Source organism: Denticeps clupeoides, chromosome 4, assembly GCF_900700375.1.
Source record: "Denticeps clupeoides chromosome 4, fDenClu1.1, whole genome shotgun sequence".
Lineage (NCBI taxonomy): Eukaryota > Metazoa > Chordata > Actinopteri > Clupeiformes > Denticipitidae > Denticeps > Denticeps clupeoides.
The window spans coordinates 30941590-31065977 of NC_041710.1; the positions used below are offsets into that span (position 1 = coordinate 30941590).

Genomic DNA, 124388 nt, shown 5'->3' on the forward strand with positions numbered 1-124388 from the left:
ATGAGGGTGGTATCGATGGCATCGTCTGTGGAGCAGTTTGGACGATATGCAAATTGCAGTGGGTCCAGGGTGGAGTCCAGCCTCTCAAAGCACTTCATCATGGTGTAAGTCGGTGTAAGTGTAATGGGACAGGGGTCGTTGACATTAAAGTCTCTTCGGCACGGGTGGTGGTGGCCTTGAGACACGTTTGAACGGCAGTGCTCAGTGAGATGTTGAAGATGTCGGTGAGGACATCTGCCAGCTGGTCTGCACATTCTCTGAGCATCTTCTAGGGATGTTGTCTGTTCCAGCAGCCTCTCACATCAGTTTTCCTCACATCCGCTGTGGTTAAACACAGCACCTGATCACAGGAAGAAGGTTTGGATTTCCTCGCAGTCACATCGTTCTGTTTGCCGAATTGTGTAGAAGTCATTAAGCGCATCTGGTAGGGACGGGTCACTGTTGCAGTCCTGTAGTTTCTGACAGCCTGGATGTCCTGCCACATGCATCTACAGCATTTATCAGACGCCTTTATCCAGAGCGACTTACAATCAGTAGTTACAGGGACAGTCCCCCTGGAGCAACTTAGGGTTAAGTGTCTTGCTCAGGGCCACCATGGTCGTAAGTGGGGTTTGAACCCGGGTCTTCTGGCTCATAGGCGAGTGTGTTACCCACTAGGCCACTACCACCCACATGCGCCACGTGACGTGTCAGTGCTGTCCTGGATGTGGCTGTGGATTTTCTGCCCATGTGCACGCATCGCTGCTCCAAGTTGATGGTGTTGTCGCCATTGGTTTTGCCAGTCAGTGCACTCGAAGCAGTCTTGAAGAGCAGAAATGGCCCCTGGCCAGGTTCTCTGCATCTGACCAACGGTCTGTATGCTGGAATTAGCATAACAGTGATGTGGTCTGATTGGCCGAGATGGGGACGGGGCTCCGCCCGGTTCGCACTTACGACATTAGTGTATACGAGATCCAGTGTGTTGTCCTATCTCGTCGTAAAGTCCACATGTGGATGGAATGTAGGGAGAACTGACTAGAGATTTGAATGGTTGAAGTCCCCGGCAATAATGACCAGTCCGTCAGGGCGTACATTCTGCAGATCGCTAACAGCTCCGTAAAGCACGTCCTTCGCATTTGCGCCGGGTGGAATGTACACTCCAATAATAAAAACAGAGGTGAATTCCCGCGGTAAATATAAAGGTCTGCATTAGCTCCACCAGCGATGAACAGTAGCTAGAGACAAACACCATTCCGGCATGGGTCTTACCACACAGCCGGCATTTGGAATTCTGTCGCTGAGCAACGTCTCGGTGAAAAGAAAGACGCAGCGGTCTCTATATTCCGCTGTAGTTTGATGTAGTCCAGTTTATTGCCGGCTGACTTTAGCCTAGCTCGGACAACGGTCTCTCACGCACCGCTTGCGGCGGCGTTTCCCTCGGGCAGCGGCATGGGCCAACACCGGGACCTGGAGGCCTGCTCTCCGCAGCAGGACATCGTTTTCCCCAATAAAAAAACGAAAGAATCCACAATTAAACACCATTGTGGAAGCGGAGAGGACGCTGCGAGCTACTGGCATGCCGCCATCTCACCGGCGGCATGCCAAGAGGCTACATAAATTATGTACTGTATGGTTGTGCACTAACCATGTAAATGAATCTTAGCAACATCATGCACATCATACAATTTAGAATCTTCAATATTTATTTACTGGACCAACAAAGGTATAAAAACAATTCATACGATTCATATTTACACCAAAGTCCGGTGAGCGGAAATACGGTGGGGCAAAAAAACGTACTGTGATGTTCAGCGCCTCTGGACGCCGCAGGGGGTGCAGGTTGTGTGTCTGGGTCTTTTGTGTGCCATGCAGGACCAAGTGTAGCCTTGAGGAATGTCCTGAGCGTCTCTTCCGCTCGTGACCGGGAGAGGGGACAGTGTTCAGCGCACAGCGTGGTGGCTCATTTCTAAATGTTTTACCTTGGTTGACACAATAAACTGTTCCTTTCCCCAACCCTGTCCATCAGTTCCATTGGTTCCACACCCCACCTTTCTGTCCCTCACTTAAAAAGATGAGACAGGTCTGTAATTTTCATCATAGGTACAACTTTAACTGTGAGAGACAGAATGTAAAAAAAATCCAGGAAACCTCACTGTGTGATTTTTAAAGAATTTATTTGTAAAAAGGTGCATAAAACACAAAAAAAGGGAACACAAAAATAAGACATCCTAGATCTGAGAGAACGAAATATTCTTATTAAATAGTTTGTTCTTTACATAGTTGAATGTGCTGACAACAAAATAACACAAAAATTATGGATGGAAATAAAATGTATCAACCCATGATCTGGAAATGAGACACTGTAGTGTGTGTGGCCTCCAGTATGACCTCCCTACAACACCTGGACATGCTCCTGATGAAGTGGCGGATGGTCTCCTGGGGGATCTCCTCCCAGACCTGGACTAAAGCATTCGGCAACTCTTGGCCAGTCAGTGGTGCAACACGCCGTTGGTGGATGGAGCGAGACATGATGTCCCAGTTGGATTCGGGTCTGGAGAACGGGTGAGCCAGTCCATTGCATCAATGCCTTCGTCTTTGTCAGTCCAGCCACATGAGGTATAGCATTGTCTTACATTGCAACCAGGGTCAACAGCACCAGCATATGGTCTCACGGGGGGTCTGAGGATCTCATCTTGGTACATAATTGCTGTTAGGTTACCTCTGGTTAGCACATGAAGGGCTGTGTGGCCCTCAAATGAAATGCCACCCCACACCATTACTGACCAGAGGTATTATTACTGACTCATTTTGAACCTTCTTTCTTCTGTGAGGCGCCAGTGGTGCATTTACAAATCTTGGTGTTCTCTGGCAAATGCCAAACATGCAGCATGGTGTTTGGAACGTTCACCGTGGACGTCAGGCCTTTATACCACCTTCATGTAGTCTGCTTCTGACACAGGCCTGCTGGAGGTCATGTTGCAGGGCTCTGGCAGTGCTCCTCCTGTTCCTCCTTGCAAAAGGCAGAGGTAGCGCTCCTGCTGCTGGGATGTTGCCCTTCTACATCATCCTCCACATCTCCTGATGTTCTGGCCTGTCTCCTGGTAGCGCCTCTATGCTCTGAACACTATGCTGACAGACACAGCAAACCTTGATGTGCATCCTGGATGAGCTGCACTACCTGAGCTATTAGTGTGGGTTGTAGATTTCGTGTCATACTACCACTAGAGCGAAACCTCCAGCATTCAAAAAGTGATCAGAACATCGGCCAGAAAGCTCAGGAACTGCGATGTGGACCACGCCTTTATTGGGGACGTCTCGCTAATTGCCTGTAATTTCCACCCATTGTGGCATTACATTATGTTGGTTAAGTGTTCCCTTTATTTTTGACCACTGTATTTAGCAGCTATAAACAAGCAAGAATTACGTCCCTCACAGACCTCTTAAGAAGCTCTTCTACTATTCACTCATTATCTGTATTAATGGCTACTGTTTGAACTGGTTATCTGTATAAAAGACGCCTGTCCACACATTCAAACAGTCAGACTCCAACCTCCACCATGGTCAAGACCAGAGAGCAGTCTAAGGACACCAGGGACAAGATTGTACACCTGCACAAGACTGGGACATGCAAGCAAAATCCCACATTTTAAATGGAGCTTTTGGGGTTTATATTGCTTCATAGTACAGCCAGGGGGCGAAGCTTCGGACGTCATTATTTCTTTTAGGGCTCCTCCCCTAAACGAAGCAAGCTTTGATACGTGCTTCGCGGAAATGCCCCCTACATCACACGACTGCACCCTGGCTTATGACTCCCCTGTTCACTTGTTCACTATTCCTAAGTACAATTTGGATTCAGCAATTTACCCGGTGTACATGCTTTGGGTTGACAGGAGGGAGCCAGAAGGTCTGGAGAAAACCAACGGCAACACAGGAGTGTGTTAAACTCCGCCCACACAAAGCCGGAGCCGAGAACTCACCACCATGGCGTGTGAGGCCACAACACTAACCGGCACCCCCGTTTCCAGTATTGCTTCCCTGATCTAAGCCATTTTTATGCTTTTTTGTTTCACAGGCCTGACACCCCAATACTGACAAAAGACTGAATAAAGGATATTATACTTTTACACCAGCCGGCATACACCCCTTTCTAGCAAAGTTCAAATTCCAATGAGAATGACAGACGTGCAAACAAAATGTGAAGTGTTTATTGTGCATTAGTATTCTCTGTTTACACATTGTATATTTACATTACAACATGAGACACACATTTAAAATATTTTAGACAGTTTAACATATTTAAATCTATGTAAAAAATGAAACAAAATAAACATTACAGAGCAGAAGTACAAGCAGCCGTGAATGAACGAGGAGAGCAAGGGAGTGGATACGGATATTCGCCGGGGAAAGTTTTACACCAACAAACATAGCAAGCGGCACGCAGCGCGGTGAAATGCATTCTCACTTGTTAAGCCGGCGCGCAGTGAGCGAGCGAGCGAGGCAGAGGGGGCTGGTTACGGCAAGCGGCCTTTCAAATCCTCTTCACTGCTGGACCGTGTTACATTAATACTGAGAAAACAAGGGCAGGTCTGCGGCCTGTGTGTGCGTTTGAGTGATTGTGTGTGTGTGTGTGTGTGTGTGTGTGTGCCATTTCTCCAGTCATGGCTTTGGCACGCCCGCCTGCGAGTAGCTTTCCGCCCGAGCTGATTGTGGACGTGCTCGGCGCCATTAGCAATAGCTTATCATAAATTCAAGTATGAAAGTCTTCTGCAGTGCTGCAAGGCAGGCCTCTAAGGCTCGTAGAGAACGGCATTTATCACTGGGTGTGCGTGGGTGCGGGTGGCAGTACTGTAGTACTGATAGGGGCAAAAAAAAAACCCAAAAAAAACATTAATACCTCGGAGGCATATTAAGGCGCTTCCGGAGATGAATAAATAGCACTAAAGAACACTACTCCCAAAAACATGGTTGACATGGCAGTATTGTGTGAGAGGCTGATTACAGAATGAAATAAATGTGTTATCTTTGGGCCAAATAAATAAAAGAGGAAAAAAAAACGTCAGCTGGAATCGTAATACTAGGAGGACAAAAAAAAAAAAAAAAGGAATTCGTATTTCATATCGAACTAGGGTTTCAGCCGTTTGTCTGTCTCAGAATGGATATGGTCACGTCACGCAGACACGTCAGCAGTCGCGAGTTTCTACGGATGTCTCGGCTGCGGCCGCTGCGACTTTGCCCCGAGTACATCCGGGAGGAGCTGGTTCGGGTGTGTTTGCGTTGTCAGTCGTCCACACAATCCTAATTTTAAACAAAACGTAGCGTATGAACACAGGCATATGGTGGGTGCTTCGCTCTTCAGTTCGCAACACAAAACACACAGGTGTTACCAAAAAAGGGGGAAAAAGAAGCAAAAAAAAAACACCACTGAGCTATCTACAAAGTGATATTAAACTCATCATCACCATTCTGACCGTTTTTTAAAATAACGCATCCTTTCATATTGACCCTTTGAAAATGACACCAGCGGGAAAGCTGGTGTTGACACCACAGGGTCAAAGGTCACAACAGAGGCTCGTACGGACGGTGTGGAAGCATTTTTACTTGCCAAAATGTAATTACAAAAGAGCACTGGGTTTTGTCGTAATCAACCATGTTGACTAGAGAATTAAAGTTATCGCTATCGTCCATTAGTTTGTTACTGAAATAAATACAACTTAATATGTACATATACCTGAAGCGGAACTGCACAGTTTCACGTAAAAAAAAAAAAAATAAGAACTTTAACTCCAGAGATTAAATTATTTAAATTATTTCTTCTTCTCCCTGTTTTCAAGGACAGACGTGACATTCAGGAGAACTGCATGCCGACATTCACACCATTCCACAGAACAAGTGCAAACAGAGAGAACAAGAGAGGGAGCAGATTTCAAACTCAAACATCAAACTCCACATCCTCCTCCAGTTCATGAATTTTCGGTTGGTCTGTAATTTGGCCGCCTGCTCTTGCTGTGTGTGTTTCTGCTGCATTGGTATTGTGTGTGTGTGTGTGTGTGTGTATATATATATATATATATATAACTCTATAAAATCTCTTGCTCTCTGTGTGCTGTGGATGTTTGCTTGTCGATCTCCACCTGTTTACCCTGGTAGTTTACTTCAGCTTCTTGTCATTACTTTTGATATGTCCGTTGCGTCTGTGCTTCCCGTTCAGAACGCCGTTGTGACAGTGTCCATTCTCCTTGGAAGCCGTCGCCGACTCCGCCCCTTTTCTAAACCTTGCTTGTACAGCTCTGCCTATTCGGTACAGGCAGTAGGGAAGAAGAAAGAAGCCCAACACCAACACGGCCACAACATCCAGTAGGAAGTACTGGTAGACAGGGACGGTGTAGACGGACGAGCGGAGGTGCAGGGCGCCATGGTGACGGAGGACGTAGCTGATCCAGTAAACGGCTCTGCTCACAGGATGACCGGGCTGGTCCTTGTGGATGTTTGACAGCATGTGTGCCCGCTCCCGATACCTACACACATCAACATGGTCAGTCACTCATAGAGAATGGAGTAAAAGGAATCTGATGACTTTTTGCCCACAATACCAGTAAACGATCACAGGCATTTATGAATTCATAACTGAAACAGGAAAGTTTCTCTCGTGTATGTCAACTTTTTTTTTTTTTTTTTTTTACAGGTTGTGTTTGCTTTGTATTCGGTGCCTTGTGGTTGTCGTTACAGGTAGAAAGTTACACAATTATAACACACATATTACATATTTTTCACATAGGTATAGAAAGTGTGTGCGTGTGTTTGTCTACATGCACAAGCATGTGCATGCATACATCTGCCAACAGATGGCAATAATAACTCACAGTAACAAAACCTTTTGATATTTGATAGTTCCTTTTCCTTTCTTCCCAATAAAATATACATAAAGTCCTCAAGTTTAACTTGACATTACCTTAGTATGTATATTGTAGTGGTAGCTATAAAATAATAAAATAATATGTACATTCTACATTGCCAGTGGTGGCCTAGCGGTTAAGGAAGCGGCCCCATAATCAGAAGGTTGCCCGTTCGAATCCTGAACTGCCAAGGTGCAACTGAGGTGCCACTGAGCAAAGCACCGTCCCCACACGCTGCTCCCTGGGCGCCTGTCATGGCTGCCCACTGCTCACTCAGGGTGATGGGATAAATGCAGAGGAAAAATTTCACTGTGTGCTGTGCTGCTGTGTATCACAAGTGACAATCACCTCACCTTTTTTTTTTTTTTAAGGGGTGAGGTTAAACACTGGCACCAACTGCTTAGTGTATTCAGTGTCATTTGTTTTTTATTTAATCACTATGCAATTATTACAAGTTTATTAATATCCATTTCCCAGTTGAAAGATCTGATCAATAGCTTTCATTTGATGTCACTCACACCCTTATGTTTCTCACCTCACGAAATACTCTCAATTAAGTTATTAAAAGTGAGGTCAGTATAATGATAGTGTTTACCATGGTAGGACCCACTGAGCTTATAAAAAGAGTCAATGAATAACAACCAACGTGAAATGGAAGACATAGTGGCTTCTAATGGGCATTTCCATCTGAAAATGTATCAAAACCTATCAACTGTTATGGCCCTAGCTGCAAACACACGTGTGTACAGATGTGTGTCCAGTACCTGCTGTCTGTAATGACGCTGACCAGAGCTGAGTGCAGATCCTCCTCGCTCATCCTCTTCCACTCCAGCATGATGCCCATGCCCTTGGCCTGCACACGAGTCATGGTGTCATAGTGATCGCCGAAAAGAGGGACGCCCACCACGGGAACGCCGTGGTACATGGCCTCATAGATGCTATTCAAGCCACCGTGACTCAAAAATGCACGCGTGTTGTTGTGGCCTGCATGTACACACACACACACACACACACACAAGCACAAATTAGCTATAAGTCCATTATACTGTATACAGACACTCTGTGGGGGTGCTGGAAGTGAGATTAAAGAACAGCGGTAAAGAGACACCCAGTTAACCTTTCCAGACCCTGAAAGCACCAAGACAGGTCTGGTTTCCTCCTCTTCTTCTAACTAACAGCTTTAAAATCGCTGCATTCATAGGCCAGAAAACCCCAAACGGACTAGAAAAGCTCTGGCGCAAGATTAAGATATCGTTTTAAGATCAAGTCAAACAGATTTTGTATTCTGATCTCTCGCCAAATCACCAAGGGGGGAAGAAAAAATATGCAGAAAAAGTTCCAGTCTTTTTTAAGACTCACATGTCCAGAAGATCTGTCCCTGCTGTGTGAGTCCCAGACAGGAAACATTCTTCTGTTTAATCTTAGCTTTATTTTTCATTCACTCATTTTAAAGCGTTCATTTTACAACTGGTGCTGAAAGGGAAGGAGGGGGGAGATCTTCAGATATTTATTTTAAATAGACTTAAATAGTTCATAGCCTAAATGTTGTGTGCAACGTGTAGTGCACATGAAGATTGGATGTTTTAAAAGGACTTTAATATGGATGTTTTTGACTTACAGGTCATTACAGGTCACATGCTGAAATTTTGTACTACAAATCAAAAATCTCCCCAATTGCCTCGCAGGAGATGATTTAGATTCACTTTTGATTTTCAAAGATTTTTGCTGGCAGAATATTTGGATTAGCCAAACCATAAAAGCACATGTTAAAGTGCCACCTGCTGGCGGACAGTTTCTATTGCACAACATCTATGGTCTTGGCTGTGGGAACACCAACGAGATGAAAAGCGAGATGGAGATGAATGGAAAGTTAAATGGAAGGAAGGCGGAAGACAGTGAGAGCACTGACTGGTGACCTTACGCCACCTCATACAATGACCCGGGAGGGAGGGCGACAGAGAGGATGCACAACACGGATATTGTTCAGGGACAGAGGAGGGGACAAAGAGAAACACGGACACAGATACAGCTCTGTAAAAAAAAAAAAAGAGACCCAGTCTGTTTCTTAGCCTGCCGTTGAATTCCGTACTTCAACAGACCTTCAAGACAAAGGCCTGCTGATTAGATGTTCAGATCAACCCAACCTCACCAAACAAGGGAGGATTAGCATTATTCCAGCATCATTCAGCTGGTACGAGATAAATTGCTGAGGTCTCGACTTTTTCCAGAGCTGCATTCATCTAGAACATCAAAAACTTCTACTTAAACCTTCCCTACATATAAAAAAATGAGTGCAGTCATGTTTTTTTCAGCTGAGAAAGTAGAAGGGTGGTAGTAGCCTAGTGGGTAACACACTCACCTATGGACCCAGGTTCAAATCCCACTTAGTACCATTGTGTCCCTGAGCAAGACACTTAACCCTAAGTTGCTCCAGGGGGGAACTGTCCCTGTAACTACTGATTGTAGTTGAATGACGATAGTAGTAGAATGCTGGCTCTTCACTGGCAGAGTTTTATTGTTAATGTAGTCTGTAGACGGCGAGATTCTAGAACACGTCAAACTCGGTCGCGTCTTGCGAGATCACTTTGTATAGATCGATCACTTTGTCCGGCGATGTGATGTGCTGGTGGCGCACGGCCTGCGGATCCCATAATACAGTGCGGACTTTACGGTCACACTGAGGACCCTATGCACAGAGTGACTTTGGTGAATTTTGAAGCATGAAAAAATACATTTTCGAGCTGCTCCACAACCCATTTGTCATCAAGTGCTCTTGTACAGATTCTGCGGTTTAAAGATTGCGTTTGTCAAGTCAAAGCACTGCATTATGGGATCTGTAGTTTGTGTGTTGTCAGTGCTTCGTGTCACTGGGATCTGTACGTGGATCTGTACAGTCATGGCCGAAATTTTAGAGAATGACACAAATACGGTTTTCACAAAGTGCTTCGGTTTTTATTATGGCAGGTTGCATATACTCCAGAATGTTATGAGGAACGATCAGATGAACTGCATTTCAGCCCTGCCCCAAAAGGACCTGCTGAGACCATTTCAGTTATCCTCTCATTAACACCAGCGAGAGTGTTGAGGAGCACAAGGCTGGAGATCATTCTGTCATGCTGATTGGATTAGAAAATCAGACTGGATGCTTTAAAAGGCGGGTGATGCTTGAAATCATTGTTCTTCCTCTTTTAACCAGGGCTACACGTGCAGTCATCATTGCATTGCATAAAACAGGCAAGGATATTGCTGCTAAGATTACTCCTATATTGCATCTATAAAAATGATTGTCTGGAGAAGAAAAGGTCCTGTCTCATGCCAACAATAAAGCATCCTGAGACCATTCATGTGTGGGGCTGCTTCTCATCCAAGTGAGTGGGCTCACTCACAGTTTTACCCAAGAACACAGCCATGAATAAAGAATGGTACCAATGCATCCTCCGACAGCATCTTCTCCCAACCATCCAAGAACAGTGTGGTGAAGAACGAAGCCTTTTCCAGCATGATGGAACGCCAAAGTGAGAACTAAGTGGCTCGGAGAACAATATATTAAAATTGTAGGTCCATGGCCAGGAAACTCCCCGGACCTTAATCCAACAGAGAACTTGTGGTCAATCCTCAGGAGGCGGGTGGACAAACAAAAACCCTCAAATTCTGACAAACTCCAAGCACTGATTAAGAAGGAATGGGTCGCCATCAGTCAGGATTTGGCCCAGAAGTTGATGGACAGCATGTCAGGGCAAAAAAACACTGAAAATAATGACTCTTTGCATAAACTTGATGTAATTATCCATGAAAACCTTTGAAACTTGTAATCAAAACACTGAAGTAGCAAGTTGCTGATTACAAGGTTAGCAGGACTTTAAGGTCCTCAGAAAGGTGGGTAGAGTGGAAAGGTGACTTCATATGCCCCGAGACTTTGGAATAATCTGCCTTTAGCTATCAGACACGCAGGCTCTACTGACATAATTAAAAGTGACTGAAGACTCTTTTATACTTTTACACATTTTTTTTACATTTTTACTTTTAAATTTGCAGTGAGTTTAGCCATTTAAGGGGATTGTATGTGATTATTGTTTATTGTGATTATTATGTATTTGCTTATTTTGTTCTTTGGGATTCTTCTTATAATCTTATATTGTCTGTAAGGATATTTGTAGGTAAGAGGGGAAAAAAAAGGTTCAACATTGCTGTGGGAGTGTGTGTGTGTGAGAGAGAGAGAGAGAGAGAAGGACATTACCCAGTAAGTCATTTTGCGGCATCCACTCCACTAGTCTTGTGTTGTTCCTGAGGTTTGAGGGAGGAACTCCAGAGAACCTGTTGAAAGACACCAGTTCCTCTGAATTACATTCAGGTTTCCATTTCTTAAAGACGCAAATATATGAAAATCTACATAACAATTTTTGTCCCATGAGTGCTTAAGTGAGTGCTGATGCATCCTGTTGGCTGTCTTTATCAGCATGCCTGCACCGTTCCACCACAACAACGGCTGCATTCACTCACAGCGAGCCAAAGCAGAAATGCCTCTTTAAAAATGGAACAAGAGAGACAGCTGGTATGGCTGGAACACACCACCTCCCCATGCACACACACACACACACACACACACACACACACACACACCTTGGGTTACAGAAACACAGAGAAGTGTTCACTGACACACACAAATAGGTACTTACTCTAGAGGTTCTAACATAACTAAAAGCTTAAAAATATTATTCGAACTGAAGTAAGACCGTGGCTTACACAACTGGCACATTCCTGTTGATGAACCGCACAAAAAGAGCAACTGAGCACGTTTGTGGTCCTTTTAAAAGAGATTTTGAAAGAATCTGCCAAGTGAAGCACCTTAACAACCTCTCTTCTCCTTCAGATGTGCAAATTATAAAATACCATATTGAATCAAAAATACCATAAGGTTGTCAGAAATGAAATATAAATAATATTTTTTATATTTTGTTATTTGTCGTGTCGATAATTTCTCAGCAAAACCATATTATATATTTCTTTTTTATTACTTTAAAATCTCATATGCATTTGAACATACGAGCAACACATACAGGAGCCACCGCCTTTTGCAGTGGCACTTTAGAACACGTACACAGCCTGCGTACGTGTTCAGGATGAACTGGAGAAGGGGACGGAGCTCGGTCTGCCGGTCCTTTGTGTTCAAGATGTGTGTGTCATGTCAGGCTGTTTGCATGAATTACCTAATGACAAACAGGGTGCTGTTACTAAGAGACCACAGGCCGCTCGGCAGGTAGAATACCTAATTACTGTGTGTGTGTGTGTGTGTGTGTGTGAGACAGAGAGAGCAAGGTGGCAGTCTATTTTCCTATGGGTTTATGTTGCACCCTTACCTCCTAGCTCATTATAAAAGACACACATGCATTTGGATGCGCGCACACACACAAAATAAATGTGATTTAGCAGTAATATCAGTGCACGGCTTAAAGAGTAAGAAAAACTGAACGTGCAGTTTTATTGTGTGTGTGCCTTCTTCAGATGCTGGGCTGTAAGGTCATGAGCCCACTTGGCTCAGTTTTAGTGACGTGATGTAATGATTACCTCACGCGGACCTTGATAAGCCCTCTAAAGCCACCCCTGTTCCAAACCGCAGAGACTGAGAAGGGACAGAGCGGAGTAGAAGACTGTACCTCCAGATGACTTTCTGTCGCAGCCGCCCAAGAGCTCCAGCAAGCTTGTGTGCAATTTCATCCGAAAGGTACTTCACTCCTGCACCGAACGACACAACCACGAAGCCGTGCTCGTCCGTGTCCCTCACCCAGTCATAAAACTCCTGAAAGCAAACACACACAGGCATGCCCACACACATTAACGCTCATAAAAACCAATGCTAAAAACGAGTTGGTCTACAAACAGCTTAAAAATTAACTTTGTTAAAAGGTGGCCAGTCTTGCCAGGTTGGGTGGTTTTAATGAGCCACTTCTGGAAAAAATACTTGATATTCATGAAGTCCTTTCTCATTTCAGGAAGTAGTTGTGGCAGTTAAATGCTCATCCGATGCATTTATGGATGATTTTGCACTGCCCGTACGCAACAGTAGTTCCGCATCCGAACCGCAATGCGGTAAAAAATTAAACCCGCCGCAGTATATAATTCTATATCTGCAAGTACCATGTTCTATAACACAAAACCAAGCGGATCCATAGATGAATATGAAAGAATTTACAAAAGAAAGTGTTCTAGTCTCCGACTCCTGATGTTCTGAGCAGGAGCCATGCAGCCCCGCATTTCTCACAGCTGAGAACGGCCCCTATTCATTCGAGGTAATTTCCACGTGGGGCACACACTGATGTGTACATGCACACATGGAGATCTTTATCACATGCGATGCTGCAACTACCATGTATGGAAATACACACCAACTCTCGCTCTTGATCGCGTTGGCACTGTGACACAAACAATGCAAATCAGCCCAACACGGGCAGGAAAGGTTTCAGTGCAGAAGAAGGATGGGTCAACAGCAACCTTCTAGTTATCAGTCCTTTCTGTTCACCTCAATGTTTATAGAAAGCTCAGACGGACGAATGTGGGTGACAGTTCATAAGGTTCAAACCGAGCCTTGGACCACACTGGAAAGGTCACCAGCTAAGCATTGAACTCATGCTGTCAATCAAACTATTTTTACAATCGTGATTAATTCTGGCCGGTTCATTAATAGTGAGCAATTTGTGAAGTTTGCTATAATATTTAGAAGTAAGTGTGGTGTGACGCCCTTCCCATTCCCTTTAAAAGGGGTGACGTCATATGCAGCCAAGATGACATTGCTTTTCATGTTCCAACCAATCAAATTCATTCCTGCAAAGCACTGGCAGCTATGTTGTCAACCATTGGCTGCCACGGACGTGCTCCCTTAGGTGTTAACAATGTTGGTTTATTTTAAATGTGTTTCATTGCTTGTTTTTTGACAGCCCTAAATTTAATTTCCATCACCCATACATACCAGGTAAAAAAAAAAAGTCTCGGAATGAGTGCCATCCTGATTAAACACTTCACACTTGCTTTATCGATATGTGCAGATATAAATGAATAGCTGCTTTTTTCCTAGCATGGTTACAGCATGTTACTAATCTAGGTGAGCTGAGGCAGTGGTCGACACAGATATGAATTTAAAAAAAAAATACTGTACAAAAAAAAAAAAACAGTATATTTCTGGACCTTTTTTTTTTTGTTCAGCGTTATATAATGTTTGAGCTAGAATATCTTCACATTCTGTCTATAAACTCATGAAAATGTAAATTTACCAGTGTAGGTGCTACAATGAGACAAACCATTGGCCAAAAATTGTCACATCATATTAAAAACAAAATGCTCATAATTTAATCAGACCTTTTCAGGATCTAAAAATTCAGATATGAAACGCGTAAAAAACACACAAACCCTCTGCGGAGGTCTCTAGGAGCCACTTGAGACATTCACGTCTGACGTTATCGGATATCTGAAAGCAATCCGCCCGGCCGCCTTATCTCACGCACCAACTGGCCGTGTGAGGTTTCAGCGGAGCGGGTTTAGCAGGGGAAGCGGGTCCGAGCAATCAGACGATATGTGCTGGAGGAGCACAGCGGAGCATGAAATTGCATGTTTGTGTGTGTATAATGTATATGTGATCCCGGCGGTATAGTTCTGCCTTCTCTATGGCGTGCAGGAGCGTGGCGCATTAGCGTCAGTGCGCTCGGCAGTGGAAGCATCCAGCTGCAGGGGAACAGACAGCTTTCTCCTGGCACAGAATGGTGACCTGACACACAGGACCCAGTGTCCGCAGCACACACTCAACAATGGCCACATTTACACACACATACACAGCACCAACACACACACTGCATGATGCTTTCAGTGCGCACAATGCGCCTTTTCGGGAGTTGGTATTCCAAAATCTCCAGGAAGGACCCAAGAACCCCCACACTCCCATTGAGTTCAGCTATCTGGACAATCACACACACACACACACACACACACACACACACACACACACACACTCATACACTCAGTAAGACAAGAATATGCATTGTGCTGGTCACACACACTCTGAATAACCTCCTGACGTTGAAGAAGAAAAGATAAGCTTACATTTGGTCTAACTCCGTTTTCTAGATCAGACAAGCACATTTCACACATTTTATGCAAAATAATTAGTAAACAACCAACCAGATTGTTTAGAAGTCATTACTATTACGCAGATAAATAATAGTTCTCGGCCAAATTACAATATGCTTCTAATACTATTAATGCATGGGCGTTTTCACATCAGGTAAATTATTTTAAATTGCTTTGATTTATTTTGTTTCATGATGAGTATCAAATCGTTACATTTACTGTGATGTGGTGTTCACCATTGTGAAGTCGCCGCTAATCCCATAATTCCAGTGTCTGGGGTATGGTTGCATCACAAGGGAACGGCTGCACTGACCAGCAGTATGAAGTTTTTGGTACCAACAGTGGAGACCGGATGCATCACAGATCACCACGGTAGTCTCATTCAACACCAGGTTCATAAAGTCAACAGAAGGCGGCATGCAGGTGTGGACACATTTCACACCTGCAAGTGGGATTTCTTGTGACTGTTAATAATCACAAGAATAAAATATAATAAGGGATGGGATGGGAGTGGAAAAAAAAGCTACTTGGCCAGCTTAAGGAATGTTTTCACAGTGGCCATACCAGTTAAGACCAGTTTTGACCACTTAAGTTGTGTCTACATGCAGTTTCCTACCTTGTTATACCAGCTAAAACCAGCTAAGACCAGCTGTGTATGTGTGTGGTTTTTTTTTTTAATAGAGATTACATTGCTGTGGTTCACTGAACATCTATTACAACAAACAGGTTCAACAGTAAATCTCACAATTAAAAATTCCACTTACATCTGCTGTAGCGTGCGCTGCTCATCCAGTATGCTTTCAGAATGCATTAATATTAGGAAAATATGGAAATTTCCACTCCAAGGTTTCGTTTTCATATCTGAAACTGGTGTACAGACAAGGGGTCTATCAACACTGCAAATAAACAGTTCAAAAGTGAAATTTCAAAGTGAAATTTTGGTAGCCTTTTTGTGGGGGTGCAGATGGGAGAGTCAGTTTACATCACAACTCTTTAAAAAGGTCTGGACCAAATTACCATCAAATTATTATTTATTTTTCTTTCTTTTTTTTTCTTTTTTTAAAGATTTTTTAAAACGTCCAGATGGCTGACCTAATAGACTGAGAACACGCCCCATACAGCACAGTTTTAGGTAAAGGTAGCCCTGAATAAAACAGATTTATATGAAGGACTGTCACAATTAACTTAAATACATTACAGCATTAAAATGACTTTTTGTTTTATTGGGGGGAGGTGTGTGACGTGATTCTGTCTTCTTGAATCATGGCTGTACTCATAATGCGCAACATTACAGGCCCAGTACAGAACACTTAGTACATGATTCCTTTCTGCTATGGCCCTGTTTTTTTTTTTAATACGGCACACTTCAATGCTTCTAAGTGTGATGCCCACTGGGAGGTTTCAAGAACAATAGGAATAGATGTTCAACTCCTTTTACACAATTCCCATGATATGGTAATGCACACCTCTCTCTGGGAGTTTCCCCAAGATCGTGTGTGCATTTCCAAGGATACACAACATCGTACACAAAGCTTTTTACACCAGGACAATATTATTCAGCAAAACCCTTCTTCCAAAAGGTAGGAAATCTGAGAGTCCTTCAAATTGAAAGTTCTGGCACTGGTATGACAGCTCGGAATGTATGAACATTTATTGACCATTCCTGGAGTTTCAGAATATCATAGGCAAAAGACAAGATGTGTAAGAAGGCTGTCTGTGGTCTAAAAAGGCTGGTTCTACCTTGAGACTAACATCCCATCCCTCGAGGGAAGCCGTGAGGGCGCAGGCCTTATGCTCTGGCACTGATGCTCTGCTGCAGGGACTGGAAAAATGCATATATTTAAATGTGTTTATGCATGTAATGTGATGCCACATTAAATGTGATGGTACCAATAGGGGTGCTGGCGTGAGAAACTTTACGGTCCTTACTGGAAGGCTAAAAAGCCACAGAGTGGTACACACATGGGTGCTAACATGTTGGCAAAGGAATACATGGATCTACTCCCTCTACCTGGCCAAGGTGAGAAATTGTCTTGCAATGCTGCACCAGATAATATAATGCAGTTAAACAGTTGAATGCAGTTGAATTTAAACGTATAATATCACTTATGCACATGTAGGTATCAACCAACGCATTATATGATCACTGCTTTGCACCAGAAGAACAGCGTAGCAAACAAGTTCAGAGTTCACCCATGACCAATGCAACACTGAGTTACAAATATGTGGAGTGACCAGTTGTCCCTTGTTAGCTCACAAGTTACCGTGGAAAAAGTATATTTAATTGCCTCTATGAATGGAATATTCCAGCAGGGGAAACACATCCATGCAAATCCATGCAAGTCCAAACGCTTCACTGTGATTAATCTACACAGGTGTGTCTGGTCATTTCATTCCCCAACTTCTCGGTCCGGTCCAATCTGGTGTGAATCAAGGAAGATTCACTTGAAAAAGAATTTTACACTCACCATGATGTTTAGTGAGGGACCAGTGAAACTCACCCCTGGTACTATAACTAACTTCAGGGGCCACCGTGCACTGTGGCCTGTATTCTACAGTATTCACTCAACAGAAACAATGTGGTTTTCTTGCCCAAATGTGGGCACAGGCTGACAATTGCAGATGGATTTAAATGATGTGGCTGGGTTGAGCCGCAAGTATGGACACATCCCTCTATTAGGAAGGGTCATTCTTGGGTTATAACATCTGGCAACCTCTACTGTGAAATATCCCCAAATGAATAAGAACATAGTTTTTAAGCCTATGAATCGAGCTTTTGATAGGGGCAGATCAGGATCAATGTTTGTCTTTTATGTAAAGTCATGTTGTGTTCGTCATTATGAACCAATATGAAAAGGTATCTATTATATTGGCCTTAATATAAACACCCCAAACATAATATGACCCCCATTTTTCAATTAAAACTCTTACAAAAAAAAACAAAATTAAATATAGCTCTATCAACACTGCTTTTTTTTTGTCTAGACTGCAAATGTAAGATAACAGCACTTGTTCAATTGTGCATTGAAAATAATGATAAAACCCGAGGTGTGACTATACATCAGCAAGAGTTTCCTCAAATCATTATAAAACCACAATGCAGGAATATCGCTGATGGCTGACAGCATGACTCACCCGCCCCACCCCTACTTTTCCCAACGTTTCCCCAATGCTGCATCACACACTGAATTAAACTAGCTTGCCGGGTTTGGCAGTAGTCTAGTGGGCAAGACACTCGCTTATGAACCAGAAGACCCAGGTTCAACCCCACTTGCGTCCCTGAGCAAGACACTTTACTGTCCAGGGCGGGACTACTGATCGTAAGGCGCTCTGGATCAGGCCGTCTGGTAAACGTAATGTAAATGAAATGTAACTCACCTGAGGAAGTGGGCTTGGTGGCTTGGTTAGGATCCCTCCAACATAGACCACATGAGGCAGTGTGGGCCGTGGGAACTCCAGAGCCATGTCTGTGCACAGCATCCATAGACAGCTGCCCTGCACGAGTTCGTGCATGCTCACTGAAGGCTGGATGTTGTATTTCTTCATGATGCTGTCGTATTTGGGCAAGACGAGGAACTGCACTCCAAAGCGCGACACCAGGTAAACCACAGTGTTGGCCACCCGCTGAAACAGCGACATCCTGTCCGTCAGAAGAGAGTTGAACTCGGGGACGTAGCTCAGAGGCGCCGGGGCGCCCACCTCGGCCGGGTACCAGAGGCCTGTGCTGAAGACGGCGTACTGGACGCCCAGGATGTGGGCAATCACGAAGCCGCACATCTCGTTGGGGTCGACCAGAAGCAGATCGAAGCGCTCGCGTTTGAGTTGGGCCATGACCTCCGCGCTGCTCACCACGGCGTCGCAGTTCTGCGAGTAGTGATCCAGGATGTCAAAGAGCTCCAGCGCTGTCAGGCGGCCTGAGAAGATGTTCCTGACCTTGGACTGGAGGAAGTTGTCGGCCGTGGAACTGTTGAAGATGCCTGGGTACCGCTGGAGTCGGTAGTGCGGAGATTCTGGGATGTCGCGCCCCTCGGACACGAGGAAAACGGTTTCGTGGCCGTCGATGTGGAGCGCCGAGGCCAGCGTTTTGAAGATGTAGAGGTGGCTCTCGAACATGATGGGAGGCACAATGACGATTTTGGCAGCCCAGGACCAGCTGAAGGAGAACAGCAGCAGCAGCACCACAGTGATGGCGGGGGAGGGCTTCATGGCTAAACCAGAACAATCGATAAAAGATTGGAGTTTAGTGCAATAAATATTCAAACATGCAGATTATCGTTCACACAAAATATTTTTTATGAATTTGTGCTGTCAATTCTCAAAAATCAGTCCAGAAAAGTTGACCTTTTACCCAACAACTGTCACCAACACACATACACACACACATATCTTCCATCCTACTTAAAGACCAAATGAGGCTTAATAGTAATCTGTGATTTATTCGTTGGCCACACCTCAGGTTTCTGTGTACTCTGAGCGATGGTGAAAAATCTGCCCATAAAAATACCAGCGGCAACATGTGACCCCAGCCGGATCGCGTACGTGATTAGAGATCATTGTCTCTAGCTGGAGAGGAGCAACATTCCAGCCCGGCTGATCAAGCATTTGGTAAAAAATCTCAGAGGTCATGTTGAACATGGCAAGTATGTGATTCCAACAACACAGATTAATAGCCAATCAGGAACTATATGGAAACTAATAGTGTGTGTGTGTGTGTGTCCGCGCAAGACAAAAATGGAGCACAGGTGCACACAGACACACACACGGGCAGCGACTGTTCATTCAGTCAAATCATATCCGTGTGTGTTGAAACACGCACCTGCCGGCACATTCACAGGAACATACTCATAGCTCCGCCTTATTTTCATAGCTTTTTGATATTGAGTTCTGTTAAGGTTTGAAGAATTTTTTTTCCAAAAAGATGAAAATACTTTCACAATATCAATGTTGTTATGCATGTCTCTCTGCTACAAACTTATATTTAAATATTAAAAAAGGCCTTGTAACAGTCAAAGATGAAGTGAAGTGTTCCTTTAAGACACACTGTGTTCTGTGGTGGGGCGGAGCTATTTGCCCACACTTGTGCGATTTTGCATAGATACCAAGCTGGGACTGAATATCTTGTACTGAGTTATGGTTGTACCAATTTCATTTCTTTTGAACAGAACAGGAACATTCGGGAACTTGTGACCTCTAGTCGTGTTTGAACATATGGCAGAATCATTCTGATCAATCAAGATTTCATAAATTTAAAATAAATAAATAAATAAATAAATAAAATCCATTCTACAAAAAGAAAAAAAATTACACACTTTCCCCTCTTTTCATTGTTTTATTACTCTCTTGATATACACCAACAGCCGCTGTGCTTCACAAGCTTTTTAAGTGCCCATCACTTGCACTTTCTGTAATACAATTAAATATATGACCATCTCTCCAATCTGTACACATTTCACGTTAGTAAGTTGACTCTCACTACGTCCACAAACTTCAGTCTGATCGATAATCAAAATTCAGAACAGCTAAGATCAGCTAGCAGGCCATTATTTCGTCTTCTGGGGCTGGGCCTGACAGTTGGTGTATCTCATTATCGGAACATCTTGACCCGTCCGAGACAGCAGGCACGTTGGAGTAGGCCAGGGCCGGCCCACAGGCCATATGTCCACCTGCGCGGCGCGCCGACCCCTTTTTCTGCTGCTGCCCCGTTTCTGTGGCAACGTGGGAAGCGGGGATGTTACAAACTCCTCTTTCTTTTCCCCCCAGACTGTTGTTGACTGTTGCCCTGGAAACAACCCCGAGTCGCCATCCCCTTCCTGAGAGACGTCACCGCTTGGGTTACTAATTGCAGTGTCTGATTACCTTGTCTTCTCCATGCCAAATCCTCAAAGAGGAAAGGGGGAGACAAAGAGGATGATGCAGACTGCTGTCCAACAGGTACTTTTTTATATTCATACTTGCTGCAGCTTTCAAACATACAGGAAGCTTTAATTAATTAACAGTTGAGTCTGAACCTAATCCTCGGCAATAGATGGTTCATGTTTTCTGGTCTGTAATGTACACTGATGAAGCCTCCTCTGAACAAACGACGAGCGCACAAAGCAGAACTACTGGTTACTTCTTGTTATGCAAACTCCTGGTCATGCAAATGTCAGCATTTGACTGAGAGGCTCGGTGATCTGAGGAAACATGCGCAGTAGATGATGCTGCTGGCCCCGTCACCCCCAACCCACGTACACACACGCGCAGACCAGGCTTAACCCAAGCCCACGGTAACACTGCTGGCCGCTGCTGTACCCTAAACACACACAGGGCCAAGAACTCCGCCCTTCTGTTACACACAGACACACACACACACGCACCAGAAACCGGTCCAACAGGAAAAACCCCCTTCCATTTTCTCTCTCTCTCTCGATGGCACAGACGTTCTACTGATTCCACTGCACCGGTCCTGATGATCTGTGCGAGATTAACACGTCGGGGGTGACAGGTTTCAAGTGTTCAGTGTGTTGCACAACACACTCAAAGTGTCTTTTAAATCTACGTCACAAATGGCAACTGGCAGCATTTTATGCTCAAAACAAATATGAACTTCATCGATTTACAACTGCTTTGCTGCTGCAATGCAAACTTTGTACTATTAATCTTGAAATACACGTGCACGCACACACACACACACACGCCCCACCGGGTTTATGTTTATTTCACAGTGACTTCAGGTGAATTTCACTGATCACGGTCACATGGGTGTCACCCTTCAGCCAGCTTTAGGACCCAGGGCTTTCAGCACAGTCCTCCTCTCACTACAGTCAAGCCTTTCACACTAATGTACTATTAAGTTGCACAGCAGTAAAAATTGTGTTTTTTTTTTTTTTTACAATAACCCATAATAACAGAGCTACTCTAGAACATGTATAATACATCTATATATTATTATAATATATATAATAATAATATATAATCTTGTTAGGCTGATTTATTAGTATCATTCTTCAGTTGTATTTTTTTAAAAAAAGAACTCCAACGGGACCCTCTGTTGTACCTCACGTCAAAAGCAGCAGCAGCAGCAGCGGAGCCCGGCAATAATGACTTTATTATCATCTCTTATCCTACTCGTTCTTATCGTCATTTTATTCACGACAGCAACACCTTCTGGGCCATAAAAGTCCACTACTGTGTGTCTCCATTTATTCCAGACATTCGAGGCCTTTAAACCCACCGATGCTTTGACAGATAAAGGTAAAGTTTGTAAAGCATGTACTGTAAAAGCATCTGCTAAGTCAAGTAAAGGTAAAGTTTGTACTGTAAAAGCGTCTGCTAAGTGAATTAAAGGTAAAGTAAAGTATGTACTGTAAAAGCGTCTGCTAAGTAAAGTAAAGGTAAAGTAAAGGTAAAGTATGTACTGTAAAAGCGTCTGCTAAGTGAATTAAAGGTAAAGTAAAGTATGTACTGTAAAAGCGTCTGCTTAGTAAAGGTAAAGTATAGGTAAAGTTTGTAAAGTATGTAAAGTAAGTAAAGGTAAAGTTTGTAAAGTACGTACTGTAAAAGCGTCTGCTAAGTAAAGTAAAGGTAAAGTTTGTACTGTAAAAGCGTCTGCTAAGTAAAGGTAAAGTAAAGGTAAAGTTTGTACTGTAAAAGCGTCTGCTAAGTAAAGTAAAGGTAAAGTATGTACTGTAAAAGCGTCTGCTAAGTAAAGTAAAGGTAAAGTTTGTAAAGTACGTACTGTAAAAGCGTCTGCTAAGTAAAGTAAAGGTAAAGTTTGTAAAGTACGTACTGTAAAAGCGTCTGCTAAGTAAAGTAAAGGTAAAGTATGTACTGTAAAAGCGTCTGCTAAGTAAAGTAAAGGTAAAATTTGTAAAGTTTGTACTGTAAAAGCGTCTGCTAAGTAAAGTAAAGGTAAAATGTGTAAAGTACGTACTGTAAAAGCGTCTGCTAAGTAAAGTAAAGGTAAAATTTGTAAAGTTTGTACTGTAAAAGCGTCTGCTAAGTAAAGTAAAGGTAAAATTTGTAAAGTTTGTACTGTAAAAGCGTCTGCTAAGTAAAGTAAAGGTAAAGTTTGTAAAGTATGGACTGTAAAAGCGTCTGCTAAGTGAATTAAAGGTAAAGTAAAGGTAAAGTATGTACTGTAAAAGCGTCTGCTAAGTAAAGTAAAGGTAAAGTTTGGGCAGCGGACGGGTTTCGGGCGCTTTTTTAAACCAAAGCGTCGGGGCCATGAACGGGTGACGGCGCCGTTTTGGGACGTTAAACAGCCGCCCGGTTCGGGGGACGCGGATCGGTCCGGATCGGTTTCAGGAGCCACTGCGGCGCATGAAATATTGACGAGGCGGCGCGCGGGCGGGCGGGCGCGCGCACGACGTCCCCACGTCACGCCGCAGCCTCGCCGGCGGAGCGACTTTCCACGCGTTCCCCGGGTGGCGGGGGGCGGCGAACTCGCCTCTCCTGTCCGGTAAGGGTAAACCGGAGCCGGCGCGGGAGAGGAGAGGAGAGGAGAGGCACGGCGGCGCGGTGAAACTCGCGCAAAGGCCCACGTGAACTTTCATGAACTTTAAGCCCACGCTGTCCCGCGCGCCGCACCTGTTGTCCCGACGCCCCGCCCGACGTCGAAAAGCGTGGGGAAAGCTGGTCGGGCCGAGGGCGCCTACCTTCCTCAGGTGTTCCTGGCCTCGTGGATGAGCGGCGCCCCACGTCCCCGCGCAGAGAGAGACGGCGCTGGAAGGAAATCCACCTTCGAATGTTGACGCCGCAAAACCGGTTTTACGCAAAGAGGCGCTGGAAGAGAGAGAGAGAGAGAGAGAGCGAGAGAGAGAGAGCGCGGTGCGTGTGCGGCGGGGCGTGGCCTGCACGCCCTGTTCCATTGATCTCGGGGAGGGACCCACCTTAAGCCAGGTAAGGGGGAGGGGCCTGTGGAGCAGCCAGGGCTTGTGTATTAATGTAAGAATTGTTGGGAACAGGGCGCCCGGAATGTCAGATGACCCTCACGCACCAAAAGCAACCTTTTTTTTTATTTTATTAGAGCATGCAAATTATGGCCACGATGTGTCTCACAGATGAGGAAAATCTGCACACTTGTTAAAGTGCACAAACCTCATAAATGGCTGGTAGAGAACATTCCACGGAGGAACCACAGTTGTTGAAAAGTCCATCGCTTAAAAGACGAGTATTTGTTAACCCAAGTCTGGGGCTTTAAAAGTTTTAGTTTTAGAAAAGCAGTCGTCTTAGGACATGAAAACAGTGGCACGGATGAAAGAAGCAATAAAACTGGCCAAGTTCAAACTAGAGCATTATCTAGCGCATCAGGAGATGTGGGTTTGACTACAACATTATTTCAACTACAGTGATTATTTATTATTCTTTTTATGTTTGTTTTTTTCTGTTTCCACCCATTTCATCTTATTTAATGATAAAACGACCCTAAACGTTTGAACGGTTGTATAAGATTAATTTTATTCTAATGTATTTAATGTCATTTCATTTCTTCACCTAACCAGAGGAAGATTTTGAGTATTTAAAAATAGGGCCATGAGGAAATGGGTGTCGATGGTGTGAAATGTGTTATTTAGAAGATCTGCTTGATCATTGCTCCAGAATTGACTGAACTCCACTGGTGCATATGTGTGTGTGTGTGTGTGTGTGTGTGTGTGTGTGTGTGTGTGTGTGTGTGTGTGTGTGTGTATACGTGAGTGTGTAATAGCCAGCACACATTGTTTAGTCATAAAACCCATTCTTAAAAATCCACCGTCAGGCACGGTGATACCACAGTTCAGATGTGGCCCATCAGCTCAGATTCCCGACAACCTGTTTCTTTGTTCTTAGTGTATTGTTTCCTTCCAACATGATACATTTGTCACCAATACGGACAATGTAAGTGTAACAGGTACAGGGACTATTTGTCCTGAAGAATTGTCTCTCTCGGCTTGCAGAGACAGCAGAGTCTGGAAATCTGCCGTCCTATTTTGCCGATCGGTGCTCTTACATTTGCACCTTTTGTATCCCTTTGTCAACTTTATTGTGTGCTGGAATACTGGACACTCAACCCTAAGCATCTGGTGTGAGACTGTTTCTGTGATGGTTACTGTGTTTCAGCTTTATATATAAAAACAAATAACTTTTAATAGCTTTACTTGTAACTCAAAAGGTACAACTTTTTTACATGTATTGTAAACAATGTTTTTAATACAAAATGTTTGATTTGTGTGTAGTTTTCTGCCGTCTTTTGCCGATTCGTAGGTGTGTAAATAAATGAGAGTTTCATTAAACATGGTCACACTCTGGGAGGACTCTGTCTAATTTTGGAAAGGATCCTTATATAATGAAATGCAATGAAATACTTTATTGGCAGATTTTCACGAATATATAGTTCAAATAAGATTGCCAGAGACGGTGAAATAATAATATCAAGACGCAGCATTTATTTCCCACCAGTGAAAGGAAATGAACGTACTCTGAAAGCACGTTGTAAGTCGCTCTGGATAAGGGAGTCTGCCAAATGCCTTAAATGTAAATGTAAATGTACTCTGTTTTTACAATGGAAGCATCCATAAGCCCCGCCCTCTTCACCATCACATAATTCCAGGTGAAACCATACAGGCGTTTTCATTGTGTTTGTAATCTTTGGCTGGGAATAGCAGAGGATTCTGCATATCATCGTGTATACAAGAATAATATCACTCATCCACATACAGGTGTGTGTAAGGATACACACATACAGAGAGAGAGCTAGAAGATAGAAGAAAGCAACACATTAAGCCTGGTTAGATCTATGAGCCTACAAAGCAGTATTGAAGTGTGTGTGTGTGTGTGTGTGTGTGTGTGTGTGTGTGTGTGTGTGTGTGTGTGTGATTTCACTAGAACACTAGATGCTCTGTTACCCATCTACCATTGCGGGGGAAGGCTATGCCATGAGTCATCACCATCCTCGCAAGCTGATTGGACAAGCCATCGCCTGTTCACAATGCCGAGCAAACAGTAGACATCCTGATTCTCTGTAGCCACCACCAATCAGCATCTTGCACCCCACCCACCCATCCAAACACACACACACACACACACACTGAAAACCAACTCTCACACACACACACACGGACACACACCAGCGCATATACACAATATTTACAATGCATACATGACCAACATGGATCCAGCAGAAGCGTGTGTGTGTGTGTGTGTGTGTGTGTGTGGGTGGGTGGGTGGGTGTGTGTGTGTACTCGCATGCACCTGCACTGCCTGAGTGCGACACCTGATCATGATATCAATACTTAATCACTCATGGATACTCAATACAGAGGAAGGGGGAAAGACAGGAATACACAAAAGAAAGAAAGAAGGGAGCATAGAAACATTATTTTGAGGGTTTAAGAGTTGTGAGAGGGAGAGAGTGAGAGTGCGCATGCATGCCAGTGTGTATTGGACTGTGCGTCGAGAACATGTAAGTGTGTGCATGTGCGAATATTTGAATATTTCATGTCCTGAGACCTGGTGAGGGCTGATGTAGGCTGAAAGAGCTGCTGAATCATTAAAGCCGCCCACTGTGGGTTCCGTTTCACATTCTCACTGTTATCATGTTTAGTACACACATGCGCGCGCGCGCACACACACACACACACACACACACACACACACACACATATGTTTTACAAGGACATAGCATAAGAATTCCACATATTTGTTAAAAACTATCTATAAATAACGAGCCTTAATTCTGTTTAATCCTAACCCCCAACTTTACATCAGGAGCCAAATGCAAATATCTCGCTGTTTCATTTTTCTGGGGAACCCTTCATTTTATGAAAGAAACGTGTGTGTGTCTGTGTGTGTGTGTGTGTGTGTGTTGAGAAAGGCTCCGAAACACACGACTTGCGGCTCCGCTGATAAGTCGCCGCCCTCTACCCACCTGAGAGCACATGCACACCCAGGAGAGACGGCCTGTTTGTGTTCTTATCGTATGAGGAGTGCTGGGGTCATCACCCCCTCTTTCCTTTGGGTATTGTTTTATAAACACACGTCCCTTCCCTCTTTTCCATGGGAACGACTCAGCAACCTTACTCACAGCGGCAAACAGCAGGTTGCAAGGTTAGCAGATTGACAAGATTAGTCCGATTAGCACGATAAGTGAGGTTAGCCGATGTACGGCAGCTAATAATGCCCATTTGCAAACGCTGCTATTATAGATGTGTGTTATGTATGAAGATCAGATTCGATTGATCCAGACAAGGCTTTCGGAAATGTGCTCGTAATGTACAGTAATTTGTGTTTTTTTCTTCTTTTTTTTTTTAAACTACCTGCATGCATAGTAGACAGGCAGGTGCAGAGTGTGCAAATAAAAAAACCCCAGTCAAGGTTTTTGGACATACCAGGTTTAAAGTGCTTTATGTCGAAGCATCCAAAACGCGCCGATGCAAGCAAACAGATCCTGTTTCACACTTGGAATATGTTTTTTTTTCTATGCAGTGTTTATAGGGTGAGACCCAAAGTAGTTTGCGATGGGTAAAATTTAAGTGTGTATGTGTTTAGCTCATAGTAGTTTTAAATTGTTTATTTATTTAATAAACCATAAAAGTTATAAAACAAGTAAACAAAAATATTGTTTTTGTTTGTTTTAGAACTTATATAGTTTATTAAGAGCTAGAAAAAAAGGATTTGCCAGAGACCACGATCACATCTGGGTTGCACTTAATTGGCCCGACCCCCAAGGAACCCCTGGTACCAAACCCCTTCACATGCACTACTACACAAACACAGCAGGAATCAACAATATCCCATAGAAGTCGATCCAACAACTGGATCCGTGGTCCCAGATATTATTGCTTGCGATCCTGCAAACAAGTGACTCTGGAAAACATGCTTGAATTAAGCTGAGAAGGGATTCTGTCCCCTCTCCCATATGCTCACCGCATGAACGCGGTGAAGAAAACATTTCCTGTGCAAATGTGTCACGTTACAGCATTCGATTACCAAATGATACCCAGGTTAGGAAAGTTAACCTCGGGTGGATTTATGCTTGCCTCTGCTGGCCACTGCAGTAAATGACATTTAGTCTTAAGAGGCTCTTGAATCACACCTTGAGAAAAATACAACTTTTAATTTAGGAAGTACCCACAGAACATCCTATTTTGAGAGAAAACAATATTTATCAGAAGCCCTTATCCTGAGTGACTTACAATCAGTAGTTACAGGGACAGTCCCCCTGGTTACGTGTCTTGCTCAAGGACACAATGGTAGGAAGTGGGGTTTGAACCCGTGACTTTGCGGTTGTCTGGTGCAGAGGCGAGTGTGTTTAATCGGTTTAATCATTAAACTTTGCCATGATATTGTGATTCTACCATTGCCACTTCATTAGTGGAGTATGAAATATCATTTAGTACATATCTTTGTTCCTTCTATTTGTTGTGTATGGTTTTGTATACTCTTGCCCCACAAAGCATTGTTTATTATCACGTATCCCCGCTCATTTTTCCTTTTGATTTTCATTTCGAATTCTGTCATTGTGATATTGTATTGTAATAGTAGTAATAATAATATAATAATAGTTATTAATTATAATGGGGTTTACCGGTTTAAATCCCGAACCACCAAGGTGCCACTGAGGTACCTTTGATGAAGGTACCATCCCCACACACTGCTCCCCGGGCAACTTTCATGGCTGCCCACTGCTCACCAAGGGTAATGGTTAAATACAGAGGACATTTCTTTGTGTCCCCGTGTGCTGTGCTGCAGTGTTTCACAAGCACTTCACTTTCACTTTCATCATTATAGTAATTTGTGATGTTATCGCACAATCGAAAATTAGCTGAGGTAGGCAAGGCAGGCATTAGAGAACAGGAGACCTGAAAATGATTCGCTCTACTGCACTGATTTTAGAATCGTAAAGTGAATTTTCATTTAAGCATCATCACGTCTCATTCGGGTGGGGTGGTGGATAAAGAATGAAAGGTTTTAGCTCTCTCAAAGCTTTAGGCTTAGTTGGTCATCATAACCCATCTGCCTTGGGAGCAGTGGGCAGCCATGGCAGGAGACTGGGGAGCAGTGTGTGGGGACGGTGCTTTGATCATGGGGACCTCAGTGGTAAGAAAGACCACTTTCTTACCTGCTAGACCACCACTGCGCACTGTCCCCCTACTATGAGCTATTGTTTCGAGTGTTATTTTTTGAAGAAAAAGTCACTTGGAACTCCTATGAGCTTGCAATACTATTGTATGCCCATCAGAGGGCAGTAGAGTATTTCAGGAAACCATAGCCTTTGCAGGAAAATTAATTACCACGAAGATTATAGACTGGTGTGAAATAAATAAAATCAATATTTGTCTCCAAAAACGTTTAGCTGAGATTTGGTGCAAGTTAAGGGTTAACCAAGGCAGATATGGGTGACCACACATGAAGTGTTGGTATTCAATCATTATTAGCGGTTCTCGTCACTGCTTCAGAAGTCCTAATGGATTTAGTTATACACTGATAACATTATGACCACTTTTTCTGTGACCTGTTCAGGCATGAACTCTGTAGACCTCTGGATGGATGCTGTGGTATCTTAACACCAAGCTGTCAGTGGCAGATTATTTGATCAGTAGATCAACAATTTTCACCAGACCACACAGGCCAGTCCACATGTGCATCAGTGAGCCTTGGCCATCCATAATGTTGCTTTTCTTCCTTGGACCACTTTTGTAGCTGTAATCTTGAAGGTGCTATGACCCAGCCTCCTGCCATCACTATTATGTCAGTCGTTTAACTCCTTGCTTCTGCCCATCCAACACATTTGCTGCCTAATGCATCCCACGCACTGTGGTAGTAGCCTAGTGGGTAACACACTCGCCTATGAACCAGAAGACCCAGGTTCGAATCCCACTTACTACCATTGTGTCCCTGAGCAAGACACTTAACCCTAAGTTGCTCCAGGGGGACTGTCCCTGTAAATACTGATTGTAAGCTGCTCTGGATAAGGGCGTCTGATAAATGCTGTAAATGTAAATGTAAAATGTAAATGGATGATTTGCAGGCTGAGGCAGAAAACTGGATCATAATTCCCAGTTACAAAAGAAACATTTGCAGGTATCAGAAGAAGGAAAGTAAACGGTCTGGGTAAATATCTCGTGTGTCCTGAGGGCATTTCCACAAGCCAGGGAGGTAAATCAGTTTAGGCTGAATTTTGAGCCTTTGGCCTGTGGGAGGCAGTAAAACATCATCTCTATGTGACGTGCCTGAAATGCGTGGGACTGACCACGCAACTTTTGTTGAAGAATTTTCATTTCTTGTGGAGATTTTTTTAATAAAATGTTATACCATGTGGGGTGTTATATGGGTAAAAGGGAAACCATAGTCTGTCTACTAGGGGTACTTAGTTTTGGCAGAAAGAATAATCACAATTACTTGGCCAAAATTGAAATAAAGTTTATTTAAAACTGTTACCTATTGACCCTTTCAAACATCCATTCTTTTAACAAATGTAACATTTTGCGTTTGCAACAGTTTAACAATTACATTTTTTTAATTGAAAATGAACGAAAGCAAATCAATGTAAATCAACAAAAATAAAATGCAAATCTGGCCAAATCTGCTTGTAAATGGGAGTTTTATGCCGTAAATGCAGCAATTTTTATCCACACTCGCTCAGTACGCCGGCCAACGTGACGTCACCACTTACAGCTGCTGTGATTGGACAGAGGAGAACCGGGTTCTTCTTGAGAAGGGTAGCGCTGTCTCTGTTAATTTAAAGAAAGACTGTTGATTGTTTCATTTGTGCTCGATTAAAAAAATCCTCAGGTTTAAAAATTCAGGTTAAATGGCGTTTGTGCTCGAATGTGGACTAGAGACCGCCCACTAAGCACACGCCGCCGAAATGAAAACCATGACGTTCTTCAGCCGCGACGACATCAAACATTTCTCGAAAACTATTGGATAAAATAAGACGTCAATATAACTGGAGTCCGGCGTTTTTTTCTGTATTTATTTCTATTTTCTGTCCATATCTTCACGCTGAAAGTTGGCCCTTTTAAGGGGGGGAGTGGTGGCCTAGCGGTTAAGGAACCGGCCCCGTAATCAGAAGGTTGCCGGTTCGAATCCCGACCCGCCAAGGTGCCACTGCTCCCTGGGCGCCTGTCATGGCTGCCCACTGCTCGCTTAGGGTGATGGGTTAAATGCAGAGGACATGCAGATTTCACTGTGTGCACCGTGTGCTGTGTCTCACATGTGACAATCACGTCACTTTACTCACTTTACTTGGAAGGCGCGCGTGTCCGAAATGAAGGGCGTCCTTACGAAGCAAAAGTCGTAATCGCAATTCAAATTCGATTAATCGCCGGGTGTTAGGTGACGCCAGTGCAGAGTGTACAATCGGATTGCCTAAGCATGATTTACAGGCAATTAGCTCTGGTGAGAGCGGTACATGGAAATTGGCTTGTTGCTAGGCTACCACAGCAGGCTAATGGGATGGATTACTTGGAGGAATAGGGGTTTGTATGTATTGTTTTAGATGAATGAGTTTTATGTGTCCGTATTCCTGCGTTTATTGCTATAACTTAGACATGCATGTACAGAAATGTGAGAAATGGGCAGATGGGACTCTCCCCTAAAGCAAACCATGACATAAAAATGTGTCCTTTTCTACAACATGTAAATGTGTTTTATCGTTATTTCTGTGTCAATACAAAGAAATAATTCAATACCACGACGCTTGGGTTGTGTGTGTGTGTGTGTGTGTGTGTGTGTGTGTGGAAGACGCGACGGCTCTGGGCGACTCCGAAATGGAGCGCGCCGCGCCGCGCCGCGCGCGCCCCCGACGCGTCCGCCTCCGCGGGCTCGCGCGCGGCGCGCTCACGGCTGAACCGGGATCAGTCCGGCTGCGCGCGCCCCGACGCACGGACGTCCCGACGCGCCACGCCGCCACTCTCTCCAAGGTGACGCTCCGCGGAAATGACCGACGCGCCGCGCGTGTCTCTGTGCGTGTCCCCGCAGATGCTGAGCGCGGTCCCGCTGCGTGTGTCCCCGCAGATGCTGAGCGCCGTCCTGCTGTGTCTGTGCGCCTGGGCCTGCGGAGCGGCTGCTCGCGCCGACGGTGGCAATTTTCTGGATGACAAATGGCTCGGCGGGAGATGGGACAAATTTCGAGACGTACGTGCACCATCTTCCTTTTACCGCTCTGCGTCTGTGCGTGCGTGCGTGCGTGCGTGTGCGTGCCTGTTCTGCAGCTGATGTCTCACCTGAATTGCGCGTATTTTACATGCGTCTCTCTAATTGCACCGATCGGCCGTAACATTACGACCTCGGACAGGTGACGTGAATCTGGCCGCAGTGGCACCTGGGATGGATTATTTCTGCCCTGAAGCTGGTGCGCTGGAAGCCCCCGGTCCTGATGGCCCGACGTCTCAGAAATTGCCGCTGTTGTGAGGTGTTCCTGGTCTGCAGTGGACATAAGAGGTCCGGGGGAGGAGAGCAGTGGTGCACATGGCTGGCTGAGAAACTGCAGAAAGTCACAGTGCGAACCTCAACACACCTTCAGAGGTCTAGTGGATACAGTCCTCAACAGATCAGGGCTGTTTTGGTGACAGTACTAGGCAGTACTAGGTACTAGGGGTATTACTAGTGGTGGTATTACTAGTAAAAAACTGGTCTTGTGCCCAGTGTTGCCAGATTGGGCCGTTTTTGAAAAAATCAGTAGTTACAGGGACACTCAGGGTTAAGTGTCTTGCTCGGGGACACGATGGTAGTAAGTGGGGTTTGAACCTGGGACTCTGTGGTCTTCTGGGTCATGTTCTACCACCCTATCAACGTGCCTTCACTTATTCTGCTGCTCTGGTACATGAGATGTGTTGACGGTAGAGGTTTTAAACCATCCAGAGCGAGGAAGGATGGCGTGTGAGCGCTTTCTGTGATTGCTCCCGTTTTTTGACCTTTAAGGTCATCTTCCGAGCGACAGACATAATGGCGCTCGTATACAAAAAGATTCATCCCTGTTTTATTTTAATGCCGCATGGGCAGACGTGCCCCACGTGGTACTTTGAGAACGAGTTTTTCCGTCATCGGTGACAGTAAGAAAGAGTCATGTAAGCAGCACTGAAGCACATTCATGTTTCATAACATACACAAACATACAAAGATGGTTTTAATTGGATTTTATTATTTTGTTCAAAAATGTGTGTGCGTGTGCCAACAATAGAGTTTATATAACGGTACCAAAACAAGGGCGTAAAACCACACACGCAACATTTCCCGTCAGTGAAAAACGAGCTACTGCTGTCAAGCCGAATGTTTATACATCCTCCGTCAGGAAGCGTGCTGACGCACACACACACACACACACACAGCCTCGCACCGCCAGTGGCAGACGTACGAGGAGCGTACTTGAATACACGTACAGGGATGTACATGTAAACACACAGATTCTCTCTCTGTGTGTGTGTGTGTGTAGAGAAATTGGAAGGTCTGACGAACAGCCAATGAGAGCGCTGCATGAAAGTGGGGCTGGTAAACATGGTAAGCGACGACGGACGCTGAGGGGAGAAGAAGTGTGTTGCCATGGCGTCTCCAGACGCGCGGCCCAGACCCGATAATCTGTGTTAAAAGGCAGTGCGGTGGCCACTTGAGAAGACATTAAGTTCGGGAAATCTAAAAATATGCCTGGATAATGAGGTGCTGTTTAACCCAGAGACCTTTGGTGCATATTCATGAAGCATATGAATCTCAGCATCACTTAGCAACCGCTGAGCCCAGCAGAAGCCTTTGATCTTTGGCTGAGCGACACAGAGATTCACACAACATTAGAGGTTTAACATTTCTTAATTAGCCCAGTGTGTGAGAGAGCTTGTGTGTGTGTGTGAATGGCATTTAAAAGTCTATAAGTGTAGTTTAGTGTGAGTGTGTGTGAGTGTGTATGTGTGTGTTGTGGGGTCCAGGCAGTTGCTGCAGGCTTTGTCGGGTGGATGTCAGTCCATGGTTGGAGATTCAACATTTTAAAGAAGAGAGGCTAAGAATGGCCCTTAGTAATCTGCCTCCAGTACACACACACACACACACACACACACACACACACAAGCAACGCGCTCTCTGCTACCTGCGCTGGAGTGTGTGTTAATCGAGGTTATGCAACGGCACCGAGGGCAAATTTGAGGACGGCTGGATGTGAGTATGGTTGCTAACCGCCAATCAAGGACAAACGCCATTGGAGGAGTGTGTGTGTGTGTTGCGTGTTGCTGTAAATAGAGTGGTGTGTGTTGGTGAGACGCATTTGTGTGTACCCTGAGGGTGTGTGTGTGTGTGTTTGAGTGTGTGTCCCTGTGCATTATCTGAGCTTTGATCATCCTGCTCTGTGAGAATAGAGAGATCTTGGCCTTAGCAGTTGAAGACTTACTCACTAAATTCTACAGGAGAATACAGCGTGTGCACCCACACACACGTTTGATCTTTCTTGCAAATGTGCAATAATATATGTATTAGAAACATGTTATTTCCTCTGTGTAACCAGACCTTTAGGCTTAGCCTACTATGCCATTTTTCTCCTAAACATGTTTCAGCCTTATTCCAAAATGCAACAACATTTTTTTTCCTTAGAATTCTACACACAACACCCCATTACGAAAACATAAAAAAATTTACTTGAGGTTTTGGCAAATTTATTAAAAATGAAAAAACTGAGAAGGCACATGTACGTAAGTATTCACAGCCTTTGCTCAATACTTCGATGCACCTTTGGCAATAATTATGGGAAGAGTTGGTGCAGCCATTTTAAAATCTCTCCAGAGATGTTTAATTGGATCTGAGTCTGGGCTCTGGCTGGGCCACTCAAGGACATTCACAGAGTTGTCCTGAAGCCACTCCTTGGCTGTGTGTTTAGGGTTGTTGTCCTGCTGAAAGATGAACTGTCACCTCAGCCTGAGTTCAAGAGCGCTCTGCAGCAGGTTTTCATCCAGGATGCCTCTATCCTGACTAGTCTGCCAATTCCTGATGCTGCCACCACCATGCTTCACTGTAGGGATGGTATTGGCCTGGTGATGACGCCTGTCATTCATACCAAGGAGTTCAATCTTTGTCTCATCCTACCAGAGAATTTTGTTTCTCATGGTCTGAGAGTCCTTCAGATGCTTAAGCAGCACTTACGGATGATGGAGGCCACTGTGCTCATTGGGACCTCCAAAGCAGCAGAAATCTTTGTCTCCTTCCCCAGATTTGTGCCTAGGGTCTACAGACAATTCCTTTGACTTCATGCTTGGTTTGTGCTCTATATATGACCTGTCAACTGTGGGACTGTACATATACAGGTGTGTCTCTCTAAATCAGGTCCAATCAACTGTTTATTCCACAGATGGACTCCAGTTAAGCTGCAGAATCATGTCAAGGATGACCAGGGGAAGCTATTTTTGAGCTTCATGGAAAAAGCTTTGAATACTTATGTACATTTTAATAAATAAAAAAACCTCAAGTAAACTTTTTCCACATTGTCATTATGGAGTGTTGTGTGTAGAATTCTGAGGGAAAAATTGTATTTAATCCATTTTGGAAAATGGCTGCAGGACAATAAAATGTGGAATTTGTGATCCGCTGTGACTACTTTCCAGATGTACTGTATATGGACATAAACTGGACCTTAATTTGACTGGTAGAGCAAAAGTATTCCACGTCATCAAGTCAAACCGCAGATGAATGTTTTATGACATAATGACATAAATCAATACTGGACAAATCTGGCATAAATTAGGATTTAAGCAGCTAAAGCATTGTGTTTCAGTCCTGGTCCTGGTCCTGGACTCCCACATTGTATTTGAAGCTCTGCCTATTTTCCTTCAGCAGCATTCAAGCAGAAACTAGTCGTGGTTTTGAAACAGCGCCATAATTTTACAGGTGCGTTTATTCAGTTTGCAACAGAGATCTAGATATTTCTGCAATGGGTTAAACCAGTATGAATAATATCCTAAAAATGAAAAAGAAAGGTTTTCATGGAAAGCACTATTTCGAATGCATTAACTGAAGTGTGCTGACTTTGCACATCACATTATCCTGTCAGCGACGGTAACTGTAGCCTGATGAGAGGAGAAGTGAATTTACAATAAACCTGAAGCTCCCTGCCGTGCATCAGGAGCAATTTCTAAAATGAGTGGGAGAATTGAGGTCAGAGACAGAGCTGCAGAGAGGAAGAATGAAAGCGTGGCTTCCATATCCTCTCCATCCTCTTTGGTTTGCCCTCAGGTGTTCACTCAGCCATGCGCTTCGATCATCATCATCACACACACGCACACACGCCCACGTGCTATTTCTGCATTTAATGAAAAAGTGCATTCATTGATTAATGTCCAATTGAGTGTGTGTATGTGTGTGTCTGTGTGTTTTGCCTGCTGAACAACATACATTTGTTGGACAAAATAAAAGGACAAAGTGTGAAAATCCCATCAACTAATGTATGCCAGCTGCTGTCTTGGCGAGGTCTCACCTTTTAATCACATTCATTTATAGCTACCAATAATCAGCACTAATCACATTTTACCAACACGGACAATAGAGCTGTGGCATTTGCAATCATTGCCCAGGAGAAAAGGCTTCATTTGTCTTCTCTGAATAAAATGGGCAGGTGTCCACACTGCTGCTCAGAAATTTGGAGTTGGTAGGGTGGTAGTAGCCGTGTGGGGGACTTTATGATGAGAGGATGCTCTCAGCACTCCTTCTATGCAAATCCTTGAAATACATCACAACTGAGTTCCATTAGCAGAAGTCATTCTGACAGAACAGACAGAATTGTCATTGCCTTGCAGAGCTTGACCGTTGGTCAGTGGGTAGTTCGGCCTTCCAGAAGTCTTTATAAAACAATAATTGATGGTTCATGCCATCGAAAGTTCTCAGAGAAAACTTTTTCATAGTAGCATCTTCTGAGCCTGTCTGCAGCCAGCAGGACCTGAGCAGGAAGACCTACATACACCACCAGCAATCCTCCATCATACTGGAGCATCTTTAGTCGTTTTGCTTATGCACTCTGGTCTCCATGGCAAATGAGGCCAGTCAGTATGGTGGTTTTGGGGTTTCCTGCATGCTCAGTCTGGCTGGAGTGGAAACATGACAGAATTTGACATGTTGAGGTAATACAGCGCTGGCATTGATGTGACGAGCCTCTTTATTCCCATTACCCTGGCATCATGTTTCTGCAGTCAGCGCCAAAAGGCAAGCAGCACATTTCATAGGTCCAGACATCTGACTGGTGCAGCAGAAATAGTTTTCTGTGTGTGAATGAAGGTAAAATGCTACGGGTGAGAGCAATAATGGATCATGGTATAACGTCATCGTGATTTTATTCTGTAGAGTTGTGCATATATTTTAATTAGTAAACATTATCAATATATTTTATATGAACAATATTCTAAAAATTGCCATACATTTTCCAATATTTTTACATTTCTGCCTAACCCTAATGTTCAACCCAACTATTATGACATAATGGCCACTTGTTTGGTCTCAGAATAGCGCAAACATGAATGACATTGTAAATCTTCACATAAAAAAGTTGTGGAGGTGGAACCAGGCAAGATTTCAAATTCCGACTTCCCAGTTCATGTGGAACTGGTGGAAGGAAGGGTGCATGTCCACCAAAATAGATATTAAAGGTCCCATGACATGTAAATGTCTCCCTGAGATTATTTAACATTATTACAAGTTCCCCGAGCCTGTCTATAGTCCAGCAGCGGCTAGAAAGAGTGTTTTCGTCATCCTGCTTCACCATTCAGAGAGCGGCAGCTCAGACGGTCGGATCTGGAATTTGTCCCCTTATGTTGTCATATGGGGAAAGGTTACCTCTAGTTTCTCATGCTTTGTCATGCTGTCCTACCCCTCCCCTAAGAAAAAGATTGCAGTTGCTCGGTGATTGGATGTAAAAATGAGCACAAATGTATTTTTTAGTTCCATCATGGGTTAGTTAGTGGGTTTCGTTCTGGAAAAACGCAGACACGACTTCCTATTTGCACCAAGCGTTGTGGTTGGTGAGTGGTGTTGATGACGTCACTTCCGCGAATGCCCGCTCAACTTCTACAGGCCGCTCTCCTCCTCGTCCCGCCTCATTTGCATTTAAACCCACAGACACAGAAGCAGCACGTCCTAGAGGAGTGGCTGTAATTCTGCATCAAGGCTGACAGTATTACAGTATTAGAGGACCACGGTATAAAACGATATGAAAGCAAAAAACAGATTGTGAAATCCTCCAGTGTTTGTGGACACATCAGCAAACCGTGTTCTTGCTGCTCAAGGTGTTGAGTTCGGTATGAAGTGTGACTCATGATGTATACGCAGTTCTGTTTCTATCATTTTTTCCATGTCATTAAAATGTAATGAAGATCTTCAGGCTGTATGGCACATTCGGGTAATAATTCGGCATCATGCCGCAAGTAACGTATTTATTTTTCTCGGCAGCCCTGTTCTTTTTTCAGCTGCTCCGTAGGAGGACAGATAAGGTCATGTTTTCACGGTTTAAGGGTATATGATTCATATTTACTTGCTGTATGTGCACACAGCTCATTATTGCCATGTAATGCCTTTCATCTGGTTGAAAAAAAAATTATTAAATCCAAACCCATAACGTAATATTCTATCGGTAATTTTACATTTGTGGCTTTGTGGCTTAGACTAAGATAGTGTGTGTGCATTTGTGTCTTGTTCAGTTGAATTCAGATTTCGGTCTGAGAGTCACAAAGGCCTACATACACATTTCTTTCGGCTATTTCGTCCATTAAAGCTATTTCGGAGACCGCGTGTTTGTGTCTACGTGATTAGGGTATTAAACCTTCAGGGATAAGCAGGAAAGTGGCTTTTCCTTTCTCTTTTCTTTGTTTCTCCCTTGAATACATGTTTCATAACTCCTTTGATGAAACGCTGTGGACTGTGTAACAGATGTGAAAAGAGGAAAGCTGTTACTGCGTTGGATGGAGGCCGTTGCTTGCTTGTCAGACCCTGTCACTCATGATGGTTCGCATGTGTGAGCTCTGTGCGCTGTCCACTACTGCTGGCCTGATTTGGGCCTAGCTCACGGTCAACACACGTTACCAGGGTTTAGCCAGAAGCAGCGGCATGGATGAGAACAGACAAGGGGCGGAGGAGTGAATGCAGAGATGTTACTGCTTATAGAAAACGACATACAGGCTACCCTCCAGGTCACCGCTACCCTCCTTCCATTTTTTTTTTTTAAAGGTTATTTTAGTGATAAATTAATTTGCACTTTTTGACATTGCACAGTGAAATTATTACATTTCAAGGGGTGAGAATCATATGGGCATAAGGGACATTTTGCCGACATTACAGGAGAGCACTCACTCACTCACTATCCTTAACCGCTTAGTGTTGTTACTCAGGGTCACGGCTACCAGCCCAGCACAGGGAATGGTGGATGGCGGGAGGAACCCGGAGAACAAGGTGGAAACCTGCGCCAACACAGGGAGAACATGCAAACTCCAAACACGCAGACTCCAAGCTGGGATTAAAACTCACAACCTCGGAGGCATGAAGCCATGTCGCTAACCACCACATGCCTTACATGAGAGCAAGAACAGAAAAGAATGAAGTTTTTAGTTTAGTTGTGTGTTTTTTTTTGTTGTGTATTTTTAATTATTTTTAAACACACAACTTGTTAAAAGACATGGGTGACAGCATACATAGTGAACAATAGTCACATGTGCCCTTTTTGCCTTTTTTAATAACTTTGATGTATTGGTTGGTTGGTTGGTTGGTTACATTTTACATTTAAGGCATTTGGCAGACGTCCTTATCCAGAGCGACTTACAACTTGCTTTCATGTTACCATTAATGAAGGAATCAGTTCTGGTTCACTAGGACTCTAACTATGAATACAATCTTTTTATTCACTTATTTTTTCTTGCATAAGCCAGACTATAAGAAAGTTACAAGTTAGCCTAAGCATTCTGTTAAGAGGAAGGTCCTAAACTGGCGTTTGAAAATACTCAGAGACTGAGCTGTTCTGACCTCGGGGGGAAGTTCATTCCACCACCCAGGGTCCAAGATAGAGAAGAGTCTAGATGAACGTCTTCCTTTTACCTTCAGAGATGGGGGGACCAGGCGAGCAGTACTGGAGGCTCGGAGTATACGAGGTGCAGTGCGAGGTGTAATAAGGGCTGTGAGGTAGGATGGTGCTACTCCATGTTTGGCTTTGTAGGCCAGCATCGATATTTTGAATCTGATTTGTGAAGCTACTGGGATCCAGTGGAGGGAACGTAGCAGAGGGGCGGTGTGGGAGAATTTGGGAAGGTTGAAAAGGCCGGATAATGACACAACGAAATGTGTCCCATCACCCTTAGTGAGCAGTGGGCAGCCATGAAAGGCACCCAGGGAGCAGTGTGTGGTGACGGTGTTTTGCTCAGTGGCACCACCACTGTCCCATCGGATATGTCTGATATTGTAGAGAAGGAATCTACATGAGCGGGAAAAGTTGGTGATGTGAGTCAAGGAGGAGAGTTGGGTTTATATTTTTTGGCACGGACTAAGTTTTCGGAGGCTGAATCTTTGAAAATTGTAGGACTGAATGCTAGTTCTGATATTGAGCCAATCTTTAAACAGACTTATGAACATTTTTTTTTCACCTACTAATGTATATCACAATATAATTGTTTTGGGGGAATCATTTTATTGTATAACGGATTGAATTGTATAATATAAGCAAAATGCATTAGATGATATATGTGGTCTATGCATTTAAAAAGACTGGAAATACAGTTAGCTAAATCTACTTTGACCTGTTAATGCAGCAAATAAAATACGCGCCTCACTGAAGCTCCAGAATCTGTGCATTTCGCTCAGCGAAATTAAAAATATGCCATGATACGGACAGTTTTTAAACTAACTGATAATCTGTCTGCATGTTTGGTTTGGTGGAGCTGGTACAAACACAACTCCAATCCAATTGCATCATACTACGCATGATAATAGATTTGATTCCAGCATGAAAAGTTAAATTCCCATTTATCACTTTTAGCGCTTTTTATCACTTTTATTGTTAGCACTTTTATCATGTTTATCTCTGCAAAATATACAGTGTTACCAGACGTATGGTAATTATCGTATTTGTACAATAATTTTACCATCTGTCCAATCAATAATTTCAAAAATTCAATAATGTACCCTAATTTTACCCCTCATTATTACCCCTTATTTCGTTAGCCGGACAGAGTACAGATCTTTGCTTTCATCTGGCTGCGCAGATATATTTGGCTCTTTATGTGCAGTCGTCTCACGTGCCTTTGCAGCCAATCAGTGCACAATGTAACACATAGGTGTCAAATTCACGACCTGCAGGCCACTGATAACACACAAACTACAAATCCCATAATGCAGTGCTTCAGTTGCCTTGATGAACGCAATCCGTTTTGTAGGTAACAGTTGCATTAAACACTATAATATATATAAGTCAACAATAAAAACATACCATATTATAAAATACACTGAAACGACTAGCCATCAGAAATTAAATCGTACCTCTACCTGTTTCCGACGAAATCATATGGGACTGAGGCAGGCACAAAAGACATTTGAAAATGAAAGAGTCCTTCTTTTTTCTACAACGTCGAGAAAGTCTCTCAAATAAGGCTGTTCTGGATAAGGCTGTTATGGATGTTCTGGCAAACTGGATTATTTCAGGTCAATAGCCGTGCGCTGTAATTTGATTGGTGCATTTATGTACTTTGTATCCGTCGTACCCTTCCGATGCCGCATGCATCATAGTTTTGATCTAATGGGTAAAAGGTTTCATTTTTAAATGTTAAAATGGAAGGACCGCATTGGTAGAGGAGCGAAAAATGAGAAGAATAAAGAATAAAAGTAAAAACTATCCACAAACTTCTATCCACCACTAAGATTTCATTACCTTTGGTCTGGACAATAATTCTGATCCCTCAAGTCTGTACCTTTCCGGCAGATTTAGTCCAGACTCGTTTTCTACTGGTTTAAACGTCTTATGCTCATCTTATGTTGTAAATGTTTGCACCATTGGGTCCAGATGCCATATTTTGTATGTGCTTGTGATTGGGCTGAATGTAAAAAGCTCTTAAATCTTGAAAAGAATGATCTGCATCTACTGTCATCTACATATTTTGTTCCGTATTTCAACAGGACTAACGGACACAAGAAATTCAGAGCATTAATTACGCCGAAAACAAACCTTTTAAATAATCATTATTAATTGTTTAAACCGTTCGACAGACCTTGTTTTGGTTGTTTATTTCTAACATTCTGTCTTCTTTCTCTTTTATGCTACCTTTAACCATAGGAAGTTGAGGTTTGTATAATATGATAATATGCTGAAATAGATTTATTATTTAATCAAGAAATGTCATTAGAATTTAATGGCAAATTAATGTGTCATGTTCTAAACATTTAATGTTCTCTTTGAATTAGGAGCCTGGAACCTGGAATCCAGGGAAACCATTTGATGAAGGTTTGTGTGTGTGTGTGTGTGTGTGTGTGTGAGAGAGAGAGAGAGAGAGAGAGAGAAAGAGGACTGACAGGAGGACACAACATTCTCAAAATCACAGAAACTTCCCAAAAATAAACAAGAAACAACACACCTATACGAAGAAACCCGTGCGTCCACATGCACAGGAGACTAGCTTCCACTCATAGCCACACACACACACACACACAACACTCAGGAACAATAGAATTTTATAGCATTGAGGAGCTGGGACCGGATTATCTGGGATTTGCCTAAGAGTCTTAAAGGCAGAGGTCAGTCTAAGTACGGACATGAGCTTTGCTCTAGAGTGTGTGTGTGTGTGTGTGTGTGTGTGCTCTAATGAAATTTGTGATATCTCTTCTTGGAAAACTGCGTTTTCAGGAACAACCTTAAAGTAGATGAGTGCAAGAAATAGAAGTCAGATATGCCTCTGATCAACCTCTCCCTCCCTTCTTCTTCTTCTGTGGTGATTCTCAATTCCAGCCCTGGATCCTGCCAAAGATCCCTGCCAAAAAATCAAATGTGGCCGACACAAAGTGTGCGTTGCGGAAGATTCCCGCACGCCATCCTGTATGAGCCAGAGGCGCGTGAGGTGAGAGTCTCTTGGGTGCCTGCAGGAATGGGAATCCCCCATCTCTAATGTTCTCCCAGTCCGTGTGGGATTCCTCCGGGTGTTTCCTCCAGTAATCACACGCACACACACACACACACACACTTGATAATACAATCGTGATTAGTGATGGTTCAGAAAAATCAGGACCATTACGATGATCAGCTTTGGACATGTTTACTCTGTCCCCTGTGTACCTTTTACTGCACCGTTTCCACTATGACACGCATGCATCTCAGGCAGTGGCTGCGGTGGCCACGTATGACACTGGAGCAGCCATACGGCTCCCAAACCAGCAGTCCTGGCAGAGACAAGAGCTGAAAGTCTCTCAGGTAGCAGGATGATGGATCTGGGTGCTGGCTGGGTCTTAAAGGGACAGGATTCGAATCCATCAGGCTACTTTCTTTCTGCTGATGCCTGGGTCGTTTCAGTTACACAGTGTCACGACTACGGACTTACGGGGGAAGGAAGCGCAGAGGTCTGACATGCTGGGAACGGGGTTTTATTAACAAATAAACAAAGAAATACAAATAAACAATGGCGCGGTGGCCGAAAACAATTTAACTTAAATGAAGAACATAAACTAACCCGTAGGCGTTTGGCGATTGCCAGAACTCAAAAACACATATGACACAAAACCAGGTCAAGTTCATGTCTGAGTTCACGAAAATGCCAGCGACCCCGAACGGGCGGAAACTTCCGGCATTTATGGGGCGTCAGGATTGGGTTCCGGTGTGGAGCCCAGCTGCAGGCAATCCTGACAGAGCCCCCCCTCCAAGGGCTACGTCCTCGGAGCCCCAACAGTACCATCAGTGGAGGCGGCGGGGCGGACGGCGGCAACCACAGGGCTCCTGCCCTGCTGTATCCTCCCCTTGGAGGACCCGGTCCCTCGGGCTGGCTCCCCGGCGTGGTCAGGCGTGGCGGCCCCGGTCCCTCGGGCTGGCTCCCCGGCGGGGTCAGGCGTGGCGGCCCCGGTCCCTCGGGCTGGCTCCCCGGCGGGGTCAGGCGTGGCGGCCCCGGTCCCTCGGGCTGGCTCCCCGGCGGGGTCAGGCGTGGCGGCCCCGGTCCCCTCGGGCTGGCTCCCCGGCGGGGTCAGGCGTGGCGGCCCCGGTCCCTCGGGCTGGCTCCCCGGCGGGGGTCAGGCGTGGCGGCCCCGGTCCCTCGGGCTGGCTCCCCGGCGGGGTCAGGCGTGGCGGCCCCGGTCCCTCGAGCTGGCTCCCCGGCGGGGGTCAGGCGTGGCGGCCCCGGACCCTCGGCCTGGCTCCCCGGCGTGGTCCCGCTTGGCGGCCCCGGACCCTCGGCCTGGCTCCCCGGCGTGGGGCCCGCTTGGCGGCCCCGGACCCTCGGCCTGGCTCCCCGGCGTGGTCCCGCTTGGCGGGCCCCGGACCCTCGGCCTGGCTCCCCGGCGTGGTCCCGCATGGCGGCCCCGGAACCTCGGCCTGGCTCCCCGGCGTGGTCCCGCATGGCGGCCCCGGACCCTCGGCCTGGCTCCCCGGCGTGGTCCCGCATGGCGGCCCCGGACCCTCGGCCTGGCTCCCCGGCGTGGTCCCGCATGGCGGCCCCGGACTCCCGTACCTGCACACAATAATCAGGGCCGATCCATCTGGGTACATGTGGGCCCTGTCTCCACACGTCCCCTCTGACACTTCTTGTGTCACCCCCTGCACCGCGCAGGGAGATTGTCCCAGAGCCTCCGGCGACTGTTCCAGGCACCCCAGGCTGGTGCCTTCTGGGACTATGCAGCCCCTCTCGCTGCACGGCCCTGGTGCCAAGGGGGGGGCATTGCCAGACCATCCGGCTAGCCCCTTCTGCGTCCGTTGGGACAAGCAGGCCCTCTTCCTGCCTGTCCCAGCTGGGTCCTCATGCCTACCCGGGGGCTCTATGGCGCTCCACCCCTCTGGAGGCAGACGCAGGCCCATGCCTGGCCCGCCCTCCTCACTGGCTACCGGAGGACCCAGCTCCATCGCTTCCCCACCTCCCCTCCCCTCAGGAGGAGTCCCCAACCCGAACTGCACCCCCCCAAAAAATTCTTTGGGGGAGCACCCCCCCCGGCTGGACTTAGGGGTACCTTGGGGCTTGTCCACCTCGCCTTGGACCAGCACATTCGGGTCAGGAACCTCCTCCCTGGGGTTCGGCTCCGCGGCTGGGTCGCCATCTGGTGGACACAAAGAGGGGAAGTGGGGGCGACATACGGACACATATGTCACACAGACACACACAGACAGAGACAGACAGAAGAGAGGGTCGTCTGGCTCCCTCTCTGGGCTCTCCAGGACCTCCTCAGGGGGCACAGCCAGGATCTCGGGAGGGGCGACCTTCTCGTCGCCCGCCAGTGCTTGGTCTTCTTGCCCCGGATCCTGACTGGCGCTGGACGTGGTGGAGGGGCAGAGTTCGATCCCTGGCTCAGGCTCTGGCCGATCAAACTCCGCCCTCAGTCTCTGCTGGAAGTCCCGAAAACTGCTGTCTGTCTCTCCCTGTTGCCAGAGGGCTGTGCTCCAGCCCCATGCTGACCCAAGCAGACACGAGAGGATGGTGGTGGTCTTATCAGTGTCTGCTGCCCCACTGAAGGGTCCCGGGACAATTGGGCTGTCCCACATGGGGCTGGGCACGTTGCTGGAGATGGTGGTAGGTGTGTGGTGTGGAGGGGGGTGGACGTCTTCTCCAGCAGGTGTGGACGCTGGTGCTGCGCTGCCTTTTCGCTGGGGAACGTCCGGGCAGAGGGAAGGCGGGTCGGCGACTGGAGCAGGAATGGAGGATTCCCTGCGAGGCAGTCCCGGCAGCGCAGTTGCTGGCTGGCGACATCCCGTCGCCCTCTTCCACCAGCTTTCCTCACACTGCTGGGAGGGACGTGGGTCTCCACGGACCTCGTGACGATCCTGGTCGTCGTCCGTGTCAACCTCGTACCCCCGGAAGTCACATGGGTCATCACGGACGCCGCGATGATCTCGGACGCGCACGCTGGGCGGAGCCATCCCGGCACCGACCGCCCACCGAAAATCCACGTCATCATCGCTTTCGTCATCCGTGTCCTCCCACCGGTGACTCCGAGGGTCGTCCACCCTGCGGACATCCTGGACCCATGGCGCGATAAGCTCCCATGGGCAGTACTCTGGCCATTCGGGCTGGAGGCTGCCCACCTCCTCGCTGGAGGAACGCCGTCGTTGTTGTTGCCGCTTCTCACCCCCCTGGAAGTGACGTGGGTCCCCACGGACCTTGCGACGATCGCAGACTGGTGCGATGGGCGGTGCCCAACTCTCGTCTCCCGTGCTCTCGTCGTCCGTGTCGTCCCAGTCCACGGGGAGCCTTGCCAGCAGAGCGCAGAGTTCTTGGCTCGACATGCCGAAGATCGTGGGGGTCGCATCTTCTGCGCTCGCTGCCCACGTCACTTCCTCGCTGCTGCCGACGCCAACGTCCTCGCTCCGCCCACTCACCCGCCGACGTTGTCGCTTCCGGGTTTCGCGGAGTTTCCCGGGGGTGACGTCATCACGCGGCGCCGCGTACCACGGCTTCTCGGGGAGAAAACGCTCCACCAGAACGGGCGGCGCGTCTCTCCCCTGCCGTCCGCGTTCGCCGCGCCGGGCTGCGTCCTTCGCGGCGTTTCTTCTCCTCTGTTTTCCACCTCCGCGCTTTTGGGTGGGTCGCTGGCATTCTGTCACGACTACGGACTTACGAGGGAAGGAAGCGCAGAGGTTTGACATTCTGGGAAGGGGTTTTATTATAACAAACAACAAAGAAATACAAATAAAGACTGGCGCGGTGGCCGAAAACGATTTAAACTTAAATAAAGAACATAAACAAACCCGTAGGCGTGTGGCGATTGCCAGAACTCAAATTATAAGCAGTGTTACCAACTGAAGTTCACGAAAATGCCAGCGACCCCGAACGGGCGAAAACTTCCGGCATTTATGGGGCGTCAGGATTGCATTCCGGTGTGGAGCCCAGCTGCAGGCAATCCTGACACACAGTCATTCTTAAATACCAGGAACATGCATTACCACGGCGTTACAGTACCATCACTACTCCAGCTGTTTAATGTTTAAATATGAAATTTGGTTTCGCATGACGATAATCATTATCGCACAGTCATCTCGTATTCTCGAATAGTTGACTCGTTGGACTATAAATTCATTCTATTTAGCTACCCCCTTTTACATTTAGCATGAGGTTTTTTAAATTACGTGGCTAATTTTAAATAAAGTTTGCTGCTGATATTCGAAATAAAACTGTCAATTTTCCAAACAATAAAAAAAAAAAATAATGTATAGAGAATAGAATAAAAAAAAAACTTTTTCTGTAAGCAGTAAGCAGCAGTAAAACAGTGTAACAAGTTAGAAAAGAAGGCTATTTCAATCACAGTTCATGTACATTTACTCATAAATAAAATAAAAGCAGCAGACAGCTGTCCAGGAAAAGGCAGCTGTCCATTTGATGGAGTGTTAGATGCTCCACATATGATTTAAAGAAACCAAAAAAAAAATTGATTTTGATATTGTAAACATGTTTAAATGGCAGCTTGGAGAGGTGTAGAGAAATGCATGATTTGGAGAATAAATTTGTGGATTTTCTCCCCAGTTGCTGCACGTACCTGCTTGCAAATTTGAAAATACATCTATATTCAACAAGAAATCCGTCGGCGAGTATTTTACTTGTCGCTTCTTTTGTCGACAATTTTGACGTCGCAGCCCTAATTGTGACCCTTGTTACAGCCCTACTCTAGAATAGAATAGACAGGGTGCAGTTTAAGAGGTTGACCAGTGTGGCCCATTTTAGCAGTAATTACAGAGAGCCATCCAGACCTGAGAATGAGTTACTGTGTGTTGCTGTGTGTGTACGTGAGCGGGACAATGAGAGAAGGAGGCAGCCCGTTGGCCTAATTTTTCTGGACACTCCTCCCGAGCAACAGTAGCTAATGGTGATTGTTGCCATGCAAACATAAACCGGATTGAACTAAAATGAGTGTTTGGTGTGGCAGAGAAGAGTCTGTTCTTGAAAAACACACATAATCACACAGACACACCAGTTTTCTTTCATGTATTGTTGTGAGGAAAGTCACATGAAGATGGGCAGAGTGATAAAACTGGGACTTCTTGCAAGTGAGTGATTGTATTGCCTGTTCCCCTTATACTGTGTGTGTGTGTGTGTGTGTGTGTGTGTGTGTGTGTGTGTGTGTGTGTGTGTGTGTGTGTGTGTGTTCCCAGTTTTAAGGACATCAGTCTGGCTCAGACTCCCTCAAGCAAGTGTAAGAGATGCCCAGTTGTCCACCCTTCCCCAGTATGTGGAACAGATGGACACTCATACTCTTCCAAGGTAACACAAAAGCACACATATCAATTTAAATGTTCGTCATATAACATTCATACAGTTGGACGAATAAGTGGTAACTGTGCAGAATTAATAATAATTCTACACAGGCTGCAAAAACGAAATATCTTGCTGGGTAGCTTTGGGAAAAAAAACATTTAATATAGTGACCGCTAAAAAAAGAAACAGCTCATTGTAAAGGTCCGTGCTAAAAAATGTGTTCACTTCCTCGTTCAGATTTTTAAGTCTGCTTTAATTGTTTTATCAAAAACATTAACTACTGCTAATGCTGAAAACATTACCATTAATGTAGGATGTCTAAAATATCAAATATGTGTGTAAAACAGCTGTATCATTATTTCTTCATTAACCATGTGATTAGTTCAAGTGTGATTCGAGTTAGAAAAGGTATCCAAGCTACAAACACATTTTATATCGAAACTATTCCTGTCCTCAAACCTGATCATGGCGTTTCACCTAAGGCAAATTCTGTGCTTATGATCATTTGAATGGTTATCAGACTAATTATTGGCATTCTGTTAAAACATTGTGTTGTGCAAGGAGACATTACAGTCTGTTTAGCTAAAATGAGTTGATTAAGCAAGAGTCTTATAATATTTTATGGCATAAGAGCCATAAAATAAATTGCAGTTGTTTTTTTTTTTGGGATGCTGAAGTACTTTTGTCAGGATCCAGTCCGGAAGGGGAGTTTTTATGTTATTAAGTTAATATGTTATGTTTTCACCCCTTTTGCCGGTATAAAGCTGCTCTGTTCGTTTCTGTTCGGCGTTGGGTCGTGGTTTGTTAATGTAATAAATCCCCTGTCTCATTACGTTGTGAGTATGTGTCCTCCTTCCTCGCCATTTCCAGCCATTGCGAGAACTTTCGAAGGCTAATACTTTTACTCAAGTGAAGATTTACAGGGAGGAATTTTATTTTACTGGAGTAATTTTTACCTTGGGTATCTCTACTTTAACGCAAGTAAACTGATTCTAAATACTTCATCACACTCAGTTAGATTAGATCCTAATCCAATGAGGAAGTGATTGGGAACAGCTCTGCAGGCAGTACCTGGGGCAGTGATGGGAAGCGGACCCGTAATCGGAAGGTTGTGGGTTCAAACGGCCAAGGTGCCACTGAGATCCCCTTGAGCAAGGTCCTGCCCCCACACTCTGCTCCCCGGGCGCCTATGGCTGCCCACTGCTTACTAAGATGATTGGTTAAGTGGGACAGGGTGGCTGGGTCATGAACTCATGTGTGCATGCATATGTTGTTACATATTTATGATAATACTGTGTGTGTGTGTGTGTGTGTGTCTAGTGCAAACTGGAGTATCAGGCCTGCATTTCTGAGAAGCAGATAGCTGTGAAGTGTGTGGGCCAGTGCCCTTGCCCCTCCGTCATCTCACACAGCAGAGTGGAGAAGAAAGGTACGAACACAGCACCACACTTCACACACAGATTTCACAGTCCACTCATTCACACAGGAACATACTGCCGGTTAGCCTTATTACACACGCTCTCATTTAAACACGGTCACAGTGGTTCACAGCCCTGAAAACACAATTATTTCACAAATCAGATGCCACTCCGCCTGTCACTTAATTAATTTGTCTTTTTATTGCCTGCTACGCGCTGCCCCAGATTGTTACTAAATCCCAAAGAAACCTATTAAAACCTTCCAGCAGGTCAGAAAATGGAGTGAGGCGTGTTGAAGTTATCATCATTCTCACAGTGTAGCTATATGTGTGTGTGTGTGTGTGTGTGTAGGCTGCAGTAACGCTGAGTTGACGGAGGTAGTGAGCAGACTGCGAGACTGGTTTAAAGTTCTCCATGAAAACGGAAGCCACAAGAAAGTGCCGTTTCAGCGCGGCGAGAGGAGCCGTGAGTACCACCCTACAACACACACACACACACACACACACACACACTCCTGCTGGCATACATGCAGTAGATTCAAATTTAATACAATAACATTCATCAGAGCTACTGGGAATGAAGAAGTGCTTTTGAAGAAGTTTTAATGAATCAGAGGTCTAGAGGCACAGCTATTTTCTTTGAAAGAATTGTGTGCAGGAGAGACAGTGTGTGTGTGTGTGTGTGTGTGTGTTCAGGACCCACTCAATTAGCAGAGGAACAAAAGCACCCATTTAAGCCTGTTTTTTGTCCCTCTTTTAATTATGATTTGTCTCCCTCTCTCTTTTCCAGGGATGAGCTCAGCTCCTCTCTGTAAAGACTCACTTGGCTGGATGTTCACCAGACTGGACACGAACTTTGACCTCTCCTTGGACCAATCAGAGCTGGCCTCTCTGGCGCAGGATAAGAATGACCGCTGCACCACTGTGTTCTTCAGGTCATGTGACACCTCCGGCGACAAACGCATCTCTGAGAGGGAGTGGTGCTTTTGCTTCCAGAGGCAGAAGGGTGTGTCCACACACACATTCACAGGATTTTAACACCTCCACCAACTCACACAATACTGGGTACTCCCTTTCCTTCCTTCGGCTGCTCCCATTAGGGGTCGCAACAGCGGATCCGCCAGGTCTGGCTGTCCTCACAATTTACATTTATAGCATTTACCAGACGCCCTTATCCAGTGTGACTTTCAATCAGTAGTTACAGGGACAGTCCCGCTGGAGATATGGTTCAGGGACACAAAGGTAGTAAGTGGGGTTTGAACCTGGGTCTTCTGGTTCATAGGCTACAATTGCCATGGCAAAAGTTTTACGCCAGATGCCTATCCTGACACAACCCCCAATTTACCCGCACTTGGGACTGGCACCAAGAAACATGCTGTCACATGCATCCTGTCTCTTGTTTCTACTGGTGATTCAAGAAAAGTTTAAATTATTAATTTGTTAATTTAATTTCATGGTATGAATGTAAACTATATGCTGTATTTTAAAATTTAAATAAACTGATTATGGCTAATTGTTATTTGATTACCTATGATCAGTGTCTAATCAAAAGAGGATTCACAATACAGAAATGTACAAATTTACAGTCAATACTTGGCTGAAGGTTTATTTTTTTAAACATTATTATTACTTTTTAATTGTCAGCTTTATGGATGTAATTGTGTGTGTTAATGGCATTTATCACATGTCCCCATCTCTCACTCCAGTTTGTCTTCCTCTTTGTTTCAGAGTCTCCATGTCACACAGAGCTGAACAACATCAAGAACAAAGAAGCAGGGAAGAGACTGCTGGGTGAGTCTCACACACACACACACACACACACACACACACAAACACACATATTCAAAATAATCAGCCTTTCATTCATTATTCCTAATGTCTGTTGTAACATTGTAACTACTCGTTTATAAATGTGTTATTACTGATATGCAGCCCAATGCATTGTGTAATCTTTCTAGTTCATTATTTTTTTACTTAAGTCTCCATATTTTTGAAGTGAAGAGCAGTAAATTATAAATGAATTATCATGTTTTCTTGTATTTGCGTAGTTCATGGCTAATGAGAGCATTGTGGGTTTCATTTTCACATGACTTTTGTTGCAATTAGGAATAGCCTCTGAAGTCAAAATCAAAGCTATTTTGGGTGATTGATGGCCACTGCTCTAATTGGAACCGGAGTTTGGTGCCACCAGCTCTCTTTTACATTGATAACAAAAGTTTCTATGAATTGGCCGCTCTACTGTGTTCCCTTGTCTTGCATTATTACTGCTTATAGCTTGTGTTTCAGAGCAGGAGATTATGTGCTCTTAGATGATGAAAACACACTGATGCATGAAAGGATCTTTCCTTTAAGCTGTCTGCTGAAGAGAGATTTCAAACACAAGGTCGCATTTGAAACGCATGTGTGTGAGAGGGGGTGAGTGTACGGATGAGATGTAAAATGAAAAGCAGGATATTTTTAAACTCTCCTGAGTGAAACGCCGTTAGACAGCCATGCCTTCAGGATGTAACTTGTGAAAAAGAGCACAAGTCACTCGCTTTCTCTCGCTCGCTCACTCGAACCCTTTTGTGTTTGAACTGTCCGACATCCTCTGAATAACTGCTTTTGAAATTTGGAGCACTGCTAGTCTCGTTCCTCCAAAAAAGAACGTTGGATATTTTATCAGGCCCCCCCAGGATTTCACAATATTTTGGTGTGGTTTTTCCAATCAAAATGACAGATTTTTCTCAACATTTGCGGCCTACGTAGGCCTAGTAAGACACAAAATGAGTGAGAGACGAACTTGATGGGCAGACAGGTGTATCACGTGAAACGCATACCTTGTTAGTAACTATTTTATGAGAGATGGCCATGATGTGACAAATGTTAAAGCGGCTCACAAACCCGGACAATTCTTAAACCCCGGCCAGACTCTTTTTTTTTTTTTTTAGGTGTCTGGGGAAAAATTGAGGTCTGGTCACTGTAAATGGGGCTTGTCTCTCTTCTTCGTGCTGTCCATTGTTGATTTTAACGATGCGAAGGTGACAGCAGTGTTTTCAGGTGAAGAGTTGGGACTTTACATGAAGGATTTTTGGATAATAATAATTTGTGAAAATTATGCAATAGGACTAAATTGCTGTCTTTGTGGGATTTAATGTGATCACCAAATTCCGAATTGCTGAGGTTATGTCTGTGTAAAACATGACATGCTCTGTGTAAACAGTAATTCCAAACCACTTACTTAACTGGTTTATGACCACTATTAAATATTATAATTAAAACACTTCAAGGATTGAAGGAAAAGAGGGTTCAATGGTCAAAACCGGTTGCATTAGGACAAATGGATGATGGTTGTCAAACTTGTTCCTTGTTTGGTGAGATTTGTTGAAGAAATACTGGACATGCAAAATGGTCTCAAAGTGGTCCCAGAGTCAAAATCATACAGAAAACTGTCCTTTAATATTAGATATGAATAAAAGATAGCTCTTCTATCTTGTGGTCTATCGTCTAAGCAAAAGGAATCGGAATTCAGAATCATCAGAATCATGAATCCCAATTATCGTGAGCCTCTTCCTTGATGCTTGCACTTCTGATTGATGCTGAATTGTGTGTGTAGGTCAGTACGTGCCGGCGTGCGATGATGACGGCTTCTATAATAGTCAGCAGTGTCACGGCAGCAGTGGGCAGTGCTGGTGTGTGGATCGCTATGGAAATGAACTGGCAGGCTCCCGCACTCACGGAGCAGCCAACTGTGGTAAGTGCATGTCATGTCAAATGTGTTCTCAAATCCAGAGGTTTTTTATCAAAAGTAGTTTCTTTCCACAACTTTTTTTTTTTACAACATTTCCAATGAAGACTTGTTTCTTTTCACAATCCACACAATATGTTTAGACGTTTTGTAGTCTCCTGAATGTGGAAGGATCTTTTGATGTTATGACCAAAAGAGCAACAATGTTAGTGATTCTTTCAGAAAGCAGGAATATAGATACAGTTTGTAACATGTATGTTTAATGGTGGAAAAGAGGTACGTGCATGTGGATTCCCTACAAATTTCCAGTGCATGTGGCTGGGTGCTGCACAAGATCCCATGTACGGGCCGTTTCCGACGTCTTCCAGGTCCCACGGGGCATAACCAAGCTGGTAGAAGCTTGATTCTTGGATTTCCATTTCTGGGTCACAATACAGGTCAGCAGCACCACCTGGCAGCACGGTGTGATAAATAATTCATGGTGGCGCTCTGTTCATCACCCTGGTGTCATGATTGGAGCTCTGCGGTAGCACTGAAAAATGGCTTTCATCTTCCATCAGTCTGGGGAATTTCATGGAGTGCGGTGTGGAGCATGGAGTTATCACGATCAGAAGCTCAAATGATGTCCTGGCTTCCTCCATAAAGCTAAATTTGTGATTGGGACAGGGTCCAGCCTGTCCTTTCTGTGCAACAACCCATAATAACACCTTGATTGGTTGCAGTTCCCACTTGGAACAGGCAATATTCAGCCAGTTCTGAGGGGTTTGGCAACAGCCACACACCTACTATCCTTCTACTGGGAAGTGGGACTGACTCATTCCAACCCAACACGACCTGAGAATAGAAAACGCATGACAACCATGGCCAAAGGCTCACATGCTCAGACCTGTGGTCCTCTGGTGAACCTCCTGTGGTTTCATCAGTGAGCTGACGGCTCCCGGGAAGAACCCAACAAACAGAAAAGACTCTGATACACCGGCCTTTCAGCTGAAGCGCAGCAGCGTATCTAGAAGTGCATCCAGGCGAGGTGGGACGCAGGGGCTTTGAAGCTACGTCCACATGAAAGCTCAGGAGAGGAGCAGGGGTCAGAGGGCAGACCTAGAAGATGGAAAATATATGCACAGTTGCAGGATGTGGCAGAAGAATTCTCAGGTGCCAGATCCTTTGAAGATACATCACTGCGATGTTAATTGATACGGTGACATGTATGTTATAGCCTTTCTTTTGAACCGAGTCATCTGTCTCCATCTCCAATGAATGTCTCTGAAATCCCGTGGGCTTTTACAGACACCGAAGTCAAAGTTGAATTTTGCTGAATGGTAACGGGCGACCAACAGACACAATTCACCGAAGCGGCCTCTCAAACCAAGATGTAGGACTGATCGATTATGACAGTGATTTGAAATTGATTGTAGCGATTTAATCCAAGCGTATCATCTATGAATCATTTCCTGTCTGAGTCACCAACTGTCCACGTACCGTCTCGTGTGAAGTGACCGATGTGTCATAATGGCAGCGTTTTCTGCCCTTGGCAGCAAACAAGTCAGTTGCATTACAGAAATGAGCTCACGTGATCCAACATGAATCTAATAAAACTGGTCGCCACTGACTAACTGAACTTCTGTTGCCGCTTTCAGGTGTAGTGGTGGAATCGTCTGGTGATTTCGGCAGTGGCGATGTTCACGTTTCTGACGGTGAGGATGCCGACTATCTTAACGATGAGGAGGAACTTGGAGATGATGAGGATGAGGGGGACGATGAAGACGACGGATACTTGTCATAAAGAGAGAGCGAGGGAGAGGGGGCCAGGCGACAACCCAGACAGAAATAGTTATAAAGTGTTCTCTCCACTTCTCTTCTGTATTATTTGTTCAGGTTGATACGAAACCGATTTCTTTCAGATGTTTTAAAGGTGAGCATGGACACTGGTTTAAGTGAAACCTCTGCTGATGAAAAGATTTCATGCACGGGACTCATGTTTGTCAAGCGATTCAGAGAACAACTCACCCGTCCTGACAGCAGACACACATACACACACACACACACACACTGACACAACACAGCAGAGCTATACACTGATAGTGTTAGGCGTGTACCTTTTTTCTCATTGTACGTGGTTGGTGACTTTGTGTAGAATATTGCACTTTTTAACTTTCGTTTTTTAAGTTGCCAACATACGGTGTGTAGTGTTGGATTCGAGGACTAATACGCATCCTACATGCCAGGGCACCAACTCCGCACCATCCCGAATGTTGAGAAAACTATTTTTCTATGGCTTTGTTTCATGTCTGTGGAAATCTTGTTTCTGAAGTGTTATATACACAGTATTGCTCACTTTTTGCCATTGGGCATGGTATGTGCGGCAAAACAAATAGAGAAATGTGGAGCAAGAACAATGGAATAATAAAAATAGTCTAAGTGAACATCTGTGGACATAGCATATTGAAACCTGCACGTGTTCTTGAGTAGATGAGTGGGTGCCTTTGAGTGATTTCATGGAGCGAAGGAAGGAAGGAAGAATTGTATTCTCTAGGCTACTTTGTAATAGGTCTGCAGTTTGTGGTCCTGTAGAGGGGTCCGTTTTACCGTTTTTATGCTTTACTGCTGGGTGCGTGTAGCTCTGGGCGAGCGTGGCTGCCTGCGTACTACTGCGTGTGCAAGTGGGCTCTCATATATTATTGTGTCCTACGTGAATTATGCAAATGATCCATAATGGACTCTACTGTAGCAGTTAGCACTGAGACTTCCTACCATAAGTGTCGGTTTATTTTTGTATTTTTGGAATGTTTGTTCATGTTTCGTTTTTTGAACGTATATACCAATTAGGACTGTATACAGAGGACATCACTGTTCTGTTCTGTCTTGTTCTGACCGTACCTTTTCTCCATTATCAAAGGAACATCATCATCTTTTAGAGATTAAACAAAAAAAAAAAAGACATTTTTTACAGTCTATGTATGACTTGCAGAAATAAACAATATTGGCCAAAATGTGACAATTGTCTTTCTGACATTCCATGCATGGTTTACACACTCTATAGCCATACAAGGTGGGTGAGATTATTGCATTACATGATCATGGTAGAGGGGTTCAAATGGCGGCAGTATCATTTAACCCAGTTTCCTTTTCCTACGGTGCAGATTACAGTACTATACAGTTTATAAAACACCACGTGTTATGGTTTAAAGAACGTTTACTACTGACTGGGTCCTTTCTAAATGATGAAGTTGTTTCCCTCACAAATGGATCCAGTGGTGGAGAGATGGCTGATGTGACAAGTGGATAAACAACAAAAGACTTCTGAAAATGAAAAGGCAACTATGTGGTGAACAGAGTCTAAAAAGCACTTCGGGACAGCAGTACTACATCATACTGAATAAAATCTTCTTTAATCCACATAATCTTAGCATGGGCAGCCAAGAGGCCACATTTAAACATACAGCAGAGAACAGTGCGAATGCAGCTGGAAACATAAAAACTTCACATAAAATGTTTAGAAAGTTGCGCAGAGTTCATTAACATTTCTGACGTTTATCAGACACACCCCTGCAGATGTCCTTATCTGTAGTGACAGGGACAGTCCCCCTGGAGACACTCAGTGTCCAGTTTTTTGTTAAGGGACACAATGGTGGTAAGTGGGGTTTGAACCTGGGACTTTATTCCTAAAAATGAATAATAACTCCTGAGAAATTAAACCCAACAATACTACAAGGTGGTTTAGACGGCCGCCACACAAATGCTCTGAGGGCTGAAGATGTCAGAAAAGGACAGCGAGCTGTCCTCTCCTTTTCAATTTGCCCTTGTCAATGCAAACCCTGGTCATTTTAAATCTTCCGCTTTGTTTCAGTAATAGGACAACTCCATTAATCCACAGCGACGTGTGCTTACAAGAGACAGAGAGCGAAGTCTTACTGGCAGCAAAATGGCAAAGTCTGTGCAGAAAGGATGAGGTGAAGAGAAGGAACTGGAGGGGGTGGGGAGCAGTAGCCCTCAATCTCACGCCTGAAGAATCTGGCACGAAAAGTCGTGGCGAGTGAGAAGCACGCCATAAAACCCCTCTGTCTCTCTCTCTGTGTGTGTGTGTGTGTGTGTTGTGGTACTTGTTACTAACCGAGTCAGTTCAGCTTCCTGTTGATAGCAGCCGAGCTTCGAGTGTGATGAAAGCATCATACAAAAGTGCCCTTATCGCAGAGTCATTACAGCAGGAAGAAAGTGGTGTGTGAGTGTGTGTATGAGAAACTCGGACACATTTCTTTCTCACACACAAGCAGCGTAAGTGAGCTGAACTATATATTCCAGTGACATTCAAATGTTTATGATTGTTTTACCTAGAAAGTTTGGTGAATTTTTTTATATTCTAAATCCCTTAAGTGATTGTTACAGTGTGTGTGTGTGTGTGTGTGTGTGTGGATACACCTGAGTGCGTAGATCGAAACAGATCTAAGATCTGGTGATCCGGTGCTGCCAGTGTGGATCAGCGGCATCCACCCTGGCAGTGAGTAGATAAATCGTTTCCACCGGAAAAAAGAAACCACATCATGCAGCAGAACTCAAATGCTATGTAACATGCAGCGGTGGCTGGTGTGAGTCTGCGTGTCCTGAGGTCGCCCAATTCCTGCCATATGGTCCATCTGAGGCGTCTCTCGCTAATCCACTCAAGCCCTTTAGCTTTGTGACCTGTACCAGTGTACAGGACGCGTTGTTTCAGGCTTTCTCTCTCAAAATAGAAGAATAGAAGCATTTTTTTGCCGTAATTCAGCGTATAACATGCAGAGGCCATTTATAATGTACACTACCAGTCAAAGGTCATTTATGGGTCTGAAGATGCAGGACTATGCAATAACACATAACCTTATGTAATAAGTTCAACATTTGCGTCTCTCCAAAGCTCTGTCAAGAGCTTTTGCTGTGATGTCAGCATTTCCCACTCGTGTCCAACAGGGGGACGGTTTCCAACAGCCCTGAAGGTTTATGTCGAACACTTTTTTTTTAATCATCCACTCGTGTTAATGAGCATCTCATCAAGCGGCTTTTGAGGATAATAGTGAACCAAGAAGCAATGAGAAAAAATACGATTCGTCAAACATACTTCACTTTCTCCTGATACATTAAAATACTAAATGTTTCATGCATTGGCTTTTTCAAAATGGCTCCATCCTAACCATTAGGTGTAGGTGTGTCCAAAGTTTTGACTGGGCTCTGACAAGGCTTTGCAAATGCAAAAGGGTTTTGCCAAATCAGTCAGGATCATTTCGGGTTAGGCAGCTATGGTATTGCAAGTATTGCCGCTCATGTGCTCCCTGCACGAAAGATGCGTACAGTAGAGTCAGCAAGAGAACAGACTCACTGTGTTGTTTTTCCAACTCAAGTTAGAAAAAAACTTAAAGTGTGAACAATGGATAGAAGTGACCAAACATTGACCGCCAGCTTCTTAACATTCCTGTTAAGTGGTTCAGCAGCTCGCTCAGGATCACAGCCTTATTGACAACCATGCTAGCTGGGGTAAAAAGTGGGAAGTTGCAATGTTAAAGGACACATTTTCTGGAATCTATGAACACAGAAATCAATGTAGCATGTCGACACATCTCTTAAGAGGCGTTAATCGGTTTCATGCATATTTGCAACATCTGGCATGCAATGTGTGGCAGTCCTGGCCAGAAAGCGACGGTACTGTCACATGCACTAAGTCAAGTGAAAAAACACACAAAAATGCGCAATGGCGTGGAACATGCGTGAATTAAAGAGACTTGTGCGTCAGCCTGAGTTCTTTATTGATGCTCATGAACAGGTATGTACAAGAACGTGGTGTAGACGCTTGCTAGGGACTAGAGGACATACAACTTGAATGAACTGCTGAGCAGGAAAGGAACAGCCAAGGATGGAGGGGAAGAAATTAAATCCCCGGCTTGAAGTAAAACAACAAGAAAGACAAAGACAAAAACCCAACAGCTTTAAGGAGCAATGAGCAAAGAAAAACAAAAGTAAACTCATTAAGATGTAATAATTCAATTGGGGGCACTGAGAAATACGACAACTAGCACCAGCAACAAGGCGAGCTTCCTGGTGTATACCTGAATGAAACGGTACAAAAATAATAGACAGGGGGAAAAATTGCTGTCGTAAATAAGTGCATTTCGCTTCTGCTGCCTGTTCACCTCCATATTAGATGGAAATTGTTTTTTAAATATGTTCAAAATAAATATGTAAATGCACCTGGCTTCATACCTTCAGGAAGCATTTATCAATATATATATATATCAATATATAACATTTTTCTCAAGCTAAAAATAAAAAAAACAGAGGGTGGGACAACTGAAATTGCTACTGAACTGTTCCTGGAGCATAAAAGCCACGAAGCCCAATATCACTACAGTAGATCACACATCCTTCCCAATAGAAAAAACGGATTGAAAATATTTTATTTTTGAATAATGAAATTTAAAAATTGATATCAGTTGCAAACATTTAGAATCTATCATCCAGCCCCTCCTAAGTACCAAGTGGTGTTGACACATGGAACTGATGAGAACCAGTGCAGCAGGCATTCAGTGCACCAACAAGGCCTGTTAGAAAGTCCATTGTTTGACTTTATTTCACTAATGAGAGAAACACACACACCAAAACTCATCAGCCCACGGTGCTGCATGTGTGTTTACATGAATGCCTCAGTTCTCCTCCGGTGTACGTGTGTGCACAAATCCCTTTTGAGATGAACAGGCTCCTGTAGTTCCAGTAAGGTCTCTAAGGGCGTCCATGGTGAGTGGCCTCTACTCCATGATGGCTCTGTAGAGGTCAGGCTCAATGTAGTCCTCCCTGTAGCGCGAGTTGATGACTCGCTGCCTCTTGGTGTCCTGACTGACGTCCTCTTCGACAAAGACGCCTTTGAAGCGCATGTCTGAAGCTACCGACTGGAAATGCAGAGTGCACGCCACATAAACAGCATTGAAAAGCTTTATTATGAGCATGGCAACGGAGCCCAAAACTCTTCTTACCAGTCGGGATTTGACTCGCTTTGGCAGATCTTCATCCAGGCTGTAGACATCTTCTCTCTTAGCACTGAGCTGAGAGCCGTCCTCGAACTCCACCTGTGCCAAAAAAACCCTGCTGCTTCAAATAATGTTGCATTGCCGACTGATATTGCATAACACTGTTAGCAAAACGATAACCACTCACCAGGTACATTGGAATCACATGCGCTGCCACAAATTTGGCACCGTACAGAAGGCCATCTGTCCACCGCACTTGCACAGCCTCGCCCGCCTGGGGTGGGCCCAACTGCACACAGTCCCTGTTCTGAAAAGCACAAAGCAGCGAACAAAAATGCTGCTACAGCGACTGCAGGTTGTGACCCACTGCGTGGCTAATGCAGATAAAATAAAAATACATGGTGGTTTAAAACAGGTTTCACTGGCGTTTTGCAGAGAGCAGCAAACTCGATTCAGTTCATCAGCTAATTATCAAGCCCTTGGTGAGCTGAATAGAGGTCACTGAGGCCCAAAAAGACCTGAGTCAGCCCCTGCTGCCTTAGAAGACGTGATAAAAAATATATTTATATATAAATGTATTTATATATACCTCTATGTCTTGAGGGAAGAGGTTGTCGCTGAAGGAGCCGTCGTCAAAAATCACCTCGTAGAAAGTGGCCTTGGTCAACTCTGCCACTTCAGCCTGATAGTAGCGGCTGTTCTTGTGCTTGCAGATAACGTGCTGACCCTGCTGTAGATCACGCATGGCGGCTTTGTTGCGCTGCATATGTGAAAGGAAGTGGGGGGGGAATGCTGACAAAATGCTTAATTGCGACTGCAATCTTTTTCCAGTGAATTGCATGTAAGGGAGAGAATAGACCTGCTACAAATCAATAGGTATTTTAGCTGTAAACTTACGAATATTCTCAATGCACTGCATTACTGCAACAAAATGACTGTTAGATGGCATTGGTAAAGTACGAATACTGAGTAGATCCTCATTACAGATTCATCACTACTACGTTGAGAATGCACAAATAACATTCATAAGCACCTGACAGGAAATGTGTACATGCAAGACAAATCAACGCAATGGCCATAAAAACGAATGACGCTAAATGTCCTATATCTGCTGACAAGATCTGCACACGGCAGGACGTATTTGGGTGGAGGATGCAGTCTTGTATGAACAGCCTGCTTCAGGTGATTTTTCACTCTTTTTTTCAGCCAGGTTAAGCTTTAGCTCACAGGCCAATGCCCTCATTACCACTCGTAGATCCAATTTAGAAAACATTTTGCATGCTTCAGTTACTGCAAGATGTTCAGGACCTGAGGCGACAAAGAAGCTTCCAATCTCTGTGGACTATCTGTCCAAGGATGCTATGTAGGGTTTTTTTCTTAACAGAAACATTGTGTTTTCGGATATTTCCAGAATATAGAACACATAAAATCCATGAAATTCTGAAATCATCTTCCAAATGCAAGTACTTTATGAACTCAAAACATCTGTCTGATGAAGCATCCTATGGAGTTTATGCCCTCATACCTCTTGGTTTATGGCACCTTTATGACGATGGCAAGTGACATGCACCACAAAAGGCCAGTCATCGGGGTGCATGAGCACACCAGCAGCCTGAGCACAGGTAGGGTGGTAGGCGGTGGAACAGCGGCCATGTGAGCACTGCACACAGCAGCCAGTGATCTTCGGCATCCGCTTTCTGCAGTGGAAGCATTTCTGCACAGAGGAGAAAAGAATAAGTTAGTTAGTTATAAGATATAAGATAAGTTCTGACATCCATGTCGGGTCAGCTCACCAACTTATATCTCTGAGAAGGTATGTCACTGAGGTCCACGGGACTGCGCTCAGCCACATTCACAAAACGGGCTTCCAAAATGGCCACCACACACAGCACATGCACCCACCTAGAAAAACAAACGTCAGGTCAGGTGGATCCCGCTTGGATCCGACTTGCTTTTCCTGCACATCCCACAAATGCTCAACCAGTCTGAGATCTGGTGTCAAGCTCTTCATAATCCTCCTCAAAAAAGCAAATTTCTATAATCCAACTATCCTCATGACAAAAGTAAGCATGATTAAAATAGGTTCTGATGTTCCTATTGTAACCTCTGACCCCGTTTTTACCCATAATTTTAAGATCAAAAAGTGACTTTTAATCGTCTAATACGTTCCCCCATTGCAACCAATGCTAACATTATTCACTTGTTTTAATGTTGTGGCTAAAGCATTTAAGATGTAATGATTCCTAATATTACATATTTGAACAGATACAATTCCCATAAAATGTCTGTTTCTTACTTGTTGTTGGTGGTTCGCTGGAGAGCTCCTCCCCGTAAAACGCATAGACAGCAGTCCTACAAGAACCAAATATTATGCAAAGAACACTGCCATCTAGAGAGCAGAATTATACATGGGAAGCTGCTAAAAAGGCCTCAATGACCATCATGAAAAGCAGAAAAACAAACTGCTCGTATGAAGAAAAAAGGACATCAACTAATGCAACTTCACTAAGAAAAAAATTTATGATTTGTTCAAATCTTAGGAACAGTTAACAGAAAATAAGCAGGCTATTATAAAAATACATCTTATTCCATGGAGACCCTCCCAAATCACCATCAATCAAGCTACTGCATAGAAGAAAGGACAGTTCTTAAAAATAATTATCAAAATATTTTTTGGGTAAAATATGTAGCAATTCACCTGTTGTCTGACTTAAAGGTCCCCTATTATGAAAATGAAAATGTGAGATTATTTAACATTAATACAAGTTCCCCTAGCCTGTCTAATGTCCAGCAGTAGCTAGAAATGGTGATAAGTGTAAAGAGAGCTTTGGCCATTCTGCTCCGCCGTTCAGAGAGCAGCAGCTCAGACTGTCTGATTTGAAATTTGTCCACTTATGTCGTCATAAGGTGAAAGGTTACCTCCCGTTTCTCATGCTTTTTAAGCCCAGAGAATTTCCCACCCCTGTTACGTCCCTGGACGTTTGCTCCCACATGGCTGGCTGTGTTTTTGTGTCCTGTCTCTTTTAGTTTGACTTCATGAGAGGAGTTGAAGCCTACCAGCTCCACCTATTGGTCACCTCCATCTATATAAAGTGACTTCAGATGGTGTTCCGGAGGTCCCCAGGGACCACAGAGATCTGCAAGGAGCTCCATTGGGGATCTCATTCGTGTGTGTTCTTGCTTTGTGTGATAAACCCCTTGTTGTTAGCTTTTTTAGCTTTGTGTGTGTTTATGTGCCCTTTTCATTAACGTTTGTGCATTTTTTAGTTATCCCCTCTGGACCACCCCTTTCTTTATGCTATTCTGATGTTGGTTATCTGTGTTAGGTCCACTGTTTTATTGTACATCTTAGCTCACTGTAAATAAAAGCACTGTTTGTATGCTTTGTTTGGTTGGGTGTGTAACAGTGGACGTCCTCCTCTCTCTTCTTAGACCCCTAAACTTAGGAACATGACAACCCCTCCCCTAAAAAAGTAGCTCCACCAACCATTATGGCTTGAAAACGAGCAAAGCATTGCAGTTGCTAGGTGATTGGATGTAAAAAATGAGCACAAATGTATTTTTACAGTTGTCACACAAGGGGGTTAATTTCATTTTTTTCTGGAAAAACACTAGCCGCTCTCCTCCTCATTACCATTTAAAGCTACAGGCACCGAAATGGCCCGTCCTGGAGAAATCTCATTGTGGGACTGGCTAAAAGTGGATGTAATTCTGCACCATGGCTTCATATACAGTATTAGGGAACCACTAAGCCAGAAATAAAAACAAAGAAAATCATAATAAAGGGACCTTTAAGCTCCAAATACATATCACAAAGAGACCATTCAAAATCCAAAACTGACCTGCTTTAGAGCTTTGGCCTCACAGCGAGCACATTTCCACTCGTTCAGTGGAGTCCCCTGTGATACGCCATAGCAACCTGTTCAAGAAAACAGAATCACATGATACACATTTCTCCATGATACACATTTCTCCTCTCCTCTGCATTTTTACTATAATAAATGTCTAAATGTGTGTAATATACTTGAGAGGTCTATAAAAGAGCCGACAAGAAAATGCTGTAGTAAAAGGGCGCACTCACTGGTGTGTACCCTAACGCAGCACAGCGAGCAGGTAACCAGTGAACTGGTGCCATCCGCCTGTAGGTGCGGGGTGGAGAGATGTTCCTCAGAGCTGCCGTCTGAGTTGAAGCACATCTCTGGGATCAGTGGGCGACTCCTCGGTCTGTTCTGCACTGCTACACTACTACTGGTGCTGCCGCCGCCGTCGTCAAGAAGCTCACTCTGCGCAACGAGAAATTAAAATGAATATGAGAGCAGTGTTCCCTGCACCACATTTATCCAAAATCCAATAAAATCTTCATTTATGACTTATCGCAATCACACATTTCTGTCTGGTTTGTGGTACCTGGCCGTAAGTGCGGAAGAGCATGCAGATGGCGCAGTAGGGGGGCTTCTGGCTCATTCGCATGTTATAGACTCTCTCGGCACTGAAGTCATGAGGCAGGTCCTGCCACAGATGGGAAAAGTGCTGTTCCCAGTCGTCACCCTGATGTCCAATCTCTTCTTCCTCCTCCTCCTCCTCCTCCTCCTCCTGCTGCTGCTGCAGGGTTTGGGTTTTCAGCACCTGAGGCTCTGAAGATGAAGGAATCATACTAAGATCTGGCATGAACACTGACGAGCATGGCTGAGTTTTATTCAGAGTACAATGCTACAATACTGTATTTGCCAAAACTTACAGGGGTGTATATAATAAACCAATCTTTTTTGCATTAAAATGACTTACTCGACACAACGTTATACACACGTGTTTTGGCAGCACAACATCCAGTGAACGTTTGCTGAGATGCGGACACACCATTGTCACTTGCACTGTCTGTGCTCATTGGGTGCTGGAGGGGAAGACTGTTGAGCAGATGCCGCTTGCTCGTCACTTTCGTCCTCTCCATTCTGTCCTCTGACTATGAACACAGCACAGGGACATTTGGTTTATTTCGCTCAGGGCAACACCAAGACAGGGCAGAATTTACAGCTTCCAGCATTTTTAATAAACCTGATCAAGCATAAAGTAGTAACCATCGGGTTACAACTAGGTAGTAGCCAATAGGGGAGGACACTCGCCCACAAACCAGAAGATACCAAAGCCACAAGTTCAAACCCCACTTACTACCATTGGGTCCCTGAGCAAGACACTTATATCTGAGTGTCTCCATGGGGACTGTCCCCGTAACTGACTATGTCGCTTTGGATAAGGGCGTCTGGTAAATATCTTAAACGTAAATGAAAAATTATGGGAAAACTGTTTCAAGACACAGTTGGGTGAATGTTTTATTGACTTGTTCAGCAATTCAGAATTAAAATGCTGAACATGTGCATATTTGGCTTGGTTGTGAATGTTGTCAGTGTAAAATTAGGGTTATTAGCATCTGATGCAAGCCCCATGTTAAAAATCTAATTTAATCCTAATTTAACCCTAATATATTCTCTTTTGTTAAAAAATATATCCGCTATTATGAAAATTTCACTTTGTGAGACTATTTAACATTAATATGAGTTCCCCTATCCTGTCAACGGTCCTGCAGTAGCCAGAAATGGTAATAGGTGTAAAGAGTGCTTTGAAATTTGTACCCTTATGTCATCAAAGGTTACTTCCCGTTTCTCATGGATAGTCTGGCCAGAGAATTTCCCACCCCTCCCCTAAAAAAGTAGCTCCACAAACCATCCTGGTTGTGAAGCATTGCAGTTGCTCAGTGATTTTAAGTAAAAATTAGCACTTTTTTTTCCATCATGTGAAACCAGTGGGTTATTTTTTTTTTTTTTTTACTGGAAAAAGGGCAACATGACTTCCTGTGGTTACTGACCTTTACTGGATCTATTTCTTCATCGGAGTCTGAACTTTCTGTACTGGACTCCTGTTCCTCCTGTCTGGTGATGGTCTCTGCCTTGATATTTAGTTTCATGACTGATCTAATGTCTGGATCCACTTCTGACTCGTCACAGAGCGTATGGCCATTGTTCTGTCTGGTCTCCTGGGTTTTAAGAGGAGCTGCCCGGGCAGCATAGCTGTGCACCTGGAGCGCTTCAGTGGGGCTCAGGGTGCGGTGGAAGAGAAGGCTGGCCACACCAGGCTTGGAGACGGGACGTGGAACGACTGACAGGCAGTGCGAGGGACAGGCGGCTTGACCTGACAGTTCTTTTGTTGTGTGCTGGTGAAACAGGTCTGCTGAACGCACAGACCCTTTCGAATCACATGTACCTAAAGGCAGAGACAAGACATATGTTACGTATTTGTAATTGTAATGATAGAAAAAAAAAGAAAAAAATAAAGCACAAATGGACTAACATTTTTGAAAAACAACCGCTGCCAATAAGAAATCTTAAATGTGTTAAATCAGTGTTGTAGTCAAGACCGCCTAAACCAAGACCAGAGGGTATCAAGACCAAGACACTGTCAAGGCCGAGACCAAGGATGGTTGAGACCAAGAAAACAGATTAGGGCCAGAATCTAAATCACATAACTCAGATCAACTGTAGAGAAAAAATGCATTGCTGTAAAGTACTTGTTAAAATTCAATTCAAGTTATCTTCTTAATTATATTGTCCATATGCCTCTCATAAATCTCCCACTTTGGTCATGATGGAAAATAATAGTCTCAGCAATACTCTCCTATAACCATTTTATCAGACCTTGTCGAGGGAAAGAGATGGGATGTACCAGAAAGATGTTCATATTAAGACTCTTATACCAGAGACAGAGGTCTCGGGAAGATTTGAATATGGTAATGCTCATATAATGATCCCTTGCTTTGAGGACATTTGGCTCTCAAACGTTCACTGACACTCTTAAATACATTTTCTTCTAGCGAATTAGTCCTATTAACATTAGTAAGACCGAGCTTATCACTGATCTACAGTTAGTGACTTAAAGGGTAGTGTACGGCTTTAAAAAAGTTAAAATAATTTAGTCTAGATTCATTTAAATCTCTAAAAATTTTAATACACACCTCATGATGGAGAGGACTCAGCGCATCTTACAATGAAATTATTGCCGCTCTTGCACATAGACACGGATTCTAATCAGCCGGACTGTTTTCGGTTCATACTGAAAGATAAAAGGCAGATGCTGCTCTCTCTGTGGAAAGCAGCAGGCGCACACGTGCAAAAAAAAAACAAAAAAAAAAAAAAAAAACCTGCTTGAATTGAGGTGCGTAATAAATAACGATACGGTTCTGTGAGGATGCGCAGTTTTCTCTTTTTTCACGATCCCATCGAGACCAAGAGAAGGCCGAGACAAAACTAGACAGACACCACAAAAAAAAAAAAAAAAAAAAGGGTCTACAACCCAATTGAATCAAAAGGTGTCAGTAATGAGCGGTTTATCGTATTAAATTCATACACATTTCAGTCCTGCTACCTGTGCTGTATGCTTTGCGCTGCTCGGCTGGTAGCTTCAGATGGGTCTTCTTCCTGCATTCATCCTCTTCCTGAGGTGTTTGATTCTTGAGCAGAACTTCCTCAGGCACCTCCAGGCACACACGGTGCCGCTTTGTCCCGATCCGTTGCTTTGACACACTAATGAAACAACAATAACATGAAGAAACAGTGATTATGCTACTTTATGAAAATCATGTTATATACTGAGAAGAATAAAGTAATGCGGCTTTGTTAGAGACCTCTTTTTTGGGGAGGTCGTGGTTTGGTCCTCTGTGTGGAGATCCTGGCTCGCAGCCCTGGTGCCCTCACTGCCAAGAAACTCTGCAGCCTCTGGGGTGGGTTTAGAGTGGTCAATGGGCACGGTGTCTTTTCCTTCTAGCCAGAGCTTGTACCGCTCAGGCTGGAACTTGCGTACGAATACATCCATGGAGATCTTCACCATGTCCTTTCTGCATGAGCACTGGTGAATTTCAAATAAAATTAAAAAAAAAAGAGAGAGAGAGAAGCTTTGGTCACAGCAGCCCCGGCAGTCTGTAACACAGAGACCGACTTTGGGTCCCCACTTTCATGAGTGAGTTACTTTGACGTGTGGTGATGCTCCGATTTTAAGATTACATTGAACTTTGGAGTATTATTGTTGACCAAAACCCCAATGACTACCCACAATAATAAAAAGTTAAAGTGTACCAGTATGGCTTGTTTGCCATATTCAATCCATCGCTGGGTGGCAAAGTTGGTGGATTCAGCACAGTTGAATCCATGATTGAAGCCAGCATGGTAGCCGTATGGAAACGTTATCATGAACTCTCCAGCTTCTTGAGTTATCTAAACAAATGACACCACCATAAGTCTGCTTCGTGATTATAACTAAAGAGGAAAATGTGAGTGGTCCATAAAATGTATGCATGTAAATAGGGGAGCAAGCTGCTAAAGGATACCTTATCAAAGGGAATGCCATATTTCCTCAGAATGGATGGAGATATGAGGGTCATCTTATGTCTCAAAAATGCCTCACAGTTCTGCGAACTTCCAGGAAAAAAGCCTAAGTGAAGAGAATAACAATGTGAACAAATAGATTTTCCTTTAATCAATGCGCAAGACAAGTGAAATGGATTAAACTCCCTCTGACCTTTGGCTAGACGCTCCAAACGTTTCCCATGTTCAGGTGGAATGCAGTACCTTTTGTGAGAAAAAAAAATACCATGTTGAAATGCTCATTGGTAGAGGAATCTAAATGTATGCAAAATGCATGACGACTCAGTAATATGAATTTTATATACATATGCAAACGTTGTTCACTACTTACATTCCAGGACGTAACATGCTTTACAGTTATTACGACCATATTCAATCTAACGAGAATGTCAGCCTTACTGCCGTTTACATTCTCTCTCATTTATAACATCTCCGTTTATCTCCCATGAAAACTGTTTTCAGGAATTACCAGGATTTGGGCTCCCCAAAGTGCAGGTAATTGATGCTATAGAGATCCATGTCCTCCGTGTGCCAGGCAAACGTTGTCTTCCACATTCCAAAGTACAGGTACGGCGTATTCACCCCCTCAATAGTGATGCCACTGTCATGCTCCACAGTGTCCAGAATGGTGTTTAGGTGGCCTACATTCCACTCCATGACATCCTTTTAACAAGAAATCAGTTTAATTTAAAATATATGAATAGATAAATATGAATGGTTTCCAACTTACAGGATCGTAGAGTGAGCCGTTCACATCTGCTCCATATATGGGTGGATTGAACGTTACATTCTTCCAGTACTTCCTCTCCAGCTCTTCAAAATCATCATAGTGAGGGCTGCAAAACCTGCAAGGTATATTCATGAAGAAAATGGCCTTATTATAAAATGGGTTGGAATAATCAACATTCAGACAGAGAGTCCTGCAAGAACAGGTCAATTTCTACCTGAAGCATGAACTTACCGGTCACTGTTGGCCGTTTTGCGAAACTCTCTGACAGTCATGGCCTTTTTCTGGATGTTATACTGGGTGAAAAGTCCAGACTGGCCTGTCACCACCTGCTGAATTGGAGCAGGGATGACCAGATCATCAATGTCATCATAGGATCGTCTGGGCTTCCAGTCTTTCGGAGGCACAATCTGGAGAGTTAAAAAATATTTAATTTACTTGTGTGATATGACCACAACAGAACAGCACAGAGCACCACTGATAGAAATGGATGCAACATGGAGTACAAAAATACATACTTTGGCCAATCCCGCTCTGTGGGCACCTTGTGATTCGATATAAGCAATATAGCGGCTGAAGTTTTTGAACTCATCCCAGGTGGGATAAAAGGTCATAATTCCCTTGGGATTTAAAAGTCCTGAGTCGGTCGCCATCCTAAATGAATGGCCCTGTAAAAGAAGCAGGAACAGATGGTAATGTCGAAACAATATCAAAACAGTAGTGCATATTAAGCCCTATAATGTGCATGTAGTACAGATCATGAAATAAAAGACATATAACGAAATCAAACTATGGCAAGAACACAGTGAATAATAATAATACAAAGCAAATACTGAACAATAATACTGAATCAATAATAGAGGTTTAAAGCAGATGACCGACGAATTTAAGTATTCCCGAAAAATTATATGTGTGTCTGGGTTACAGTCGTGACTGTAAATAAAAACGTGCACATGATTATGACAACCATAAGCAAGCGAAATGTGAATGCACATATGTAAACTGTGAAGTCTATGGCAAGCAGTTTTAACATAAAAAGAAACCACACTTCTATCTGTAATTAATTTCTGTAATTCTGGAAATGTGAAATAGACAGCCCTATAGACATGAATGGGAGACCTGACGTAATTTCTCCTGGGAAGAATAATGAAGTGGATGTCTGAAAGGGAAATTGTGGATAGGAAGTGTTCATTTTCACTAGGAAGAATTAAATTACGTATATCTGCTACGATTATTTGAGTGAAGTGAAGTGATTGTCACATGTGATACACAGCAGCACAGCACACGGTGCACACAGTGAAATTTGTCCTCTGCATTTAACCGTCACCCTTGGGCAGTGGGCAGCCATGACAGGCGCCCCGGGGAGCAGTGTGTGGGGACAGTGCTTTGCTCAGTGGCACCTCGGCGGATCGGGATTCGAACCGGCAACCTACTGATTACGGGGCTGATTCCTTAACCGCTAGGCCACCACTTCCCCTATTATGTATGTATGTATCTGTGTGTATCTGTGTGTGTGTGTGTGTGTGTGTGTGTGTGTGTGTATGTATATATATATATATATATATGAGAGAGAGAGAGAGAGCCGTTCTAGCGATTAAATGTTGAACGCGCTTGCCATAGTACTCGCTATCAAGTGCTAGAGTGACAAAAAGCGACAGACGCGAGATTCGGGAACGTCCCACTAAACTGCAAGTTGACTGCTGTGACGGCGGTGATTTGCGCGCTAACGGCAGAATCGCAACGCGCTCCGCCCCTCCGTGGACGAATTCCCACGCTGTGCGAGTTTCGTAAAGGATCGGGCAGCAGCGCGTCACTTTAACTCGCCTGCGTAGCTACAGCGCCCGCCACAGGCCTTCGTCGCGACAGAAAGTCTCAAATGTACCGAGGCAGGCTTTGCCAAACAAACGTGTCGGCAAACACGGGCAAACTGTGTCGTTGTGGACGTACAATTTCAGGCAAATTGTATAAAATTGTGTACAAAACGGTGAAACTGTCTAGTTAACTAGCTATCTGGCAACACAGCTACTTAGCCTAGCAGCGTAGCCAAAACACTTCCCCCGTAAGCCACTGTAAACAGTGGCTTTATTGCAATGAACGTGACAAACGTTCCTTGTTACTCGGCAGGTTGTCGTCGTGTTTTGACTCACCTGCTGCGACCTGCCAGCGCCGGAGACGTACTGCTGCTGCGCGTAAGACCGAGTGGCTCCGTCCCAGCAGAGACGCCGTCCACCATTACAGGTCGCCGCGCGCATGCGCGCCTCCGATTTGTTTACTATGGCGGAGCCGATCACGTGGCGTGCGCAGGAGGAAGAACTGGGTCCGGTCCGGTCCGTGCTGTACTGTTGCCGAGGTGTCGGGTTTTTTATATATATATATATATGTCTCTGTTTGGCTGGTTTATAACTTTCGTTTTACAGCAGGGCCCCAGCGCCAGGAAAACCGAGCAACGCAGTCCCGTCTGGCGCGTCAGAAGTTCCATTTGGACTTTTCAGTGTCACTTCTGCTTGTTTTCGGTGCAGTAAGTGAGATACGTGAAATGGGAATTTACGATAAAAATGAATGAAAAGTGTTGCTTTGGTTCTTGCGCTGACCAGTTCCGTGCAGGATAGAAAATGGCCGACTCGGTCTGCACGTCCACGATTCTTTCCAGCACTCGTCACGAACTCCGATCTCGTACATTCCACACTACGTTTTTACGCTGTACTGTTTAAAATGACACAGAACCCGTGTTAACATTCTTAAGACAATGAACGTGAATTTGAATCTAACACAGCAATTAACATTTAATATTTGATAAATACTTGGTCTTGCTGAGCTAGTGCAAATAAGGCCATGTCATTTGAGGATACAAGATAAATAAGTATATACAGAATATCTATATTTTCTGGTTGCTTGATCGCCCGTCTGGGTTCCTTTCAGGGTGGGGGATACAAGGTCCAGTGTGGAAGTGTTGACAAATGAATTCAAAATGAAAAAGACAAATGATGTAAAATCTTAGCTCATTACACATATTTTTATATACAAAGCAATCAGGCAAAAAAAAAAAAATACATACAAACCTCGCTTACTTTATGGACATTTGTTTTTAATTAATTTAGCTTTAACATTCCAATTCCCTTATTAAACAAATAGAAATTCCTCAAATGTCCTCCTCTGGGTAATACAGAACATTTTCATAACTTATATCATTAAAACAGCCCATCAGAGACGAGTCTACAGAATATGGATGTCTGTAGATTTCCTTGTTTGAGAGGGGACGATATTAGTTGGGCTTCTGTCAGCTTCTACTTGAGTACAAATACTGCAATTCTGTAAAATATTCTTGCTCTGCTTTTAAAAAAATGCTTTTTAAATTCAACTTATTCAGAGCTACTTCCTCTTTTTATACAAAAAGAAAAAAAAACAATGTAAAACCGAGCAGCTCAAAGAACAGTGGTTCTCTGGAATTAGTACCTAGGACTGTTAAAAAACATGTCCTCTCTGCTAAATAAATACATAATACAAATATTTGGGTGTTCCAAGTTCTGGACACTGCAGAGCACCTACAGTTTGGAGATGAATATGTGATATGAGAAACACAATTATTACAAAACATGTAAGTGGTAATCTTTTTTTCTGAACTTTCATAAGAAATTAAAATATTGGTTAGTGCTACCAGTAGCCTTCAGGTGCATGTCAAGGTTAAATGACAAACAGAAACAAGAACTGCCACTCAAAACAGCTATACAATATAGAAGTCAAAATTGTCTTGGTGCAAGTCCACCGCTGAGACAGCTCTGTGTACGGAACGGCGGGGCACTCTCGAGTATTTTCTTCCTCCAGGGCGCCGTCACGAAAGGCTACGTTGCGTAGTGATCAAAGCTCCCCAGATACTCCAAAGCAGCTCTGTAACACAGCTGGTACTGGTCCTGAAGAGACACAGAGTCATGTTGTTAGATGTTATTAGCTAATTCATTAATTCAGTATTGTTCTGATGTAGTCAGTAAGTCCATGTTTACTATAATATCCACAGGACTAGAGAACTCAAAGATACTAAAATAAATTACTTTTAAATTGTGTTTCTCTCACGTCATCTCTGTTATTGTTGAGTTTGTGTGCCTCACCTCAGTCTGTACCATGGCCGGACGCTGAGTGCGTAGGGTCTTGACCGTCTGGAAAAGGTCCACCACGCCCTCGTACCGCATCCTCTCCAGTAAAATGCTGAGTGTGATGAACACAGCTGTTCTGCCCACGCCAGCGCTGCAAACGATATGGTGCACACATGATGGTTATTGTTTTTTTCTACCATTTCCAACTCTGAGTATATCTACAGGCATGCGTTTCACACAAAACCCACCTGCAGTGTACTGTGATTGGTCCTTCTTGCCCAAACTGCTCCTTTGTTTTGTGCACTTGACCAATGAAGTCGATGAATGCCTCACCATTTTTTGGCACTCCTTGTTCTGGCCAGTCAATGAACTGGAATTGCCTTATGGTCCTGGATTGGCCATCCTGAGGAAAAACAAAATGGACATACATTACACTTCCTTTCCGTCTATGTGTACAGTAGTATATGAGGTATATGCTTTTAGCTGAATGCCTGTATATAAGGATGGCAGCCATTAAAGTCCACGCAAAATAACTCACTGCTAAATGTGAACTGAACAGCACATGAACATGTTGGACATACCCTGGCATCTGTGACTTTGAATTCTCTCAGAATGTACTGGGGCATGGTGTACTCGGCCATGGGATCCACTACAAAGTACTGGTACCGTGCAGACCGCTCAGAGGGCCAGTACTGGTGACACTTTTCCTGGAGAAAAACAGAAGGCAACAGACTGAAAAACAGTCTTCTGGTAGAAAAGAAAAGCAAAAGTCCAATCTCCCCGCACAATTATGGTCTAACAAAGATGATAGTGCTCAAATTGAGATATTAGAGAACCGATCAGAGAGCGTTTGCTTTTGCTTACTCTTCCCATCTCTCTAAGTTTGGTCAGCATCACCACAATGGTGGAATTATGTTCCCAAAGCGTCCTCCAAAAGTCCTCGGTGGTCTCTGCTAGTGGGCCCTGTGTGGCGATGTAGGCTTTCTGCTGCCTGGAAATAGACGGGCAAGGTATTTCCACACATTCAACATCTGAAATGCACTGTGAAGTATGAAAGGCTGACAATAATAATTCTCATTGCATAGATTTAATGTAATCCAATTGAAGAAAAAAATTAAGTCAGAGGAATATATGCCTGCACACAACATATGACCATGTATAAGATATAGTAGGCTTTTTTTCAGAATATTTGATGCCACCTGATTGGATGTATAATGGCATTTAACCCATATACAGTGTATACATTTTTTTTTATCTTTTCTACATGGCAAGGGACTATGCCACTAATTTGTTGACTTGCATTAAATAAAGGAAACCCAGGGTGGTACAAAGCAAAGTCTCGTCCTGATCCAAACACTTGCATTACCTGTAGCCATCAATCCAGCTGGCATTAATGTAATCCGAGCCTTCCACACCTCGGATAGGCTGCAGGCACACGCGGGTGGACTCAAAAGGCATTATGTTCACTAGACGGTTCTTAAACTTGTTGCAAGTTAGATTGGCACTAATGAAGCGGGAGTTGTGAGCTTTGGAGTTAGCCAGCCTCTGTGAGGAAAGAAAAGGAATAAAACAAAATTCAGAGAAGCATTTCATTTAAACATTCCAAGCTTTGTTAATAGTGTTAATTGTTATGTAAACCGGAGCACTTGCACCGTATCAGTGTGACCAGTGCCAGACTCATTTAAAATTGACATATTGCTTCTGCATTGGTGTTTCTGCATATCTTAATAAGAATCCAGTGAAGTGAATTCTTTAATCATCCATTGAATTGTTGCACTAGCACAGGTTTACTCACAGAGACTGAATCAAAGGGGCACATTTTAATTCAATTATACAGAAGATGTGTCAGATAACAGGCGTTTGTCTGAAATGAAGTGCCATACGGTGGCTCGGCTGGGGTCTTTAGACACGTTTGCCTGAGACTTGCCGAATATCCAAAACATTCATCTCTGGATTTAAGCCATAGGGGGAGGGAGAACAACCCAGGGCTAAATGTTATAGATTCAGATCTGGCACTATGGATGCAGCAGGTGCTTGTTTTTACTTTTTTCCCGCCAAACATACTGGAACCAAATGTAGGTTTCCTTTTTTCTTTCTTTTTTTTAATGTTCTGTTTGCAAAAAGGTTCCAGGTTGCTTAAAACATTAATGAAACAAAAACATTTAACGTAATGTACCATCGGTGCATTTTGAGAAAATTCCCAGAATGTCCTTAAGAGGGCGCTGGCGATCAGCTCACCTTAAACTCAAGCTCCATGGCTGTAACAGTCTCCCCAGGTAAAGGCTGAGAAAGTTTCTGGATGTGCGCACACAGGTTGCGTGCAGGGATCTCTGTGTTTCCACAGGTGGCTGCCTCCAGCAGAGCCTCGTGGATGAAGATGTACTGCTCCTCCGTCTGCACCATGTAGTTCCTCTGGGACCTCATGCAGGTCACGTGACCATAGATATCTACTGTCCGCTCATGCTTCATGCGCTCCAGCATGGAGTCGATCACAATGAAACACCCCGTTCGACCTACTCCAGCACTAAGGGACACACACGAAAACTCAGTTCCGCGTAATTCATCACATCATCCCAATACATGAAAATGATGCTTACCTGCAGTGGACAACCATGGGTCCAGCATCTGGAGGGTTGCAAGCCTTCACCCTACGCAGGAAGGCCAGTATGGGTGTAGGGTACTCAGGCACGCCGTGATCAGGCCAGGCCATAAACTGAAACTGACGCACTTCTCTCTTCTCACTGGAGCCACTCTGCAATACAAATGTAGAAACATTTGCTGAACTCCATTAAAAGTAAATTATGGTCACGGGGGACCTTTTACCCAGGAGTAACCCCGTGAAAAAAACTTTTTTTTCTTCTCTACACTGCAGACATGCTTCATGTTTTAACTCTTATAAAGACTCACCTTATACAGAGCAAAAGTGCGGACGCTGTAAGTGGCCAGTTCAATCATGTCCAGCATGGTGACCTGAATCATTCCATACGTCTCTGTGCCTCGAACAGGCCAGTACTGATCACACTTTACCTGTAGATGAGGTAAAATAACGCAATTATAAAACCGCCACTAAATTATGGACACATACAGTGCATCCGGACAGTATTCACAGAAATCCAATATTTTGTTATTTTACAGTCTTATTATAAAATGGATGAAATGCCTCTTTACACCCCAAAATTCAATGCAAAAAAAAGTTTACTTGAGGTTTTGGCAAATACATTTTTTTTAAAAATCCACCACATTTCACTGATATTCATAAAATGAAATCAAACTGACCATAAACTCAGAATGCGAAAAAAAAAACAATAATTTCTACAGTCAAAATGATTCTGCATTCCCTTCAGCAAGCTTGGATGAGAAACTTGGATCGTTACAGCAGCTACAGCCTGGGTCTCAGCATGAATATGGTAAGTCGGACTACTTTGGCACTTTTTTCATTTGGCAAATGGGCACAGCAGATTGAACAAAAAGACCCACGCTAACATTACCGCTTGTGGCTGTACATTTCGATCATTTTAGTCACTGTGGAACATGAAGCTGGAGACTCAGGCACCTAGAGCCCGGAACGGGTCCAAGCCCAACATCCCAAATATTTGCAGCGATTAAAATTCAAATGAATTTCATACTTGTGGCAGAATTATAGAAGCTATACAGAATGTGTGTACTGCTGTGTAGCTGCTCACCCGGGACTTCTCCTCCAGGCGCGTCATCATGACAATCGTACTCGCTCGCTGCTCCCACACCATCCTCCAGAAGTCGCTAAGCGTCTCAGGCAGCGGCCCCTGAGTGGCGATGTAGGCGTTCTGCTTGCGGTAGCCATCAATGTAGTTGGCATTGATGTAGTCACTACCTGGGACACCTGCAGCTTATACGAATACACACAACCAGGACTATTTACAAGCATCCAATGGACATGAATTTGTCCTTCATACACGCTACGGGGCAGAAGTTTGAGCTGCTTTTTCAGAAATGTATTATAAGACAATATTGAAAATCCAAATGCAGATGACTGATTTACAACATTTCATAGTCATGGTAACTATGGCTTTAACTATTGTTTTTGAACAAGACGTATCTTATTTTCAAAAAGTGCTGGATCGTCTTTGTTGTCTGTTTTAAGTATTCCTAATGTCTAGATGATTTTACTAGAGAATATGAGGCTTTACCATCTGCTGAAGAAAGCACCACGCGGGACTGGTCATAAGCAATGACGTTGGCGTAGCGGTTCTTTGGCTTGTTCAACTCCATGTTTGAATTCTCCCATGTGAACTGCTGGCCTGGGTCAATAGACTAAAACAGCGGGGGGGCAATCAGTGAGCAACAGTAACTCAGAAAAGGTGGTTCTTCTACAGCGGCAAATCCTACAATTCTTCTCATCTGATGAATCAGAGTAAACTGATCTTAAAACAAGTTATAAAAGAAAAAAAAAAACAGCAACTGGCAAACAAAGGTGGAGATGACCTGCTGTGTTTGGCACACTGCCTGGTCAAATGTCACACTTGGGTCCGACAGTAGAACCATCTGCTCCCCTGAGGAGGGGGGTCTTCCTCTAAAGGCTGAGGTGTCAAGCCAAATGCTGGCTGTGAGCACATCGTAACGACAGGGGCTTACACAAAAAAAACCCAGTCCCCTGATAACACGGAAAACATGAGTGCAGGCATGACCAGTCTTTAACAGGATGGACTGTTAAAGTTTGACTGACAGGGTATACATATAAAAGCTCGGGAATAAACACCAGGATAATGTCAATAGCCAAAAGCCTGTATAGCTTCTGTGTGACTATACAAATAATTATAATATAATTATTACCTCATACTCCCGCGAGAACTGAAGTCCATCATTGGCCTTGAGGAGTTCAATATGATCCCCCAGATCAGTCACTTGCATGGGCGGATGCTCCCTCATTCCTGACAGGCAAAAAGCGATTGCAGAAGGGTGAGAAGGAAGAGAGAGAGGAAATGAAAAGCAGATTATAACACTGATAAGGATGAGCAATGTTCTCCATGTTCTCAGGAGGGTCGCAGACCAAAGCACTCAGCACAGGACACAGCTTGGGTGTAAGGATTGTTCTATGGGACTCATGCTGTACGGGGCTGGATAGAACAGAGTACTCAGACGAGTATCTGCACCACATACAAATACATTTTTTAAATAATACAATGTTATTTCCTGGATGTTGTCTCTCATAGTTGAATTGTACCTATGATGAAAATGACAGAACTCGCTCATCTTTTTAAGTGGGACAACTTGCACAATCGGTGGAAGCCAAATACCTCTTTTTTCCGCACTGTTGTATAACACAGTGCATTTGTAGTGACAAAAGTATCTAAGCAAAAGGTCATTGGTTAATTTGCCAACTGCCGAACTGAATTCCTTCTTGCTATTGCTGTTGTGTACAAAACACACAGGCACTATGCAATGTGAACTGAGATGTATGGGACTAAACAGACACTTATTATTGAGGCTAATGGTCAAAAAAAAGGATTCAATTTGCCATGAAGCAGAAAGATCAGACTCTGGTTCAATGGAAAAAGGTCACGTGGTCTGATGAGTCCAGAGTGTGGTTGCATAAGGGTAAGGAGGCAGTGTTATGATCTGGGGCTGCTTTTCCATTCATAGAATTGTTTCTTTCCTGATGTCATGGGTCTATTTCAAGATAGCAATGCCAGGATTTATTTGTGGCTCTATTTGTGAAAGAATGAACAATGGACTGAAATTGAATTCAAGTTGTAATTAAAGGCAAAGTCAATCCAACCAAAAGTGCACTAATTTCTTTTTACATTGTGCTTAGTTCTAATGAGACCTGTGGACTTTAAGTGGTCACTAAATAAACAGATTATTTAATTAACTCTATTACTGATTTTTAATTGAAAGATTTAAGAGCTTGTTCACTTGACTTCCACATGACAGAGTTTTCACACAATAATGCAAACGAAATGTAAAATGAATGCATTTTAGCTTTGTTCCTGATTTGTGGAAGAGCTCTTACAAACCACATCACTAATGGACAATTTCAGTTTGCAGACCATGGCTTCGCATTACAGAGGGTTCTGGGCTCTTAGCACACATAGAAAAACCTAAATAGCATCTCATTTCAATGTCATTTCAGAAGAGCAACAGCCACAGCAGCAATGTCAAGCATTTATGCTCAAATGAATGACATTTTGGGAAACAATTTCAGTTGTTCTACAGTGAAACCTTATTGTCAGTCTTAGGTAACCAGTAAATAATGTTATTCATCATTCCAAGTTTCCTCGCCCACAAAACTCATGATGGGCTCAGGCTACACTGTAGAGGTTCTCATTAATATTAGTCATTAAAAAAATAAAATAGATGAAAGGCATCTGAAGAATTACAAAAATAAAATGTTGCTGTGATATTTAGGGGTCTATGCACTGTAAATGAATTTAAATTCATTTAAAATCATTTGCTGTTAAAAGAAATAAAAAACCTGCATCCAGTTATGCTGTCCAATAATAAGCTTTTTTCTAACCTTGGTAACAAAAAAGGTTTTGTAGCACAACCAAATAATAGGTACACACAAGGGATGCTGAAAAGGAGTATGCGAGGGAAAAACAAAAAGCGGAAGATGCGCAACTGTGCATAAGAATACTGACTTGCAGTGTTAGGACGTTGGTGGGTGCTTGACCCTGCAGACGGAACAATGAAGAACAGTAGAAGAGAAATGAAGTGGAAAGGAGAAAAACTGTGCAGATATCATTAGCGGATATAGCAAAGTGCTGAAGTCTTGTGCCTTTCTTGCCCTTTGTGATTTTTGGATAAAACTGGCTGGGCATTTAAACAATGTTGTTCCATCAGAATGAGGCTTTTCTGGGATTTAATCAGGCTGTGCAGTTTCATCTATGAGCCGACCTGCTCTTTATCAGTCTGGCTTCAGTCTGTGCATTGCACAGAGCATCAGGCAATGACATCATCAGGTCACCTTATTTCATCACAACAATGAAGTAAATAATTAGCACAGACCATTGTAAGCAATGCCTTAAGAAGGCCAATAACGATCATGTCATGAGAAAGTTGAACAGGTCCAATAAAGGGTAGATCAGAACATCCAGACAGAAAATAAGGTTTGGTTTATTATATCCTGTGTGTGTGTGTGTGTGTGTGTGTGTGTGTGTGTGTGTGTGTGTGTGTGTGTGTGTGTTTAAGCAGACAAACCTAAAGTCTGGTGGTTTATCCTTCTCATCCCAACAGGGTCAGGCAAATGAGACAGCAGCGACTCCTTCACACTACCAGAGCTCTCGTCTTTCGGCAGGGGGGTGGCTCGCTTTCTGTTAACAGCAGAAGGAACTGAGGTTGTTATTATGAAATACTTATCTCACCGACTATATTTACTCTATATTTAAAACCCATGTCCGTTCTTCAATGCTTGAGGGAAAAAAAACAGCACTGTCCCATTAACATGCTCACGTCCGGCTGGGACTGGAAAACGTAGCGTGGCTTAATGGTCTGTTTATTGTCTCTTCATTTATTATTTATATGGTCTACACTAATGCTAGCATTACAGTTCTTAAACTCATTTCCTTTTTGCTGATTCCCACTTTCGCCGATACCCCTGGGCACTCTGTTCTGTCTGTAGAGTTATGGAAGATTCCGGTGGATTTGGTGGGAAAAAAATATCACCAAAGCTAAAGATGAAATTGATCTAAAATAAATACCAAGACACGGGGGAACTCTACTATTTGAGTAACGGCCTATTTGCTCTTAATGCAAAATAGAACATGACTGGAATGACTGGTGAACCACCGGTTTAAAGATAAACAATTAATTAATATGTAAATGTATTGTTCTGAGCTGGAAGTGGGCCACTGAACAGCGTCATATTAAACGTGATGATTTAGTGAGGCAGAAAATGAAGTACAAATGAATTAATTAGCACACATTTTTCAAGTATTACAAATCCAATTTGGGCTTAGCCTGTTAGTGTAATGCAGCATGCTCTCTGTCTACAAAGACCTCAGTCAGAAAATTACTTCCAAGCTGCTGGCACCTACCTTTCCTCTTTGCTGCGGTTAACGAGAGCAGACAGAAGGAGAGAAATGAGATTAGCAATGATCAGGGCCAAAAAAAAAAGCCTCAAGAAAGACTTTATATGCTCTGTTCAGAACTAACACCTGCCTTTTGTCAGTGACCGAATAAATACTTATGGTAAATACAGATGTCACTTTAGTGGCCTAATAAAAGGACATTTCAGTGTTTTTAAGTGTTTGATGGGACAAATTCAAGCCAATAAAAGCACAAACACACCAGGCACACATTTTTGGGGGGCATAGTCTGATTTACTTTCTGTACAAGGACCCTTCATCCATCCTGCAGCGGACAAAGGAGCCAATGTCCATATGAGCTCTTCGCTGCCAAATGCTGACTGGCCTGTTCCCAAATGTGCAGCTGAACTGGGCTACTTTTTCATCTATCGCTCACACTCCGCAGTCAGAAAACACGTATGAACAGAATATGCATATATTTTAACATACGCAAGAACTATGCATTGGGGAAAAAAATGAGGACACTTTGAGACAGGTGAATGTTAAGAGTACACATGCAGGCAGGCCAACCTTTTGAAGAGGAGGATGGTGATGACGATGCCGATGATGAGGATGACAGCGAGCACGGGTCCCAACACCCACAACATCTCTGGCTGTTCACTGCTGATGCTTTTCTTGAAGGTCTCAGTGCTCCGTGACTGCAGGGGCTCGGAGTAAAAACTAGTTGAGAAAGTACGCTGCAAACACAAATTTGGAGTATTTCCAAATCAAGTTCAATCGCTTGAATCAGATTAGGTTAGACGTAATTTTAAAACACACTTGATGATGGAACTTGATTATAAAGTAACATTTGACATCATTGGTCTTTTTCCTATACTGTACGACTGTGTTCTCTGCAGCTCAGCTGCTGTGACTGCTGTTCAACTGTTGCACAAGTACATCACAAGGACCAATAAGTACTAAAAGTTCAAATAAATGCTGAAAATGGAACAGGGTTTAGAAGGGATTAAAACATGGGATGCTGACCTGCTTCCCGCTGGCGACTCCTGCCTGTGGGTCTTTGAGCTCAGCCAAGACAAAGCAGAGGTGCTGCAGGTCTTTGGACAGGGGCTGGTTATAAAAACCCTCATATCTCTTCTCATCACCCAGAGTGAACATTTCTGGAAGGGAGTCCATCTTGGCAGCAATGTACGGTCTGGAAGAGCCCACCTGCCTCCTCTTTCTTAAGACAGGACCCTCGCTGGCCAAGAGCTATGTCAACAACAGATCGACACAATCTTAAGAAAGCTCACATTCATGCACAAGCCCAGAGTAGCTGAACCCTACAAGTGTGGAGTCAGAGTTGTGGGAAAGGTTTAGGATATGTTATGCAAGTAAAAACTAAATCATCTGCATAATCAGGACTACAGCATATGTTGTCTTGGCACTGGGATTCCATTTACCTCCTCCAGGTCCATCTCATCTGGGTTCTCCCACTGACGAATGGTCAACTGGGTACCTGGAACAACTACAATGTAATACCACCTGTTGGAAAATGAGCAAGAAGCCATGAGCAATTAGTGAAGGTGATTGTTTTGTCATAGTGATACACAGCACAGCACACAGTGCACAGGTGTCCTCTTTAACCCAACGCCTCGTGAGCTGTGGGCAGCCAGGGGAAGGCGCTAGAGTGCTAGAGCCCTGCACTCTCTTCCATGGTGCAAAAACTTTCCACATGTTTTACACTTTTATATCCATTCCTATCCTAAATCATTTCACAGTTACTTACAGTCACAGTTTTAGTTCTGCCTTACAAGTGTAAGTACTATATATGGATGTGATTTGCAAGATCTGCACATATATGCATGTCACACCAGAAAAGAAGGCTCCCCCAAAAGCCACTGTGACTTTTATGTGAATGAATGAAAGAAAGTGAAGTGATTGTCACTGTGCTACACAGCCCAGCACACGGTGTACACAGTGAAATGTTTTTGCATCTGCTTTTAACCTATTACCCTTGGTGAGCAGTGGGCAGCCATGACAGGCACCCAGGGAGCAGTGTGTGGGGACAGTGCTTTGCTCAGGGGGACCTCAGGGGGAGCCTTTGGCGGCTCAGGATTCGAACCGGCAAACTTCTAATTACAGGGCCACTTCCTTAACCACCAGGCCACCACTGCCCCGTAATGTGTTTACATTTTACCTGGTAATTACTTTATAACCATCCTGACATGAAAGAACATCTATGTGCAGGTTTCAGTACCTGACTCTTGCTGGGTTCTGTATCTTGGGAAGGCTGATAGAAAGCTTCCCTGCCTGGCTCTGTCTGGACCACTGCTCCGTAGGATTGCTGGTGAACAGGTTGGGCGCGGTGCGGATAGACACCTGCTGCTGCAGCCCGCCGGCACTGCTGCCCCGGCTCAGCAAAACAAAGGAATACTCTGTGTCTGGCTGGAGATGTTTGATCAGCTTCCTCTTCAGTTTGCCCTGCACCTCCACGCTTTGTTGGTTGTACAGAATCTGCAAAGGGATCCCATTCAAACTCATTTAACAGCGTAATTAAGCATAATCCAAAGTGGTGCAGATAGCACTGTTTGCAAATGCAGTCGTAAACGGGTAGAGGGTGTGGTACGTCTCTTTTTGAGTGCAGTCCATACATAGGTCTAATTAGATTTTACTAATGTATGCTCTTGTAAGCACTTACATCCTGAAACATAAATCCGCACAGCTGAGGGATGTCTATCAGTGTATCTTCATCAATTCACACTTACTTTGAAAGGCATTTGCGATTTGAAGTTTTCGGGCACCTCCCATGTGAGAAGAACAGACGTTTTTGTCACTGCTTTGACACCGAAGCTTGTGGCAAAGGCTGTAAAGGTTCAGACGAGGTGTTTTAACACAATCAATTTCAAGCCCTCCCCTAGTTAATTCTACTACTGCCTAAAAAACTTGCAAAGTACTGTATATGGATGAGACTTGCATTTATTTGCACATATATGCATGTGATTTGGGAACGGTACCCTAAAAACATTCTATAAAAAATGAAATGGTATGCAGGGCAACTCACTGGGCTGTGTGGACATGGTGCGACTTTGAATGCTAGGGCTCAGTGGGCCTCCGCCCTTGCTGGTGAAGGCTTGTACCCGGATGTCATAGGTGGTGTCAGGCTGTAGCCCCTGAATGGTCAAGTGGGTGTCAGAGGTCCGGTTGGTGGCGTTCTGCTGGCTGTTGATGTCCTTGTACACCACCTGGTACTGCACAATCTTCCCGTTTCTCTCTCCCAGCGCGGGGGGCTCCCACGACAGCTGGGTAGTGGAGGTGGTGAGCCCCACCACCTGAAGGTTGAGGGGAAAGCCGCTGGGGACGTCCTCCTGCGTGCTGATCTCCTTTGCGAAGGCTTCGCCCAGGCCGGCTCGGTTGCGTGCGCGCAGCTGGAAGCTGTACGTCGCGCCCTTGTGCAGCCTCGTCACCGTGTAGTAGTCATCCGTGTTCCTGAACTCCTGCGTGGTGAAGGCCTCTTCCTCCATCCGCTTGTACTGCAACTGGTAGCCGGTCAGTTCGCCTGGCATATCTTTTGGCCGCTGCCACTGTATTAGAGCAGTGTTGCCCGCTGTGGTACTGATCATCATTGTGGGCTTTCCTGGGACTGCATGGGTTAAAGCAACAAAATAAATCATTTGATGACGTTTTTTTTTTTGTTGTGGTTCAAAAAGAAGGCAAAGGTAGCGGCATTACTGAGCACCACCCTCACGATCCCACCACATAATGCATTTAATAACTATGTGCCAGTATCTCAGTTAACAAACTACAAAGTAAATCAATAGGTGCTTACATGCTATTTCTACACTGGCTACAGCATACAGCACTGCAGAACTGCTATAATCAACCTTTCATGCATCTCGGTTTGAGCACCACTTCAATTTCAAATTCTATTGATTGCATTTTAACATACAGAGGTCAAAGTTCAACAATATTCAACTTTGACCACGGTCTCGCAGCTGGCTGCGTCACTCGCCACTCTTTGGGCGCACCTCCCACAGAAAACAATGGAATTCAGAGAGCAGCGCCATGCTGGACGCGTTCGGCCTCTGAAGAACTTTGGTGCACTCAGTTGACATGTACATTCTAACAATTTTATAAAGACCATTTTTAGCTCTCATATTTAAAGACTGGCCACAATTTTGTAAGGCCAAACATTTTGGTTAATTGCACATATTTTAAAAATGAATGATTGTTCTTTTGGAAAAATTGTCCTCTGTTTAAGAGGACGTGTTCAGGGTTATGTGATATAGCTTATAGTGTTTCCTACACTGAGGGCGCTGAGTGTGGGGCTTGTTCAAAGGTGTGCTCAGAATGATCATAAATAAGGAGATTAAAACAAGAATCTTGAATCTGTATCTATAGCTTGGTCACAAAGTACACAGTCTTTCCCCTATTATTGAATTTTTATTGTTTTTATGTCGGTCTTAGTGGTCCCCTAATACTGTATCTAAAGTCTGTAAGAAATTCAGCCTTTGTACAGATATACAGCCACTTTTAGCCAGTCCCACAATGTCATTTCTCCAGGACTCGCCGTTTTAGTGTCTGTAGCTTTAAATGCAAATGAGGAGGAGAGAGGCGGGATGAGGAGCAAAGCGGCCTATAAAATTAAGCAGGCATTCACCGAAATGACGTCAATTAACACTTCATGTTTGGTGCAGACAGCAAGTCGTGTTTGTGTTTTTCCAGAAAAAAATTCAACGAAGCCACTGGTTCTTCAGTCTTACGTGACAAAACTAATTAAAAATACATTTGTGCTCACTTTTACATCAAATCACAGAGCATTTTCATAATAGGGGACCTTTAATGATTTTTAAAATGGGAGAAGCCTGATGATTTACACCAGCGCCCATCAATACGTCAAATACAGCAACATACAGCAAATACATTGCCTTTCTTTGTTGTTTTATCCAAGTGCCAGTTTGAAAACTATGCCCAATGATCCCAAATAAAAAGAAATATAGAAATCCACTTCGTCGATTGCAGTGCATACATCAGTTCTGACCAGTGTTTGTTCGGGCTCAATAAAGGGAATGAAAGCGCATGGTCACCTGCTCCAGAGGTGGTGACAAATTTGGCTTTGCTCCTTGCACCGTCGCCCCTAGCTGTATATGCAGCCACAGTAACGGAGTAGCTGGTCTCGGCGGCAAGTCCAGTCACATAGGCTTCCTGTAAAAGCAGCCACACACCCACAGCCATTAGTATCCTCATAAACCAACATATCTGCCACTCCAAAGAGACTTCATCTCTGATAGGGCACGCCTTAACAGCCACCCACCACAAACCCTTACACCCATTTTATAGCCATCAGATTTTCTTGAGAAACAATTAGAATACTTTGAATGTATGTAAATTAAGCACCAGTAAGATCTGATGGGTTTAATGGGGGCAGGAAAAACACATAATGTCAGGATCCGGTCCAGAAGGGGCAACTCCGGATCCGGACTTCAGACCGGAGTATCATGTTGGTCCTGTGCTATTATGTTTCCTGATTGTTCTCACCGGTGTCTGATTGTATAATGCTGCCCAGTTTGTGTCTGTTTGCCGTCGGGTCATTGTTACTTGATGTTTCCCCTGTCCACCATGTATTAAACCCGTTTCAAGATGTCGTGCGTATTGATATGGCGAGGAAGGAGATCTGGAACGATGGCTGGACATGGCAAGGAAGAAGGACGCATGCGCCCATGTCACGAAACAGGGGTTTAATACATGCTGAACATGACCAGGGACACATCAAGTAACAATGACCCAACAGTGAACAGACACGAACAGGGCAGCATTACACAATTATACACAGGTGAAAACAATCAGGAAACATAATAGCACAGGACCAAAATGAAAACCCAGTCCGAACTCCGGATCCAGAGTAGCCCCTTCTGGACCAGATCCTGACACATAATAAGCCAAACTATGCAGCACACATACATACACAAAGACACACCACCACCATCTGTGTTAGACCAGACCAGTGGCGCTCATTGAGTATAACATGACAGTTTTTCAAGTTTCCACATCTGAATGAGCAGCAAGGCACAATGCAGTAGCCCAAAAAACTGGTGGTGTTCATCAGGCATTGTTTAAAAAAAGAGGGTTTGTGTTTGAACAGTTAAAAGCTCCACATTGGGCGACTGGTTCAAAGGATATCCTTAACCACATCCTGGAAAGATATGGTTGCCCAGTGGTAAGATGTGATTTGATGATGGAGATGAATCATAGCATGATAGAAATGACATGGAGACATGGAAATAAATAATATTTACAATTAAAGTATTTCGCCGACGGCCAGTTCCCCTGGAGCAACTCAGGCTTAAGTGTCTTGGTCAGTGATGCAATGGTAGGACGTTTGACCTTTGTTGTCATTAGGTTGTGAAGTTTGAGATGGGCTGAAAGACCTGTCATCTCCAGCTCCTTTGTCCACAAAATCACAGTGAAATTACTCCACAAGTTACCTTATCCAATCTGATGATGCTGTTTCTAGTATTGAACTAGATCCATGTACCATTCCGTACACATACTTTGAGCTCTCAGTACAGGTAGATATATAATCTACTGGTATTAAAAATAATGAGATCTATAACATCTGTTACCATACTGCCAGCTGTCTTTTTCAAAACAAAAAGTTCCATTATTTTCCCATTGATGTGGGAAAAAAGGCAAAATCTGAAGACGCATACAAATAACACAAAGATGGCCTCTTCACATACAAGAAGAAAAAGATGCTGTTGTGAGTGAGTCGAAAAAAACATCTGCATTCTGTACCTAAAACATTCTTTCAATGGCCTGTTCCTTTTTTCCGGTGTACGTTTCTGTACCTAAAACATTCTTTTAATCGCCTGTTTCTTTATGCCGGTTTGCAAAAGCAACAGTTAGTTTCTTGCTGAGAAAAAGGGAGCAAGAGTTCTCTCTCACTCCCTGTCTCTCGCAAAATTAGACACGCAGACACCCCAAAACACCCGTCAGGCCCAACAAAGCCAGAACAAACCAGCACACTCAGCACTCAGCTACTCACATAATCCATGGACTCCTCAATTTTCCACTGAGGGAGAACACATGACAGACAAAAAGGGGAGAATTAATCAGAAATGACATGATGTGACACAAGAAAAAAGCATCTTGACTTTTTTCTTTAAAGATTAACAAAGAAGAGCTCATGCAGAACACAGAAACAGAAGTAAAGAGGCAATGAAATATATTTGGCATTTAATGTGGGGATGTAGTTCTACTGATCTGTTAGCCATATGCAGTCGGTGGTAACGTCAGGAAAGACCAAAGCACAACAAACACTTTCAGTTCTACACTTGGGAAAGGAAGCAGCCAAGGCCCTCACATCCACTTGCGCCACGTCATCAAGTCTTTGTTACAACTCTTTTCAGCTACTGATATGCCTCAGTATATCAACTTCACAGTTTATAATTATTATAAGGAGCCTCAAGATCAAAGTAATTGAACAATGTTTGAATGATTTCCTTTCTCTATGTAATCATTCATAAATCACGTATAAATGTATTTTAAGGTATACACTTACTTACAGTACACCAGAGTACATTTGAAAATTCTCTCGATATTGGTTGTCACGATTGGGTGCACCTGGAGACGCACCTGGCACCAATCTGCAGGGCGGTTATAAGGCGCTTCTGAGCAGCCATTCGGCGGCTGGGATATTTATGTGGACCGTGCAACTGCTGTGTAGTGTTGTTTTCAGTTCTGGCAATCGCCACATGCCTGCAGCTTAGTTTAAATTCTCCCCATTTGTTCCCCCTGTTTTTGGCCCTCGTGCCGTTTTTCCTTTGATTGTGTTATTATTAATAAAATCAGCTCGCAGATGTGACATTGGTGAATGTTTCGCTTTCACACCGAAATACTGACGTCAATCCTGCAGCATTTGCATGAATGAAAAATCTGTATTCCCTATATCCGCATAACATTCAATAGGCACACAAACAAACTAGCACGATAAATAAGACTTATTAGTCCACATTGAAGAAAACAGGATTTCTTTCGGTATTGACCTAACGCTGTTAAGGTTTGACAAATATTTTCGTGGCTCAAATCGGCCCACGGGTCTTATTTCTATTTGCTGTGGCCTGCTGTTCCATTCCTCAGAGTAAACACTGTCTGTTTGAACTCCTGCTAGTTGTTGCAGCACAGCAGCTGCCAGGCACACGTGTGAAACCAGAGTCGCTCTCTGTTGGTGTTTCTTTTTTTATTGCCATCTCTAAAGAAGCCATCTTAATTTACAAAATCACGCAAAACACAAGAACTTGGAAAACCGGTGGAGACCCTCGAAACCCCAGAAAATGCCAAATACATGTGTGCGGGATGGAAGGGAAGTGAAGCATGGATCAGACAGTGCTGTGGATAGGATGTCACCGAATGGGCTGGGGGTGGTTACCTGGGCCTCGGGTAGTGCGACATCCAGGATGTTGGGCATGCCGCGCGGCTCGTTGTTTTCCAGCCGGACGTAGACCACCTGGTAGCCACGAATCTGGCCATGGTGCTTGTTGGCCTGCGGTGGCTTCCATGTGACGTGGATGGTAGTGGAGTTCACCACTTCCACTTCTAGCTTCCGGGGAGGCGCACCGGGCACTGTGTTTGAGAAAAGAGGGGGGTTTCAGCTTCCTTGAGGGAGATGTAACAGAGCAAACATTTGGGTGGTGCTAAAGTCAATAAAAGAACAAGCCTTCCCTGAAGCGTCCGACAAAAAACCATCCAGCAAACGCTATACTATTATTACACTGCAGATCCATTGAGAACACAGCATTTCTATTAAAAGTGAGCTTGTTTAAGCAGGGCAAGGCGAGAGCTGGGAAAAGAAGGAGTGAGGAAGGAACGTGCACATTCAGCGAAGCCGAGAAAATCCGGTTATTTGCAGACAAAGCTTGCGTTGTTTAGTCTATGAGCTGATTACATCAAACTCTTAGACTGGGCAGGGTTCATCTGCATCATTATTTTTAACAAGAGTAAAACCTATAAACTGGGGGAAAGCACAATTTGCAATTTCAGGGTTCGTTTCACAATTTTAATTTAAATGTAATTATCCACTGTTGCATATGTGTGATTGATGTCACCTCTGTTTCACTTCTGCTGATATCTGTCTCATCTAAGGCCATCTGAGACACAAAATTAAAGTAGGCAGCTACATCCAAAAGTCACTTTCATTTACTGTATGATGCAAGGGTACCTTTGTTTAATTATGTAGACCCCTTTGTGAGTCAAAACTTTACAACATTTAGAACACGTTTTAAAGTTACTAAACAGCACTGAAGCCATGCAGCATGCAGAAACCCTTTTCATAATGGTTAGAGGAAGAGGAGGTCAAGAACAATGAGAATAGGAAGCATTGGAAGCAATCTGACAAGACCCAAACACCTACCATCCTCATTGGTTCTGACTTTAACTGGGGAGCTTTCAGGTCCAGGACCCACATCTGTGTGAGCCCTCACCGAGACCTGATACTCGGTCCACTTCTCCAGGCCTTCCAGCACATAGCTGGTGGCATCTGCCATGACGTCCGCTTCCTGTCGCTCGGTGTCCTCCCCATTTGTGGCTTGGTAGCTCAGGGTGTAGCGCACAATGACACCGTGGCGACTGGCGGCAGGTGGAGCTGCCCAACTCACCTTGATGCTGGTGGAGGTCAGACTGATCGCATGCACCTCCTGAGGTGGAGCACTTGGGGCTATGGAGAGGGGTGGGGAGGCAACCAAAAATACACTGGGATCAAGCAACAGGCAACATCCCAATGGGAAGGAAATGAAGAGGAGAGACAAGAGGTTTCTGGACTGGATGATTTTGGACAAAATTTCAATTCTACATTACACGTGTGCAAGGAATGTGTTCAAACCTTCCATGTCCAGAAAAAAAAGTACAACAGTACAACAAAAAAAAGACAAAACTGAACAAAACTGATTCCACTGAAAGAAACTCGTGCAAAAAAGGAATGTAAATATCTAAGGGTGGGGTGGAGGGGGTCATTAATGAATGGTGACTTAAAGGGTGGCTGGAGGTGGGGTAATGCATCTCCACCTTTAAGTGAGAGTGACATGTGACACCTTCTGAGGTAGTTTGTGGCTGATCATGTATACACATGGTTCCCAGTCCTCAGATGCTTTTCGCCACTATTCTGGTGTATTTAATGGGAAGTAGCCAAGTGTCACAAGTGACTTTTGTACCTTAAAAAAAGATCTCCCTTGTCTTATAGATACAGAATAATGAATTAAGAGCACAGAGCAGAACCTTGGACGTGGCTGGTCTTGAAATGCGTTTCTTCAGCATGAAAGAGAGCTGGGACTTACTGGACTGAGCGGTCCTTGCTTCAACAGGTGATGTGTAGACACCTAAGCCCATTTCAGAGCGGGCGGCCAGAGAGAACCTGTACAGCGTGTCTGGCTTCAGACCATCCACGGTGTGCGAGCCGACCGGATCAAATGTAACATGGAGCTGAGGAACAAATTGAACGAGTCAACGATGTCAGTGTAAAATAAAGGAATGGCCACTGGTTCAGCCGTCCTGCTGCTTGCGTGATGCCAGTACCTTCTTAGCGGAGTCGGCTTCCCAGTAAAGGAGCTCGTATTTGGTGATGGGATCCTGCACAGGCCAGAGCCACATCAGCTTGATCTTTGTATCCATCTCTGCTTTGGCCTCAAAGCTGGATGGCTGTGCTGGGACTGAGTTGAAATACATATAAAATATTAGCGACATGGCCTTTAGAAGACCAAGTTTGAAAACCTAGTAAGCATAACATCGAGAAATAGGTTTCACAAAAAATGTCAATATAATGAATGGCGGAAAACAATCTCTCCAAAAGCCACAACCCACCTCCCTGTTGTGTCTTGATCTGCAGCATATCTGACAGCGGCCCATCACCCACCGAGGTGAAGGCCAGCACGCGAAGGCTGTAGGTGAGGTCGGTGGTGAGTCCAGAGATGGTGGTGAGCCGCGAATCGTCTGTGTTGTGCTTGTGCCACGTTGACAGCGACGAATCGCCATTGGTGGTGTAGTAGACGCGGTAGCCGCGTACCTGGCCGTTGGGCTCTTCAGGCGGCTCCCACTGTACGAGCATGGTGCTGGCGCTCAACATGCGAGCTTGAACGCGCAGCGGGGGAGACGACGGGGCCTGTTCACCGGTACGGATCTCTGCAGCCTCGCTGGGCGGTCCGCGGCCAATGTTGTTGACAGCCAACACACGGAATTCGTAGGCTGAGTAAGGGCTGAGACCACCAATACTGTAGTGTGTGGTGGCGACACCATCCACTTCCTGGAAATGCCCGGTGCCACTGCTCCCATCGGAAGGCTTTAAACGGTACTGGACCATGTAATATGACACGGGCTCGGGATTTCCGGAGTCCCACGAGAGGGTCACTGACGTGGCAGTGGTTTCAGTCACTGTGAGGGCAACTGGAGACTTAGGAAGGGCTGGAACGTGAATTGAAGAAGACATAAGCTAACGCATGAAATAAAAGTTGTTAATGCAATAAAATACTGCAGGCTGAAGCAGCACCTCACCTTTCACCACGACCTGGGCGGTGGCCTCGATCATGCCCAGGGGGGATATGGCAACACAGGTGTAGTTGGCTGACTGCCGAACACTGGTCAGCTCCAGCACATTGCGTCCCACTGGCATGTCTTCCTCCTTAGTAAGCTCTATGTCAGCCTGCATCCACTTCACAAACGGCATTGGAGAGCCCACAGCCACGCAGGTGAGGCTGACACTGCCACCTGGCATCACCTCATGGTTGGTGGGCGGAATGGAGAATCGTGGGGGTACTCTGCGGACTGGCGAAGGAAGAGTCAAAGACATGTGTGAGACAGCATAGAACAAATAAAACGGTAAAAAGTGTTTAAACAGATAGCTCACAACATTTTCAGTATTTAATATTTGGCCATTGGTTGGTCAGTATTGTTGTACTGATCTACATTTCTGCAGATGGTTTCATATTTTTTTAACAAAAAATAAAAAAGGTAGCCTAGGGATATCAATGTTGTGTGATTAAGACTTAAAAGAAAGCACGAGACATAGTTAAGAAGATTGCTGTCTGCATAAAGTCCCCTCACATGGTCGCTTAGAGACATGTGACTGGTGCTCGCCTCCATTCAGACCTTGTCATAGGGCCTGGTGGGACGTGCATTGTCTGCAGGGTCCTCTCTCACTCACGCCCTCTCCTACTTACCCTCTTTGCAAAGCACTAGTATGCAGATAAGTTGACACTGAAAGGGGTTCCCATGGAAATGGTTGGAGATGTGGCTTGAGGAGTGATGGGTTATAAATGGCTGGTGTCAAAGGTTGCGCAGAGCAATCTGAGACAAGCCCTTAGAAGAAGGTTAAAAATTACAAAGAAAATAAGCCTCCAAATTGGCGTATTTGAACTGAAGTCCTTACAGACGTCCAAAAATGTGTGCTAGACTGGGACATTAGCTTAATGTTTATTCTAATGCAGGACATATATCGCCTGATAATAGGCCGCATTCTTCTGAGTCACCATGGCGAATGTCTCAAACAGCCACTTTTCAGGCAGCAGATAAAGAAACACGACCTACACCAGAGTCTAATGCAATCAGCTCATTTCTAAAGGTAAATGCAGAGAAATGAGGAGAGTGCGCATCTGACAGACTGAAGAAAAATGGCTTTGGAACAACATGCATCAAATAAAATGTTTCATTCTAATCACAGCAACACAGCATGACAGACAAGCACTTGACTGAAATCAAATGACAACACAGCCAATCAGCAGACTCCGTACACAACGCCGGATTTTCCCATTTTAACATGCAGGAATTGAATCTTTTGTCAATGATCAATTCAACTAATAAAGAATTTACGAAACAAAAGACTTGCAGCTCAAACTGAGAATCTGTCAGGAACAAATGAATAAATAATGAATTAATGGACGACTGAATGGACATATGAGCGATCAATGGGCGGACAAGGCTCTACCGGGTCAGAAAAAAAAAACATGCAAATGCATCCAGTGACGAGAGAACCAGCTTTTGGTCAAAATTAACAATAACAATCCAAAAGGGTACATAAAGAGAACTTTAAATGCAGGAGTAATGTTCACTAATCGGGAACAAAGCACAGGAGTGATGCGAAAAATGCATGAGTGAAATGTAACCAACCTCCCCGAGGATCTGAGAGAAGAGTGTTGAGATTTCAAGATGCAATGGAGAAGAATGCAGATCAAAACGAGGGAAGATAAAAAAAAAGCTACGAAATGACATACATTCAGCAGTTTTGTGTGTCAGTAACTCGCACATAACATACCAAAGTGTGAAAAGAATTCAAACAGAAAAGAGGACCAAGCTACAATTCCTCTTCGAGCACACAGGCAGTACTTTTAAGGAATGGGTTACACAAGACCCTCAGGGTAAAGTATTACTTAATTCCACGATAAATAATCATTCCTTCTTTGACTGGTGCCTCCGAATACACAAAGCCAGCAGTGGTGTCATTTACATATGAAAGAGCACTCTTAGGTAAAGCCGGTTAGCCTGGGGGTGGTGGTGTCGGTCATTGTTCCGGACCTTGGCAAATGTTCAGATGTCCACACATGACAACAGCAAGCCGACAGTCCTCTAATTTCAGGGTAAACACAGGCATCCAAGACAATCCAGTTGGGCTGCCGACTGCCAATTATCGCTACCAGTTTCAGCGTCCATGCAATTTACCAAGCGTGAAGAAGACTCTGCACACGCGTTGTGCACCTGATCTGTGTATTTGTGATTGTTTTGTTGGGTTGAATTAATTCATTTATGACACCTATTTCCACACATTTGAATTATGCTATTTGAAACTAAGGCAGGCAAATAGAAGGGTCTTATTTGCCTGCCTTAGTTTCAAATAGCATAATTGAGTCATAATTGAATAATTTTTTTGAGTGTGGTGAGCAAGCAATGGGATGAATCTTACCCCGCACGTAGAGGTTGGCAGGGGTAGAGTAGCGGGTTCCGGCACTGTTAGTAGCTACACATTCATACTTCCCCTGGTCTGTCTCCTCACTGTTCTCGATCTGCAAAATTCCTGAAACGTGAAGAGGCAAGTAACCAGGTTACATTCCCATCTCTCAGCACAAAAGCTTTAGGTTTGAAGCTCCCATTGTGATGAACTAAAAAAATATTTGGACATCTTGTAGCAAACAGCATTACAGAACATGCCTCACAATACAAACCCAACATGTAAAGCAGCTGACCTGAACGTAGCAGCTTGATGCGGCCATTGCTCCCACTGATGTCCACGGGCAGGAAGTCCTTAAACCAGGAGACGTCTGGGTCAGGGTTGCCACTAGCAGCGCAGTTTAAGGTGGCTGTGCGGGACCGCTCCACCACCCTCAGCTGAGGACCCATGTCTATGTTGGGGAAACCGGCCGGGAGCTGGTCCTCTGCAAATCGTCCAGAAGACATGCAAAGTGCCAGTCCACACATTACTCTCAGCATGTTATAATGCAATACATCTATTCCTACATTCTTCCTTCACCATTAACTCACTCAAAACACAGAGTGGGCTAAAGAGAAGAAGGAAGGTCTAGGGCTGAGCATTCAAACTTTAATCCTTCAAATGATGGATGTTTCTGAACACACACCCAAAGCACCAGTGGACATTTTAACCAAACCGGAATAATAAACTACTCGTATTGTGACATGAACGGTGTTTTGAAACCTCCCAGTATTTGAAAAAAAGGTAATTATAGGACAAAAGCAAAAGATCCTGTTATTCAGAGGAAGGTGTGTGTTTCCACCCATGCCTATTGCACAATGCCCTGGGAGGGACCGACTTCTTTCACCTGTTTGTCCCTGTCACCCTGCTACACTCTACAACAACCGGCTTCGAGGTAGGATGTGGTGGAATAGGTGAAACTCAGGACAAATTCATTAAACAAATTCTGTGTTTAATTATGGATGTGAAATCTCATCTCAGAGAAATAAACACAGATCAGTCATAAGATTATGACCACCAGCCTAATACTGAGTAGTCCTGACCCGGTATGCTGTGGCCAAGCCTTCAGTAGCAGATCCTTTAAGTTGCCAACATGGACTGGAGATGGTAATGTTTTTTCCAGCATGTTCTACAGGTGCTCTACAGGTGTTCCTTCGATAGCTCAGCTGGTAGAGTGGCGGACTAAAGTTGTACTGCCTGTAATCCTTAGGTCGCTGGTTCAATTCCGGCTCAAAGGAATTATTTTGGGGGCAGTGGTGGCCTAGCGGTTAAGGAAGCGGCCCCGTAATCAGAAGGTTGCCGGTTCGAATCCCGAGCCACCAAGGTGCCACTGAGGTGCCACTGAGCAAAGCACCGTCCCCGCACACTACTTCCCAGGCGCCTGTCATGGCTGCCCACTGCTCGCTCAGGGTGATGGGTTAAATGCAGAGGACATGCAGATTTCACTGTGTGCACTGTGTGCTGTGCTGCTGTGTATCACATGTGACAATCACTTCACTTTACTTATTAAAATCGGAAGAATACCTATTAACCATGATCAGACCAGGCCAGCTTAGTTCCAAGGCTCTTTCATCAGTGGACATATACTGGTCTTTCTTTTGGTTGGACATCCGGTAATACGAAGTAAAACCATAAAAACCATAAAATAATCAATGTGGACCAGAATCTGACACAGGAGGCCCAGAGTCACGCTGTGTCTTGTCTCAGTCATCTCCAGCATGCTGACTCATGGAACATGACCGACTGGTTTCTTGTGAGGGCAGCAACCCCCTGTCGTCGCTATAGCAACTCGTGTTATGAATGGGGCGAGTGGAGAGCTTTAAGTAAGGCTGAGCGAGCCGGCATTCCTCTGCAATGCCAAACATTAGCGGACAAAAAGGGAGAACGAGGTTAGTGCTAATCCTCAACCTAACACAGCAACCTGACAGGAACCTAATAAACCTGCTGGGTGACACACACTACTCAGTGCCAAGCTGGGGATGTAAAAATGTAAAAAAAAAAAAAAAAAAACGAGCAGGGGAAATAGATGTATTAAATATTTACATTTACAGCATTTATCAGACGCCCTTATGAAGAGCGACTTACAATCAGTAGTTACGGGGACAGTCCCCCCCCTGGAGACACTCAGGGTTAAGTGTCTTGCTCAGGGACACGATGGCAGTAAGTGGGATTTGGTTCATAGGCGCGTGTGTTACCCACTAGGCTACTACCAATATGAAGATATTGATGCATGTCCTGACAACCTAGCAACGATCTTCTGGTAAATAGGGTTTTACTGTGTAAATAATAAAAAGTTATAATCTTGGAAAAACTCACGTCATTCGGTCCCACAGACTAAAGTGAGAAAACTTGCATATCTTAAGGCAAATATTTTGCACCTGAAAAGCAAATATGTATCACTACTGAAGCATGGATGTCGTGATGGCTGTTGAGTTTTTGCTCTGCTCCGATCTCATACTTACAGTACAAAAAACAATGGCAAACATTTCACACATGATTCGTTTTTTTTTCTTTTCCAGCTTTACCTTCCAGCACTGTGAGTTTGGCACTGCTGTTGGTCTCCCCAGCGCTGTTGGCTGCTGTGCACACGTACACAGCCTCATCCCTGTGAGCCCGCAGGGGCTGGATGCGCAGCACAGATCCCGAGCCGTCGTTAAAATCAATCACCTTGAAAAAAGAAAAAACATCTTCAATAAAAATGATTTGAGCAATTTATTTCCCACATCTGTCTGTTTATCCCTTATTTTTACTGGAAATAGGATCTTTCCTTGAATCAGCATTAATTAGACACGTTTGCCTGCTATGCAAAGTTTTGGGGAAAATGGTTATGTTCCCCACAAAAAAAGAGATTTTTGTTGTGGATTGTGGTGGATGGAACCAGACAAACACATTGAACAGGTTCCCACTGACTGGGACAGTACCTCGAAACGCTGGGAGTTCACTTTCTTCCCCTTCTTCATCCATGTAATTTTAGGCTTAGGTTCACCCTCAGCTTGGCACACAAAGGATGCCACCCCTCCTGAAACCCCAATCTGGTCCTCAGGGGCTTTAACCAACATCGGCAAATCTAGAGAAAGACAGAAATGCAGTTACATCTGAAATAAAATATGCATATCTTCATGATGAGTATCTTCAGTCAGCATGTTCAAAGACACAAAACACTATGTACTGAATTGAAATACATATTTAAAGTCCTTCGAGGGCCATCTAATTTTATCATTGAGAATAAAAAAAATGATTTCTGGCAGAATCACCGTTAGCCATTGTTTAGTAGTTCCTCATCAAAGGTCCCTTCTCTTATTTAGTACATATTCCCAGGTCATTAAACCATTGGTTTAATAGATAATAGCATAATGTGCTGGTACAAAGATGAGGTAGGAAAATGAGAAGTCAAAATTAAAAAATGTCACAAAATAATTATATTGAACAAATTCTAAAGCATTTTCCTAACAATGTCACTTTGTGAGAGAGGCCTGCTTCCGTCAACATATTTACTAGTAATAAAAACCCTTATTACTTAAAAACCTGTATTACACACAGCACATTTCCCACAATTACTCCAGTTGTTACAAAATACCCGGAGCATAGGCGTGTTCCTACATCACCCAGTTAAGATGAGAACTTTCCTGGAAAAGTCAAGTACCCACATGCACGTAAACATGACCGGAGTATAGGACTCATTTTAGAAAAAAATAACCGGTTTGTTAAAACGTTAGTAACATATTGCAGAGATTTTTTTAACTTTACTATCAATGCATCTTGAAGCATCTTTTTTACTCACTGTGTGAATACCTGGTGTTCTTAAACTTATAATATTTGTAACAATTCATTTGACTTGTTCAACATTTCAATTTGATCAATGAATCAGTAAAGCTGTAGGTGAAAACGTTGCATCAAAATAAGCTGTAATTATTAAAATGTTCTTGCTCCACAACATTGTGTTATCAATTACCAATCAGAACATTGACATTTGTGAAATGATTCTGCATCATCCACGTCCTCATCAAGATGCATTTACAAATGCATTAACGCCAACAAATCTACATGAAATGTGAAAAAAGAAGCCATAGCCAAACAGACAAATCTGTTTAAAATATTTGCAAATACAAATTGCATGTGTGATCAATACTAGGGATTTTTTTTTTTACAAAAATGAACGGCAGAAAAATTAGGATTGTTACTTTATTTATATAAACTGTTAATATAATTTGTTCTACTTTTATCAAAACTGCACATAAAATAGATTTTTTTAGTGAAAAAAGAGTCTTGCATATGTAGCTGGATTCAAATACATTGGTGGATGTGGGGCTTTGGTGAAAGAGGTACAAACCCTGCCTGATGCAACCTGGCAGACATGGTGAACTCAATCCAGTTCACCGCATGGAATAAAACACTTGATGTCGGCTTCCCTCACCACAACCTGCATTTTGTGCACTTTTCCATGCTCGTGCATGAGAGATTCGCTGCATCGCTTTCTCTATACTAATGCCTTTCCAAGGTCAAATTTTTTAAAATTATTGTTCATTTTAATCTGAAACGTTTTATTAACGTTTTATTAATTCGAACATAATCGAATAGGTTTTTAGCTGATTCTTGGTACAAACACTATATCCCTGGCCAATACCATGGCACCATTTTATATTACCCAACTTTTAAAAAAAAAAATGTTTTTTTTTTACTACTTTTGTGACAAAAAGCCTGGAGGTGTCAACAGCAGCAGAACAATGCAGACAGCTGGCGTCTGCATACGTGTCACCTGATCTCCGACTCCAGAATGTTTGCGTTGTGTCTAGTCGGGTTATGTCTTGTTCTGGAACACTGGCACAGGTGTGCTCACCGCTTGCGCAGAAAAACAGCTCGTCACATGTTACAGTCACACTGAATCACAGATCTCATTGTCACCACGGGAGAGCGAACCCGACTCCTTCAGAATCAATACGCACAAGCCAGAGAGCAGTCTCCTTATGTCCCATTAATAATAGATTAATGCGTGTTGGTGTGCTGCCGCACACTTAGCACAAAAAAAAAAGCATCTGGTAGCATTAGCAGCTACTTTAGTGGAACACTCAAGTTAATGCACCGCTTAATCCATTTGCAGCGTCCGTGCTTTTTGCTGTTTCTGAGGTTTCTGAATATGGCCTTCTTCATCCGTAAGCTAGACTCGACCCAAGTGATTTGTGGTAAATAATGGTAAATGCTCTTTGCATTCTATTACCCGCATTAGAAATGATGGCCATGCTAAATGTGGAACATTCACGCTCACGGACTAGGACTTTTTCGCAGACTGAAGCACATTTTCTTACGCCGTTTCAGTTTGTTTTACTGCATAAATTTTTCCTAATGATTCAACAAGATGTCCCGTCTCTGCATAAGGAAAAAAACGCCATGATCGTACCATTATACACCAAAGCAAAGATTATTTCCAGAGGCCAACGCACCATCATGAATTTGGCTAAAAGGCAGTTCATTGTCTACTTTTCCAGCTCCTTCCCTCTTTGTTCTTCAATAATCGCTTATTCTTTTTTAAACCTTAACGGGTTACTGCCAAGTCAACATGGTATGGAGGAACCACAGCTCAAGACCTTCCAATGACCACGTCCACATCAACCACAGCCGAGACTCAAATATATATTCCAGGATCCAAACCGCTCCTACCACAAATGATTCTCCATCGAGAAGTCAGACATGGGTCCTGACTGGTGCCTGACCCTGATTACTCACGGCAGCGGCGCGTCAAGCAGGAGCAAACGTCTACACACTCCATAAAGCCATTAAATAACTTTTCTGATTGGGTTTACATCTGGGTTCCCAGACCATAAAACCTGAACTTGCTGCACTCAGCACTATAACTTTCCTGGTTCCCTGTGCAGCTGAATGGGACTACTGAACTTTAATACATTTACCAAAGTGACCAAAGTCACGTTTTCTATTAAATATATATGGAAGCCATACTAATCGAAAAATATAGGGAAACGTGTTTGGGTACTCACTCTGTGCCTGGGAAAATACTACACAGCACAGCAGAAGCAGAAGTGGCATCCCCATGTTCAGAAGTGGCACAGATGGAGAAATATTAGGCAGCATGTTCATGTTGGCACGTCCCTCCTTCAACTTCCGCCCTGCATGCGATCATAGACTCTCTTCTGCAAAAGGAAGAAACATTGCAAGTACGTCAACATTCATATCCGACAATATCAGCATAATAAATTAAAAAAAGAATAGATTTCGGTGTGCCATAAATCTGAACTTTTCATTAGACGCCCTACTGTCTGGATCACATTGCTTAAAGAAAGTTCTACATAGGAGAAATATAACCTTGGAGAAATATAGAACAATAACAAAACAACATATATGTATGTTATATAATTATATATTGATATATATAATTGATATTGAGTTCTTGCACACAGAGGTCAAAGTTCATATCTAGCTTCATTGAAAGTGATTGTTTTTGTCTATAAAGTATAGCACAGCACCTGTTGGCACAACAAAATGTGTCCTCTGCTTTTAACCATCACCCTTGGTGAGCAGTGGGCGGCCATGACAGGCGCCCGGGGAGCAGCGTGTGGGGACGGTGCTTTGATCAGTGGCACCTCAGTGGCACCTTAATGGTTCAGGACTTGCAACCTTTTTTCGTTACACGTCCACTTCAATCAGAAGGGTGAACATGAGAGCTTCAACTTGTTCACTGGCCATCACTCAATAAATCAGGACAGAACACAGAGTTAATATACATCCACATCGTCCTCTCTTCAACTTTGTCCCTGACTGCTACAGGCCTGATCTCGGAAAGAAGTCGTTCGGCAGTTAAAGCTGCCAGACGAAAACAAGCAGAATATCCCTTTTCAGACCAGTTCTGCCAGACTGCGTGTGAGCACTAGTGTCAGACGCCCACATGCAAATCATTCTGGGAATATGAGCACACAATATACCGTCCGTGCGTGAGGGCTAATCTTCCACTATTGTGCATTCATCTCTGACGTGTGGTGATGACTGTGCTGGCGGAGGAAACTGAGAGGCATGCGAGCCTGCTCTGCCAGTGAAACTCACCTATACCACAAACATGCTCTGGATTACATGCGACATGTACATGTTTCACCCCCCAAAAAAGAAAGAATTCACTGTGTTTTTCTTTTGTGCACAACACACAATGTGCTCCAGCACTCAGCTGTGGTCTTCCAGGCTGAAGAACTGGAGAAATTGGCTTGTGGCTTTGTGGCCATAAATCTGGATGGAATATGACCATCAGCTCAATCAGAATGAAACGGTCATGTACATCCCGGAGGCAGCACAGCCCACTGAGGGCTCCAGCTCATTCGGAATGTAAAGATCATGTTCAACTTGAAATAATCTGTTAAACAGAAGAATGTCCTTAATCCAATTACTTTCTCGGATCCTGCATGGCATGAGATTAGGTCAAAACTACATTTTTATGTTCCATTTTCTAGTGTTTCTAATTAATGCCCTACAGAAGAATGGGTTTTAATTATTACATTCATTATTAGCCTGTAGAAAACATTGGTTATATACAGTTGTCTAAAAGGGAAGATAAGGTTTTCGATGTTCAGGTTTTTTGGACTGTTCTAATAATCCCTGTATCAGAAAACAGTCGGTTGAATGTGTCTATGTAAACAGATCGTTCAGAACCTCCTCCTACTCCGAAACCAAGTGACTAAACTTCATGCAGTAGACAACAAGAACAAATCTGAAAGGAGTGAATCGCCTTCTAGTGATCTGAAGTCCCAGATCCCAACAAAAAGAATTTGCAGAGAGGTATTTGAGGCCGTAACCCTGTTTGTAGAAGGTCAAAGGGACACAGCCATGAGATCACAGCCCGGGCCAGTTAAAACATGAGAGCTTTTCATCTCTCCCTGTAACGGGATCGGGGAAACCGCGCCGAGCAAACCCCTCATTTGGTAACTGTTATTCCATAAAATCGCTGTGATTTTTATTCCCCCTGGAGCAGTGTCTGAGCAGGCGGTTTACAGCCTCGCGCCGGTTACTGATTAACTAGGCCGAGGGTGAAGTTTGTACAATTTCACCCTAAAATGACCTATTAAATCTGAACAAACACAAATGCACATGAGACGTGACGCCAAATGCAGCAAATTCTGCACAGAAATTTAATTTCTGTGACTGTGGCGACTGTGATACCATCCCAAAGGAGATTAAAGCATAAAATGTTTTTAATGAATGTCCAATAAAAAAAAATGGAGAAAGGTTTGCAGCACGTGGGATTTCATAGAGACGCAACTTGGGTCCGCTGGCTCTTTCGGACACAGATGACTGGAGACTGGAGTTGGCAAGATCAGCGAGGAGATAAAGACAACTGGAAAAACAGGTCGTTAAGGTAGAGGAGTTCGCGCTGCCGCACGGCGGGACACCTCAACTGCCGTGGCTAAAGGGACATTTTTGTGCGCGCCTATTCAAAGCCCCCCGAAAAAAAAAAAACAAAAAAAAACAGCCGAGTGAGGAATGGTGGCAGATGGGGGCAATTTGCCAACGAGCCGCCACTAAGGCAGGGGCACTGCGAAAGTTATAAACTATTGTGAGCGTCTAACAGGCTTCAATAAAATAGTCAGAGGAAAGAGAGAAAAGCAGGATGCAAAACAGACCCCAGCATGGGTGAAGTCTGTCATCTGTTTAAATAAGTGCCGCTTTTGTTCGAACCCTTCGTTATAACTGGGCATGTTGCATATACTCACCCATAGAGCACAGGTCTGGTGAAAAGTCCACAATATTTACTCCATGACGGTCAAATCCCTTACATACGTTGCAACGGAACGGCCAGTTGTAAAGATTCTACGCATACACTGCTCTGGTCTGGGAATTAATCCGCTTTAACCATATCATTCAGTTCAGCGGAGCCTTTTTTCGTCCTTGTCCCCCCAAAAACGGTTAAGTAGTCTCCAGTCTGCTGAGGTTGTTACTCATTAAAAAAGAAGGTGGGAAAAAAACACACACACATGCTCACACACACACACCACAGTCTTCCTGAAACAGAGTCTCTACAGAGACAAAGCTGCCTCCCACTCTGAAAGGCGGCTGAGGGCCAAGTGGGGGGAGCGGCAGCGCGTGTGATGTCACAGGTGTTGGGTTTCACGTCCGTAGGCATGCGAGCTTTAATCTCTGACCGGGGCAGGGACACTTTCGAAATGCACCTGAGCACAGGATTACCTACGTGCGTGCGTGCGTGTGTGTGCGACTCCCTTATGTACGACTCCATGCGCATTACGTAGCAGCGGTGCAGGAACACACGCCCTTCGCATCGGAGAACAACAACGCAATAGCCACGGTCACTTTTAGAAACTGGGTAGGAGTTAATTCTAGATCCAACAGGGTGCTTGCCTTTTTCCCAAATAAAAATTCCAGACTTTTTCAAATATTGTTTTTAAAAAGACCTTGACATTTACATTCACAGCATTTACCTTACAATCAGTATTTACAGGGACAGTCCCCCTGGACACTCTCACGGTTAAGTGTCTTGCTCAGGGACACAAAGGAAGTAAGTGGGCCGAATGGCGGCCCACCACCTGCAGTACTATTACGCCATAGAGTTCCACAACCTGGCAATTGAGAACAGGTGGGACGAAAAAGCACTACCCACTATGTTCTACTAAAGCTTGAGGAACAGCCTGTTCTTAACTGGAGGAAGAGAGGTCTCCTCTGCTGGGGATCCGACTGTGTCAGACACTGTTCCCCAAATGCGCCACTCCCTGACCTCATCTCAGCTCCAGTACAATCCCATCCCATTGTGGCCACCACTGGTTCGGGAGGCCTACCACAACCTACTACCACTGCCCTGCCCCCATCACCATGATTTGGCCATCGGCCTCCTCCCGGGCACCATGCCCCCCAGGGGCTGCCTGTACTCCCTGATGCAGGTAAAATCCAGAGCCATGACTGGAGGACATCATCCGGCGGTCCACATCTCCTGCCACCTCCCCATTTTTCTTAGTGGGGAAGAAAGATGAGGTCCTTGCCGTAACATGAACAAGATCACGGTTAAGAACAAGCCCCTTGCCCCTTCTGAGCTCTGCTTTTGATCAGCTGGCCAGGGTCGCCATGTACGCTAAACTGGATCTTCGGATCCGTGAGGGGGATGAGTGAAAGATGAGATTTATTACCCCCCATTGGACACACTGAATACCATTCGGCCTATCTTACACTCCGGCAGCATTCAAAGCCCTGATCAATGATGTGCTCAGAGATTTTTGGGACAGATTGGTTTTTGTTTGCCTGGATGATATTCCATACACCAAAACAGGCATGACCACAGAATGGCTAAGGTGGGCACTGCCCCACACAGACAAGACATGGGACATGGCCACCCTGCAAAATGCTCTGTCTGTCCAATGAAAACTCTGGACAAAAAAAATACATTAAAAAAAGTTGCTTTCCAATTGGCTCGTTTGAATTGGGTGCATCGGTGGCTTATTAAAAAGTTGACATCTTCAACCTCTGTCGTTCCATGGTTAAGACCAGCACCACCGTTACAAATATTGAGCACAGTGCTTCGTGGCAGCTGACTTCGTGAAAGACGACCTGTGCTGGGTGGATCAGGCCCAGGCCTCTTCAACAGCCTCATGCATCCAGACGCATAGGTCCCTTTTGGAGTGGGAGTGGATGCCTTGAACCTCTGTGTGGGGGCGGTGCTGGCGCCTCTGCGAAGTGGTCAGGTATCACGGGCCGTTGGATCACATCTCGTCAGACAGAGAGCCCTCCATTTATTGCCGGCTTCTGGCAACAACGCTGGCAGCAGCTGGGGGTGCAGGTCAGCCTGACCTCCAGCTACCACCCCCACTCCAATGGTCAAATAGAGCGGATCAACCAGGAGATGGAGACCTACCTTAGGGTGTATTCACACTAGGTATGGTTGCCATGAACCGAGCCCAAGTACGATTGTACTTGCACCTCTGGCCTGCACTCACATAGGGTTTCAGCATTCGTGCTGGAGCATGCTTGCGTTATTATGGTGCGATGGTTTCAGTATAAACAGGAAGAGTGGCACTATCGCTGAACACACTGGCGTTCATTGACCTGGTTACTTTTCTGGATAGTAATTTTGAGTCATTTGGTCCGCAGTGGTCCACAGCTCAAGTCAAAGTCCACTTTATTGTCATTGACGAGATTGCTTTGGAGAGCCACAGTGTGCAAAAAGCCATAGTGCAAATGGAAAAACTCACAACACAAAAACATGACAAGGGACATTGTGGGCATTGTGCGCTGACCCATAAATATAGTGCAGGTCGAGACAAACTAGACCAACCAGGCAGACAAGTACCAGTGTATGTGGTATATGATATGCTACGACAATAATGGCAGTAGTAGTGATATGAAATTATATGATGACCATAACACAGCAGCATAGTGTGAGGTAGAAAGAGATTAAAGTGCAGGGTGTAATACTTCATTTAAAAGTGCAGAGTGCAGTACTGATGTTCAGTTTGCAATATGCAGTTTGGGAGGGAGAAAAATCATCTGTAGATGGTTTAGGGCTTCAGATGTGCTTGAAGTGATGTGGGCAACATATTGAGGAGCCGGACATCGTGGGAGTAAAAACTGTTCCTCAACCTGGCACATCTGGCTCTGATGCTGCAGTATCATCTTCGGGAGGGCAGGAGTGTGAAATGTCTGTGTGAGGGGTGTGAGGGGTCCTGCACGATGCTGTAGGCCTTACGGATTCTGTGAAATGTGTCCAGTAGTGGGGGCAGAGGCATCCCAATGATGTTCTCAGCTGTCTTCACTATCCTCTCTTGCGGTCAGAAGTGTTGCAGTTACCGTACCAGACAGTGATGTAGCTGGTCAAGATGCAGTGAGGGCTCTCTCACAGTCTGTTGCGAAACAGGTCTATCACTTTTGTGGCATGAAAATGTTCACGTAATAATGCTTCTCATATAAGGAGGTTTGCAAGGTACAACCTGAAGTACAGCAAGGACAAAAAGCATCTCTTTCCCCATTTTGTTGGTTTTGGATGGTCAAAAAACGTGAAGTCACACATCCTGTTCCATGCTCCAGCACAGTTAGTGCTCAAACTACATACATACACCCGAGTCCAACTGAGCTGTGCTCTGGCACACCTCTCTCAAGCGGCCAGGGATGGCTAAACTAAACGAGCACTCAATACGCTTTGGTGGCACAGTTCAAACTGCCCAATGTGAGTACACCCTTAGATGTCCTCAGGTGTCCTCAGCTACTGGCCTCTCGCCATTCGGAGCCCAAACCAGTCACCAGCCTGTGTGGTTCCCAACTGACCCCAGCGAAGATCCTGTGCCGTCTGTCAACCTCCCTCTCAATCAACTCCAAACCACCTGGTTGCTGCTGCACCGTATCCTGGGTCTCACCGGGATGGCTATGTGACACCAAGTGGACCAGCAACCCCATCCTTCCCTTGTTTTTCACCATGAAGTCCATAAGTGGGTATCCACCAACCACAACATCAACCCATTGCAACAACGGTCCATCCCCAGGATAATGCGAGTCAATCCAGTCTTCCACTTCTCACTGCTCGATATGGCTTGATCATCTTCACTGCTCCCCCGTTCAGCCTGGCCCCTTGGCTGAATGACGGTCTGAAGTGCGGTGTCCAACACCATCTCCTGGATTGCCACTGAGGGCAGGTCTGAGAGTTGGACTCTGAGGGCTACGACTGACCGCTCCTGGGTCCCTTGCCAGGACATTCCGGACCCTGCCCTGATCCAGCCGCCATCAGGATCTCCGTCATAGGAGGAGGGTGAGCCCACACGCCAAATGAGCTGTCAAGGGCACAGCTTCTTCATTATCTCAATGGGGTTCTGCTACTGGTGTTCCGTATATGACCATCACCCCTGGATTACGATTCCTTAATTACCCTGTTTTTTTTTATTGATTCTGAATCATCGACCTCGCCAGCCCCTGACCTGCTCTCTCCTGGTTTTGGATTGAGGGATTTTATGGATGACACCAATGACACCTCTTTCCTCTTGCAGATTCCAGCGGACTGCTTCTCCGGTTCTGACTGCTGCACATTCTGTTCTGACGGTTCTGACTATGAACCCCATTAATGGAAGTAAGGGAGATGTTTTTATTCCAAAATGCACTGCAAAAAAAAAACTACCTAAAACCTTGATACATGCGTCGCATTTAAAATTTTGGAAAAGTTCAATCAGGCACTTTGGGCCAGAGATCCTCAGGAAATGCCTGGAGGCTTGTCCACTATCCACAACCACCTACTCCAAGTCGGGGGTCACAGTTGCAAGAGACTGTCCCAGGAACGCTGGGAACAGGGCAGGGACTAGCCCAGGGTGGCAGTGAGCAGCCCACCACATGGGCTTGTTCACAGTTTATTCGTATAAGTTTTTTTTCTCTATATCCATGTGTAATAACTAGGACTGTAAGAAAAAATTAACAGATGAACTGCTGTGATTTCAAATATTTCTGGATATTGTTTAATGTACGCTTACACGTATGCATCGCAGCAAGCTTTAAGTCTGAAGAATTATTTCCTAAATGTCTTTTCTGCAATTATCTGTCTGCCATTTTAGGACAGGCCTAAAAACCAAGGCCTTCGTGACATATGAAAAGTTACAACATTGCCATTCAGAAGTTAACAAATTGCTAACAATGCCAAATTAAACCAGACACAAACTTCTGAAGATGGTGCAGAGCAAATTGCTCCTCAGTTTACATGATCCCAGAGCCTACTAGCATAAAAGATCTGGTTTAATCTACCTAAAATAGATGGGGCACTTATTGATCCCAAAGGAAATTTCAATCAAACAAGATATGTCATCACTGTATAAACTGAGCTCTGCATAGTTTATGTCATATTTAATAAGACCAGCTTTAGTGAAGAAAACCAGACTGTAATGAACTTCAGTACAGTCTCACTAGTGAAAATCCAGTGGTTAGAAGAATATTGCTCTACAGAGACCATGTGCTTCCATCGTGTGCTGGGCTGTGCATGGGAAAATGGAGATTTTGGAAGTGCAATATCCCGGTTTTGTTGATTTTGGCCCACTACTACCTCATTACTGCATCGGGTGCCAGCACCCAACAGCAGTTTATGGAGGTATTTCTGCAGAACAAGGGCCAAAAAGCGGCCATTGCTCTGCAGGCGACACACTCGAAGATAAACCGCTAATGAGAGACCTCTCCAGGAACAGCCCCTGAAATAAAAAAAGACTTATCCCATACGAGAGACACGCAAACATCTCGGCCGGCTGGAGCATGAGCCAGACACCTTTTGTAGGAAGGGGAAAAACACACGGAATTCACCAAACCTTTTTTGTTTTTATGTCGAAAATGAAAGTTCTTTACTCAGACGCGCTCATTCGCGCTTTACTCGCACTTTCCTTATGCTGTTTCTGCAATCCCTACCTGGTTATATGTTCTGTCACACATTCTTCAGGGCAGAAACGCCATCATATTCCACAACCCACCTTCAGGAGCGTCAAGATGAAACTCATGTCACGTTTCAAACTTTTTAGTCTCGTCAATAGGGGACTCAAATCAAATTTCACGTGTGTTGTGTACGCTCCAGATTCCTTCTTTTGGTCTTACCTGCTGAAAATGTTGACCCGCTCTTGTTGTGGGGCCAGAAATCACGCTCGACCGGCATTGCAGCCCGTCACCCTGCACATTACTGCGTTATAACGCCCTGGCCACGCAGGGCAGGCAGGCCGACATGCTTCTCCTTCTCCTGCGCCGCTGGGGCCGGTTTATTTAAAGGCGGCGTTCACCGCAAGAGTTCTGGAAAGCGGGGAGTTTGGAGGGGAGTGAGTCTGGCCCAAAAATGGATTTTCGGGATTGGGAATGGAGGCGCTTTGCACGTCGTTTAATTCCACCGAGTTAAAAAACAAATCTCTCTGATCCGACAAATGGCCGAGAGGGGTATTTTAATCAGATCTCTCTGTGTGTGTGTGTGTGTGTGTGTGTGTGTGTGTGTGTGTGCTGAAAATGGCCGATTTATTCCTCTAATTCGTCTCCAGGCGGTGTCACTGCGACGCAGATCGCGGCGATTAATATCATTTTTTGTCGTGTAATATAATAAAAACCACCAAGAGAAAGAAAACGTCTAAACTCTGAACATTATAAACTTTTTAAAATGTTGAATGTTTTTCGCTTTTCAACCCAAACTTTTCAGAAAGATTGTAAAAAGTGGAGTAAAGTTGTGTTGAAAAGAAGACTCACGGTTTCCACGCTCGGCCGCTGTTGCATTTCTTGCTCGGCACTTCGACCAGCTCGGTTCTTCTCTGTCCGGCGTGAAAACCGAGCCGGGGTGGGGAAAGCGCCCGGCCGCACAGTCGGACGGATATTCCCGGCTAATCCTGGCCCTTTTCCGGATTAATGCTTCAATAACCGAGCCCTCGGCGCCGCAGCTCGCCCGCCGCAGCTCGCCCGTTGCTCGGCTATGAAGCTCCGCTCACTCCCCTCGTCGGGTCTTTTTTTTTTTTTCTGTTGTTCGGAACCGCTCGGCTCCGCTCGGTAGTTTCCGGAATGGCAACTCGGAGAAGATGGAGAAGTCGGGCCTGTCCTCTCAGACCTCGATAACTTCCCTTCCCCAGATGCCCTTGAGGAAAATCCCTCCTCGTTTCCAGCTCAGAATAAAATTCCGGGTAAGCATGCAGTGGTTTAGGACAGCACTGAAGCAATCTTTACAGAAATACCCTTCACAGAATACATTTTCACTCTAAAAAACACACAGTGTTTACATACATACAGAGTCAATCCATGGCGTGAAGCCTTCTCCGTCATTCAATATATGCAGATGACTTTTATAGACAGATAATGATGCCTCCATCACTCCGGAACAGGGAACATCTGGATTTATTAGACCACATGTTCTTCTTCTATAGTCCAAGCTTTGTGTTATTTTATGGCCTTAGACATCATTCTAGTCCTCATCGCACATTATATCTGTAAATTGAGGTAATTTGGGGGGGTGGGCAGTTTACATTATTTCAGGGTTTAATTGTGCAATATACAGTATGGGCCAAATGTTTGGACACACCTTCTCATTCAAAGTGTGTCAAAAAGTGGAGACCTGGCCTCCGCAGTCACCGGACCTGAACCCAATCGAGATTTACATTTACATTTACGGCATTTATGAGACGCCCTTATCCAGAGCGACTAACAATCAGTAGTTACAGGGACAGTCTCCCTGTAACTTAGGGTTAAGTGTCTTGCTCAGGGACACAATGGTAGTAAGTGGGATTTGAACCTGGGTCTTCTGGCAATTGTGTTACCCACTAGGCTACTACCACCCTGGTTTGGGGTGAGCTGGACCGCAGAGTGAAGGCAACAAGTGCTAAACACCTCTGGGAACTCCTTCAAGACTGTTGGAAAAGCATTTCAGGTGACGACCTCTTGAAGCTCATCGAGAGAATGCCAAGAGTGTGCAAAGCAGTAATCAGAGCAAAGAAACTAGAATATAAAACATGTTTTCAGTTATTTCACCTTTTTTTGTTAAGTACATAATTCCACATGTGTTCATTCATAGTTTTGATGCCTTCAGTGAGAATCTACCAATGTAAATGTCATGAAAATAAAGAAAACTCATTGAATGAGAAGGTGTGTCCAAACTTTTTGCCTGTACTGTAGGTTGCAATAAATTATTGAATCAAAATCTTATTTAAGGACATAATGCAAAAGACAGCAATTTTACAGTGGTTACTTACAAAACAAATAAGAAAACTATTTGTGTGTTTGAATGTGTGGCTCAGTACAGTATTTGCATGAATTTGATCCTAATCTGATCTTAATCTGATTTTAACTTTACTGAGATGATAAACCAAGCGTGTACTCCAATCAGGCAGAGAATCACAGCAGCGAACGAGGGTTGAAATGTGATCATCTAGAAACAATCACATATGCCAAAGGGTGGAGAGTGTATTGCAACAAGTGAACTGTCAGCTCGTGAAATTGATGTGCTGGAAGCAGGATGAAATTGGCTCAGATTGAGACAGGTTTTTTTTATTTTTTCCCCCAAAACCAGAAGCGGTCCCAGGATTAACACCTAGTGACTGAGGACAAAGGCATTAAACATTATGCTTTAGCGCCACCATCAGGGTGAAGCGTATATTTCTACGCCTCGTGGTCTCTGTAGCGTTTCAGTACAGAATTCTATCACACATCGGCCATGTCCCCAGATTATTGACAACAAAACATCCACTCTTCTGTTCAACCAGACCAGCGAGAGCATAATAACTGTTTGTATTCACCCCCTTTGTATGAAACACCAGGTTTCTGACATGTATTGTTGTACCTTCTGTCCTTGCTGAACCCTTTATTATAAGCACTGTCAACATCACGTGTGAAAACAGCACATTTACCGTCCAGCCTGAAAGAAGAGCTTAAGAGGATCTTTTCCTCTTAAGAAGAGATAACATAACTGGGTCAAGGTCGGACCAAAGCCACTTTTACAGATGTGTTTACCACCACCTCTTCAGACCTGTGTACACTAGAGCAATGGTTCCCAGTCTTTCCCATTTTTGAAAATAATCAACCAACCCCATGACCCAATGGAATCTGAATGCAACTCAAGGGGTGAGAACCATATGGGAATAAGTGACATATTATATGTACAGTTTTGCTTTATTGCTGGCAAAATGTCACTTCCACATAATTATTATCACGTGTACAGGATTCACCCTTTAAACAGGTGTTTTCAGAAAGAAGAGATGCCCAAGAAGTTGGTGTTGTGTCGTCCTCTGGCCGCTAGATGGCAGGATTTGCCACAATATCAACAAGCTCACGTCATTTGAGAGTGACAGTTTTAGTCATTGTGAACCACTGCAGCACAGCATACTGTCCAAACAAGGAAATGTGTCCTCTGTATTTAACCATCGCCCTTGGTGAGCAGTGGGCAGCCTTGACAGGCGCCCGGGGAGCAGCGTGTGGGGTCAGAACCTGGATCAAGGGAACCTCAGTGGTGGCGTAGCGGTTAAGGAAGCGGCCCCATAATCAGAAGGTTGCCGGTTCAAATCTCAATCTGCCAAGGTGCCACTGAGGTGCCGCTGCAAAGCACCGTCCCCACATGGCTCCCCACTGCTCGCCAAGGGTGATGGTTAAAAGCAGGGGACACATTTCGTTGTGTCACCATGTGCTGTGCTGCAGTGTTTCGAAATGACAATCACTTCCCAAAACCTTGGTGGTTTGGGTTATAAGTCCACTTTACTGTCAATGAATGATAAATTATTGTATAAATGTTTGCTAACTGCCTAAATTGTGTACTGATCAGACGACACAGTGCATGAAGCCCCCCACTGATGGCATGTTCGGTGCCATGCAGAACTTAAAAACAAGAGATTCTGCTTTGACGTGTTTCCTTAAATCTGGGTTCAAGCCTGTTGTGTGTGTGTGTGATTAAATCTGTGTAGATCTGTGTAGCAGAGGAGGTTTGATTGTGTTTGATAATGACCGTTTATAAGGCTTCAGTTTTTTTTTTTTTGCAATAATAATGCCATTTGGTTGTCGTGTGAACTTTTCTGCGTGTGTTTCTTTTTTGCCCGCCAGGGGGCGACGTGAGCGCGCCTCCGCCTCGACCAATCGGAGGCGCGCAGCGGCGGCGCGCGTATAAAGGCTCGTCGGGCCGGAGCGCAGGTCTGGATCTGGCCGGTTCCGTCCGCGACTCCGCCGGCGCGCAGGTAGGCTCGACGGGTCACGTGGGGTCCGATGAAGGCGCCAGAAAGTCGGCTTCCTTCCCCCATTCATGCATTTCATGTATTTTTATTTTGGCCGCTGAACCGCGGTTTATGATAATTGGCGTTCGGTTTGGGGCATGCGTGCGTGACGACGTCCGTGTCATCGTTCATCTTAAAATTCAATAAAATGCGCATTTCTGCTGACTTGCTATATTAGTATTGTATGTGCTTATTCTGTTTTTATTTTTTACCATTCGTGCATTCGTACCATTTACCATTCGTTCAGCGTTCAGCGTTTTATACGCTTGAGAAGAATAAATGCATTAATGTGACATATCAGAAGAATGAATGGTTTCAGTCCATGTTATGTCTGTGTTATTGTCGGGTGAGGGTTACAATGGCAACGTTGTCATGCAGTGTTTTTTTGTTGCTATTTTCCACGTTATCGATATATTGCAGGTGATTAACACACGAGATCAAGATGGCCACCTCTGCCAGCTCCCACCTGAGCAAAGTTGTGAAACAGAAGTACATGGAACTGCCGCAGGGCGAGAAGGTGCAAGCCATGTACATTTGGGTCGATGGTACCGGCGAGGGGCTTCGCTGTAAGACCAGGACGTTGGACTCCGAGCCCAAAAGCATTGAAGGTGAGGGACGTTCTGCTCCACGAGCCCTTGAGAAACAGACCTTTGTCTGTGTACATTAAACTGTATGTTTTTTTTTTTTTAATTGTTCATTAGACCTTCCTGAGTGGAACTTTGATGGATCCAGTACCTACCAGTCGGAGGGTTCCAACAGCGACATGTACCTGATTCCTTCTGCCATGTTCCGAGATCCGTTCCGCAAAGACCCGAACAAACTGGTCCTGTGTGAAGTGCTGAAGTATAACCGCAAGCCTGCTGGTACGTCTGAGTGTTGCACGCAGTCGTTTAAACCCGTCACGTCAAGATGCGTCCAAAAATGTTGAGGTCATGTGTTCCAGAAACAAACCACCGGCACACGTGTAAGAAGGTCATGAGCATGGTTGAGGACCAGTGCCCGTGGTTTGGAATGGAGCAAGAATACACCATCTTGGCAACAGATGGACATCCTTTTGGTTGGCCTTCCAATGGTTTCCCTGGTCCCCAAGGTATGGTCACTGAGCCGGTTGCATTGGGTTTTTATATGGAATGTCTGGACGAATTTTACCATTTTTTTGCCTGTTTAAAACGTGGGAAATAATTTTCTTGTTTGTTTGAATGTGAAGGTCCATATTACTGTGGAGTAGGAGCAGATAAAGCCTATGGGCGAGATGTTGTGGAGGCTCACTACAGATCCTGCCTCTACGCTGGAGTTATGATCTGTGGAACCAATGCTGAAGTCATGCCAGCACAGGTATCCGAATCAGCCAATCCCAGGAAACCCTCTTTATTTCTGGGGTGTCTGTGTGATTTTGTGTTTTTTTACCTTTTTCTCAACTATTTTCTGTGCCACCCAGTGGGAGTTCCAGATTGGCCCGTGTGAAGGCATTAACATGGGCGATCACTTATGGGTCGCACGGTTCATATTGCACCGAGTGTGTGAGGACTTTGGGGTGGTAGCATCATTCGACCCCAAACCCATCCCCGGCAACTGGAATGGTGCAGGTTGCCATACAAATGTCAGCACCAAGGAGATGAGGGACGATGGAGGGCTGAGGTAGGTGTTCCTCACTATTCTTTACTTTTTCTCTGTCTTTCAAAGCTCAAATAAATATATCCATTTGTACAAACTGTTAGGGATGTAATGATGCCCAAGGCTTGCGATACGATTCATGCTTTTCATGGTATGATAACAATCAAGATTTGAAAATAGTACTTTTTATAAACTAAATTGCTTTTATCAAAAATGCAACAAAATATCGCAATTTATCTTTTATTGTCAGACAATTAAATGTGCAGTTCATGGGCAGTGGTGGCCTAGCGGGTAAGGAAGCAGACTCGTAATCAGAAGGTTGTGGGTTCGAATCCCGATCCGCCAAGGTGCCACTGAGGTGCCACTGAGCAAAGCACCGTCCCCACACACTGCTCCCCGGGCGCCTGTCATGGCTGCCCACTGCTCACCAAGGGTGATGGGTTAAAAGCAGAGGACACATTTCGTTATCTCTAATAACATGCTGTTGGGTCACTATATCAACTTGTCTTCTCTTTTTTGCAGTTATATTGAAGAGTGCATTGAGAGGCTAGGGAAGAGGCATGACTATCACATTCGTGCATATGACCCCAAGGGAGGCCTGGACAACGCCCGGCGTCTAACCGGTCACCACGAGACGTCCAACATCCATGAGTTTTCCGCTGGCGTGGCCAACCGAGGTGCCAGCATCCGCATTCCACGCGCAGTAGGCCAAGACAAGAAGGGTTACTTCGAGGATCGTAGGCCCTCAGCCAATTGTGACCCCTACGCCGTCACCGAGGCTTTGATACGCACGTGTCTGCTCAGCGAAGAGGGAGAAGAGCCGGTGGAGTACTAAACTTCTCTGTTTACTGGACTGACACTCTGTTCCCCTCCTCTCATTAAATAATGTGTATGGCCGGTAAGGTCACACATTTCACATATCACAGATCGTTAAATATGGTAGCAAAAAAAGGTATTTTTTGGTTACCCCAGAATAAATTAGTAGCTACTTTTCTGTAGTAGTTATTAATACACAAATCTAATATCAATAGATTGTTTATGGTTAACTTCTAATAAAAATGGTGAAGACTGTATTTAAATGACTTTTAATGCATTTTAGGAATTTGCACACTCCTTCCTGTACAGTGAGGGTCTGGTCCTGTTTCGTACGCATGTCATTTTCATGTCGTGATGCATGTGTGATCACAAAGGATTTGTTGTCTCACATTTGAACTCATGGTACATAAATTAATACGCTGTAATGCCCTCCATCATAGTGTGTTACATTTCTGTTTTAAATGCTTGTTTTTTAGTACAGAATTACCATTTTGTATATTGTATTCTGTTGTCTGTGTAAAATAGAGGGACTATTTAGGAAGTGCTGTGGAGTTTGTACTTTCTGTGAAGTTCCTTCCTTCCAAGTGCTATACATATCATGGTTAGTGCGAACCAGTGCCAACTTGATTAAATCACTGTAGAAGTAGCTTTACCTTATCAGACTTGTTCACTGTCTTTTTCTCTTGATGAGATTACAATTATTACAGTTAAGGAGGCAAATGGTGCTGTGCAATTTGGGAGATTATTTCAGATCCCTTCGGTTTTTAAATGTTTTTGCTTAAAACATGAAATACATTTGACTACTATAAATCAGTAGTGTAATGTAATGAACTGTACATTGTGTACAGCAGGGAAAACTCTAATCCTAGCTGCCCATTTAAATCTACATTTACATTTATGCCATTTATCAGACAGCCTTATCCAGAGCGATTTACAATCAGTAGTTACAGGGACAGTCCCCCCCTGGAGACACTCAGGGTTAAGTGTCTTGCTCAGGGACACAATGCACAGGGACAGATTGGACAGATAGAGTACATCTAACCAATAAATTGTATTAGTGACACATGCATCCTGGCAGCAGCTCTTCATTAGCTGATCATGAGACTTGGATTAAACTATTCTTTTATTGACACAAAATGTCTTCAAATTAACTAAATCCAGATGAATAGGAATAGTGAAGCTCTATTGCATTGTTCTTTAGAAAGAGAACAAAGAGTTGGTACCAACCCCCATTAAGAACTTTGAGTACACAGAAGGTACTGTACTGCTGAGGATGGGTGTCCAAAATCCTTTGCTCCAATCTTCCACAACTTTGATGGCCAGAAGAGAGATTAGTCCATTTTTCCAGGGGCCAGGAACCCATTTCTTGCCTAAAGCCCTACATTAAACCCTATTGCAGCATCTGCACTCCCATTACTCCTTCAGACAGGTCATCCAATGCTGATAATCAGGCACATTGCCCTGTTACTCAGCACTCTCGCCATTCCCACACCTAATCTTGTACTTGCCATCTGTCTGGTTGCTTCTTCCCATTGAACCCTAACCTTACTCTCTGTCATCCTGCACGTTTTACTCTTTCAAGGAAAACAACTTCAGAAACGAGGGTGGTGGATGGACATCGCAGACATAGACTAATGAAGTTGCTCTGATGACTTCAAAGTTGGACCAGAGCTACCATGACGCTGCTGCCACCTTACAGTGTGACTTAAAGTCTTGAACTCTAACCAGCTGAGGCATAAATATTAAAATCCAATGCCGTGTCCTCCTAAAATCATGATGTGAACCTGATTAAAATAGTCTCATTCCTTTCTACTCATACAAGCTACAATGCATATCACAATAACAATGAAGCAGTGAGAGAATGAAAACTTTGTACTTTCCCTGAGCTCAGATTTCTACGCGATTAAGCGTAAACCCTACTCCCTTCCCTCGTCTGAGATTAAAGTCTTATCATGCATCTAATAGTGACAGCAGTTTTTCTCCAGTGCTTGCTAGACAAAAGTAATCCCCACTAAAGCCTTTATTTTCCACAGAATAGTGTTGTTGGATTTGCATGTAATGCTTCTGATAAAAGGTTCAAGAGGCAAAGCGAGATAAGTGCTGCGTTTGGGGGAAGATTGCGGTGGCTGGAATCAATCGCTAATCCAAAGTAATCAAAAGGCAATAAAGCACGCAGCCTTAGGATGATGAATGACGCACATCTTCTTGAGACGCCATCTTGAGTTTTTGCGTCTTTCATTGGTTAATTGGATCACTTACATTGGCACTGGGAGGGTATTAAACGGCAGCTGTGAACCCTCCTCTGCTTGGAACCGACCGTGTTTTAATGCTCTCATTTTTTTCAGGTGACATGGACAGGGATCAGATTAAAAGGTGACCGTCAGTGCAAACTTAACCATTTGAAGTTGACTGAGTAGGATGTGAGGCCTTGAAGCTTTAGCAGGCTTTTCAGACCCTGTTTGGTGAATCATTTTGTGTTTTTGGAGATCGAAACCTATATTTGCGTTCGTTTTGTGTAACTTGAACAGGCTGGATGTCATTAAAACATAATTACTGCTCCGGAGAAGAATGTCCCTGTGTATCAGTACAATTACAGTCTGCAAGGGCAATGTCTGTCACGACTGAGAAACAATTCAGTTAATTCACGAATTCAACGCGTTCCTTCAAGGTGCTCATGAGAGGTCACATGTTCAGATGAGACCACAATTGGCCTTAACATTTGACCTTTGACCACCAAAATCTATACAGTTTATCTTTGAGGCCAAGCAAAAATTTGCACCATTTGCACCAAATTTGACGAAATTACCTGAAATTCCCTGAAAGTGATATCACTTTCATGAGAATGTGATGGGAGGACAAACAAACAACCTGAAAACACAGCAAGGAGGCAAAAGAAGAAGAAAAAAAGAACTGTGAATGAACATGACCCGGGTAAAGTACAGAACGTCTTTTCTATGCTCCAGGACACTGAACCAGAGAACAGCCAGTGAAAAAGTGCCCGTATTGTCCAGAAAGTACAAAGGAAGGTTTTGCACTGCAAATGATAAGACAAGTTTATTTATTCTCTATTGAACTCTGCAGTGCCCAGTGCCCAAATTTATTTTCTCCGAGTTCTTAACTAAATGCTTAGTTCAACCTTTTTATTAATCTGCCTGCCACATTGTCTAATTGTATAAGTTTATGCAACTTTGAAAGAACTTGACTTTTTTTAGCTGGGCTTAAAAAATAGACTTGTATGTATATCAGATTTTCTTTATTTCAAACCCTGTTCATACCAAACAGCTTTCATTTGACACTTTCTCAAAATAGATGTTCAGAAACAAACTGCCTGTAATCTAGGAAATCCATTCAATACTCGTCTCAAGAGAAATCAAAGTATAAAACAGGCATTGTGCTGTCAAAGGTATATTGTTTGACTTCTGGTGCATGGCTGGTCTCCAGTGTAACATCATCTAACCCATTTGAAGGCCATCATTTGGTGAGGAGCCCACTTCAACAGAGAGGGTCGGTCTCCGTGGGAGTCTCAGCATTACATTTAGGCTGGAGGCCTGAATTCATCTCACAGGGCAGTGATCCTGGCCGCATTCATACTGGAAGTCATTGTGCATCATGTTATTCATGCAGCTCAATGTCTTCAATGGCAGCTTATGATCTCAGAATCGGCATGTACTAATTTTAAGTTGGGTCTTTTTGACTCCTGCTGCTTTTCACCATGATTCTCCTCCATGAATGTTATGTCTCCCCACACAGAAATCGATGGTAACTTGAAGCACGTTGTAAGTCGCTCTGGATAAGGGCGTCTGCCAAATGCCTTAAATGTAAATGTAAATCAGTCACACTCAACTGACTGAAACAACGTGCCTCAAAATGGCAGTGTTTTGTAAATTCTTCAGTCATATCCACATTATTTGCAATAAAGTTAAATGTTCTGTAATAAAAAAAATAATACAGTTTTAAGATTGCATTGTAGTGACAGTACAACCTCATCACTTTATGTAAGGGGATTGTCAAATCTATTAAAATAGTTCTTCTGAACAATCTCCTTAGAAGATTCGAGGAGTTTCAATTTGCTGAAAAGAAGATAAGGAACAAGAGACAGATGTGTCAATATTTGTGTTGCATGAATCACTATAATGTTGGTCATTTTTAATGCCTCAAAATTAAATGAGAGAGCAAACATTGTTGCACAATATACTGCATGAACCACAAAAAACAGTTCAAAATGGGATTAAAGGAAAGTGAAAGTCCAGTGAATGTCATACACTGCAGCACATCACACAGTGACACAATGAAATGTGTCCTCTGCTTTTAACCGTCACCCTTGGTGAGCAGTGTGCAGCCATGACAGGCGCCTGGGGAGCAGCGTGTGGGGGTGGAGCTTTGCTCAGTGACACCTCAGTGGCACCTCGGCGGATCGGGATTCGAACCTTCTGATTATGGGTCCACTTCCTTACCTGCTAGGCCACCACTGCCCATTAACTGCCCTCGCTAAAAGGGACCCCTGCATCTCGCAACCTTCCAATTACGAGTCTGTTTTCCTACCTGCTAGTTCACCACTGCTGAACTATAGGTATGAGGTATGATTGATCTCATCAAGCTTTTTGTAATGGTTTTGTAATGGAATTGTTGCATCACCGCCGCACACCATTTCAAAGAACATTCCAAAAGTGTTGGTGTCCTAAAAATGGTCTCAACGAAACCCAGGGATTCTTTTTTTATTTGGAAGGCAATGAAGTTCACACTAACAGGATGGAAGATTAACAGCATTTATGTTCGGGACCAGTCTACTACACCATAAAAGGATATTTAAATTTATTCAAATAATTTCATGGTTTATAGATCAACATATATCAGCAAACTGGTATGTGAAATGTAATATAGTATTTAATGCTTATTACCTCTCTTTAAGTATTAATGAAGGGCTAAATGTACAAATGAATCCATTTACCACCAGGTATGTCCTACCCAACTAAGCTGCATGAAGCATACCTGTAACTTCACCTGCATTAACTGAGATGAATACAACAAGGGTCGTGGGTTCAAGTAAAAATATTTTCACCCAGCATACCATACCATACCATACCATACTAATTCCACATGTCACTCAAAAACAGTGTCCTTAATAGAACGAGGAGGCTGCCAGGATCGCTGTGACTCCCCAAACACTCGAACACACAGTAACTCTGTCTTTGTCGGCTGAATGGGGGTCTGTCTGGTGGACGGTGTGTTCTGACATCACCCTGATGCTCTTAGCATCACAAGACAGGGGGGAAGTGTGTGGCACTCAAATAGTGACAGGGACACCAGACACAGGCCTGTTAATGTCTGAGAGGCCATTGATGGACGCAGTCACGCAAGATGTACTTGGCTACTTACTTTATGCAACATGAGAAGTGGTTCAGCATGAAAGTGAAGTGACATGGTGACACAACCTAATGTGTCCTCTACTTTTAACCCTGCATCACCCCATGAAAGGCACACTGCCCCCTCTGACTTGCAATAAAGGGCTGTCAACATGGGCGATATTTCATGGGCAAAATTTATCCAAAATGAATGTACAAGAGGAATTTATATCAGCAGAGGTGTGCCGGTGAACATTTATGAAATGTGTGTGTGTGTGTGTGTGTGTCCAGTATTTGAGCATAATGCCCCGATTATTTTCCCTGTTGGCAAAGCAGAAATGTTTACTCTACCCCATTGCTTTGAGCTTCTCTGCTTCTAGGAACCCCTGTGAGATCCCCACAGTAAAACCAAATGTCCCCATGTCAGCCTTGTCAACTCTCTGGCGCCTGTTTTATGTGACTTCTGGCATCTCCTTCGTCCCTTCAGTATCATACCCCTTTGTTAGAGGGCTAAACTCACATGTGTTTTTGGTGTTTGCATTTTTAGAAGAGTTGAAGAAACAGGTTCTTTAAAAATAATTTGTTTGGCTCTGCATCAGAGTTAAGGACATACTTGTATGTCCCAGCACAATGAAATAATTCTCATGAACAATTTTCATAGGTATCTAAAAGACCTGGTGATGGATTCAAATTCAGCATTGTAAAAAATCCAAAAATGAACACTAGTATCCTGGCCAACATTTCATTTTTTAAATAACAATTTAAAGTGGAATATTTGAGTCAACCTTCTAAGATTCCTTGAAAATGATTTTCAGGGGCCCAGCACAAGTGATTAATTACAACAGATTAAGACCCAATCAAACATCCCTGAAACTGTGATGTGGAGCCTTTACCTTTATGGCATTTATCAGACGGCCTTATCCAGAACGCCTTACAATAGTAGTTACAGGGACATTCCTCCTAGGGACACTTGTGTGTCTTCAAATGCGTTCTAAGTTATTTTGCCACCAAATGCTCAAATCAGATAAATGACTCTTGGATGTTTTATATATGAATGGCCTGTATTTGTAATATTTAAATTATGTGACAAGAGGTGATATATCTTTTCTGATACATTTACACATTGACAACTGAATCATTATTGTACAGATAGAAATGTTGTGCGGTGCTATACAGATACTCCAAGTGTGCTAATTTCTATAAAACACAGTTGCAGGGACCTCAATGCATTCTCAGGAAACTGTCCTGTCTCAGGGAGGCTGAAGGAAGGGTTTCATGAACAGATCAGCTGAGATTTTTAATGATGTTCCCAGAGCGCAGGTTGCTGGTGGCAGAAACAAATAAGAACGGTTCACAGGTCCAGACTGACCCGTGTTCCCTTCCCGAGTTCCCTTCGGGATCGGGGTGGAGAGAATGGACAGGGGACAATGTGAAGACTGCTGGTTTGTGAGTCCAAGGCTGAGAATAAAGCCTTGATTATTCGCCCCGTTGGCAAAGCTGGCGGCAGAAATGCCCGGACACTGGACCCTGTTTTCTTTCAGCCCGTTTTGGGACAGGGGGTTCTCACCACAGCACTGGGGTGATTGTTTTTTCTTGCTCTCTTTTCATGGAACACTGTGGGAAAGTCTTTAAAGTGGAAAACACTTCCGTTTTGTTTCTTTTTAAGGAGGTACAGCGAGGGAGAGATGATGAGGTCCTGTTTCACTCTCAGTCATTCACTGTAACTGCTGCCACTGGAAAGCATGAAATCCAGAGTCTCATTATTAAATGAATTTCAAGAGATTAAGGATGTGTGTGTGTGTGTGTGTGTTATTTATTCATTTTTTGCATTAGGTTCACAATTTTTTGGTAAGTGTGATCCAAAGTGTAACATTCAGAAATGCTGAGGGCAAGAATGAACTGGGTCTATCTTTAAATAAGAGCTAAGATAACCGTCATTTTATATGATTTGGATGCCGAGCACACTAAATGTTTGACCTTTTGACCTTTTGCATTGCATTGATCTTCACATTGATTCAGCATCCAGAACAATCGAGTCAAATGCTCTTTGCCGTGATGTGAAAAAATAAAGACTTTCAAATGAAATCAAAATAAAACGTCATTGATCAGCATCCTTTTGATGGTTAAATAGAGAGATGCATTGATTTCAATGCCCAGGAGGGACATTTACAGTACAAAATATGATGAAATGGCTTTTTCAGAGACTACACCACTGACGTCTGTCTGTGTCTGTGTTTGTGTGTGTGTGTCCAGTTTGTCCTTTCTATTCCTATAGAGGGTTTTGAACGGGAGATTATGCAACAGCTTCACCATCTGAATAAGGGGTGGGTTACCCTGCTGGGTTGT

At 44.0% G+C, this 124388-nt stretch overlaps 5 protein-coding genes and 1 non-coding gene across 13 annotated transcripts; 3 read left to right on the forward strand and 3 right to left on the reverse strand.

Moving 5' to 3' along the window:
- Positions 1-4162: 4162 nt before the first annotated feature.
- Positions 4163-23745, reverse strand: ugt8 (UDP glycosyltransferase 8). Its single transcript, XM_028978528.1, has 6 exons — positions 23624-23745; positions 18366-19195; positions 12527-12669; positions 11110-11186; positions 7637-7856; positions 4163-6494 (listed from the first exon to the last, which is right to left on the reverse strand). Exons 2-6 carry the CDS (start codon positions 19191-19193, stop codon positions 6128-6130), a joined length of 1635 nt encoding a protein of 544 aa, XP_028834361.1. The 5' UTR covers positions 19194-19195; positions 23624-23745; the 3' UTR covers positions 4163-6127.
- A 7951-nt stretch (positions 23746-31696) lies between these two features.
- Positions 31697-56449, forward strand: spock3 (SPARC (osteonectin), cwcv and kazal like domains proteoglycan 3). 2 transcript variants are annotated; one of them, XM_028977202.1, is made up of 12 exons: positions 31697-31870; positions 31965-32084; positions 42214-42222; positions 42342-42381; positions 42883-42991; positions 48208-48316; positions 49631-49739; positions 50080-50193; positions 50518-50733; positions 51456-51518; positions 53323-53460; positions 55092-56449. In XM_028977202.1, the coding sequence occupies exons 1-12, from the start codon at positions 31718-31720 to the stop codon at positions 55235-55237; spliced, it is 1326 nt and encodes a 441-aa protein (XP_028833035.1). In that variant the 5' UTR covers positions 31697-31717; the 3' UTR covers positions 55238-56449. The 2 variants fall into 2 exon arrangements, with proteins under 2 accessions (XP_028833035.1, XP_028833036.1); XM_028977203.1 differs by lacking the exon at positions 42214-42222.
- Positions 56450-59841: 3392 nt separating this feature from the next.
- On the reverse strand, positions 59842-71826 carry kdm4ab (lysine (K)-specific demethylase 4A, genome duplicate b). Of its 3 annotated transcripts, none has more exons than XM_028976801.1 (22): positions 71723-71826; positions 70094-70243; positions 69810-69985; positions 69579-69693; positions 69318-69511; positions 69003-69052; positions 68812-68915; positions 68561-68698; positions 68113-68333; positions 67854-68011; positions 66301-66695; positions 65298-65400; positions 64848-65074; positions 64522-64723; positions 64283-64359; positions 62737-62792; positions 62234-62342; positions 61966-62154; positions 61030-61200; positions 60628-60747; positions 60447-60539; positions 59842-60362 (listed from the first exon to the last, which is right to left on the reverse strand). In XM_028976801.1, the coding sequence occupies exons 2-22, from the start codon at positions 70226-70228 to the stop codon at positions 60222-60224; spliced, it is 3174 nt and encodes a 1057-aa protein (XP_028832634.1). In that variant the 5' UTR covers positions 70229-70243; positions 71723-71826; the 3' UTR covers positions 59842-60221. The 3 variants fall into 3 exon arrangements, with proteins under 3 accessions (XP_028832634.1, XP_028832633.1, XP_028832632.1); XM_028976800.1 differs by having other exon boundaries at positions 65247-65400; XM_028976799.1 differs by having other exon boundaries at positions 65226-65400.
- Positions 71827-72639: 813 nt separating this feature from the next.
- LOC114788325 (receptor-type tyrosine-protein phosphatase F-like) lies at positions 72640-111016 on the reverse strand. 5 transcript variants are annotated; one of them, XM_028976796.1, is made up of 33 exons: positions 110780-111016; positions 101599-101751; positions 98530-98675; positions 98134-98275; positions 95865-96053; positions 95585-95695; positions 93184-93453; positions 92497-93093; positions 92212-92345; positions 91974-92118; positions 91055-91357; positions 90074-90267; positions 88691-88717; positions 86733-86850; positions 84710-85288; positions 84414-84511; positions 83906-84162; positions 83109-83190; positions 82693-82917; positions 82237-82403; positions 80840-80952; positions 78473-78570; positions 77830-77953; positions 77347-77522; positions 76571-76690; positions 76261-76415; positions 75902-76187; positions 75030-75208; positions 74528-74654; positions 74245-74370; positions 73912-74066; positions 73679-73814; positions 72640-73483 (listed from the first exon to the last, which is right to left on the reverse strand). In XM_028976796.1, the coding sequence occupies exons 2-33, from the start codon at positions 101696-101698 to the stop codon at positions 73415-73417; spliced, it is 5748 nt and encodes a 1915-aa protein (XP_028832629.1). In that variant the 5' UTR covers positions 101699-101751; positions 110780-111016; the 3' UTR covers positions 72640-73414. The 5 variants fall into 5 exon arrangements, with proteins under 5 accessions (XP_028832629.1, XP_028832627.1, XP_028832628.1 ...); XM_028976794.1 differs by having other exon boundaries at positions 77347-77528; XM_028976795.1 differs by lacking the exon at positions 110780-111016 and adding an exon at positions 104314-104614 and having other exon boundaries at positions 77347-77528.
- trnaf-aaa (transfer RNA phenylalanine (anticodon AAA)) lies at positions 96760-96846 on the forward strand. The gene is given in 2 exon segments: positions 96760-96796; positions 96811-96846. It is a non-coding gene; the product is annotated as a tRNA-Phe (tRNA).
- A 3150-nt stretch (positions 111017-114166) lies between the features above and the next one.
- Positions 114167-117357, forward strand: glula (glutamate-ammonia ligase (glutamine synthase) a). Its single transcript, XM_028976253.1, has 7 exons — positions 114167-114234; positions 114691-114878; positions 114972-115133; positions 115214-115360; positions 115478-115605; positions 115709-115908; positions 116407-117357. Exons 2-7 carry the CDS (start codon positions 114713-114715, stop codon positions 116717-116719), a joined length of 1116 nt encoding a protein of 371 aa, XP_028832086.1. The 5' UTR covers positions 114167-114234; positions 114691-114712; the 3' UTR covers positions 116720-117357.
- The last annotated feature ends 7031 nt before the right edge of the window (positions 117358-124388 follow it).

Coding starts and splice junctions, on each gene's coding strand:
- ugt8 (XM_028978528.1), bottom strand. CDS start 19,193: ATGAAGCCCTCCCCCGCCATCACTGTGGTGCTGCTGCTGCTGTTCTCC. Junction 11,187..12,526: donor CGACAGAAAGTCATCTGGAG/GTACAGTCTTCT, acceptor GTCTTTCAACAG/GTTCTCTGGAGTTCCTCCCT. Junction 7,857..11,109: donor GCCGCAAAATGACTTACTGG/GTAATGTCCTTC, acceptor GTGTACATGCAG/GCCACAACAACACGCGTGCA.
- spock3 (XM_028977202.1), top strand. CDS start 31,718: ATGGAGCGCGCCGCGCCGCGCCGCGCGCGCCCCCGACGCGTCCGCCTC. Junction 50,194..50,517: donor TCAGCGCGGCGAGAGGAGCC/GTGAGTACCACC, acceptor TCTCTTTTCCAG/GGATGAGCTCAGCTCCTCTC. Junction 50,734..51,455: donor TTGCTTCCAGAGGCAGAAGG/GTGTGTCCACAC, acceptor TCTTTGTTTCAG/AGTCTCCATGTCACACAGAG.
- kdm4ab (XM_028976799.1), bottom strand. CDS start 70,228: ATGGCGACCGACTCAGGACTTTTAAATCCCAAGGGAATTATGACCTTT. Junction 69,512..69,578: donor ACGGCTCACTCTACGATCCT/GTAAGTTGGAAA, acceptor TCTTGTTAAAAG/GATGTCATGGAGTGGAATGT. Junction 60,748..61,029: donor TCTTCCCTCAAGACATAGAG/GTATATATAAAT, acceptor TGTGCTTTTCAG/AACAGGGACTGTGTGCAGTT.
- LOC114788325 (XM_028976794.1), bottom strand. CDS start 101,698: ATGAACATGCTGCCTAATATTTCTCCATCTGTGCCACTTCTGAACATG. Junction 96,054..98,133: donor CAAACTCACAGTGCTGGAAG/GTAAAGCTGGAA, acceptor GACGATTTGCAG/AGGACCAGCTCCCGGCCGGT. Junction 84,512..84,709: donor CACCATGTCCACACAGCCCA/GTGAGTTGCCCT, acceptor GAACCTTTACAG/CCTTTGCCACAAGCTTCGGT.
- glula (XM_028976253.1), top strand. CDS start 114,713: ATGGCCACCTCTGCCAGCTCCCACCTGAGCAAAGTTGTGAAACAGAAG. Junction 114,879..114,971: donor CGAGCCCAAAAGCATTGAAG/GTGAGGGACGTT, acceptor ATTGTTCATTAG/ACCTTCCTGAGTGGAACTTT. Junction 115,909..116,406: donor AGGGACGATGGAGGGCTGAG/GTAGGTGTTCCT, acceptor TCTTTTTTGCAG/TTATATTGAAGAGTGCATTG.